The sequence below is a fragment of the Micropterus salmoides genome, unplaced genomic scaffold, assembly GCF_014851395.1.
Source record: "Micropterus salmoides isolate LMB-PRFRI ecotype aquatic unplaced genomic scaffold, ASM1485139v1 Ms_hic_scaffold_12, whole genome shotgun sequence".
NCBI classification, from domain to species: domain Eukaryota; kingdom Metazoa; phylum Chordata; class Actinopteri; order Centrarchiformes; family Centrarchidae; genus Micropterus; species Micropterus salmoides.
The window spans coordinates 3,704,157-3,837,294 of record NW_024040263.1 but is presented as its reverse complement, the minus strand read 5'-3'; the positions used below and the strand labels follow the sequence as shown (position 1 = coordinate 3,837,294).

Sequence of the window (133,138 nt, the reverse complement as noted above, 5' to 3'; positions counted from 1 at the left end):
AGATGAGATTTCAAGAGCTTCTTGAATTTAGAGAGGGAACCCTGCTCTGATGGCATGGTAGCTCGTCCACCATCGTGGGTGTCAAGATGAGAACAGCTGGGACTGAGATTGCTTTGTGGCAGAGCCAGGCGGCGTTCATTGGAGGACCGCAGTGGTCGAGAAGGAACGTAAGCTTGTATTATGGAGTTTAGGTAGATGGGTGCAGACCAAGTAGTCACTGTATGCAAGCATTAGTGACTTGAATTTGATTGGGAGGCCAGGGTAGCTAGTGGAGGTAACTGAGTAATGGAGTGACATGAGTCCTTTTGGGCTGATCAAACCAGACGAGCTGCTGTGTTCTAACCCATTTGCAGGGGTTTCACCGCACAAGCTGGAAGACCTACTAGGAGGGAATTGCAGAGTATAGGTGAGAGATAACCATGGCCTGTACAGAAGCTGGGTGCGTACTGAGTAAGGTAGAGCCTGATTTTCTGATGTTGTATAGAGCAAAGCAGCACGACTGAGAGACAGCAGCAACATGGTCTGAAAAGACAGCTGGTCATCAATCATGACACCCAAGTTTCTCACCACCCTGGTTGGAGTGATGGTTGCGAAGTCAATTTGTAGTTTGATATCATGGTGGATAGATTGAATGGCAGGAATGACCAAGAGTTCAGTCTTAGAAAGGTTGAGTTGAAGGTGGGAAGACCTCATCCATGCAGAGATGTCCAAGAGACAGTCTGTGATCCGCGCAGAGACAGTGGAATCGTCTGGCAGGAAGGATAGGTAGAGTTGTGTATCATCTGCATAGCAGGGGTGAGAGAAGCCATGCAAGCAAATGATTGCCCTGGTGAGGTGGTGTAAATTGAGAAGAGAAGGGCCCTATAGCACTGATAACACATTCATCAAATCAAACAAAAGTAAAACATTCAAAATACAGCAAGAGCAATTAACAGTTTAGCCCTGAACCATTCTTCAGTTATGCTGCTATAGACCAGACTACCAGGAGACTTCCCATGATGCACTGAGTGCCTCTCTCCTCGTCTTCTTCTTCGTTTGTATGCATTGTTATACCTTTAATGCATGTAACTAACTCAACTTCCTGTATGTATGTAGGGTGTCATTGAGTTCTGTCAATTTTGGTCACACTTCTCTTCATCATTCAATTTACAATTTAATCATTGTCAATAAAATATTGAGGGTGACTTGTGTTGGTCGGTCCATTCCTAATAATGATATTTAATACAATATAATTCTTTAAACATTCTTATTTTCTTTTTTGCAATAATTTCTAGTCCTTGGGATCCATCTGTGAAAGATAATTATTTTTTACTTCATTTATTAATTACTTTCTGCAGCCTGTTGCCTTGAAGAGGGTTGGAGCAGAGAGTACAGGTGCCATTTGGTGTGAGGAAAGTCTTCACATCAACCAGGTAGGCTCCTTTACGCCGCATGGTGACCACATCAAAGCCCTCCCCACCAGTTGTGGCCTGGTACAAAGGGAGCAGATTCACACTGGCTGCCCGTCCCAGTCTGACAGGAGAGAACAGGGGAGTGATAAGACAGAAAGAAGAGGAGACTCAGACAGAGAAGGGTTGGGGTTGAAGAGGAGAGCATGACTGGAGCCAAAGAGGCACTGAAGCATTTAAGAGAAAGACAAAGAGAGTAAATGAGAATAGTTTAGTATCATTTCTGCTCATTATTAGTAAAGGTAACAAGAAGTACAAATGTTTGCAAACAGACTGTGCATCCTACCATTTGTTCTGTCTTAAGAAGAAAGTATCTAGATTAGCTAATTTATTTGTTGCTTTTTGTTACTTTACCATGACTAAGAATTATCCATTCTGATTGGCTGGAATGTGTGAATTAACTTTTAGTAACTGGACAGTTTAATTGGACACCTGTGTACATGTTTGATTGCATTTATAAATGAATGAGCTTATTAAATGTAATTGGTATTTGGCAATTGGTGTTAGGTTATTTGTGTAACCATTTACAACAACTGAACCATGCATTTGTAATTACAAATGTGTTTGATACTCACATGAATCTGGCAACAGCAACAAGTAATAACCTAACAATTAAGATAGGCTTTGTCAATGGCAAAAAAAAATCCCAAAACAATTAAACTGCAATCAGTGTCGAACAGCAGGCAGGAACTTGTGAGCTTGTGGTTATGACAGTCAACAACGATGGTCACTCTACAATGCATTGCAGTTATGAATTTGGTGTACAAAATTACTGTACATCCATGGTTAGGTGGCAGTAATGTTCTACTAAAAAATCTCATTGATAGCTTGATATTTCACTTAACATCTCATATAACTAATTGTAGTTAAAATATACTTAGATTGCTGTACTGTTCAGCTAATGTGTGATTTCTTATTTATTTGTTTTTTTTAAATCTGTAAATACATGGAAAATAGCTGTTTTGCGAGATATTCTGGTGATTTGTAAAAGCCTACAACTCCATGATAGTTTTTTCTGAAAGTGTCCTTATCCGCACATAGTTCAACAAGTACTACTCTGTTTAACTGTATGTAAAGACTTCTGATACCATTGCCTCCGCCGATGCATTGGTAAAACGGCCGTCAGTAAAATCCATGCTGCAGACTGGATATAAGACGGTTGCAGGTGAATCTTCTATGCTTTCATAAAGTAGATATTTAATATTCATGAAGTATTAATATTTGACAGCACAAAACCAAGTTGGCTTTTGTGCATATTGGCTTACTGTGTGGCCTAGGGCAGTGGTTCTCAAAGTGAAATCTGGGGACCCCCACAGGTCCTTGAGGGTGTTCCAGGGGTCCACAGCAAAAGGCTGTTTTGGTCATGGGTTTAAAATATCTTAAAGCAAACATCCTCTCAGAGGGCGCGACCCTGGGACAAAATTGTTGTCATTTATGGGTCCTTGACGTCATAATGTTTGAGAACATTATATTTTGAACTTACCTAAGAACAAGTGGGAAGTATGGAAATATTGATGAATGCTACAAATTGTACGCACACACAGTTTGAGATCAGGGCCGGTATTTATCAGGCTTCTCAAAGTGCCATCATGAAATTTACTCCTACTTTTAAACTTAAGAATAAAAGCAAGTTATCAAATTTCTCAAAGCTAAGAATCACTCTTACTCTCCCAGTTATTTAAGACAGTTCGAGAGGTCTCTCAAGTAGTTAGGAGCTGCCAGTGGGCCCGTATTTATCAAGCTTCTCAGAATTACTCATAAGAACACTGCTAAGAATTGACTTAAGTGTAAAAACATATTGGCTCAAAGCTGTGCTAAAAGTTAGTTATCATGCATCATAGTCCTAATTTGAGTGAAGTGTAGGACTAAATCATAAGTGTCAGGCTTAGTGCTGATTCACGACACTTTGCTGTGCCGCAAACAGGATTTTGGATGACGATGTAGGCAAGGACCAATCACTGAGTAGATTTCCTTATTTAAGAATATTCTCATAAATTCACATTGAATGGTGAAATTCCTAAGAGGAGTTTACGTTCAACAGACATTTGACGATTAGGAATTTTTAAGAGAGTATCATCTGTACATCGGCTACGTACATATGAAAGATAAAAAAGTTGATCTTTATTTGCATGAATTGTGTTTGCTTCTGTTGGATTACAGGGGGTTGTTGGGAACTTGATGAAAGGGGCTGTAAGTGCCATAATTGTTTCCACGACATTCGGCTTATTGATGGTTTTGATGGGCCAAAATCATAGCATTGCTGCATCATTCCTGTGGCAAATAAACAAAGCGTCATCACAACCTTCAATTTAGCTGCATAAAGTCAGTGGTGAGATGACGTCCCTCACCAGCTTGCTGACAAAGGTTATGCCTCCTCTGTCCGACCCCAACCAATTAAGTGTGCGTCGTCAAATAATTCAGAAAAATTCTTCCTCTCCTGAAATATTCGCGCATGTGTCTGTCTCAACAGTGCCATCACAAGTAGGGCTCAACTAATGACTATTTTCGTAGTCGACTAATCTGTTAATTATTTATTCGATTAGTCGACTATTCACGATTATTTTTGTCACCCCTTAACCCTAATTAAACCATTTAACTAATTAAATATCTTTCAAGTGAATTACTGATCTCCAACACACAGCCTAACTACCTAACGTTTCCATTAAGTGAACAAAGTTTACTGTTCTGTTGCTCTCCACTTCTTCCATGTAGATGTTTGCCACAATCGGGGATACCGGTGAGCCCATGGCACAGCCGTGCTTCTGTCTGTGGAATCCTCCATTGTATTGGAAGTAGGGGTGTTTAGACAGAGGTCGAGTAATTTACAGATCTGTCAGGGCTGAGGCTAGTTCTGTTGTCCAGGGTGTTGTCCTGTGTTAGCCGTTTCCTTACGGTCTCTACTGCTTCTATGGTGGGGATGCAGGTGAACAAATAAGTCACGTCATAGGATACCATGGTTTCATCTGGATCCAGTTTTAGTCCTCAAACTTTGTTTACAAAGTTAATGGAGTTTTGGTTGTGGTGAGGCGTGTTTCCCACCAAAGGAGCTAAGATGGTAGAAATGTGTTTGGCAATGTTGTAGGTGACCGAGTTAATGCTGCTGATAATCATCCTGAGTGGGGCTCCTTCTTTGTGTATCTTGGGTAGTCCATAAATGCATGGAATGCCTTCTCCAGGATACAAACGGTAATATTGTTCACGGGTGATGGTGTTGTCCTTTTGTAGATGTTGTAGACATTCTATGGCCTTTTTCTTGTATCCGCTGGTTGGGTCTCATCTCAGTGTCTCATATGTGTTTGTGTCCATTAGTAGTGTGTTGACCTTGTTCTGGTAGTCCGCTGTGTTAAGGACTACCGTGCATCTTCCTTTGTCAGCAGGTAGGATAGTGATGTTTTGATCCTTGAGATGTCACAGCCTTCCTTTCTTGGATGGTGAGGTTGGAAGGGGGGGCCTTTTTATTAGAAAGGGCTGCAGATACCTTTAGTCTGAGCTGTTTCGCTTCTGTTTCTTTTTATTTGTTTTTCTAATTGCCGATTCTGTGGCTGTGATGAGGTCCACTATAGGTAGCTGCTGTGGTGTAATGGCAAAGCTTAATCCTTTGGCCAGAACGTCTTTCTCTGGTTGGGTGAGTTCCCTATCTGACAGATTTTTCACCCATGTGTTGTCTGTTTCATGGGTTGTGCAGTTGTTGTCCTTTGTCCTCCAAGACAATTCTCCTGTTTTGTTAGTGCAGCTTGCTCTGGACTGTAGGTTTTGGAATTTCCGGGTCTGTCTTTCATTGCTCTTGTTGTGCTGAGATAGCTGTGCTTTCTTGATGAAATCCATGACCTTTCCAGTGCTGTACTGGGCAGATATGTTTCTAGTTTGTGGTGTATGTTGTCCAATTCTTTGTTCAGGGCTTCAATTGTGAAATGTATCTGTCTCACTCTCTCATTGAGTAGCTGGTGTTGCGCTTTCTCCAGGATTATTCCAGCTCTGTGTCCTTTTACCGTGGAGCCTAAGTTTAGGCTGTTGGGAATAAGTTTGTATTGTCGGCATCAGGTTAAATCGTAGATGGTTCCTGTAGTCTGCAATTTTCCTGGCTGTCCTTTCATTCTCCTGTACCAATCTGAGGGTGTTCATCCCAAAATGATTAGCAAGACAAAATAGTCTTCCAGTATCTTCAACCAAGTCCAGTTGCCCTTGACTTGGATAACAGGGACAGACAGTGTAGGCTACTCCTATAATTCACTGTTTTATACAAACTTTAAAAGTTTTAACTGTTTAACAAAGATTTTTGCTTTGGAACTATATAAAATAAAAGCAAATTTAAGAAATAAAAGTACTAAAACCACAACTGTACACTAACAATGTAATGTCTATTTAGAACAATAAAGCAACAGTCCCCTTTCATACTACTACATAGAATGGGGGTGTGGTTAATAGTTGGACGTAATACATTACCATGACAACCAAAAACTAAATATAAAACAAATATGCTGTGTTAACATCACTACACTGTAAAGTTTAGTACACTTTTATGGTGATTTCAGACCAACTGCAAATTTTTGCCTCGCGACACTTTCCTCGCGTATGTACATTCGCTGCAAGTGTTCACACACAATGTGAGAAGGCGATTTTAACGCGATAACATGAATAAACACAACTCGCAATTACTACAACTGTATGAACCCAAAGTAAACATTTCGCTGTGATTAAATAGCAATAAACGGATTAAACTGATGGCAAAATAACTACAACATGATGCAGATTTGTTAAACATATGAATTCATGCTTTGTCAGGTCTGTCAGCAAGACAGCAGGACAACAACTTCTAAAATGTTTGTTTTCTGAATGGAGTTTGGATCGATCAGGGCTATGCTATGCTAACTTGGTCATAGTAAAGTACAATGATAGCTGGAATAAAGTTACGGACACATGTTTTCTGAACTCACCAGGTAGTTCTATCCCCTCGCTTTTTTTCTCCAAGTAATGTCCAGTTTTGTCCGGTTTGTAAGTATGAAGTTGTAGTCCGACAGAGCTAACGACGCTAACAACAACACTGGAACCGGATGTGCATGGAAGCTAGCTGCTGAGACGTTCCAGTGAAGAGAAATCAACGTTGTCCCAAACACTAAAAAAGATAATTTAATAAAAGCAGTTAAAGAGGTGGTATTATGATTTTTGGCTTTATTGAGTTATATATCTTTTTTGTGCATGTGAAAAAGTACAAAGTCCAGCCCAAAGGGAGTTCCCATCTCCCACAGAAAGCTCTGCTCTGAACCGCTTGAAAACAGCTCGTTTGTAGTCCAGCCCTTCACTTCCTTTACTTGTGACATCACAATGAAAACTCGTCATAAAGCTTGCCAAGCAGCTAGCGGGGTCAGGCACGCCCTCAAACCAAGCTAGTCTGAGCGGAGGCCCTTTGGCTCGACTCGCCTTTGTTTGGGTTTCCATTGTAGAAATGTTGTACCTGTACCTGCTTCCAGGTACTTTTTTTTTAATCACCTCACCTTCGTCGAGGTTCCAAGCGAGCTGAGGGATACTAAAATGTAACGAAGACTGCTGATTGGTCAGAGAGACTACTGCATCATCATTTCGTGTGCCAGACAGAGGCCAGCAACAAAGTTTTACAGTTTCCGTAAGGAATTTCATCACTAAATCCACTTCTGAGAAGTTTTTCGGTGAGAAATCAGCTGTGTAGATTCCAAATATTGACAGTTTTACGAGAAGTGATGGCGGAACAAAAATGCTTTAATATTTTCGTAGTTGAGGAGCTCCGCAAGTGGTGCCTGGGGATGCCTGTGCCAACCCGTGGGAGGAGCGTGTGAGGCCGGCCAGCTGCCTGCTCACAGAGCCCTCTGCTCCCGCCGTCACACAGACCGCTGCAGCAACAACGGCAGAGGAAAACACAGCTGGAAGGTTTTCATACGCTTATCTGTCTTTACATTCTGAGGAATGTTGAAACGTTTTAACTGTAGATATATTTTAAGAGCTGGTGTGTGTGTCGCATTTAAAATTACGTCACGGCAGTTGTGTGTGGTGTCGCTGTGACAACAAGCTACGTACTATCTCTGGGTACTATCTGCAATGGAAAACGTAGCAGGGCTGAGTAGAGTCGAGTCTATCGATTTGCGTCAAGGCAGCATAGATCATCAGAACACCGGCAACAGTTCAACGTTTAGTCCTGATGGTAAGATGTGGAACAATGATGTTGTGTGATTGTGGACTTGGGAGTAACTTATACCATCTGCTAGGTTATGGTCGCAGTCTGAAGCGGCTAGCTACACCTGGCTAACTACAACTTAGTTAACTTAGCTAACTAAACTAGTAAGACAAACCAACAATCAGTCACAGAGACATACCTACTGTAAGTTCTAAGTAAATTACATGATAAACTGATTAGCTAGCTCACAACGATGTTTATCAGTTTGATGCTCTGACAAGGCGTTTTCTTCTTCTTCTTCTTCTCTGGGTTTTATGGCGGGTTGCAACCAACTTGTATTTAATGAGACGTGACGTTTTTTAAAGAGGCATGACAGTGCGCCTGCGCAAGCTTGGAGAATGACGTATGATTTATGCCGCATTTGAGACCGGTCGGAACTGTAATATTTCCCAGTTGAAACTTCCGACTTTGGACGCCAAAGCATTCCAGGTGCATGGTGGTGCATGTCGCTGAAAGTGAATGAAAACCATGGGTGACCGTGACAAAGTGTACACACAGTTGCACCCTCAGCAGTGTTTTAGGTATTAATTAAAATGATTGCTTTTTAGTTTATGGTTTACCATTTACAATGTGTGCTCCATGGGCGCTGACATTGTTTTGTGACATAATTCAGCTGATACTCGTGAACTGGGGGTACATATTTTTTCTCGGACTTCACAAGTAGGAAATCCGACTTCAGGTGGCGTTCCAGGATAGATTTTCTAGTTGGAGGTCGGAAATTTTCCAGTTCCGAGTTGCCTGGAACGCAGCATTACTATAGTCATATGTCACAACCCCTTTTTAACAACTAAGCAAATTTTGCAACTTTGAGCACAAAATTAAGTTATTTGGCAAAAAATATTTGGCAAACTATGTGGGTAATCAACATTGTAAGGAAATGACTTAGAAAAATATGATATATCACAGAAATGTCAAAATACACTGGAGGGGGGCTTTAAATAGACCTAGTTAAAAAAAACAATATCAGTATGTGGCGACCAGCGTTGATATTGTGGCGGGCCGCCACAAATAAATGAACGAATAGGAAACACTGCCTTTCCTCTGTTGTTGCTGCTCTGTTGTTGATGCTGCAGTGGTCTGAGTAACTGGGACCAGAGGGCTCTGTGGGCACCGCTAACCTCGCGGACACTTGTGGAGCTTCTCAACCTCGAAAACGTTTGAGCACATTTTCGATTCGCCATCAAATTTGGTAAAACTGCCAATATTGATATTCTACAGTTTATTTCTCGACTTAAAACTGCTCAAAAGTGTATTTAGTGATTAAATAGCGTTCAAAACTTGTAAAAACAAAAGCCGTTCTGCTGTTCGCCTCTTTCTCCGCTTCTTTCCGCTTCTTGCATGAATTCTTCTTCTTCGTGAGTAGTCTCACAGTCAAGCAGTCGTGGCAGACAGCCGAAGTGATACTGCCCCAGCACTTCCTGTAGTGCATGGCAGTTAGAAATAAACAACCAGATATGTTCCTAATATGAAGATTGCTATCTCTGCCTTAAATGGCATCTATTTAACGATGCGTCGATAATGAAATGTCAACGAATTTTTATTGTTGATTACGTCGTCTAATCGTTGCAGCTCTAATCACAAGCCCCTACTGGCAACTCCTAACCACTTCAGAGACATCTGGAGCTGTCTTAAAGATGGAGAGTAAGAGTGATTCTTAAGTTTGAAAGTAAATTTCATGAATTCTCAGCACTTACGACTAAAATGGCACTTTGAGAAGCTTGATAAATACCGGCCCTGATCAGTGTGTATGGATGAGTCATGCATGAGGCCCAATCTGTCTCTCTCTCTAATTCCAAAGGAGTATTTTTGCTTGCAAACAAGACCGTTCATGTACCGAAGAGGCACATGACATTGAAAAGAAATACATTACAGTTACAGTACATTACAGTTTATACTTTGTATTTCATTTCAATCGAGACAAAAGACGCAGCGTGTGTCAGACACATAACCCTCCTTCTAACAATGGCTCAGCTTAGGGAGGGACACGACAGAAGCAGTTTTACATGATCTTCATTCAGTTGGCCAAACACCAACACAAACAAACACTACAAAAGGGACAAATGTTGTAAATGCAGCACAGTACACTACAGCAATCGGCTGGACATTGTAGATTCAGAAGCAATTACTACAAGTCAAATGACATCAAAATCCTTGTCATACTATGTTCTACAAATTAAAAAATAAATAGTGCAGAGATGCCTACAGGAAAACAGTACTATCTCTGCGATGCAAGCCACTAAAATAAAATTGTTTGACTCACCGACGATCCAGCGACAGATGTTGTGGTTATTTGCTGAAAATACCTCTGTTCATTGACAGTGGGGCTAGACTTTTGGGTAAGCGTGTAAAAACCTGTAAACCTTCATCACAGTACAGTGGGCGTAACTGGGATTCCATTAATAGAGCCAATCTGATCATTTGACTTTCTAGTTGATGCCAGAAGTTCATACTTCTGCATACTTCATATGCTAAATTATCCCTAGGATTGTAATGGCAAACAGAAAAGAGGATGGAGAATTATTTCCAGCCAAATGCTGGTTATGAAAGTACAGTAAATTTCAGACACAAAATAAAGATTTACTATTGAGTGGCTGGTGAATTTGAATATTTAGGCTATTTATAGGTGGCTGGTTGATGTTAAAATTTTAGAAAGTTTATTTACTACTCTAACAGAAAACCTGTGGCATCTCATTAGAATGAGATTAAGAGCAATCAAATACTAAGACACATCTGCCTGTGACTCTTACTCTAAAGGATTATTTGTTGCTGTAAAAAAGAGGCTCTGTGTATGTTCCGGGGATAAGGCACATGAGACTGAAGAGAAATTATTTACATTGCAGATGTGACTTGAATATTTGATTATCAACAAAAAAAAATCATCCTCTTCTAACAATGGCTCAGCTCAGGGAGGGACACAACAGAAGCACTCTCACTTGATCTTTGTTCAGTCTTCACTCTTTTTATCAACAAAAGCGCAGCAATTGTTGTGAAGGTGAAATAACATAAACCTTCAGTTTTATAATTTATTATCTTAGAAAATTAGTTTTTTTGTTTTTCCCCCTTTCCTTGCTTCTGCAGTTGGAATTTCCTGGATGAGGCCTTGGTCCCAAACTGTGGAAACATTTTAAGTGGAAAAATATGTTTGGTAGCTCCAGACACATGCACACAAACATAAAAGGGGCTTCAGCACCTGCCCTTTTTCTTCCTCAAGAGAAAGTGCCTCTTTTTCTGGGGTGCATTTTAAAAAAATAAATGAATAATAAATATAAAGTATAGTTATCCCTGTTTTTGCTCAGCTTCGCTGTAAACAAATATAGTTATTGGGGGAAAAAAAACTAAATATCTGGTCCAAAGATGAGACTTCAGAGTTCAGATGCCCTCCCTCTCTCTGTCCCTCTCGCTTGCTCAGCGTCTCCCGGCAGCAGCACAAGACACAGGCAGAAAGGCAGCAGCCCCTCCCAACGTCTGGCTTGTGTGGAGGTGAGTGGTGATGAACAAAATTACCAGTGCCTCCAGTTAACCGCTAATTAAACAAAAGACAAACGGCAAATATAGGCCTGTACTTCCTAACATGCATTACTCATGAGCTGAGCTAATAAGTTAGCTGAAGATATAAGGCAATATCTCATGGCCATACAGGCTAATGTAGGCCTACTGTAGTACTTAATGGAGACATTAAAGGGCCAAACATTTGTCAAATAAAGTCATCACAATCGCTACATTGAATGCCAACTAGGCGTTAACTAATTAAAATACGCTAATTTGCACACATTTGACAAGTTACTGCAGGTGAATAGGATAAACAAAATAGCCTAACTAAAGCATATCACCACAGAACCCCAGTTAACGACTTACATCAAGAGTACCTTCCCGAAATGTAAGTAAATATGCAGATAAACTTTAAAACAAGAAATTCCCCGAGCCCAGCAACAAAAGTCAGGTGCTGTAGATAGCAGGATGGGTCTATGAAGAGTCAAATTTGTTGTTGTTTGTAGTTTGTTTTTTGACTTTTTATGCTGATTTGCTATGCTTGTTTTGGTGAATTTTGAATAAATCTATAGATACAGACGGAGGGTAGTAGGCTTAAAACAAACACCATTTAAAAGGTGTATTCTTGAAGTTTTATTTCTATTAGAGTAAAAGAAAACAGCAAAATAGACTCAAAAAAGTGTCCTCCCTTAAACAATAACTTTATATTTCTGATGGTAGGCTCCTCATCTGATAACTATCCATTCCATTCGTTTGTTGTATGCTGATAGATCTTCATACAGACAGCCCTCCCTCAAATGTGAAACTAAGTCCATGTCACCATCAGTAATTGTGTGTGTGTGGTAAGTGTAATATAATAGCAACAATATAATGTATTTGATCAATACATTAATGTATACATGCTGTGTGAAGCTGAAGGTTATCTTTACTCATTTGGCATCTTGCTTGTGAAACACAAAGTAAAAGTATTTAAATAACGTATATTTAAATTATGCCTGCAGCCCAGTGCCAATTTAGTGTACAGATTTACGTTGATTTTGAAATGTTATGTATTCCAGTGACATCGAAATACAATTTATTGCCTTGTTAAAAATAAACAAATTATTAATGAAACTATGTCTCTCTCCTTGGTGCAGTAATTTATTCTAACTATATACTAGTAGCATAAAAACATGGCCATTTGCATAGTTTCTTTTCTGTTGCCTGCTCACATGATGAACCTAGTGAATACTGAAGTGGTCTCTGTGTGAATTGATTATTTTGTAGAAAAGTAAAAATGTTGAGTACAAGTATTTAATAATTGCGTGAGTGTGAGGGAATTAAAATAAATTGGAAGGAAGTTAGAGTTGAGTTAATATATTTAATGTTATGTTAAAAACGTGCCCTGCCCACCAAAATGTCTGTGCACGCCCCTGGGTAGCTCCATTGAGTTGCTTTGCTTCCAGTGCTTTTTGGTTTTGAAAAATACTTTTTCTCAGAATTCTTCCACTGACTGAAAGGGCAGAACCCTATTTTGTTTTTACCTGTTTATTATTATTTGTCTGCCGGAGTGGCTCAAATTGCTGTGAGATGAAAAGAGCTAGAAACATGAAACCTGGACTAATTACTTGAAATTGTGGCTTCCCAAGAAACATGAGCCGAATCAGCCAGGTGATGACGTTGGAGTCTGACAAATCTCCCTTTTCACAGCAGCCATTTTGACACATGATAGTATGGTAAATGCAAGTGTCAGCAATCATACTAATAAAGGTTCAGTCAAAGAGTTGATTAGTCTGTGTTTTTATAGAGTTGTGTTTCTCTTATCTGGAACATAATCTGCTCTGGATATAAGAAGTGAACCACCGTCGTGGTACTTTAAGATATAATTAATAGTTTGTCCTATCATCCTAAATCTTGGGAGATATCTCCAGGCAACGACTGGGAATAGGTATACTTTGAGCCCAACTCACAAGGGGTGCCACAAACTCATTGGAGTCTCCTGAACTTACACACAGAGTTTTGTTCAAATCCAGTTGAGGACAAATGTCAAAGGGTTAAGCAAGTGCACAATTATTTAAATGCTGCAAACATTGTAATGAAACAAGTGTGTGATTGGTCTCTAGCTGAGGTGACTTTGACTGTCGATAGAATTAGATGCCTTCAAAGTCGTAATCTTCTCTTTTCTTGTGGCGCTACAAGGCGGGAACTAGCACTGAAGCTAGCATGTTTTGACTCGTGATGGTGCCTGAACTAAGCAACCTTCAGTTATCATTGGCAAATTAAACAGTTGTTTAGGATTGGTATGAGATAGATGATTTTTCTATCTGTCAATGTATTTTCATTGTGAATTAGAAAATGGTCTGAGGGCTATTAAAAACCTTGTCACGGGCCAGATTAAGGAATGTAATGCAAACTTGATAGATACTAGGTAGACTTATTTTACTATGACAGAAGGAAGGACAACAATAATGATGAGTAGTATTTTTATTTTATGTCATACATCTCTTGCAAGAAAATCTCCCTCTGTGGAGGGATGGCCAACATATGTGTGTGTGGTACCACTGACCACACGCGGTGCAAACGTCACTGGAACATGTATAGCAGTTAGGGATGCAACGATTACACATTTTGATAGTACAATTATTGTCAGAGAAATAATCACGATTTCACGATTATTACGATTATTATGCATTAATTAATTTCACAACACTAATAATGACTTAAGTTGATTTTTAATATTTAATTACATTAAAAATTATATTTCTATAATATGTAAGTAATATTAATATAAGAGGAATATTAACTTTTATCCCCCAGGGGAAATTGTTATAAAGGAGGGGAATAAACTGAACTGTTACTGTCATCAACTCTCATCCATACATATGTTTTAGTGAAAATGATTGCAGAGAAATTGAGTGCAGTGTTAACTGAAATGTAGTTAATTGGTAGTATAGTTATAGTCCTGAAAGTCTATAAGCCATTGAACATAATGGGCCTCGCAGCGCAGCGGGGCTGTCGTTGCGGTGGGTCTGAAAGGTTACACTTGCTTTGTTTGTTTACGTTGCACTGAAAGCTCAACTCTCACCGCAACGCCATCGATTGTAAGTGACACGTTTATATTTAATTCCCTACCAACTTGCTACGGGCGTGTAAAGCTGGGTGGTGATCCCGCAGGTGCTGCATCAGGTTTAATGTAGGGATTTGCTCCTTTAGCAGGAACCTTTTAACTGCATGTTTATGAACAGGTAATCCGTCATCAGTAACGCCTTGGTTAGACTTGGTGTACCCAAAATGCTCCCACACTGCCGACTTCAGCCGCTTCTTGGCTGGAAATAAAGCTTCACAGTTTGGTCCCTCTGCCATAGTTTAGCCAGTGCACAGTAGCCTCCGATAAGCACAACACTTATGCTGGTGCACCGCTCCTGTAACTTTATTTTCGTTTTGTGCAAGTTGCCACAATTTCGTTCCGTGCAACAGAAACACTTGGTGTAGCGTAGCCTTTACGATTAAGTTAAAGCGCGGTTGATAGTGAAATCCGATAATCGCTGCAGCCCTAATAGCAATGTGTGTCAGATTCTGGCTTTAATGGTGCGTTCCATTTGACATGGTAAGTTGGAATTTTCGAGTTCGAAGTCGGAAATTTCAAAGGGAATGCCCCCTTAAGTCGGATTTCTGACTTGGGAAGCTGTGAGAACCGCACTACCCCAACTTTGTGATCCATGATGGCTAATCTGAGTATCAACAGTTAGTGAAAGCTGTAGTTTATACTATTTATTAGAACTTCTGTGGACTTGTGTCTCACAGAAATCTTCGTACACAAAATGATGTCCAACTGCTGTGTGTGGAGGTGTTGCTACAGTGTTTAGTATGCGTAAATACAGCACAGTGCTTTTTTTTTTAATCAACCGGCGTAACAATAGCTAACCTGGCTAGTTGTAAACAATGGCTGGCCGAGCGAGGTTTTCCAACCTGTTAACTCTCAGCTCCAACCTCCAACTTCTGAGGTAAATGGAATGCAGCATAAATCTTAGCTCTGGCCTTTTCTGTGTGGAGTCAGTGTATTCATCTTCAGCTTCACCAGTTCAAAAGTGCAAATGACATGCAAGTTAGGTACACTGGTGATCACTACACTACAATGTGATGTTGAGGTAGTAGTCAAATGCCTACCTGATAGAATACTGTAATACTGTATTTACATTTAGCTGACGCTTTTATCCAAAGCGACTTACAATTGCTATACATTTCTGAGGTCATATGCCTCTGGAGCAACTAGGGGTTAAGTGTCTTGCTCAGGGACACAATGGTGGATGTCTCACAGTGGGAATCGAACCCAGGTCTCCTACACCAAAGGCAAGCATCTTATGCTATGCGCCATCATCACCCCCCATATATACTTCCATCTTTCAGCAATGACATGACAATTTCCAGCATTAACTAACCCTCCTGGTCCACAGAGTACTGGACAGGCTGTTGAACAAGATTTGCTCTGCAAGCTAAAAGGTTTCTAATAACTCTGGTGACTTTGTATAAATGATGGATGGCCACAGAAATGTGTTGCGTTCTATTTGCAGTCGTTCCTCGTTTTCTGAGAGATATTACGAGTTCCGAAGCATTTTTTTTTTTCCGATCTATTGTTTTTTCAATGATCAAATAAGAGAAATCCGTCCTCTAATAAAAATTTCTACACAAAATGAAGTACCTGACTCTCAAACCCTTTTTTGTCTTTTTTGTCTATCCCTTTGTGTCTGTGTGCTGTGGCCGTGGAATTGATTCACTCTTCCTCCTGGATCCTGGGGTGAGTTCAGCGCCGAGAAAATGTTGGAAAACATTTTTTTAAATGGAAACGGTGGTGCCTTAACACCCTGTTGTGTATGCAAGCGGACTGCATTTTTTGCCTTTTTGACATGGGGCCTTTCTCATTTCCCAAATTTGTGTCACCTCCATTCTCGAGGATGTGACCCATAAATTGATCTCAGTGTGCCATCTTGAAGGACATCTCAATTCCTAAATTGCATCTCGAGCAAGGGGGTAAGCCGCAGTTGGTATAGTGAAGTTGACCAATGCCTGCACGGAGGGTTCCATGTAGGCCCAAAAACCGCATTGTAACCGTTGTAGTGGGACAACGGTGTGGATTTGTAAATTTTATTAAATAAATTTAGAGCTACTCCAAATCCCTCTTTTCCTCTCCCAGAGAGGAGCAGGGGGGGTTAAAGATCAACTTCAACAGACTGCTGACGAGACCTCAACGGAAGGGGGGGGTGGAAAAGTTGCTTTCTTTAAGTGCAATGCCTGGGCAGTTGATCGTAAAACTGGCGCCTTTTTGATTCCGAAGCTGATAACGACTGTTAAACTGACAAAAGGGACACAAACCAGCGATTAGCATTTCCCTGAACAGCCTATCAAAACTGCCCCCCCACACATGTAACCATGGTAACTGAACTGGGTCTGTGTTTCATTACCCCATCAAAGGGGTTGTCTCACCCAAGTGTGACATAAGCCAGGAAGCCGAACTTTAAATAACCAAAGACTGCAGTCTCCAAAGACTCAAAGCATTTAATTAAGATTAATTAAATCTTTAGTTACTTGATTATGTTTGCCTCTATTTGAGTAGTTATGTTACCATGTTGTTGCTATCTGTTGTTGATATTAGTGCTGAAAAGAATCTAAATAAGTTACTTTTGCAGTGTTTTTATTTTCAGCAAGACACTCCCTCATCTAATGTGTAATCAGTGCTTGTTCATAATACTCTCCCACAAAATTCCGTTAGAAATGATGATAAAGAAATGTCTTACTATACTCTTAATCGCCAGCTTGAATTTAAGGCTGAATAACTAAATTCCCCGGTTCCTAAGGAGAGATGGTCTTGGATTAATCTAAGCCTTCCTCATGTAACCTGAGCTCCCCCAAGTGGATGAAATAAGTATTACATACCATCGTTGGAAATGCCGTTAAATGTATAAATATCCTGACTAATAACGTGACAATTGTTTTCCTCTTACCAAATGCTTAACTTAGAACGGTACAACCGTTTGACCATTGAGGTTTGATTGTGGAAAATATTTGATTATAATACGCGCAAATAGATTTCTTTTCTTTTAGACATTAAGTTTAGAAACGCAGTCCTAGGAAAACCTGAAACGCCCTCTGGGGAACCACGCTCTCTGCTCTTCTCCTCCCCTCGTGCCCTGGTCTTCCGCTCTGCTCTGTGGACGCTTCGGCACGCGTCCGGCGTGCCTCGCCAGGCAACGCCTTAGAGTCGGCCAGCGCAACAGGCGTTTGTTCGCTTGAAGCTACACATGCGAAGTGCCGTGACATCGATCTGCCCCTCAGTTTGTTTTATTTTCTTTCTTTCTTTTGTTTTGTTAAAGTTATCAGTCCGTTAAGTTAAACTGGACTAATTCAGGAACGACCAAGTTCCATTTTAAGCGTACATAGCTTACTTTCATTTGTTCTCCTTTGCCGTATGAGTCAAATGCTTCCCACAATCGAACCTCCATTTTCATTATGCAGCCATTGTTTACTTTCCCTGTATTTAACCACCCGTTTATATCGCTTTAGTTAACTTTAGTTATTAATAAATTGCCAAGAGAATTGACCCTTTAGATATGAGACTGACTGACTGATTTAAGATAATTATTAGCGATTATTAACTAACTGATCACTAGTAATAATTGTATAATTATTAAAAGCTACCTAGAGGTCTGGAGACTCTTGGATTATAGCAACTCCGGTGGTGCCCTTAAACGAGGAATCGTTTTTGATTTTATGAATATTAAAATTCATAATTGGGTATTAATTCTCATAAATTTATTAAAATTCATAACTAAATTAGCCATGCTACACCGTATTGCTTGGATTCAGACAAACACACTGAGCCATGAAATGTTTTGTTGGCTTAACAAAAGCTGTTGCATCATGCGCAGTAGACGCTGGTGCCAACAGGAAGTAGCCCTGTAGTAGTATTTTATAGGTCCAAAACTGGCTTCACTGCTCATCATTCAAATCTGCGGGGTGGCTTCATCCAGTAATATCTATGGCTGCATCCGAAAAGTCAAAAATATCTCCTTTCCTAATCACCTTTCCTTGACCTCGATGGAAAACATCATGAGGTCAAGGAAGATGTGAAGGAGATATCATAAGGACTTAGGAAAAGAGAACGGCGGGTCTAAGAGAATCAGACAGCTCTTTTCTAGGCGACATAATTATGCGACTGCGGATGTTACTGACGTGGCCTGTCGTGATGAAACTACAATGTTCTGAAGATGGACTACAAAAAGCGCATCTTTGACACTGCACCCCGTGTTGTTGTAATGCAGTCCGTCTAAAGGTGGACAACACGGTGGAAAACATTACTTCATAACCAAAAGAGCAAAAGGCAGATATGGTAGCCTACCAGTCACAAATAATGGAAAGGTTGTCACATTGAGAATACTTGCTCACACTCACCTTCCTGCCCACATTCATCAACATGAATCCCAATTATTGTCTGTAAATACAGTGTTTCCCACAGAATGACAGCGTAATTGTGGCGAGAGAGTGAGAGCAAGAGAGCGATGGGGCGAGAAGAGATGCTGAGTGAATATAGGCTGTGCGCTGCATGGAGCTCTGTGATCAAATACGATTTTACCCATTTTAAATGATAGCCTAACAAAAAATAGCGTTGATAATGTGTCAGGTCACCACAAATAATCAGTGTGTGGGAAACGCCTACTGTAGAGGTCACCCAGCTTGATCATTGCCTTTATTAAGGCGAGGGTGATCAGCATCTGACTGAAGTACAAGTAATGAATGATTTTGCTGAAGGCTGCAGTAGGCCCTACATAACGTGAGTCTATACGCTGCAACATTATCCTCACTTTGATCACGGTACAAGACTAGTAACCGCTCGCATGGGTCTCAGTTATTGTTGACAGTTTCAGAATCGGAAAAACTTTATTAATTCTGAGGGGAAATTCTGTGATATGTGTTTAAGATATGCATATTAGCAAGTTATGGCATAAAAGAGAAAAGACTTAGGTAACTTACATGGTGATCAACATCCTTTATCCGTCATGGTCGGTGATTTCTTTTTTAAAATTTATTGTAGAAAACACTATAAATAGCTTATTTCAACAATCCGAAACATAAAACGGTTTTGAAACAGCAAAGCCAAAAGAAAAAAAACAAAAGAAAGAAGGTAATAGTGAGTCTTATTCAGTTATCATAATGTGTGTCTGTATTGGAAGGATCTTGCTAAAAATGTGGTCAATGGATTTTATCGTTTGAGATTGAGAACGTGCGTCGCTTTAAATGTTGCTGCCGCAAGGAATTGTGGGACGGCATTCCCTCCTTTCCTTTCGTAAAGGACAGTCCGATGTATCCTATGCTAAAGGAGATATGAAAGGAAGCATTGAGGCACCTTTCCTTAGCTTTTAGAGAATTCGAACAGCTCTTATCATGGCTGCCACTGAAAAACTACCGAGTCATTTTACTCAGTTAGGAACCTTCCTAAGCAAAAAAGACTTTTCGAACGCAGCCCTCGTCTATGCATGTTTCCTTGCAACGTTGTGCAACCATAGACCATAGACATAACCGAGTGTTTGTCTGATTCATCACTGTTTAATCAGCCTACCTACAAGGTTGATGGCTGATGGCTGAATAGTTTTTCTAGAGTCACAGAGAGTTTATAATCTAAGTGTAGTAGTGTGTGCTTCTATGCAGGCCTATAGGTGTTATAGCCTTGCTCTTGAACACACCTCTAGAGCATCAAATTAGCTCCACCCAGATAAAACCCCCTCATTGGCTGAGCTTATGTAAGGCAGCTGTGTTATCATGGCTGCCTCTTTGCTGCCACATGGAACCCTCTGTGATGTTTAGGTAGGTGATTGATTTAAAAACCTGTTAGTAGGGCCCGAGCATGAACCGTGCGAGGTCCCTATTGAAACTGTTAGGATTCTTTGTTTCTTTCTTTCTGTCTGTCTGTCTGTCAAGTAACCTCAATTTTGGGGGTCTAAACATACTCAAAAACTCACCAAACTCTGCACAAAATTCAGATGGGTGTGGCAAAATGGCTCGCTAGCGCCCCCTACAGTGCAGCCCCTGGGTAAAGTTTAACCTAGATGTACAAAATTTCTGTGGTACGTGTATCATGTCTAGATGTACAAAAAAGCCTCTGTGTCCGTGGCGTCTGATTCGCCATGAAACAGAAAGTTATTATAACTTCAGTGTACATGCTCACATCTGCACCAAAATGTACATGTAGGATGAGAGTCCCGCCCTGAACACATGTACATGCTGACATTCACCCACAGTCATAGCGCCACTTGCTGGCAACAGGAAGTGACCTTTAAGGAAGCAGCCCCCGCCGCATGTTTGACCTACATGTATGAAATTTCTGTGGTACATGTATCATGTCCAGACGTACCAAAAAGCCTTTTTGGAGCGATGCCCTAAACCCAACAGGAAGTCGGCCATTTTGAATTTTACGGCAATTTTTGGATGATTTACACACTCCATACTTACGAACTCCTCCTAGGGATTTAGTCTGATCGACTTCAAATTTCTGCTATGCCTTCTAAAGGCATTGACGATGAAAAGTTGTGCTATCTCTGAGTTTTTTGTCAATGGGGGTGTCCGTGGCGTGGTGTCAAAGATCAACTCTTCGCCATGACACAGGAAGTTGTTGTAACTTCAGTGTATATGCTTACATCTGAACAAAACTCTACGTGCTTGATAACTGTCCCGCCCCGAACACATCTACATGCCAATATTAATTTATATTCATAGCGCCAAGCGCTATTTTGCGCCACAAAGGGGACACAGGAAGTGATGTATAACACCTTCATGCACCGCCCGACGCGCGTAGCAAATTCACAGCCGCACCTTTAGAGAGCACCATGTTAATGTATTCGAAGCTTCATAAGCAACACGTAGGATATGATAACTACCTGAGGTAATTGTTATTTGAACATTGATTAATTTTATACACCTGGTGCTAATGTGTTTTTAATTGTAGGTTGTCAGCTACTATTTTGCCTTGGTTAAATTAGGATTTTAAGAATTATTATTAGTATATTCTGGCTGTAGTGCCTCCAGGTGGCACTCCCAGTTGGGTATGCTTGCAATTTAGATATAACCAACTGGTCTATTATGTTTATTTAACTTGTTTGTCTTTCCTTTCAGTGGTTCTAGTGGTCGGCTTGTGGTGGAGGCAAGCTACGCTAGTGTGGGTCACTTCACCGATTGTAGTATTAACAGCACTGGGGCACGATTTGGTAGTGACATGATTTGCAGTGACTATCGATTGCAGTGGGCACATACAGTGGGTAAATTGGTGCACCCCGGAGCACACCCTTAGACTGCCTCTCCACAGCTGGCCCTGGCCCACTCCACTTTTTTGTTTGTTCAATAATCAGCAATAACTGGGAATGTTTAAAGAATTAACATGTTTGGTGAATCTGTAATAAACTTCTATATTCTGTCTATATAAAATTCTATAATTTGATTAGTTATTTGCATTGACCATCCTCTTTTCAAGCACTTCCAGTTACCAATTATCAATAAATGATATTCTTTTGGAACCACGTCTCTTACTTCAGTAAACTTGTGTAGCCTTTGTATAATGGGGGTTATTCAAAGTAGAAATGGAATATTTCCTGGGGTGGAAGTCCCCAGGTGGCATGTCGGATAGTTGGATTCTGGTGGTGATTCCTCTTGGCGCCACCTGCCCTTGCCACATAAGCAATATGGTTACATTTCTCATGAGCGACGGGATGTCACAGGGTTTTGATGTCATTTTTGGTCCTACAAAGAACCCTCTGTGCAGGCTTTGCTTGGCTTCACCTTTCTAACTGTGGCTAACCCCTTTGGAGAAAACATCCCTCAAAGTCTGTTGCGCAACGTTGCACAACCGTTCAATCCGAAAACATTTTGAGACTATCTCCCCAGGTAACCTGCTTATTACAGACACCTGCTTCTCATCAAGCTTATGTTGCAGTTTTCCAGTCACTCAGTGCTGGATTGTTACCTCTCAGGCCTTCCTTGTGGTTCCTAGTTTTGCTTTGTAATTCTTATACTTCTACTGCCTTGTTCCATTTTCCCTTGTGTTTCAGGACCATGCTCACCTGCCTACAAGCTCTCAATCTGGCTCTCCAGACCAAAGCCAGCAAGTCACACACTTCTCTCATTAAGTAAGCTCTGTTTGACGTCAGCCACTGCAAACTGCTCTCTGCCTACCCCAGCGGCATCGCTGTTTACTCCATCTCAATTTGCTGCTCCTTTTTACAATAAATCTCTTATTCTCTATGCCTGTGTCTGAGTCTGATTTGGGTGGGAAGGACCAGCCAGGAGAGAAGAATCTGACACTTTAGTTTGGCAAGGATCCTCCCCTCTGGCAGGACAATGTTTCAAGTGATCAGTGTTTGTTCCTTTTTGTTGTTTTTTTTTTTCCTTGTCTGATGCCAGATCTGCATTTTTCTCCTCAAACTGAACTATTTTGAAGCGTATAAATGTTTCCACTTCCACCTCGCCCTCTTTTCTTTGCTTCAGTCTAATGTCTTTCAGCAAGACAAGGTCTCCCACTACAAAGTTGTCCATCTGGCCCATTTTTGCTTCTCTTTTGCAGACTGTCTTGGCTTTTTTTCATGCTGTCCCTAAACTATGAATATGGAGTATCCTTTTTCAGGCCTTTACCAGTTTGTTCAGTGACCTGAAAATACAGAATTCAAGTATAGGCAGAATATACGGCAAATACACAAACATTTTTATATTTGTGGGTTACAAAAACCCACAGACTGACCCACAGACACCACTACAAAGCTGCTTTAATGTGGGGCTCAGTATGTGTAGGGTCAGTATAGAGATGCTCAAGTCCAGATTCGGTCCAGTTTGTGGCCTGAGGATTTCACCTGAGTGGGCTTGCCAAATAACAGTATTTGTGGTGACTATAAAGGCCTGACAGACCACAACTGAACAATTTTTCATGTAACACAAAAAAACAAACCAATCAAAGGATCTGTTTCATTTTATTCAAGAATTTGCATTTGCTGGGAAAAGTCATAAGTATGCAATGTCATCAATCATGCTTAACCAAAACATTGTAAGTAGTCCACCATTTACTGAAATAGCTTTTTAATTTCCAACTTTTTTGTTGTTCCCTTGCATTGCTATTAATAATAGTATTAGTTGATAGTACTTTAAACTTCAACATGGGGTCAGGTTTGGTTAGTAGCTGAATATCCAAGATATTCAAATTTATTAATTTATATATAATAAATGAAGGGCAATCCTGGAATCAGGGACCATTAACCAAATATGAACCAAATATGATCAGTCAAAAGGGTGTGTCCACCTATAGATGGCCAATAGACAAGGGTGAATTTCTACACTGGCTGCGGTAACCAACTCTCTCTACAATATTATACTTAAATATAAATATATATATATTATACATAAAATTACAATAGGGTTTTTAATAGGGTAGGATTTATCTTTAGCATAGATCAATGATCAACAACTTTAACAAATACATTTATCATTATATAATAACTATTTTACATAACAAAACAATGGATACAAAACATACAACAAATCAGCAGCTGTGTGTGTGTGTGTGTGTGTGTGTGTGAGAGAGACAAAGGAGAGGAGGTGGATGTGACCATGTGGGTGGTTCCCGGATCCAGTTCAGAATTGGCTTTATCCTGGCAGATTTTGGAATCAAAAAGGCAGTTCTCCCAGGGCTGGACGCACCTTTGGGGCCAGTGTAACGTAAATTATTTATTTATATAACTGTTTTTAAAAAAACAGGTCAACCATCGGCCCACTGAGTAAATTTCTCTCAGTCAGAAACTACTGCATTTTCCAAAAAAGTAACTTAAGCAAAATATAATACGCTACTGATTACTGAAAATAAAGATAAAGACATTTCCACCTTAAATTGGTGTAGAAAATGTTTCCAGAATGCAGGAAATTAAGTGTTTGATGCTAAAAATCTTCAAATATTTTTTCTAAATAGTAGGTCTATTAAATATTTCTTGCCTTTTAGTTATGAACACCAATCTTGTGCAAATCTTACGTCTCAGTGTTTTATCACACCCCTAATCTGACCCCCTTGATGGATCGCTGGTGTATTGGTGAGGGGTGTCTGACTGATTTTGGTGGTCCGACTTGGCCAAAAATGCCAGGGCTGTGGCTCACAGGTCAGGCTAGTTGCAGATGTCACATGGTGTGTGTGTGGGGTTAGTAAATAGGAAGGAGGAGAAGAAAGGCACAAAGCAAGCCTAAGAGGTCACCATCTTGTTATCCATTACTGTATGAGTGATTGGGGGTTTAGGTTTTGTCGAGTCAGCTAACGCAAATAAAAGCCTGGCTATGTTGTACTATACCCCTTTGTAGCTTTGTAGTACATCCCTTGGGTGCCATTTCTCTGGTTTATTTATGCCCCTTGAACATTTATCACAAACAGACTTTGCATTTGGTTACATGTTGGTTGAACATGGTGCTGTGTGCAGTGTTGTTTAAGTTGTGGTTCAAGTTTATGGCTGTGAGATGTTACCTGTACGCTGTACGTCTACAACCTAATCCATCCATTGTGTGTGTGTGGGGGGGCTGCGGATGTTTGCAGCATTTACATGGTCTGAAATGCAGAGTACATCACCTGTGTCATTGTTAGTCATGTTTTGCCTTTATTTGCAAGAGAAGGTTAGACAAAAATTGAAAAAACAAAGATTTGACAGTTTTGACACAAATTAAATTTGAAAATCACCCGCTACACAATCTGCAGTCCAAATGGAAACTGCCCCAATACCAAAATTCCCCAATCACAAATTGAGTACACAGCAGCTTTTTGTTATTAATGTTTACATCAAAATCTTTGTGCTAACAGCCCTTGATTTTTAAATATGATCTGTTGAAAACCAAACACAATGATGATTTTTTTTTTCTTCGAAAAATAACTGCATGAACTCCTCAGCCATTTTCTTATTACATTGCTAGGGTGTCTTAAAGCCCTTTATACATGCTTTGCTATGGTATACACCTGCTCTGTAAATCACTGGGTTCTCCTTTGAGAAAACAATCAGAAACCAAAAGAGAGAAATGTATATTTCTTGATTTTGGTTTCATAATGGCACCCCCTAATTTTGATACAGCCAATCAAAAATGAGCCAGACACCAATCTGCTACACAATACATCAGCCACAGACTGAACAACAAACCACATCTGTTTCCTCTTATCTAACTAGCAAACACAAACACACGTCTTGTCCTGCAACTTAGCTTGTGCAAGTGAACAAACTAACATTCACCGGGAAACAGCTAATGTCAGTTTGCAAGCTATAGCTAATTAGCTGCTCAGTCATATGTACCTGTAAATGTCATTTCGGTCCAGCTCTTCAATACCACTAACAAACATGTCTGCCTATACATGAAAGTACAGCACCATTTTACGACTTTGTCTCTTGTATCCTCTGGTGTAACAGCCAGACTCTAGTGGCCTGCCAGCTGCTGTCAATCAAAAAATTATTAACAATCCATCCAAAAAACACACTGACATTAGTCTTGACTACAAAAAGGGATAACTAATTGTGATTTCATTTGGATTTTATAGTAAAGCAAGCAGCATTTTTGAATAGTGTTGCCCCAAAATGCATTTCTCATTATGGACCCGGTTTGTATTCAGTACACTTCCCTCCAGTCAGATAAGGGTCGCAGGTCAGAGTGTACTTGACTTCAAAGCCACCTGTATCGGCAGCACAGGTGATTGTGTGTGTCCCCTGCCACACCCTTATTCTACATGATCCCAGAAGATCATCATATTGCCAGTCCTGGTCCCAGACCTCAATATCCAAAAACCAGTATGTGGTCACCTGAATAAAAAAAAATAGAGTAAATATATACATAAATATATAATTGAAACAGAAAAAAAACAACTATTAAATGTTGAGAAATACAAATGATGGGGTAAGGTTGGTGAATCATCCCAAATAACAAGAACAACTCATGAAATGTTACAGATACAGACATGATCTTCTACTGTTTTCGGATCCACTAATATATTGTTTTTGAAAATGTTTGTAAGTAGGAACAAAATGTATTGGTGTCATCTAAAGCTGTACAAGTAAATTAATTAATATCCGATTATCATACTATATTTACTCCCCCCAGTCATTAAAACTCACATTCCTCCAAGCTCAGCCGAGGAGGTGGAATCACAGCTATCTTAGACTCAAGCCTATTAATTCATTCATTCATTCTAAACCTATAAATTATTCAAAAGCCTTGTTTTAGTTTTTCACACAAAACCTGGAAAACACCACAGTCAATTCCATTTATTATAGTGTAACCACGCTCCTGGTCCATATTCTGAATTTTTATCTGAATTTTCAGATATTATCAATGTATCAGATGAGACTGGCTTGTGTTCAAAAATCAAGTCACCGTTTTAACTCGCCCTTGTCCTGGCACGTGGCATCCACAGAATCCCTTTTTAATCAGACCATTATCTAATTACTGTCACGGATTTGTGTGGTGAAGCAGGTTGGAGGACCCAAACGCAGGACGCAAGGCAAAGGAGGTACAGTTCAAGGGGTTTTAATAAACAAACAAAGGCGAGCACACTTACAAACTGAGTGGCTGATGACAGAATCCAAAAACAAGCAGGGAAACACGACAAGTGAGGCTGACAACAGGTGCAACACACTGCTACACAAGGTGACCCAACAAAAACAAGACAGAAACACCAGGTATATATACACAGGGACTAACGAGCAGGGCGGGAGCAACACAGGTGAAAGACATGAGGCTAACAAGGCACAGGCCGGGAGAGAGGGAGCAGGGGAAAACAGACAGACATGCAGAGGGATCACTGGGGTAACAGACATGACAAGGGTTACCGAACACTAGACGACAGATAAGACAGACCCCCAAAACCCAACAGACCAAAATAAAGCTAACTAAACACAAGAGTGCAAAACACAGCATGGCAGACAGGCAGAGTGTGACAATTACTTTTTAATTCTATTACTGTACTATGCGCTATTAGACAGAAATTCCTACACTACATATCTATCTACTGATGCTGTGGCAAAATTTAAGGAAGTGATTCCATAGGCATTTAATTCAATAAAATGTCTCAGTACTCTTCAGTCCCTCCCAAACTGCTCATTGTGTTCACTGCGAATGACACTTGACTATTGCCCCTCTAAAAAATAATGCAATAAAACAAACGAGATAGCTCTATGGTATAACACCCACTGCAAATCAAAGCAAATGTCACATAAATTTGAAAGGAAATGGCATTCCAGCAATCTGGAAGAATCTTGTTTAATCTGGCAAGATAGTCATAAAACAAATAGAAAGGCCCTTCGAATTGCCAGTGCAGCCTATTACTCATCATTTTAGAGGAAAATGAAAACAACAATTTCTTTTCAGCACTGTAGACAGTAATTCTTGAACGGGTCATCTATTTTACACAGACGTAAACAGGCTTCTCATTTCAAGCCAACTTTGGATTTTTTGGGCTGGTGATAGCTAATTGTATCAGCTAGAGTGAACTAATGCCACCACAAGCAGGACAAACAGAATATCTTTACTTTGATATTTTGATTGCACCTTGTCTTTCAAGCTGTGGATATTCCTGTCCTGAACAGGTTTATTTCTAATGAAACCTCACATTAAGCACATAATAATATGCAGGAAGTAGCTAATGACCTGCAACTTGAATTTGGAAGCAAAACTTGGTCACAACTAGTAAGCTAGTTTGCTGGGCATGCTAACGTTTGCAGTTTAAGGTGGCAAATAAATAAACAGTTTAATCGATTTCCTACACTGCTTATGACTTTTCGGTTTTGTAAAGGCAATAAAAAGAGATTATCTTCAGCACGTTTTTACTTATTTTATAGGTCTTTCCGAAAGCTAATGACAGATTGTCTGCAGTCCGCATCCACACACAGTATTTTTTTTTATAATTTGAGTGAACTTGTGCTTAAGTATAACCATTATTTATTATTTTTACTTTTGACTACTATAGGTACACAAAGATGGTAAAATAATTCCTCTAGTCAACAGCACAAAAAGTTCATCGGACTGCAGATGTTTTTCTCACGTGTTCTTTTGAGGTGATCTGTAATGAGAAGATTTACTGACCTTGCCCAAATTAAAATGAGCATTCCAACTGGGATTGTCTGATTCGATTACTTCAGTCGTGTGTTGGAAGGAACCATACTTCATCTTAGCATAACTGATTAAGAGAAAATGTTATATGTTAATGTTGTTTGATGTACCATCTTCAGATGTCAATCCCTGAACTCAAGCTACTCACCTGTCAGTAGGGCTAGTGGCAGGATAATCTCCATACAGATTCCAGGCTCGGACGATGGTCACCTCCAGTGTTCCTCTCCAGATGTCTTTAGGACAGCAGTTGGAAGCCAGGTATGAAGTGCTGCCACAAGAAGGTTCACTGGGTGACTTACTCACAGCATTGTCTTCTAAGTAATGCTCGATGGCAGCTTTCATCCCTGCCTTCTGTGTCTTATTTGGAATCAGCTCATATATTGGCCTAAGGTGGTATGAAACAATATTTGGGTGGTCCTTAAGGGAGTTTAGCCAATTCCTGTAGCCATAGTCATTATCTGTGAGTGAAAACTCCCCTGACCAACCATTGCCTCCTACCACCTCTGTGTAATGTTGGTGAAGACCAGAGCTGTATGAGGCATGCTGTCCTTGTTCTGTAGGACGTTGTTGCAATGCCATTGGCTACCAGATGTCGACATCCCCAGGCCTACAGAAACACCCTGTGATAAGCAGGAGTGGACCTGGAGGACAGGAGAGGAAATAAGATGCCTTTAATAGTCAGTGATTAATGGGCAGCATTTAAGTAGTGCCTTCATGCTAAGGGCAGTAAATGGTACATTACGATGCACACCAAATGAGGGAATATCTTTTGAAAGTAATATGATCTGTAACAGAAATATCACCTCTTTCTAGGCAAAAATTACCCAAAGTAGAAATAAATTCTAAATAAGACAAGGCAAGTGACATTTCGTTTAGATTTTAAATACAGCACATTCAGTACTGATAAGTAAGAATGCTTTCAGAAATAGACATGTTAACAGATCATATTTGTCAGTTAATACAATGCAAAGTGAATGAACAGAAGAATCTAAATCAAATCAATATTTGGTGTGACCACCCTTCAAGACAGCATCAATTCTTCCAGGTACACGTTTTTGAAAGAACTCGGTTGGGCCAAATGTAATCCTAGACAAACTCGATGATGTCGATTTAAGGGCTCAATCGGGACCATCCCATCACTTACAGGACTCCTTGTTCTTCTTCACAATGAAGATAGTTCTTAATGAACTTGCTTTACTGTTGCCTTCAGACAATTATTCTTGTACCATTCTCCAGCTCTTCAGTGAACAAACTGCCTTCTGGTACAGCCAAAAATTTGACTCATCAGTCCAGAGCACCTGCTGCCATTTTTCTGATTTCCTGTATTTCCATGCATAGTTCAGTTGCTTGGCCTTGTTTCCATGTCGGAGGTATGGCTTTTTGGCCTATAGTCTTCCATGAATGCCACTTCTGGCCAGACCGCTCACGTCAGTAGATGGGTGTACCAGGGTCACCCATACCAACGTGTAGCCTGCTTCTGCTGAATGACCGATTCAGAACAGGTTTGGGCTTGGGAGACCTACTGGGAAAACTAAGTTGTCTACTGTGTCCTGACTCATTGTGGTCATTAATGATCCCATGGCACTTGTCGCAAAGAGTAAGGGGTTCGCCGGTATCCTGGCAAAATTCCCAACCTGGCGTTCTCCATCTGGCCATCTAATGTTCTCCAGAGTAAATGGCTCAATGTTTCCCTCTTCCTCTCCACTTCAAGATTGGCCATTGGGTTGTTTGGGACCATTCTTGAACGGCTGGTCCACTTCAGGCTGAACATTGTTCGGTTTTTTAAGTTTAACTTTTAGTTAGTTAGTCTGTCAGACTGGGCCAAACTAATACTTTCAATATTGAGGGGGGATACAAGCGGCCCCTCCCAACTTGAACCTTTCCATCTGAGAGAGTTCAATATCAAAACGTTTTGCCGGGGTTGAACTCAGCCCAGGGTGGAGTGACAATCGCAACAGAGATGGTATGTCGAAAAGAAAGAGGAAAAAGGAACATGTGTTGAAAAACTAAGGATTAAGTTAAAAACAATTTTGGCAGCTAAATGTGCCAGATTAGTTTACTGCATTTTGGTTATTGCGTACACTGTACAGGCATGTGTGCTACATGTACCTGAGAATTGGAGAGCCCATTCAGTGAGGACAAACAGGTACGTGTAGCTGTAACTCGCCAGATTTTCCCCCCAAGGTGAACCTAAAATGAAGTACAATTTGTTGGAAAATAGGTGTTTTTATTTGTTAAATAAATAAATTTCACTGATGTCTGTGTTACAACCTCCAGGATGTAGTGTGTGCCATAGGTTTGTATGAGGTCCATGTACTCATCCCTGGTGGAGGAGCTGTAGTAACTTGGCAGTCTGGCCAAATCCTCTCTGAACTCAGAGCTGAGGTGCGGATTGCTTGATAAACGGTGACTAGATACAAAGAGACAGAACGGTAAATTATCTTAACTGAAATTATCTTAACAAACTTCAATGAAAAATCTTCTGCGGTGATACACCCTACCGGTAATGGTGGCAGGTGACCCTGTGAGTGCTGAAGAAGAAGCGGTCCTCTCTGGTTCTTGCTTTCGCAAATTTATACACAGCAGATTGTGTTCCTCCCACATCCTGGTTGGCTGACACAAACTTATCTACATTTAAGCCAGCCTGATAAAATTAATAAAACATAAAAGGTCATTAGCTGCATGATGTTCAGCCAAAATCATTATGATATAGTGTAATACCATTTAGTAATTTATTTTAGTAAAGTCCTTAATTTGAAAATACTTTTGATTGAATATAGGCCAACTGGTTCCGGTTCTGTTAGCATTACACTAATGACAATAGATTCAAAACGAAATTAATGAGCCATAAAATGCATTTTCATTTTAGTCTTTTTAGTCAGAACGTGCAAGGATGTTGATTACTGCAATGTGTTTGTTTTTCAAAACAAATTTGGGAAAAAGGTGGTACTCCAGTGGTTAAAACCCCCAACCCCCCAAAATAATCATACATCTACGCATTTAACACGTGATAATAATATTGTAAAATGTTCATTTCATCTCAACAACAGCTGTGAGATGTTTTTTACCTTCCAGTCTTTACTGTCCTGGGAGGTGTAAGAGTCAATCAATGAGCTGTGGACACAGTTTACAGGAAAGAATCATCCTTAAGGCTGTTTCACTGTTTCATTTTGCAGCTGTTTAAGTTTGTATTTGCAAATGAACACAACATAAAAATGGAATTGCTGTAATTAAGATGATAAATAAGGTCAATTTAAGATTAGGGAATCAATGGTCCAAAACTCTGAGAAAAATCTGGTCCGTAGACAATAACAATAATATGAGAGCTGAATTTGAGAAGCAACAAGATAGTTGATAAAGTTAAGCTGTCACATTTAAATAAAATCATGTTCTTTCATGGCTAACAGGTACACACAGGAATATGAAAATGGCTCATTTAACCCATTCGGTGATACAGTACTGTATAATACAATACCTAACAGAGGTGTGTAAGCTCTTGTCCAGGTCAGGATTGCATTGGCTATAAACATTCCACTCCACTACAGAAACTGGCAGCTGAAAATGAAGGAGAGAAACACTAGTTCACATAGAAAAAAAAAAAAAAAATTAAATAAGAAAATATATTTGATCAATAAACTTTGTAGTAAAAATCAATACAGAATATATAATAATATATAATAATCAGAACAAAACAAACAAAACAACATTAAAAAAAACTATTGCGACAAACAAGACACCTTCCTCATCCCTGACCTCTCAAAAATATATTTCTTTTGTATAGCTTCTATTTGATATTTTTACTCTACTCGAGATCTGAATCAAGACCCTTACACAAAGTCAGTCTGTCACAAAGTCAAGATTGATGCGAACACAACATTTTTGCAAGTTAAAACTGCCATTTCTCCGTCTAAGAACATTTTTGTATGTTGCCAGGAAGTATTTTAAGTATAATTGTTTTTTGCTTTGTGCATTATCTGTGCGGTCTAGATCACTCTGATTCTCTGGCACTGGGCTTTTGGTTATTCCCAGGGTGAGGACAAAGAACTATGGGGAGGCAGGATTTGATGTCTATGGTCTTTGCATCTCCAACAGTTAGCCAGAGGACCTGAGGGCATCAAAATCTGTAAACACTTTTAAAAGAAATCTTTGGCATACCTTATTTACTTAGCATTCTCTAAATCGGTTTTATCTTAATCTATTCTTTTTAAATCATCTACTGTGCCACACTAGTCTCTCTGTTCTACCATGTCTCTTATTTCCTAACTGATAATTTCCTTACATTACTGTTCATTTTCACTGTATTGTAGTATTTTAATCGTATTGTTGTATTGTTTATCACCTTGTTTTGCAGTTTTGCATGGGAGGTGCTTGATAAATAAAATTTTGATTGATTGATTCACTCACTTGATAAATTCTACAAGATCCATGCAATTCACTTCACAGGTAAAGTAATGCAAGTGTACAACGCTTTCTGATTCAAAATGTTTTTCCTGACTGCAACATTCTTTCTCCTTATATCTTAAATGAGATTTCCAGCAGATTTTGTGGTCTAACCTCCTTTATACTCTTTCTATATTAACAGGATCATTCATCACTTGTGAGTGTTTATTTTACAATTTCCAAACAGCATGAGTTTTTTGTTTAAATGGTTTTGTTCAAATGTAATGATAATGTTTCCTATGGCTTTTCAACTAATTCAGCACAACCCTTCCATATACATTTCCATTTTATAGAGTAATATCATTATCAGTGGTATTAAATACTTTTAAAAAATCTAGTATTAAAGACACAGGGCTGTAATTAGTAAAGTTATCTCTATCGCAGGCATGACATAATATTAGCAATTTTCATCTTACATGGAAATGTACTCATATTTGACTTTATTTACATCTTACTTTCTGCAGCTGGTTGCCTTGAAGAGGGTTGGAGCAGAGAGTACAGGTGCCACTTGGGGTGAGGAAAGTCTTCACATCAACCAGATAGGCTCCTTTACGCCGCACGGTGACCACATCAAAGCCCTCCCCCACAAGGTTGTGGCCTGGTGCGAAGGGAGCGGACTCACACTGGCTGCCATTCCCAGTCTGACAGGAGAGAACAGGGGAGTGGTACGACAGAAAGAGGAGGAGACTCAGGTAGAGAAGGGGTGGGGCGGAAAAGGAGAGCATGGCTGGAATCAAAGAGACACTGACATATTTCACAGAAAGACAGAGAGAGTAGATAAGGACAGTGTCAGGATCATTTCAGCTGATTATCAGTGAAGGTAACGAGAACTGCAAATGTTTGTAAACAGGCTCTGTGTTCATTTGTTCTGTCACCTGGTTGAGGGTTAACAAAATAAAAATGAAGAATTTAGATGACTTCAAAATTCAGTAACTGGACACGTATGACCATGTTTGATTCCAATTCTAAATGAATGCGGCCATTGAATTTTCAGGATAGAGATTGGTGTTATGGTTATTTGCATAAATTTAAAGAGCAAATAGACAATGTTTTTGCTTTAACTTATCATCATGAAGTAAATGCTGATTGCACATTGTAATGGCTATAGAAGAATGATGCCGTTCGTGTTTACATTGGTTTCCTGTTAAGCCTCGCTTTCACAGGGTGCCCTGGTAGCTCACCTGTTAGAGTATGTGACCTATGTTCTAAGGCTTAGTCCTGATTGTCCAATAAAGGCTAAATACAATTTTACAAACCTTACATCTATGGAGGATTCAAGTGTGAGAGGTTTAGGATTGACGAGAGCCAAATTTATGGCTTGTATCCCAGCTATCTGCAAATTGCACTGATCAGTATAGAATATGCTCTGCAAACTAGCAGGTCCCAGTAGTAAGGAAAACTATAGCGATGAGTACTTGCAGATGAAGATATACTTTATTTAATCCCCAGAGGGGAAACTCAATGTTTTCACTCTGTTATTATATTAGTATACAGACAGGTCTGAAAGACACACACATGCACAAACATAACCCATAGAAACACACAGAGAGATGTCAGAGTGAGGGGGCTGCCAGTCAGTAGAGCAGTTGGGGGTTCAGGAGCTTGCTTAAGGTCTCCTTCGGCAGCACCCAGGAGGTTAACTGGCACCTCTCCAGCTACCAGTCCACGCTCCACAACTCAAACTGGCGACCCTCCGGTTCCCAGCCTAATCCTTACGGACTGAGCTACTGCCCATGAGGTGGAGTGTGATAATTTTGTCTAAATTGAGGTTCCAGAACGACACACAGGTTTTGAATAATCTGCCTCAGTTTTAATCATCAATTAAAAGTGTAAGTGATTTTTCTTTTTGTAAAGTAAGTTGCTTTTTCATTATTAATGTTTCATGGCACAAAACGGTACTTGGCTTCTGTGCGTACTGGCTTACAGCTGGTGTAGGGCACTCTTACATTTTGATTTTACCTAGGAAAGTGTAATATATTGATAAATCCTATTGATATACAGTCACTAGCCACTTTATTAGGTACACCTTGCTGCTAGGTTGGACCCATTTTGCCTTCAGAGTTGCCTTAATTCTCTGTGGCGTACTTTCAACAAGATGTTGGAAACATTGTTTTAACAAGCAATTGAACAGGTGTACCTAATAAAGTGGCCGGTGAGTGTAAATATACAATATATTGATTTGCAAATACAATTTAAGATCAAATCTGTAAATGATTCATGCATGAGCCTCAATATTTCTCTGTCTATTATTCCAAAGTACTATTCATTGCTTGCAAACAAGATCCCCCATGAATAGTAGAGACACATGAGACTGAAGAGAAATGATTTACAGATTATACTTGAATATTTGAATATCACAGTACTACCTCTGTGACGCAAGCCACTAAAATTCAATTCTTTGACTCACCAAAGGATGATCCAGTGACAAATGTTGTGGTAATTTGCTGAAAAACACCTCTGTTGTGGACAGTGGAACTAGATTTTCGACAGTGGGTAGATGTGTAAAAACCTGTAACCGTTCATCAAAGCACAGTGGGCGTAACTGGGATTCCATTGATAGAGCCAATCTGATCATTTGACTTCCTAGTTGATGCCAAAAGTTCATACTTTGGCTAAATTAGTTCCATCCTTACAAATATCATAGCAAACAGAAAAAGGGAGGGAATTAGAACCAGGCAAATGCTTGAAAAGTACCTGGTAGATTTCAAACACAAATAAAGATTTACTATTGAGTGGCTGGTGAATTTGAATATTTATGTGTCAGTGGCTGGTGGTTGTATATAAGTTTATTTCCCACTAGAAAACCTGTTGTGTCTCATTAGGGTGAGATGAAGAGACAATATTGGTCTTTGTCTCTTATTGCAAAGGATTATTTATTGCTTGCAAACAAGAGCCTCCATGTATGTCGGGAGGGAGAGGCACATGAGATTGAAGAGAAATGATTTACATTGCAGATTATACTTACATATTGTTTGAATTTGAATGTCCCTGTTTGTTACAAACAGGTGGATGTTAATCATGAAATAGCACAAACCCTTATTACCCTTATTTAGAATGTATTATTATTATCTTTAATAAATATTGTGTTTTTTCCTCTCTCTCTGCTTCTGCAGTTGGAATTTCCTGGATGAGACCTTGGCCCTAGACTGTGGAAACATGTTAAGTGGAAACTGATGTTTTGTAGAACTAAGCACTTGCTTTGCCGTCTTTGCCTTTCTTTTTTGGTGTTTTCTGAGAATTCTCTCGCTGACTCTCTCAACATAATACATTCTAAAAAATAGTCACCATAGAGTGTCAGGAAACAGATTTCTGTTTTTAGGGTTCAAACCCCAAAGGTGTAGAACCTTATTGCTGCTTAACAAATTGAATTGAACCTGACCTTTTAGCAAAATTTTATTAATTTTGTTTGTTGATATTGTTTACTTATTAATAGTTAGCCTTAGTCTTTGCTGTTGTTTGCACAGTTAACACTGTTTTGTTGCATTGATTTAACTGACTTTATCCAAAGAAACTGAGATTTAGCACAAGTGTGGTGCTCAGGATAAGGTCAGTTTTACCCATATTTATTATATTATATTTATTATATTTATATTTAGACTGTACACTGTGCGTCATGTTGCACATACTGCCATAATTTATCCATTTATTGTTGTCTTGGGCACTGATGTTGTTTGCAGCAAATAATATGGCATTGTGGAACAATAGGTTTGGAAAACACAATTCTCATTCATGTTTCCTGTAATAAAAAAAACATTTTAATCTTTTAAAAATCTTTTTATTTTTGTGTTTACGCTTTATTTCATAGTGACAGTAGAGACAGACAGGAAAGGCAGGGGAGAGAGGCTGCATTAAGGACTCAGCCTTGATACACAGGTGAACTACCCAGGCGCCCCTGTTTACTGTAATGTTTAGGACATGAAGCGCATGTTTGGCAGTCTTTATTTGCAGGGTTACACAAATTTTGACACAAGTGAAATTTGAACCAGCTACACAATCTGCAGTCCAAATGTAAACTGCCCCACCACCACAATTCACTATTCAAACAATGCGGGGACTACACTGATTGTTGAATTTTTTTGCTACATTTTTAATTCTAATCCATTGGAAACCAAACAAAATATGACTTTTACTTTTAAAGTGATTATCAAGTCAAGAATGTGAATTTACCTGTAATTTATGTGAAGAAAAAAAAAATGATTGAACTGTTAAGAAACTAAAATAAGTGAATATTGTCTTAATGGTAGAAAAATAAATGTATGAACACCTCAATCATTTGGGTTATTACCAGTGTATCAGTGTGACTGGCAGTGTTCATTGAGCTTAAAGCAAGTAATCAATAGATCTAATATCACATTTGATTTATTGATTAATAAATTTAATTCATTAAATTAAAATTAAATTGTTAATTTTACAAAAGAATTTGTGTCTGCTACAGGATACATATCTGCTCTATAAATCACATGTCCTCCTTTGAGAAAGATAATTAACTGCTCAACTACAGCACATTAAAAAGCAAGTAAACAAAAACATGTTGACATTCATTCTGTCTACAAAAAAGGATAACTACATGTGACAACAGGGAGTCATTTTTTATTAGGGTGGCCCCAAAATGCATTTCTCACTGTGGAGATGGTTTGTAACGGTTGCACTTGTCTCCAGTTAGGTAACGGTCGCAGGTCAGAGTGTACTGGACTTCAAAGGCACCTCTCTTGTCCGAACAGGAGAATCTGTGTGTTCCCGGGCTCACAGGCCTTGCACATGATACCAGACGGTCATCATAGCGCAAGTCCTTGTCCCAGACCTCAATCTTCAAACTCAAGTGTGTGTCCACCTTTATGAAAAAATAAATATAATTTTACATTTAAATTACTATTACCCTTCAAATGTTGAGATAATTTTTGTCGATCATCCTGAGTAACAAGAACAACGGGCCTAATTCCTAAAATCTTTATACTCACAGAAATTATCTTGTACTTTTATTCTGAACCATTAATATATTCCTGTTAAAATGTTCATGTTCAAGAACAAAACGTACAGTGTGAGTGGGTGACAACTGGTCTATTCTTGCGAGGCACATCACTCCACTGCTCCCACTTACAATAACCCATCCATCCATTAAATCCAGTCTGACCAGTCACCAAAATGCTTTTTGTGTGTCTCTTGCTTATCCAGGGAGTTGTACTTCTGAACATGGCCACTATGGCCACTACACCAAAACTGTCTCACAGCCCAGCATTGTTATTAGGGGTTTGGTCAAGATGGTTTGCAACTGACCATTCACCAAGCACTGCCATCCTTACTGTTACTTCGCCTGTCAAGGTCTGTTCTCACTTGGCTTTAAACTGTATGTACTCTTGGTACATACAGATGGTAGAATGGTAACTCTAGTCTACAGCTTAGTACATCAGACCTTAGGTTTCTTTTAGGATTACTAATGTTTCTTTACAAATTTTTTTTAGGTGATCTGTAATGAGAAGATTTACTGACCATGCCCACATTATAACGAGCATTCCATGTGGGGTTGTTTGACCTGATCATATGAGTCTGGTGATTGAAGTAACCGTACTGTATCTTAACATAGCTGTGAATAGAAGAAAACAAGAGGTAAGAAAGAAGAAACAGATGAATTAATATTATTGTTTGATATAACACCTTCAGATCTCAGTCCATGACCTCGCTCTACTCACGCCTCAGTCAAGCCAGTTAGATCCCCTTTCAAAGCCCATGCTCTAATGGTGGTCACCACCAGTGTTCCCCTCCATGTCTGTTTAGGACAGCAGTTGGAAGCTTGGTTAGGAGTGTGGCTTCCACATTGTGGTTCACTGGGTGATTTCTTTACTGCGTTGTCTTCCAAGTACTGCTCTATGGCAGCCTTCATCCCTCTCTTCTGCATCTCACTAGGCACCAACATATACATTGGCCTAAGAGAGTATGAGACAATATCCGGCAGGTCCTTAAGGGTGTTCAGCCAATTCCTGTAGCCCAGGGAGTCATTATGAGTGAGAGAAAACTCCCCCAACCAACGACTGCCTCCTACCACCTCTGTGTGGTGTTGGTGGAGACCAGAGCTGTAAGAGAAAGAGACGTCCTGGTTCTGTAGGACTTTGTTGCAAGACTGCCGGTTGCTGGGTATTTTAATCTTTCCTAGTCCTACAGAGACACCCAGTGATAAGCAGGAGTGCACCTAGAGGACAAGAGGGGAAATTTATGTGCTATTTATAGTCACTGGATAATGGACAGCATTCAGATAGTTCCTTTATGCAATGAACAGTGAATGGTGCATTCAAGCGCCTCACATGCACGCACGCACAAACACACACATACAATCATACTCTGATCGTGGTGAAGACCTGCACATCAAGAAAGACGTGGTCTCCGTTTCTTCCTCAAAGACACTTTAACATGCTGTTAGGAGGAACCCTCAGGGTTAAACAGCTAAATACAGAAACATTAACATTTATACAAAGAATAGAAAGTTAAAACTATAGTAGTTTATGGGGTTTAGAAGGTAACAGCAACAAATGACTTACATGATATAATGTTTGTTCATTTGTGCTAAACTCAAAAATGTGTTTTCTTTCAAGGAACTATAACAACATTTGCACCTGTGCCTTTGTACACAGTCCAGACATGTGTGCTACATGTACCTCATTTGAAGAGAGCCCGTTCAGTGAGGACAAACAGGTGAGTGCAGCTGTGACTCGCCTGAGTCGCCCCCCAAGATAAACCTGAAATGAGGTACAATGTTGTGGAAACAAAAAATATCATTCTTCATTGTGTTTTTTATTTCCGCATAAGGAAGTTAAAATGGTGTGTGTGTGTGTGTGTGTTCTGACCTGTTGGATGTAGTGTGTGCCATAGGTCTGTATGAGCTCACTGTACTGAGCCCTGGTGGAGGAGTTGTAGTGACTTGGCAGTCTTGTCAAGTCCTTACTGAACTCAGAGCTGAGGGGTGGTCTGATTGACGCACGATAACTAGACGCAAAGAAACAGAATAGTAAATTATCTTATCTGAAATTATCTTAAACTTGACTGAATCTTCTGCTGTGATGCAAGGATCTTCAGATCCTACCGGTAATGTTTGCAAGTGACCCTGTGAGTGCTGAAGGAATAATGGTCCTCTCTGGTCCTTTCTGTAGCAAACTTATATGCATTGGAGCGTGTTCCTCCCACCTCCAGGTTGGCTGACACAAACTTTTCTAAGTTTAAGCCAACCTGATAAAATAAATTCAAAATAAAAGCATGAGCTGCTTTATAGTAACCCGAAATCACCATAATGAAGTGTATTAAATATAACCATTTATTTATAAAACCATATATACAGGTTATTGTTCTGTTAGAATTAACAATAATAATACACTGAACATTTTCGAGTGGCCTTATATTGTGGCCAGCCTAAGGCACACCTGTGCAATACCCATGCCGTCTGATCAGCATCTTGATATGCTACACCTGTGAGGTGGATGGATTATCTCGGCAAAGGAGAAGTGCTCACTAACACAGATTTTGACAGATTTGTAAATAGGCCTTTTGTGTACATAGAGTAAGTCTTAGATCTTTGAGTTCAGCTCATGACGAATGGGGGCAAAACAAAAGTGGTTCGTTTATAATTTTTTTCAGTGTAATAATAAACTTTATTTTCTACAGCACTTTTCAAATACAAAGTACTTTACCTGGTTGAACCAGGATAAAACATTCAAGGAGTGATGTAAATAAATCAGGAAGTTAACATTAAAATACATAAACTAAAACCCCCAACAAAAAAGATAAATACTACTAATAAACAGAATAAGACATGTTCATTTCATGTCAATAATAGCTGTGAAAAGTTTTCTACCTTCCAGTCCTCAATGTCCTGGGAGGTGTAAGTGTTGATCAGTGAGCTGTGGACACAAGTTACAGAAAAGAGTCACCATTTCAAAGATCATTTGGCAGATTTGTAACAATGTATTACAAATTGTTAGATTTTCAGCTGTAATATAAATTATAAATAAAGACAATTTAATATAAGGAATAAAATAGTTACATGAAAAAGCTCAAATGTTCCAGTTTATAATTTGGATACTTGTTTCACTGAGAATAACAGCTCCAAATGAACAAGACCTGTGACTCATCTGATGGACTTATTGATTAGGACCAGAAAATTCCCAAAGAACTTGAAATTCTAAAACCTACAGTCAAGAACCAGCAACACAAACAGGAGGATTGTCTTGGAGGAGAAAGGACAACAACCCCACAACGCATGAAACAGATAACAGATAGAGAAAAATAGAGAAATCACCCGACCAGAGCAAGACGTTCTGGCCAAAGGACTAAACTTTGCTATCACACCACAGCGCTTTCTAATGTGAAGGCAACCCCTTCTAGCCTCACCATCCAAGAAAAGAAGGCTGTCACATCACTGAACAAGGATCACAACATCACCATCCTACCTGCGTACAAAAGAAGATGTACGGTGGTCCTAAGCACAGCGGACTACCAGGACAAGGTCAACACACTACTACTAGACACACTGAGGTGAGACCCAACCAGTGGATACAAGAAAAAGATAGAATGTCTAAAACAGCTACAGAAAGAAAACACCATCACCCGTGAACAGTATTACCATTTGTATCCTGGAGAAACCATTCCATTGACTTTGTAAACAAAGTTCGAGGACTGAAACTGGACCCAGATGAAACCATGGTGTCTATGATGTGACTTCTTTGTTCACCTGCATCCCCACCATGGAGGCAGTAGAAACTGTAAGGAAACAGCTAGTACAAGACAACACCCTGGACAACAGAACCAGCCTCAGCCCTTACCAGATCTGTAAATTCCTCTGTCTAAACACCACCTATTTCCAGTACAATGCAGGACTCTACAGACAGAAGCATGGATGTGCCATGGGCACACCAGTATCCCCTATTGTGGCTGACATCTACACGGAAGAAGTGGAGAGCAAAACCCTCAACTCCTTCAGAGGAAAAGCACAGAGCCACTGGTACAGGTATGTGGATGACACTTGGGTCAAAATTAAAACCCAGGAAGTGCAAGCCTTCACAGAACACATCAATTCCGTGGACAGTAACATCAAGTTTACACATTGAAGAGGACAGGAGCCTGCAAATTGGGGTTTACAGGAAACACACACACGACAGAGCGGACAACATACCAACAAGTACTCAAGCCAGAGAGAAGAAACAGAACCTCCTGAAAGGGACACTTACAGCCTGCCCTAAATGGATCTTTTTGAAAACAGCCACAAGTGTTCCAGGAAGAACAAAACTACGGGGGATGAGGAAAAGAAGGTCAAACGCAACACAACATTGTGATTCCATATGTGGGCTTTCAACAAAAATCTCATCCCTATGTTTTTTAAACCCAAGAACACGCTAAGACAGAGACTGATACACCCAAACACAAGAAAAGCAATCTAGTGTATGCGGTCCAATGCAGTGAGGAATGCATGGAGCTGTATGTTGGGGAAACTAAACAACCATTACACAGACGCATAGCTCAACATATAAGGGCCAACTCCTCAGGTCAAGACTCATCAGTTTACCTACATTTGAAGGACAGAGGAAACTCGCTTGAGGACCACCAGGTGCACATTTTAGACAGAGAGGATGGATGGTTTGAAAGAGGTGTCAAGGAAGCCATTAATACCCGGTTTGAGAAGCCGTCGCTGAACAGTGGAGGGGGTCTAGGCCACCACTTATCCCCTCAAGTGAAGGTACCAAAGATGATTGTTCAGACGAACTAACGAATCAGCGGTATCAGTGATCTTGGCAAATCACTTCACAGAGGTTAAATAGCTGAGTTTCCCTACCAGTCAGTTAGACCTGAAGAAGTCTCTTGGATGAAGGACGAAACATCTTCTGGTATCTTCAACAAAGTCCAATTGCCCTTGACGTTAACCTTCTTTGGATAACTATGACCTGGATGACTGAGAACCTTCAAAAGCATATTTCTCAAGGTTCAATCCTCAGTCCGCTGCTTTTCAGTCTGTTTATTAATGACCTGCCTACAAGCTGCAGAGGCCAGCTGCCACCTTTATTCCTATTCATACAGTACATGCACCAGCAAAGAGATCCCAACTGCATACTTGGATAATGTATATCAGTGGCAACATAATCGTCTTGTATTGAACGTGAAAAAAATGTGCTTCTCCATAAGAACACAGGGCTCACTTTAAAAAAAATTTAATCAAGATACGGAGAAGAGTTCAAAGTTCGAAGGAATAATCTTAGATTCACATTTCATGTGATAAACATTTAAAGAAGATTTTAAAAACAATAAAGACCGACCTTAATTGTTTCAAATTAGTCAGGCACTACACACCTCACATCCTTTATACTGTACACTGAAAATAATGAACAAAAAGCCTGTCTGGTGGCTTCACATACTAAAAAGATACAATTTTAGCTTTGAGAGCTTTGAGGTACTGGAATGACTGGAATATGCTTAAAATATGAAAATGGCTGACATAACCCATTCAGTGATACAATGCTGTGTAATACAATACCTAATGGAGGTGTGTGCACTGCTGTAGAGGTCAGCATTGCATCGGCTGAACGCACGCCAATCCACTGCTGAGACAGGCAGCTGAAAATTGTAGTGAGAACCCCATGGTTAACATGCACAAGTATGTAATGTTCAACTGTAAAAGTTGCTGCAGAATAATTGTTTATTTATTTATTACTTTCTGCAGCCTGTTTCCTTGAAGAGGGTTGGAGCAGAGAGTACAGGTGCCATTTGGGGTGAGGAAAGTCTTCACGTCAACCACGTAGGCTCCTTTACGCCGCAGAGTGACCACGTCAAAGCCCTCCCCCACCAGGTTGTGCCCTGGTGCAAAGGGAGCGGACTCACACTGGCTGCCATTCCCAGTCTGACAGGAGAGAACAGGGGAGTGGTACGACAGAAAGAGGAGGAGACTCAGGTAGAGAAGGGGTGGGGCTGAAAATGAAGGCATGGCTGGAGTCAAAGAGACAGAAATATTCAAGAGAGAGAGAGAAAGAGAGCAGATAGAGACATACAGTAAGTGAGTATCTTTTCAGAGAAGGTAACAAAAACTGCTAATATCTGCACATAACAGAATCTGTGTTTCTTGCCATTTGTTGTTCCGCACCAGTTGAAGAATAAAAATTTTAAGGCCAATACTGGTATTACAATTTGGTTAAAAAGCAACATATCAGCTGAAAGTATATTATTGTTATATAAGATATAAATAAACACATTTACATAATGTTTTGTATATGTATATTTTATTTACAAACTTATTACCTGTTACCTTATTACCAGCAGGGTTTCTAAGGTACAGTACTTCTGGGGTGTTTGTCTTTTAGAGATGAGGAGAGTGCACCAGCCCAAGATGCAGTGTGACTGTCAAGCAAAAAGGAGGGATGGAACAATTAAGACAAGCTTTGTAAAAAAGAGTCAGTAGGCTTGAGGCTGAGTGCCACAAGCAGAGAAAGGAAGATAGAAAGTATCAAAAGACTAACACATTGTTTGTTTTTGTCTTTTGTTGGAACTTGCTGACAATGACTAAAACATGAAGACTAAAACCAACCTTATAGCCTACTCTTATGGCTATTGTTGTTTTGTGCACAGATCATTTTGAGTAGTGTGTTTATCATCTTCATTAGTTGTTGAGGAAGTAATGTTCCACTAAGCAACTGCTCGTTAATGTTTTACACTGTTTCATCCTTCCATGTGATAATATGGTTATTGTGTCATTGTGATAGTATAGAACTCTGTGAAAACGTTATCTCGTATACTATCCATTTTGCCAAGATAAAGAATTTTATTTGTGGGCAAGCAATAATGATTTATTACCAAGAACAGTTGTTTTTCTGTTATGTTGCAGTTTTATTGCTATTTTGGCACATGCCTATTCCAGTGCACTAAACATTTCACTGTTGTTGTTATCTCATGGAGTTTGTGGAGATAACTGTCACACCTTGTTAGCTGTAACAAATTGCACCTGGAAGTTGTGGTAGAATCATGATCAGGTACAAGCACCCATGGGGCAAATCATGTCATAATAATGATTTTCATTGCTAGACGGATGACACGCAACGTCCCTTTGCTTGGAACGACCGATGTATCCTCTATTATGTTTTGCCTTACCTGAATTAAGAATTGTTATAATAATAATATATAATTATTATTGCCCCTTCTGGCCACAGCACTAGCAGCATTAACAATCTCCTGTGAGATTTTAAGATCTTAAGAACTGGCTGTTTTCAAAGCCTCGAATGGTCAGGCTCCTGCTTATATCCCAAATCTTGAATTGTCACCAAAGGAGATTGGTCCTTTGCTTGGCCTGTGGAAATCAATGCCTTGAGATCTCAGGCAGACAAACTCATTGACCGCTTATAAATCTCTACTTAATTCTCACTTTAATCATATGGCTTTTTCTTAACTGATTATATTTGTTCTAATAATTGAAATTATTTTATCTTCTCATCAAAATCATAAAACAATCATGTTCAACAATATCACAATGAAATTTTAATTCTCCTTCCTTGCTATGTGGTGCTAGAACTATACTCTTAAAATATACTATACTGTCTTTTCATTGATAAAGTTCTCAGCATAAATGCACAATTCATGCTTTGATTTTTCAGAATTTGAAAATTGATTAGCAATCTAATTTATTAAAGATCATTGATGTTGTAACATTTTAAAAGTTTTCTACCTGTTCCAAATGCCCAAAAAGTTGATGTTGCTGCTCCACTTCCAGTCATCAACATCTGAACCAGCAAGAGACAGAGCTTTTGTTCTTTGATCAGACAGAGCAGAGACTTGGATCAACTGTGTGGTGTGAAAAGGGCTATGTAAATAAATTGAATTGAGTTAAAAGGAAATGGCCTTCCCTTATGATCAGCTTTAAGGAAATGGCCTTGGTTTAAATACCTGTGATGTGAAAACAAAACAGAAGAGAAACATTCTTGGAGAGACATGTCAAAACAAAAATGCTAACAGAAATCTTTGCTTAAACATTGAGGACTCGGGATTTTATTTCAAGACCAGTCAAGACTGTAACGTTGGGAATATCAATAAATTGCTTCTGCATTGTCTGATTTATTTGTTAACATCCTAACTTTGATTGGATGTAAAACCTATTGCTTAAAATTAAAAATGTGCTGTTACCGTTAACAACTGTCACCCCTTCCCGCGTTGGCAAGCATGGAAAAGTTTTGAATAAAGATGCTTGAGTTGATTTCAGCTCTATGTGTTTGTATGTGATCCCCTTACTTTTCCAGGACAAAGTTTAAACTTCGCTATCTAATAGATTAAATCGAATGATTTTTGTAAACGTCTTACTTTTATTCTAGGACCACCATGATGATGGTGATGATTTGGTTATTTTATCTTGTTTCATATCTATGTTATGGATTTTGCTTTCTTTTTTAATTTGTTTTAATTATTCATTATTATTATTATTTATTTATTATTATTCACTCTTTGAAAGGTTCTATGTAAATAATATAATAACTTTTATAAACTTTTATAAAATATTATTAAACATCACAATCATAAAGCAATCATGTTCAACAATATCACAATGAAATTTATAATTCTCCTTCCTTTAGAACCATGTAATGCAAGATAATTGTAGATTGGTGTAATTCCATTAATATACTTTTTTTAAATGGAGTAAATCAGCAAAATATTACAATAAATAAGACAGTTCTCTATTTCATTGTAAGAAAGAAAGAAAACACACAAAATAAATCAATCAACAAGTAAAAGAAAACAGAAAAAGCAAAAAAAGGAAGGTACAGTGAAGGTAATGCTGTTAACAAACTAAAGAAAATAATAATAACCTTAGGAGACCTACTACTTACTAATTTCTGTTAATATCCTGAACCCCTACTGTCTCTGACTGAGTACTGACTACTCAGATCAAAGTACATCAGTTTACACCTTTCAATAGAACAAATAAGGCAAAAATTAGGTTGGAAAAATTATAATTGCCCGTGTTTATGGGAGGGCCGGGCCTCACTGATTACTGTAAAAAATAAAAAAATAAAAAACTTTTATAACCCTATTCACTGATTTTGGTGAAATTGGAGTATATTTTACGGAGAAAATATATTCTGGTTTTCCCTCTGATGTATCCGGCTGCTCTGCCTCAACTCTCTGTGATTTATGGAGTTTCCCAATGGACAGATGGCTTTTCTTGTTTGAACCAGACAGCCTCAGAATAATTTACCGACATCTTGCTTCAGGTATGAGTTTGATGTTAGTAAATCCAAGTGAATACAAAATCATACTCTATAAACACTAAAAGGAGAGAGTAGTGGTGTTTGATTCATACATCATGTTTTAAAGGCAGAACATGTCATTCGGTGCCTGCAAAGACTGTCACAAAAACAAGAGTTTATAATATTTGACCCACTGATATCAATCCCCTCCTAAAATTACTTTGACATAATGTTATTGCCAAAAACGGAAGTATTTTGCAACTCTAAATAGTGTGTTTTTAGCACTGCCTTGAGTAAAGCCTGGGAGCATCAGAAGATTGAGCTGCATCAGCTGCTGTTGAAGCAGGTCCGACTGAACTTTAAAGGGTTCAACAACACTGTTCTAAACACAATCCCAGCATGCTATGTAGAATTACACACTCAGAAGAATCAGCAGTCTAGTGAAGTGTCTTGAAAATCTTTCAGATTTCTTTGGTGCTATTTCATTAATAAAGCTCTCAGCATCAAAGCCCAATTCATGCTCTCTGTCCACTGTGTCATGCAGTGGTGTGCCTTAGGGTTCGAAGTCTTTTAAAATCAATTAGCAGTCTGATCTATTAAAGATTGTTGATGGTATCTTCCTGTAACATTTTAAAAGTTTTCTACCTGTTCCAAATGCCCAAAACGTTTATGTTGCTGCTCCACTTCCAGTCATCAAAGTTTGAACCAGCAACAGACAGAGCCTTTGTTCCTTGATCAGAGAGAGCAGAGGCTGGAGCTTTTATATTCTATCTTAATGGGGCTTATAAGGAAATAAAGGGAAAAAATGGAGAAGCAAATCGGAGGAGATAAGGATAGTATTAACTTATTATAAGGATGACACTCAGATCTACCGCCCCTTGTCCTCTAGCAACTATAGCATACTCAATGACCTCAATAACAGTCTTCGGGATATCTAATCCTAGATGGCTGATAACTTTCTTCAGCTGTGGGTATACATTACTCTGATTCATGCCTCCATACTCTGGCTGCATGTTAGCTACAGGATTGATTTTAAAATCTGCATGTTTTTTTTTTTTTTTTTTTACAAAGTAGTAAATGGTCTGGCCTCACTAACATTACAGAACTCTTGTCCCAATATGACACTGTGAGAGAACAGATATCATGGGCTCTGTGTGACCATATGTCTTTATTATTTTTATCATTACTACTATCGTCATTGATTTTTCTACTTGTTTATTTCATTCTTTTGTTTAACTTCTGTGTTTGCTGTAAAGCACCTTGGATCAACTGTATTGTGTGTAATGTGCTAAATAAAAAAAAGTTAAGAGGAAATGACCTTCCCTTACAAACAGCTTCAAGGAAATGACCTTGGTGTAAATGACTGGGATGTGAAAACAAGTCAGAAGAGAAACATCCTTGGAAAACAGAAATGCACATTGTACCTTGCTAAACTATGATGACTGACTTCAGGGGGTTTCCATGACATTTGGTACAGACTTTATTGGTCCCCAGAGGATGAATCCTGATGACTTTAGTGAATGCCTAACTTTTCCTCCAGCAGTTTACAGTTTTAACTTAGATATATATAGGTAATATATTAATTGGCTAAAATATGATGACTGACTTATGTGGTATTTTCCATGACATTTGGTACAGACCAAATGACAGATGTTTCCAAATGACTTTGGTGATCCCCTTTCTTTTCCTCCAGCAGGTCAAAGTTTAATGCAAAAGCTATTTATTGATATCACCATAACGTTGGGAATATCAAAAAATTTCTTTTGCATTGTCTGATTTATTTCATTACATCCTAACTTTGATTGGATGTAAAATGCTTCAAATTAAAAATGTTACCGTTCACAACTGTCATCCCTCCCCGCGATGGCAAGCATGGAAAAGTAGTGTTGAATAAAGATGCTTAAGTTGATTTCAGCTCTAAGTGTTTGTATGTGATCCTCTTACTTTTGCTCCAGCATGTCCAAGTTTAAACTTTGATATTAGATATCATGCTCTCTAATAGATTAATTGGCACAACATTGTACAAACATTCATGGTTTCCACACAATAAAGTCTAATGATTTTTGTAAACCTCTTACTTTTATTCTAGGCCCACCATGCAGAATTTTTAGTATTTAGTGAAACATCTCCACAACGTTTGGATTGATTGCTGTAAAATTTGGTAGACGTGCATGTCTCCCGCAGTATGAATTGTTGACCCTGATGAAGGCTACATGTGCACATTGGTCTCACAATAGAGTTGTTCTTTAAACTACAAGTGTTACTCAAGTTTTGACCTCTTTGACTTTTACCCTTCCCAGTACACCTTGGAAGTAGCTGAGGTTGTGCTATAAATCCCTACTCTGTACCCACCTGATGAACTGTAATCACTTTGGTGATCCTTCATTTTTCATCTAGTACTACCATCAAAATCAAACTGTCAATTTTTTTTTATTTACTTTGGTTTATGTCCAAATACCTGAAAAACGTCTCAGTTGTACTTTGTCATTAGTACAAATTAGCAAGTGTTATAATAATACTAGTTATAACAAGATGGTAAACAATATACCATGTTAGGATCATCATCGTGAGCATGTTGATGTCTGATTTTGTCTGGTGATGCAAGGATAAGATTAATCAAAATTCAATTATTGTATTATTTATTTTTAGGTTGTTGCATTGTGTATTCCACAAAGTACTTTTAGCTGCAGATTTGCTGACACAAGTATACAGCACTATTTGCATAATAAGCATGGTCATCGTTCAACATGGTCATCAACTAAACCACTGCCCCCTCCCTCCCTAAGATGTGTGGTAATGTCCAATATGACAAAGACTCAAAAAACAGGGTATTGCAAAACAAGAGACTTACAAAAAAAGAGATTTTTAATTGATGAAAGAAAAACTCCAATGACACAACAGTGTAACAGTTCATCTGAATTTTGCTGCTTTTAAAAGCGGTGGAGCTGACTGTTAAAACCTGGAAGTTTTCAACACCACCTTTGCATATCCTACAGGGGGGAAACATGCATGCAAAGTGAATTATGAAAACAAATGATTCTATGTTACTGAATATCTACAAGGGACACAGACTTTAAATCAATGCTAAATGTAGAGAACTAAGAATAACTGTGCTTTCTTGAACTGCAGGGGTCTGCAACAGCTAGAAAGTATTTTAAACATCTTGTGAATCCACTTTCCAAAACAATTATACAGATATAGGAAATGCTTTGGCACGCATATAGTAGAAATAAATGGTCCTTATGAAGACATGCACATACAAAAGCACAAGCTTTTACAGACACATTCTCAAACTTTGCGCATCATGTGAAACTGTTTCCACTGGGCATTCACTTCACAACAGTCACAGGCACTCATATTTTTATATAATGGCATTGCCATGGTTAATAAAAGCTTGAGGTCTTACAGGAATAATCTGCAATATTCCTTGATGTTCAGTGTGATGAAATTATTCATACATATTCAATAGTGCTTGGAACAAAATGATCCCACTTAACATACTGCGATACAGCCCAAAAGCTTTGTTTATTGGTTGTGTGTGTCATTAAAATAAATCACAGGTGTGGTTAGGTTGGACTGTGTGTGTGTGTGTGTGTGTATAAAGACGTAAGAAGAAAGTACACTATGTGGTTTCTTCCTTTCAACCAGTACGTAGGATGATGTGGACTCCAGAGTCAGTAAAAACAGGACCGCTCATGTCTCCCACCTTGAGAGCAAAGGAGGCATCTTCAAAAGGCTTCTGCATTTGACCTAAAACACAAACAGATACATTATCTTACTTCACACATATACTTATTAACATCTGTGACCTGTGTGCACTTAAATTCCTGTGTTTACTTTAAATAACCTTTTCAGTAGTATACACGTAAACATTTTTTCTTTAAGTTTATTAGGTTTCAGCTGTGGGCGTGTCATATAGACATGGCCAGTAATGGCGAACATTACGATATCTTTTTGAATGAGCGCTGATCAGGCTCGTATGTTGTCAGTCTAATCCCTAAACTTTTAGCTGCTTTGCTGTCTACAGAGCAATGTGACTCAAAACGACCACATAACTAACTGTGATGGAAGTAAAGAAGGGTGATGGAAACAGAGCAGGGGGACGCTGGACAGCGCGAGGCACTCTCAGTTCCAGCGATGAATGCTAGTTTTGAATTGGTACAACCTCCTCTACTGTGTGTTTGGCTGACAGCGCTGCCAGCAGCCCGGCAGGAGAGACACTTGTTGGTGCACTGGGTTCTTTAAACTTAACTATGACCAGGACGCACCGATTCATCTGTTTGGAAATCTCAGATCACAGATGATGAACAAAGGCATTAAAAAAGGAATTTAGTGTAGCCTGCTGCTCTGCAGGTGCATTGGACTGACACTAACTGGACAGGGGAGTGACAAATATATTTATCTTATATGTAGCTAAGGTGTACTGAAGAAAAGACTGTAAATAAATTGAATGAGTATAAAGGTGAAAAATCTATATGGATAAGAACAAGCATAAATGATGAACCACAGGCACATGGCGCTGCTGTTCTTTCTCAACCCCATCCAAACATTCTTCAAAACACATAACCTATGATGTGTGTAAAACTCTCCTTTCTTTGTCTATGCGTTAATGGAGGTGGGTGTCTGCATGTGTAGTGGTACACACTGTATATAAACAGTATAGCTGTGTGTGTGGGATGATTGAGTATGCGAGTGTGTACCTCTGCCAAATAATCCCAGATCTCCACCGTTCTTAGCTGAGCTGCAGTCGCTGAACTGAGATGCCAGGGCCTCAAACTTCTCCTCTCCAGACTTGATCTCTTCTATGTACTCTGCACAGGATACAGAAATAAAGAACAAATTAAACATGTTCATCAGCCCTAACTAAATCCCACCCCCGACGATGCTAAACTTACTCTGAATGAGTTCCAGGGCCTCATCTTTAGTTCGTGTAATATTTTGTTCCCGCCAAGAAGATGGACGACGTGACTGATTGTGCTTCACCAGCAGGTGAGAACAACGTACCTGAGTGAGTAAAAAATACAAAGTCATCAGTGTCAAACTGGTCTAATTAGTTATGCCAGTTTTCTCTTAGACAAGTCAGTACCACTTTTTAATAAGACATATAACGTTTTATATGTTGTAACTTCATCTTCATGATCCTAGTTAATAAAACATTTTGATGCTTTCTGGTTCGGTAATAAAGACCAACCTTTTGGCTTCTATGCTGTGAAAAAAAACATCTAATTCTGTCATTCATTAGCTCTTTTATTTAAGCTGAAGGCTTATTAAAAAGTGACAAACTCATCACTCTTTATTAAAGATTTACAAACAAATTTGTAGACTTTCATGGCTTACTGGAAAATGAGTAAATTATTAATACATTATTTTGACTTTCTTTCTAGAGTTGTAAAAGTTAGAAAGTCATAAAGACTTGATTGGGTCAAAGTCATTTGAAGACATCACTGAACTAAATAACCCTGGGGTGACAACCTCGACAGCAAGCAACAGCATTTTATTTATTGTCTCATTCCATTTGTGTACAAATAATATACGCTCGTATTTATGTTTGGTACACTTTGTACATTGTTTAATACTGTATCAACCACAAAAACTGGCCTGGAGTTGAGTTTGAAAATCACACATCGCAATTACACAACAAAGTTTCCTGGATGCCTCCATGTCGGTTTGATTTCTTAGATATATACACATGTTATGGTAACATCTGACCTAGCATGGGTGAATAATACATAGGCACTGAAGCTTGTTTGTTGGAGTGTATATCAAATCAAGACTACCACATGGTTGAAGATGTCTAAAACATAAAATGCCGTTGGTGCTTCAGAAAGTCTTAATTGGTCTGACAGATTTGCTGCTAAACTATAAGCTCAAGTAATACATACTGCAACACTGGTGGGATACAAAGGAAAGTAAATAAATGAAAAATATGGTGATGTATACTACAAAAGAGATGATCATATGTTTGGGACCGGATGACAACTAATCAAAAGCTAGACAAGTGATCAGTGGGATTCTCCCATCAATACCACTCACATGAAATGTCACCTAAAATAAGATACAGAAATATTTTATGTCAACAAAAAGATTTGATATGTAGACTATTTAGACAACACATTAATTATTTTATAATTATCTTTTATTATTTAATTCTAGGATGTAATACACAAACATAGGAATGTATACTCCAGAACTTCTGAACAAGAATAATGAATAATAAGAGACAATGCAGCCTTATGATGACTTTTTTTTGTTTGTTTGTTTGTTTTTTTTAAATATACACACACACACAGAATATGGAATCAGCAGGATATTTTGGGATAGTTCATTATAGCCTTAAAGGGCTGCAATTTCTGCAAACCACCAGATGTCACTGTTTTTACCTTTTATGGTAGAAGTCCCAAATCTTCATAAGGCCTCAGCCTTGCTCTTTAACAACGTTTATTGTTGAAGTACTATGTTAAATACATGGTTTAAAAAATAAATAAATAAATGAATCACACATAATAACCTTATCTGGCTCTCCACGGCCGTCTCCCACTGGACGTTCCCACTGGCTCGCATTCGTGATGTGGTTGAAGTAGTACACTTTGCCTGGAGAATAAATAGAGAGTCATTAGAGCCGCATTCATTGATTTTTTAACAAACGGAGGCAGCGGAACAAGCTGAAAACACAGGACTGACATACTATTATCAACTTATAAAGCTTTTATATGTGCCACTGGCAATACTAACCTTATTAGCAGATCGTGTATTGATTAGAACATGACTGCTCCACATCAGATACAGTTTGTCAATACTTTCATTAGAGCAGCAATGATTAATCAAATAATCATTTATATGTCGACTATTAAATTAATCGCCAACTATTTGGATAATAAAATTGGTTTGAGTCATTTTTTTAGATAAATGATTTGATCCCAGCTACTGTGAATATGTTCTGGATTCTTTACTCCTCTATGACAATAAACTCAATATCTTTGGGTTGTGAACAAAACAAGACTTCTGAGGACGTCCTCTTGTGCTATGGGAAAAACTGATTGGTCTATAAAATGTGAGAAAAATATCAAACAAATAATTCATTAAATTGAGAAAATAATCGATAATGACAATAATCATGAATTGCAGACGTAACGGTCATATCATTATATAGAGTTCAGGGTTTCTGCTATCAGTTACATTCGTTGAGTCACGGTGGGCTGCCATCTCAATTTTAGTCCCACAGCAGTACCTCATAATCCTTTGCATAAAAATTATTCAGATGAGTTCTACGCAGTGAGGTGTACAGAATTTAAGTGTGGGAATAGGAGAGGGCTGCAATTCAGTCGAATCTGAGTTGAGGTATCAAAATCTGTATCACGAGAGAAAAATTTTGGTTGGTGCCCCCTTAACAGTGTTAGCAAATAATTGCTTATTTACACATCCTGCAGACAGGGAGCAACATTAGCATTCATTTGAAGTCATGTTTCTGTCCCACCTGTCGAAAGGTCCAAAACTCATTCTCTTTTCAGCTCTGTCTTCGTGTACACCAACTCCTCTGGGAAATATCTTGCTATTTCTGCCTGCTTAAAGTTCTACTTTTTTCACCAGCTCGTAAAACTCTGTCTGCCATTGGGTGCTGGGCATGCAGTACAGCAGTGGTTCCCAAACTTTTCCACATCAAGGACCCCTAACCTGACACAAACCAGACCACAGCCCCCATTTGATAAGATTTTGTCCGAGAGTCCCCAATCTGATTGGATTTTTCCTTTTAGATGTTTTCTTACAGAAAGTGATGAAACCCATGACCCAAAATGTCATACATTCTTTCAGAACAGAAGGCCGATTGAAGGGCACGCAGGGGTTCACCATGCCATCTGAGCAGGGGCGTCACTCTCTAACTTTTAGTTTTTTTAAACTTATCGCCTCCAAGAACACTTCCTCTTATAACACCTCTAACATGCACTTCCTGTGCTCTTCCTCCTCAATCTCCTTACAATTTTCTTGTATTGACTGCACTATTCATTAACTCTTACTTCTTTCTCTAGGTATTTACCCCATTGACACGCTATAGCTCTTACTAGTGTTTATTGTCACCTGTAGATCTTTTACTGTAATGACGCTTTATTGATGCTTGCATGTTCCTCAAATGTTTTACCCAAAATCACTTTGGACAGAAGTGTCTGCCAAATGAGCAAATGTAAATGTGAATCAACATCACAGGGAACCTGACACAGTCATCTTATTAAAACTGCACAGAAGATCATTGGTACCCATCTTCCGATCATTCTGCATTAGTGATATCGGTAAGGTGAGCCCTCAGAGCCCAAAGGACACTAAAAGACAGTACTCATCCAAGCCACAGCCTGTTCACCCTGCTGCCTTTTGGGAAGACATATAAGAGTCCAGACTGCAGAGCAGCTCCCCCCCAATCTGTCAGACTTTTAAACTTTTAACCTCAAATACAGCCCTGCTCTACTGCATATGGTTTATTTCTGTCTACCATTTATAGGATTGCTTTTGTATTAATGTATATTGTCTGCCACGTAGCAGAAGGGAGTTACAAACTACTCACTCTACAACCTGTTGTATTATGACAAATAAATCATCTTTAAGAGATAAGTCATATTGTGCTGGGACCTGTAAGCTGCAGGTTCCACCATGTTGTAATGGAATTAGACTCTACTAAGCCTTTTGGCCTCCCAACATACATGTGGAAGATAAAACCCCTGCTGACGCTCGCCCAGTCTACAGGTGAGGCGCTGGAGCATAATGACGTCATGCAGGGCCCTGCAGTAGCCAGATTGAATGGATCAGCTCTGGCGCGATCACGAAGCAACACACCGAATAAAGGCAAAACACCACATTTAACAAAACACACATATAACACCGATTTACCCACCACTTGTTTTAGTTTATCCCCATTGAACTTAAAGTTCCTTCTGCCTCGTTTCCACAGTAAACCACGATGCTGGCGGCTGCTAGCTAACATTAGTAAGCTACGTTGACTAACTTACATCCTGCCATTTAGCAAGCTAGCTAGCACATTTAGCCCCTAGTGGGTTCTGTTTCATTACCTGAACTGCGGCTCATTCTTTTCTCCCATCCAGACGGCAACTTCTCATCGTCTGCCATTATTTTTTCTGCAGCAGCGTTTTCAAATTTAATTTCAATGTTGCTCCCGTGTGACAGGTTGGGCTGCAGCTAGGCAAATTGCGACAGTTAGCAACGTGTTTACGGTATGAGTTGTTTTCCGAATCAGGTCCGCCTTTGACAAGGTTTTCTGTCTTGCCATAGGCTGATTTGGCTTGTCAATCATCGATGTAGTCATTTGATTGGTCGAGAGGCAAATACACAAACCCAAATCAGCTTTACGGTGAGTAGGACGGAGATAGAAAGAGCGTTCCAGAAAATCAGCGAAAAGGGGTTTATTTGTTATTCTGCTGTGAATTTCCAGGTATGAATGTCACACTTAACACACCGTTATAATAGATGTAGCACAATGACTGAGATTTTCAAGACAGCATGTTGATTTACGTGTGTGTACATTCCGCACATTGGTCTGTAGCGACGGTGATGTTAGCTAATAGTTTTAGCGTTAAACAAAACAACCAGGCGGTTTAAACATATTTGAAATGGCTCTGTTTCTCACATGTGGCCCACTGTGAATGAACCGCATTAGCTAACGTTATAGCTTCTAAGTCTTTATATGTAAGTTACGAGTATTACTCATATAACGTCGCACATATACGCACATGTTAAAGCTAACTCTGTCACGTTTTCATTCTGTTGGTAGGAACTGAAGATGATTGAGGTGGTTTGCAACGATCGTCTGGGCAAGAAAGTCCGTGTCAAGTGCAAGTATCCTTCACTGAAACTGTGGAGATGACGCCTAATAATGCGTCCTGCCACACGTGTAATACTAGTTTCCTTTTGTCAATGCATCGATTAACGTTAGGCCTTTTAAAAATTGATCATACCACTTCACCCTTTCCTTGAGCCCGATGTGACATCTTCATTTAACTTGTTTGATCTGACCAATATTCAAAACTCCAAAGATATTAAGTGCACTATCATGTAAGACAAATAAAACCCGCAAGTCCTCATATTTCAGAGGGTGGAACCAGATAATGTTTCAGCTTCTCAAATGTGCTGTTTGTAGCCACAGTGCCATGCCAGCTAATCAAGAGTGCACTCTCTACTTAAGGTATGTCCTCTTAGATTTTCAAAAAAGAGCACACTGTCATTCAAGACAACTTCCTCCAACATCAGCAAATGCATCCTCCCAGCTGTGTTCAAAGTAGCAAAGTTGGCCTAGATGAGAAGTAACAGGATCAGCAAGTTAACCTTGGTTAGTTAAACCACGTTCGACACCAGTGTGTGTGTGTGTCTGAATTTTTTCTTCGCCATCACAATGCTCCTTCCTTAACCCCCATGTTTCAGCTCTGAGGATACGATCGGAGATCTGAAGAAGCTCATCGCAGCACAGACAGGAACACGGCACGACAAGATTGTATTAAAGAAATGGTAAGGTGCTCGTCTGGAATTCTGCCTTGCTTGACCATAACAAGTGTTTCTGTGGCTGTATATTAGCAGCTAAATGTTCCGCCTCTGTTCCCACAGGTATACCATATTCAAAGACCATGTGTCTCTGGGTGACTGTATCCTTTTAAACAATCTTTCCATGTGCTTTTTCACTGTCAGCAGTACTGATAATGTTGCACCAGTTTTACATTTTCTTTTACAGAAGTCTACTTGTCATACTTAAAAAGTAAGCATCTGATCATTTTAAGCACCAAAAGTCAGTAAATTTGTGTAAAGTGATGATGGGGGTGGGTGGAGTTTTGGTTGTACATACTGGATGTAGAGATATGCACCAATATAGAGTGTGTGGGCCAGTAACTAATGCTTGTCTGTCTATAATGATCAATACAATAACCAATAACATTACTATTGCAAATGCAAAAGAGGATAATAAAGTGTAACCATTTAGATTGACCAGTTGTCATTTTAATGCAGTTTTTATAAACAAATTGTAGTTTGCATAAGAAAGGACATTTTTACTGATATTGTGTTCATCTTTTTCTCAATATCATGTTGGGCAACAGTGCAATCAATATAAATGTATCTATCTGTGACCTTATTACACTTGCAGTGTCTATTTATAGTCACAGAGGAATAGCAGTAATAAAAGCCTCCACATTATCAGATTAAATCATCCTTCTGTAACGATGAAAACAGGAGGAGCATTTATCCGACGCTTTTTAGAATATTTATTGTGCTAAACTTGTACCAAGCAGAATACACAGTGGGGCAGAACGTATTTTTATTATTTTCCATTTTCTATTCTCTATTGTACTTAACCACAACCTCTGCAGATGAAATCCATGATGGTATGAACCTGGAGCTGTACTACCAGTAGACCACAGGAGGAACACAAGTCAGCCCTCTTTGTTACACGCAGAGATGGAGTCGCTGGAATCTGTTGCAGTAAACCACCATGATCCCACAACACAAGTGAAGGAGAGAAGGAACAGAAAACACACAGACATTGATCTCAGTTTTAGCTTATAATTTTTGCAGACAAATTATTATGTGAAAGACATGTTATACAATTTTTGTTTTGATATTTTGGAATTAAAGCAGATATTTACCTAACTACACGACTGAGTGCTGGTCATTGTTAGTTGTGTTTTCCCATACGGGATGAGACTGCCATTATAACTGTAACGCATTGTATGTGTAACACCTCTCCAAATTAATGTTAATTATACTGCTCCTCCAGTTCATTTGAAAGCATATCATTTAATGTTAATGCATTTACTGTATGCGACAATAATTGCAATACTGCCACTTGTACAGTATGTGTTACATTTCAAGTATTTGTATTGTATTTGTATTTCTATCCTTGGAAAAGATTGTGCAAAAAATATTGTTACAGCTGTCCTAGACCACAGACAAAACGTGAATATATATATACATTTCAACCCTGTTGACATACTATTGTGTACTATTGGTCTGAGTAGTGGAAAGTAAGTAAATATTGTAGTTTTTACCCCACAACATGTATCTGACAGCTGCAGTTACATGTCACTTTATAGGTTAAGATTTGTCAATCAAAACATCTTATCAGTTTACAAAACAATACATTATTGTAAACTACAGAGCAGTATATAAATGTTTAAAAAGCTCCACTGAAATCCTGCATCATGTTAATGCATCCATAATATATATATATATATATATATATATATAGGAGTATAACACTATTAAATGTTACATACTTTTATTTAAGTCAGATTTTGAATGCAGAACTTTTATTTGATCTGGGTCTCTTTCATGGTTTGTGTTAGACCTCTTGGTTACAGTTAAGATAAATAGTTATGCAACAGTATACAAAATTTAGACAATAATGTACTTCCAACTTTATGGCAACAGTTTGGGGAAGACTCTTTATTTACACATTACAATGCCCCAGTTTTTATGCTAAACTAACTTAAACATTACAATAACACCATGTAAAAGAAAGGTCCATAAAGAAATAGTTTTTCCAGTTTGATATGAAAGGACTTTATCGTCCTGACCTCAACCCCATACAACACCCTTGGGATGACTTGGAAAGCCAACTGCGAGCCGGGACTTATCACCCAACGTCAGTCACAGCCTCACTTATGCTCTTGTCTCTGAATGGGAGCAAATTCCTGCAGCCAGGCTCCAAAATGTGGGAATCCCTCGCAGGAGAGTGGAGGTTGTTATAACTGTAAATTAATGCTCATTTTTTTTTAAATGAGCATATTCAATAATCACAAGTTAGTAAAGTTAGTTAGTTGTACATACATAAACAGGACATTCATCAGGTCAGCTCAACAACAGTTTTATTCACATCACTAGACAGTCATTAGATCACACACACACACACACACACTCGTGCATATGGGTTAATGCAGTCGATGGAGACCAGGTATCACACAGACTCCTACATATACAGTATGGGTCTACACATCTTCTCAGCAGTAGTCAGAGTAGTCCTCCTCCACATAGTTGGCTGGAAACAACCCCACCTGAAAACATGAGCAGTGCAGGTAAGACAAGATGCCTTAAAACCTTTAAATGTTCTTTTCATGACAGGTTACAGGTTAATTTGTTGGGGGTTTTTTTACGTGTGGATGTTTGCAAATTCCTCACCCGGCCGTACACCTCTCCTTTCCACCAACCATTGTGACCTTTCTTGGAGAGGATCTTGATGGTGTCTCCTTCCCGTAGCGACAACTCTGAGCGGTCCCTGGCTGAGAAGTCATACCTGGCCCTCACTACGCCAAAACTCCTCATGCTACCTCCTGTCAGACAGAGCCAACATTGCAACATGGATAAGCTTGAAAGAATAGTACCTGTCGGTTAAATATAAAGCTCCAGCCAGTTTGCTTAGCATAAAGACTGGAAATGGGGAAAGAGTACTTTGTTACCTGTATTGAAGAATAAAGCTTTACAATTATTTATTATTCATTAATTATTTTAGCTGTTTCCCACTGTTTCCAGTCTTTATGCTAAGCTAAGCTAATCTATCCTGGCTGTAGCTTTATATTTATAACCCATTTTTTACATCCTATGTTTTGTCTGTCACTAAGTAATTAGATTGAATTGAATTTGATTAATTTGACATTTTGATGCATTCATTCATATTTAGCATACGTGCTGCTGTCTATGACTGTGGAAATTAAGCATATTTTCAGAAATGTGAAACTATCTCTTTAACGTGATCATAAGAAGGTGTGTGGAGGGACAGAGATGTACTATACCTGGTGTGGAGTTTGGTGTGTTGTTAGCCGAGTTGCTTTCCTCTGGTTGTTTGTAAGGGGTACGCAACGTGGTGTCCACATCCTTGAAATACTCCTTCAAAGAGTTCTGCTGGTAAAACTGAATCATCTCCTAACACAGGAAGAAGGAGGAGGAGGAGGAGGAGGAGGAGGAGAAGAAGAGTGTGAAAAACATGTAAGACAGATGTTGCACGTGGTTTGAGAGGAGGAAATTAGGTCACAAATCCACAACGTAAAAGATAGTTTCAGAGCATTTCTTTTGGTCAGCATCATCCTATTTTGGATGAGGTTGTAAGACTTACAACTAAACCCTTGAAGGCCTTCTTCTCATTGATGCGGTACAGGCCTTCAGTGGATGTGATCTTAATGTGTCTGATGTCCATGTTGAACCTGGAATAGTAAGAGGGTTATGGATGAAAGAGAGATAACAGTAAATGGCATGTCTTCAATTTGCTTTTGCAAATTGCTTCAAATTGCAAATTTGCGAAGGCTTACTTGATGCTGATAGCAAACTCTCCTCCATCTTTCTGCCGCACAAGGAAGGTTCCATCAGACCGGGACATTAACAGGTTTTTGGCCTCGGTTCTGTCCATGTTCCCTGCAAACCTTCAAGCACAGTGAAAACAAGAATGTTATTCTTTGCTTAATGCCAGACTTTATAAAGAAGGAATAACACAATCTTCAATGGTTATCCCCCTGCCCTTTATTACTATATGCATTATCTATATCTATTTACTATTATAACTGTGTTTTACTATGTTGTAATTTATTAGCTGTTTATACACCAGGATACATGTATGGGTTATAGTTGTTGTCAAACACATTAACCAACACTTATATCTGCTTTCAATGATGTCATAGTGTGCTATATACCATTTATTAAATGCTAATACTAACTAACTAATTACATTTATACCGGTATACTGACTATAAATGATAATTAGGGGTACTTAAGCCAAAGTGAAGAATTTCATGTGACTGCTGCATCTTTTTCAATCAGTTACACAATGTGTGGGTGAACAGTGGTGCAGTTTATGTTGTTATCATAAATGTGCTCAAGGACAGAGAACAGTGACTATACAGTAGGTGACTAATAACTAATGGTTATTTTATACATGGAAAACAATGACGTGAGGTGCTACATTCAATCTGTGTCACAATTTGTCCCAAAAAGCTTCTTTAAAAACACCAGTACTTTTGAGTATCTGGTTCTGTTTTTGTGGCTATTCATGTTATTGTCTGTATCAGCTCTGGCGTGTTTCTCTGTCCTTGTTGCGATGCACTGCAATAGAGCGAGAAATAAAGCTATGGGATTAACAGTGAGAGGAGCTTGGCGAGCAAGTGTTTTAACCTAGTTTCTGTTGATACTCACCAGTGGAAACCAGACAGGTCGGGGGTCAGCTTCTGGGAAAGGGTGACATCACAAAGAGGTTAGTGTAAAACTTTGCAAACGTAGTTGTGGTCACGGCGGTTGCTTTTCTTTTAGAGCAAAAGGCAGCCAACTTGTGCGAGCTGACACATACCATTGGACTTAACTAAACATGTCTGTCATATGTTTTCTTGTGCTCACATATCTCTTTGTATTGGTATTGGTCAAAATGTGATTTAAAAAAAACATTTTTATGGCATGTTTCAGTTTGAAGTCAGAGTGTCTGTTGTTCAGGGGCTCATGTTGGCTGGTGGATTGTACTCACAGAGATGTAGGGTTGAACTTTTTGGCAAGGGAACCATCCCATTTGATTAAAAGTCAGATTCCTTCCCTGAGTAACACACACAACAACAAATCACATGGCCGGACTGGGTTGAGCAAGCAGTCATTGCAAAATATAAATTAATCATAATAATCAGAAACTACACACACACACACACACACACACATATGTATATATATATGCAGGGATTGCAAATCTTAAATGAAATTAATAAGAGGTGTGTGATCAGAATACAATACCCCAACTATGTTTGTGTCTAGACTTGTTAATATCATGAAATTAGTTTGTTTGAGAGTAAACGCTTAATTAAATAATGTGGATCCACTATGCTCTAGTTTAATAGTATGACAGATTAAAGCACAAAGCCAGCATTTAGCCCTTTACCACTATTACAATTTCCAGAACAAAGATTATAGATAAATAATTATAAATAAAAGTGTCTCTATTTGTGATAATACATTCTTATTTAAAATAAACTTGCTGAAAAATGGGACTGAGATGTCTAATCATCACAGTGAAGAATAAAGAAATAACTTCATCACAGTTACTTTTATTTTGTAAAACAGGCGGTGAGTGCAGGAACTGTAAACGTGGGGATAGATTCAACACCAAGACTTGAAAAGCTGCTGAACAGGAACTATGAAACTCATTATCCTTCTTTCAGTCTGTACTTTTGCTTATTTTTGTGAAGTGAATCCAATAATGTTAGACAAATCTCAAATACTGACTAAGCACTTGAATGCACAAACTCATAAACAAAAATAGACCCTGACAGAACTGCAATGTCATTTAACTGACTGAGAGGAATAGCAAAACATTCACCAACCATCAGCCAACAAACTATGCATGCTCTGGAAAAACGGTCAGCAACAAAGTAAACAACATATGATAGGCCTTTTTCACCGCAGACATTTTCAGTGGTCATAGTCAAATAGGAAACGCACAGGTGTTACTGATAACAGTCAAGATGGCCATGATGGTGTGACAGCGAGCCAGCACGCACAATACCAGGAACCTAAAACTGAAGCAGCTAAATGGAGTTCAGCCAAAAGGTTTGACTTATTTTCCAAACCAAAACCTTTTAGGCTTTATGAATCACACAGTATTGACATAAACGGGCATGAGGGAGGAACGAGATACAGAGAGGAAAAAGACAAAAGCATCTCCACCACCTACAAGTTAACCACACCAAACAATTAAAACACAGCCAAATAATGTGGGACACTCTCAGCTTTCTGCAGCGTGTTTATGCTTGGATCTGATTTTTAACGTCACCTCCCACCATGACAGGTCAGCTTCGGCCCGGGTCAGCTCAATGATGTCACCTTTGGAGAGGTGAAGCGGTTGGCCAAAGCCCACAGGGGGCGGTGGCAAGCCATAATACTCCTGACACACCTCCATTTTTGGAAATCCTGAGACAGAGAGGGGGGAGATAGAGGAGAAAGAGGAGACTTTAAGATATGAGAAAGGAGATCTGACAGGCCACGCAAGAACTTTCATTCAATCAAATATTTCATTTTCTCTTCAACAATTAGGAAGTTGTTTTGGAGATTTAACATAACTGAAGCAGAAACCATAACGGAAAGTTTCTAAAGTAATAAAAGTAGCTCAAAATAAGCCTTTTAAAGATATTAGATCTTGAATTTCTTACCAATGCTGGAATGTCCGGAAGATCTCTGTGTTTTATTCTGGAGGGACAAAAGGCAAAAGTACTGTATTAATAGTACCTCAAGTTTTATCTATTTGCACAAGTTAAATCTAAAAGACATTGAAACTGAACTTGTAAAATAACATGGAAAACAGTCCAACAAGGGCTTATTCATCACCAGAATAATATAAAACATATCCACAATGTCAAAGATTAATGTAGTCTTACCTTCTTCATAGTACCAAGATTATCTATAATTTGAAGAGGACAATCAATGTAAGAAGTTATCATTACACAGATTTATTGTAATTAAACTAATTAGAAGTTCTATTTAATACATACCTGAGTTTCGTCCACAGACAGGGACTCTGCCTAAACATTCTTTATGTGCAGACATTTTACAGCGAGTGCAGCGATAGCCCTGGAAAAATATCCCTCTGCAGACAACATATGGAGAGATTTAGCCTCAAGTTTCTTTTAAAAATGTAGCTAAGAGAGAAACTGAGAGAACCAGCTAGAGACACAAAGTACCTTAACAGCATTGAGCAGGCCTTGCAACAGGTGGTTTCCTCGAAGCAATGCATCTGAAAGTCATGGTTGTTGGCTGTGGCGTTCTCTGGACACATATTTGACCTGCAACCGTGAAGTACAATTGTTTTGACCATGCTGGGGTGTGAGCTTTGGTGAGAGTAAAAATGTGTTATTGCCCTCTGCCAAGAGAGCATCTATTTTGTATTCCTGTGACTGAAGAAACCAACAGTAGCAGCAAATAGGGCTGGGCAATATGGCAAAACATTTTTATACAATAAAACAATTTTCACAATAAATGTGAAAGCGTTATTTCTTTTAAGCTGATTTCTGCACCTGATTAAAAGTTGAAAAAACCAGATGGGTAATTGTGTGGTTAAACTATTGTTTATGGTCAGAACATGACAAACACTTGCCAAACAGTGGATCACTTAACATATCTGAGGTAGAACATCCAAAACAATTACGATAAAATCTTTTTTCAACAAACATGCATGAGTAAAAGTAAAATCTTTTCCATCAAGTCCATTTTCCACAACAACAGATGTATCTTAATAGATTCAAATGAATTAAATCAAACATTTATTGAGCATTCTTTGAACATTTGTTATATTGTTACTGAGTAAAATTATATTGCAATAATTATCATTATTGTTATATTGCCCAGCCCTAGCAGCAACACAGTGCAGGTCAGATTAAAAATAACAATCAACAAATCATCAGATGTCTGTTCATTTCTTACAGGGTGGAGCAATCAGCTAAACTGCAACACAAAACTGTAACAACATGCGACAGCTAAACTTTTCAAAGCCAGTGTCCGTCATCAGTGACAGTGTCAACTTACTCCATTCTGTTTCTCTTCTGATGTGTTTTTACATAACATAATGCACTTATGGATCATTTGAAATAATAAAATACTGGATCACAAAGTTGATTAACTTGAACCTACAATAATTGATTCTTTGGATACTTTGAGGCAGCAGAAACTATGAACAGACACTAACATAATATAACCTTTTAATTTGATTTTGTGCACGTGTTAGCAAACAGTTGTCTATTTCAAATTCAGCAGAAATAGAACAGCTTTCATTGGGGGTTGTGCTTCTAGTCAGCAAGGAAAATGTAAGTCCGATATTTAATGTCTATTTAGCTCTGTTTTCTCTACAAATTCCAGAGGGAAATCTCTGGCTCTATATTTGCTAAATGCTCCACTGTGTTCACCAGCTAGTCATTAACTTTGTCTGTGTGCTGTTTGGTGCTGGGAAGGTAGTGTTCAGTGCATTTCTAGAGCTATTTTTAGCCTGCTTCTCCCAAAAATGACACTGAGTGTGGTGAGTGTGAACTCCCCCCCAAAAAAGTAAAGTTGCTCAGAAGACCAAAACAATTAGTTAAGAGATGCTATAAAGCTCTGTGCTCAGGGGGAACTGTTGAGTTCAGTGATAATTATCTGTGAGTTTTTCACAACAAGCAACTTCTTTCACATTACATGTAGTATTTGATCCATTATTATTGTAAAAATAGAAGATTCCCGAGACTGTCCAACTTTAATTTGGAGACTAACGGAATAAGCATCTCAAAAATAATGCTTGGAGAATCAGATCATCCGATGGTGTATGAACATTATGATTTATCAGCATGTTACTGCTTGCTGCTGCATAAGATTCCTACATCGAACAGACCCGCTTTACTCTTACTTTTGGGAAGAATTCAGTGTTTGTATTTCCACGTGTATATGTGCATGTGTGTGTGATAACTCACATAGCCATTTCAAACTGTTCCATCCATTTCTTCTTCAGTTCTCTGGTTTTGAAGAATAAGTCGTACCCCCACTTCCCATAGCAGTCCAGCAGAAGGAACAAATAGGACCACTGTTCACACACACAAACACACACTGTTAGCTTTATGGATACTGTCTGGTTATACTTTGTGCCACAGAGTAGAAGAAAGACCTTCTTATTGTCCTTTTCTCCTGTGGTTTCATCTCGTATCTGGTAGTTCTGTAGTTCAATGATCTCCTTTAGCTCAAAAGTCTCTCCACTTTTCTTCTTACACACGAACATGGCCTTATCGAAGAGGAATGCATACCTGATGAGCAACCCAACACACACAGATACAACACAAGGTCAGATGCATGACATTAAATCATGAAGATAGATGGAGACATAAACAACACACACCTGTCCTGTTTAGACTTTTTCTCCGAGCTGCAGATCTTCAGCTCTCCATCCATCTTGGGGCGACCATAGAGAGCTAGAGACTGAGACTACAGAGCAGAAGAGAGTAAGGATCACCGGCGATAAAAAAACAACAGCCAAAGTATTAGAAGTGAAAAATATGGGCTTACCATGTTTTCTATGGACAGCTGGAAGGTAGTTATTTGCCTGATGATCTCATTGTCTCGCTTCACCTCATTTACACACTGCGCCAAATCCTGGAAACACACACAGACAAATTCATGAAAGTTCAAATATCACAAATTTAAGTTAGTGACATAAACACACATTACATACACACTTACTCTCATGGCATCAAGAGCTGTGCGGAGGTTGTCTTTTTCTGTAGGGTCAGTGGTGTGCTTCACCAGCTCCTGCAGGCACAAACAGACAAATTATAGACTTACCGGAATAATTTACATGCATGGACATAATGCAGCTGCACACACATAAAGCACACATCTGTATAAACATACCTGTAACAGCAAGTGATATTTGAGGACCCTCTGCATAGGGACCATGAGTAAATCTCTGAGAGAAAAACGGCCACTATTTGCTCTCTTTGAACACTCCTGAGAGAGAGAGAGAGAGAGAGAGAGAGAGAGAGAGAGAGAGATTTATAATTGCTAATAAACTTATTGGTCATACCTAAACAGTCATGCTAATAAAGCATTTTGAATTGAACTGAACCGAATTAAGAGAGGAAGTAAACATCTGCAGTAAAGCATAGATGTGTTCGGATAGGATGCTGTGAGGCTCCCCAGCAGTTACTGCTCTTTGTATTATACATTTTATAAAAAAAAGTCAGACCTACTTGAGGCAGAGAAGTATCATGTGCTCAGTATGCACGGTGGGAAAAAATAACTCCGAGGCAGGTGCAAATCATACTTAAAACAATGATGAAGCCATTTCAACGCCATGATGTCTGTCAGCCATCGCTGATGACATCGTCTATCGGCCCAACCCTAATAGGTGTCAACCTACTTAGGTATGACATCATTGCCTCCACCTCTAGTTCAGACTCAATTTGCACTTATTTGTGCCTTAAACTACTTCCAAAACTACTTCGTGCCTTTATTTAAAAAATAGAAATAGACCTCCTCTGCTCATTATGTACATCTGTGAAAATGAATATTCAGTGCAAAATCAAACATCCCTCCTGTGCTTCTGTTTGAGAGTGTGTGTCTTCCTCACCTCTAGTTTCATTCTGATATCCTCCCTCATATTCGAAAGCTTGTCAAGGTGTTTTGCCGATGCTTCCACCTGACTACAGTAATGGCCGTATAGTAAGAGCCTGAGGGTGGCAAGTATATTAAAACATATTATAACATAACACATAATGTATTTGTATTCTTATTGGATAACAGTGTGGTGTGTGTATGTTGTGTACCTCTCCTTATAGTTCAGAAACACCTGGTACAGGTTCTTGGCTCCATAATGTAGGATGGATTTTTGGACCTCCTCCAGCAGACTACGATGAGTGGTGGCCAAATCCTACGAATACATATACGCAGAAATCATGATGGCTAATACAGTACATGAATATAAACCTGTACACATGACCAGGTGTGTAGATAATCTCCTTCCGTACCTCTATGTTGATGAAGATACTCTCAATGTCTGGAGCCTTGAGAAACTTTTCAAGAGGCTTCATAAAGTGCTGCATAAAAAAAAGAAGGAATGTTGTTACTCTCTCTTTAAACGTGCAAATAAATGTCTGCTTGTGTATGTCTTTGTATGAGTGACTTTTTCTGTGTGAGATTTGTCTTTGTGTAAATGTGTTGATCTTCTTTCATCAGATTGTGAACATGTGCACACCTGTAATATAGATTCCAGTGTATCAGAGTATTTCTCTTCTGTTTGTCTGATCTCCTGCAGGCAGCATTCTCGTTTGTCTACCCCAGTCTTCTGCTGCTGTAGAAACATACACCAAAAAAAGACAAATGATGCATGAAGAGACCAGACCAGAGGATGCATTTTTTTTTATCTTACTATAATGGACACAATTTGCAGCATTAAGATTTGAGACCTTCCAGAACACTCTCCCCTCCTAGGTTTAGTACCTTATTAGGAGTTAAATTTATTTTGTTAATGCCTTTTTGCATAGCATTTATTGTTGTTTTTTGGAAAAAAATGTGTCCATTTGTCTCACACAGAATACAGTGGAAACAGTATGCATCAATTGGAAACAGTAGTAGATGCATACATATTACATACAGAAAATGATAAAATGAGCAGGATAAAATTTTACAGCAATATTGTTAAATATTGAGGCTTTTCCATTTTCAGTGGAATCTCCTGAATTTTTAACAGCATTTTTCCCTTGAGGCCCTGTTCATTTCTGACCCTGACTCTCCTGAGGCCTCATTTACACCAGCTAGTGTCTCATAGCCAGACTGTGATTATGATTTATGTAGCTGGGTGACATTTACTCATAATGCCTTTCCTGATTGTGGCTGCTCTCTGAAGGTATCTGTTAATTTAACTTCTCTGTTTGGATTAGTGGTTCCCAACCTGGGGGTCAGTCACAAAATAAATCTGAGGGATCTTGAGATGTTTAACAAGATAGGAGAGCAGAAATATACATTACTGACATACCAACCTAATCAATGTCACTCTTCGGTTGAACTAGTAGACATATGCAACGAGTGACAAGAGGTCTCAAGTAAAAAACGCTTAATTTAAAGAAATCTCAAACCAAAATTTTTGAGAACCACTGATTTAGATGAACAGATAGAGACTGAAAAGCTTCCTGGTTGCCAAAAAAAAGCTCAACCCGTGTTTTTTCTTAGATACAAAATGTTGTGCGAAGTCCACTCACAGTTTCTGGTTGTTCATCTGTCCTCATCAAGTCTTCATAGATCTCATCTCCTTCGTTCTCCTCGTCCTCCACAAAGTCATACAAGTCATCATCCTCATCCACTGTGTCACTGATACAAGGATACATTCACACCACATTTTGTTACTATCATAATATTTGTCTTGTCTTCATAGTTATCATTTACACTGGGGACGCTGGGGAAATGTCTGATGGCTGATTTTGTCCCCATCACAGTTTGAAAGCATTTGTTAAACTTGTTCTGAAAAATAGCTTCCACCAAGGAATGGTAACTAACAAATGAAAAATTTTAGAAAGGTTTATTTGCACAATAAGAAGACATGCAATGATATTTAAATATAGAAGAAACAAATGTGCAATGTCCAAAAAAAGTAAGCTAAAAAAAAACAAGCTGCTGATAACTGCATAGTATTCTGTTATATTTTTTGTGTATTAATATATTGCCAGGGTAAACTAGAAGTTTTAGTTACATTTTAAAACTGCTTTCTTGCCCACTTAAAGTAATTTTTCTTTATATTTTTTGTATTGTTTATTTGTATTTCCTATAATTGGCATGGACTGTATCTGTATGCCATGTGTCTACATGTGCTGATAAATTTTGGAACTGGACTTTTTGTACTGGGAAGGATAAATCATTGGTGTAACTATGTACAGCAGCAGACCAAAATAAGATAAGCTATTGACCAGTGTTCCAATTTGTTTTGAGATATAAAACAATTAATTACAAAAAATAGGGAGCCTTTTGAAAACTACCTATTTTCATCCTCAAGATTATTATTAACATATTGAGAAAGAAGCTTACTCTATCTGGTCAGACAGGCCGCTGTAGATTTCGTCATCAGGAGTGCATCCTTCCAAGGGAAATGGCCTGGATGTAGGGAAAGTGTGTGTGAGTGTTTGTAGGTGATGTTGGTAAAGGGAGGAAGGTTTAGGGTGAATGACAATAACAAGAAAATTGTTATGAAGTTTAATAATCTCATAGACAAATCTGGGTTGAAGGCAAAAGTAGACATCCTGCCATTACACATATAACACACAGGATTTCAGTTTGCTAAGAATTCTGTCCAGGATATAGTCATCAAATGCCATTAAAAATAGGGTTATAATCTATAAAACATTTCAACAAAACATACTCCAGTTTTAACAGACAGTGAGACGTCTTTTTCTGGCAGCAGGGCTGTGCTGAATGCAACTCATTCATCAAAACGAAAGTAAAAGTCACAGCATTTGCTCCGTGAAATCAATGTTACTTTTTGAAATCTCTATTAAATCCTTATGTTTCAATCACATGTCAATAAATAAACAACCAGGGGCCACTAAAGACCAAGCGATCAGCCATGTGGCTGATGGTGAGCCACCACCCCGCTGTTGTTAGCTTGGTACAGGGTTTCCTGGCTGAAACCACACTTTTACAGAATCATGTGTTTTCTGATTTTTAACAAATTAAGCATTTCTTCAAACTACAATGCAGGAAAAAGTTTTGATTATTTAGATGATAAGATACTGGGTAATTCCTGCTCAGTTTATTAGCGTTACACTTCTCTTTCACCACTACCTTTCACAGAAATGGTGCTTTGATGTTATTTTTTCCCCAAACCCTGTATAATAACCAATTTCAGACTAGTGTTTTGTGACTGACTAACTTGTGTCAACCATGATCAACCAAACATCTCTGCTTCTATTGTTGGTGTTAATGTGTTCAGTTGGTTCAGTGTAGTAATGGCGTCGCCCATAAGTCAGCCAATGGATTCATCTATATGATTTTTCTTGCGACTAAACTTGAATGGTAAATATAAAATGGTAATACTTTACTTTAACACCCCTATTAAGCATGTATAAGCAGTACATAAACATTTAATGAATGTTTTATTACACACTATAATGTAATTGTAAACAGACGTAAGTGTTCATTTATGCGTAATTTGTCAACAACTATAACTCCTCCTGTGGGCACCCTTAAGTGGAGGCTGGTATATACATAGATAATAAATGACAACATAGCAGTGATGGGATGTAAGTACATTTACTCTATATTTACTTAAGCACAATATTGAGGTACTCAGATTGTATTTCATGGGCCCTTCTGCATTATTTTATTAGTATATATTAATGCTACTTCTTTTACTTAATAAAATTTGGAATGCTGGACTTTTATTACAGGGTATTCCTACCCTGCAATATTGCTGCTTTCACTTCACTAATTCACTAATAAAAGATCTGGGTACTTCTTTGACCCATGCAATACATTAAAATACAACACAATTGTAATAATATATCTTCATAGGTGAAATTATAACTCTTGACAAATACTGTAAACACTTAAACATGTCCTTATATCAGTGTAGAACTACATTATAATGTGTTATAAACCATTTATTAAATGTTTCTATACTGCTTATAAATGCTCAATTGGGGGGTGTAAAGAGTTACCAAACTTCATTAACATTTCAGTTATGTAAAAGAAGAAGGAAATTGCTTACTGGAATCCTCTTTGTGTAGCAATGGATGAATGAGAGAGGATGGACAAAGTGTCTATGACCTGTCAGACACAGACACACATACACAAGGAGATATAGTATATGGTTAAATTATAGTATACAGAAAGAGACACGGACTGGTGGAGAAACAGTAAAAGCTGTTTCACATTTTAAACATTGACACTGAATAATTCTCCTCTGGTTTCACTCCTATTCTAGCAGTGGTAAAGTGAGAACTGCACTATCATGATGAGTGATCTCAGATAACCAATTTCATGAGAGAAGCAAACTCCAGCCGTCCAAATGAAACTGACTCTGCTTTCTGATAAAGCAACATGTGTGAGTGAGCTCTAATATCTCGGTATATCTAGGCTGGAGTCTCATGTGTTTTAATAATTTATAACTACAAGATAAGCAATATAATAATGGTTTCTTAGTTCCTGTTTTTGCCGACAACATGTTTTTCCCTTTTCAAAATCACCCTTGACTTCTGATCTGAAACTTTCTCCAGAGTTGCGGTGAGAAACACATAAAAATTCAAAAGTTGCCTGCCCGAGTTCAGAACCTTTCAGAGAGAAGAATAAAAAGAAGGCAGGCCTGTCATGATAGTTCTGGTGATATAAAATAAATATACTGTTAAAATAATAATATTTCTCAGTCAGTACTGCTGTGCTTTATTGTCTGATTGCTACTTTTATTCAAGACAGAGACAGGAGGAAAGATGAACAAGAAGTGAAAGTCTATAGGATAAGTTCTGAGACAAAACATTTGAAAGGACTGATTTGCAGCCCAACTGCTGTGTAATAACCAGAGCATTCTGCAAAAGACTGAAAAACAGAATTGATCAGCATTTTGAGAAATACACTTTCTTGCTGTGAGCTACATGAGAAGATTGACGCCACGCTAATAGTCATACAGTAAATATGCTGAAGCCAGCAGCTTATTAGCTTAGTTTAATACAAAGACTAAATTAGCCTGCTGCTGGCTCTAGTTCCTGTTTACCATACAGACATGAGAGTGGTATTAAATAAATATGCTCATTCACTTTTTTTGCTGAGAGTTAGACGAGAACATTGATTCCACTCTCACATTTCGCTATAAAAAAAACACACAGTGAACCCTGACACCCAAGGAGCAAAATCTATGTTAGTCTATCTATAAGCACATACTCAGCCTCATACTTTTGCAAACCAATATACACACTTCTCTACATTAGATACAGAAATCTAACACAATGTCACTTCTTTGCCATTTTAAGCGACTGCCTTTCAAAATACCACACCTATGAATCAATTGATTAAACGTGACCGTCAGGTGTACAGACACTCAATTCTAAACTCTCCAATCAGCAGTAAGCAATATAAAAATGCAACAGTTAAGTATACCTGTATGCAACAAAAATGGAAGGCAACATTGCCGTAAGAGGAAGAGGGCAGGGGAGGATGAGAGGGGGCGCCCGCAGCGGAAGAGGATGTAGGAAGAGGAAGAGATAGACCTGGAGGTGGAGGTGGACAAGGAAGACGCAGACTAAATGCATCAGATGAGATTGGACCAACATTGGTTGACCATGTTGTAAACCACACTGAGAGGCTTCCCAACTAGATATACTGTATACAACAGTAACTTGAACAAGAGTACAGGTGGAAAACAATTTTTAGTTATTGTCTACAATAAATCAGTACAATGTAGCCTACAAAAAGCGCTACATCCACACTTTTTGGAACCCATTCACTGCATTCGATGTGCGAAACAATGGCTTGTACTTTGTCCTATGAAATTTTACATGTATACTTATACCAATCCTGCATGAATTTATCTGCAATGTTGAGACTGCGTTTAACTTGACAAAGAAGAGGGAGAAAAATCATTGGCCACAGAGCTATTTTGAGTGTTTGGTCGCTAAAGTCACGACCCAGACTATATCATTAGAAAAGCAGAAATTTTAAAAGAGTTTTAAGCGCAGCAGTGTGTAACTGTTTCAAACTGAATCAGATCATATGAACCATGTGTGCCATACCTTGACAATTTTTATTTTATTTTAATGAATTATAGTTTTGAACGAAGTGTTTCATTTTGCAAAATACCTGAGGTGCTCTGTTACCTCAGGCTCTGTTGTGTGTGTGGTTGTGTGAACTGTGTGTAGTGTTTTGACAAGATGAGCCCTGTATTCAAAATAGTGCTTAAGCAATTGTAAAAAACTATAAATATGAAGCTACAACAGCAGCCAGTTAGCTTTGCATGAATACCTAGCCTAGCTCCCTTCATTGCTAACAAAATCCACCTACCAGCACCTTAAAACTCACAAATTAACATGTAATATTTAGTTTGTTTAATCTGTACAAAAATGGAAGTTTAATGACAGCTCGTCATATTACGTGGATTATGTATCGGACTACTTCCTGGCACACTCTGCCAGAAAGCAAATTGTTAAACTATTGCTTTAATGGTGTTAAACGCTAAACTATACAGATCTTGAGATTAAGCTTTAACTTTGTCTCATGGGAGCAGAAAGTAGGACACCACGTTTCCAGCTCCATGTATTCTGAGGCAAGTACAGTAAGATAAAACTTCAATATGAGTAACAAAAACTTGAATTACCAAAATAAACACAGTTAGTGGTTATTTTTCTGATTTTTGTTTAAAAAAGCATTTTATAAGCGTTGTTAAAGACTAAACCAGACATTCCTAACTCTTTTGGTTTGTAACCCTTTAAAATAAAGTAGTGTCTAGTTTGGGCTCATTGTGGTGTTTATGTCTGGTTGGCAGTTTCACCAAAGAGAGATTTCCCCTCTAAACTTCCCATTTAGTTTAATTTAAATAATTGTTTGAGGTCAAATGATCCAATATTTCACAATAAAGGGCTTGGAGAGAAGTCCAAATGAATGCAAATTTGTGGAGCAGAACTATTCTTTCCTACTCCATTTATCATCTCATGACCCCCCAAATTTATCTTTGCAGGGGACCAGACCACTAGGTTGGAAATCAATGGAAGCAGAATTTAAATGCAGTATTTTCAGTGTGGTTTTATGTTTTCATAAGTAAAGGATCTTAATACTTCCTCCACCACTGTAAATCAAATATATTACTTGTGTGTTTTCTGTATTTTATCGTATTGGATGACTGACTGGAAGCAGTGATGTGAAACAAGTAAGTTTTAGGTAAAAACAGCAAATAATGTAAAAAGAACATACAGCCAGATTGAGGTCCACCTCCCTTTGATACATTTCTTTCTTATAGTTTTTCTAAGTCATTTTGGTACGTTTCTCAAATCATGAAGTTAGTTCATTTTTCAAAACAATTCGTTCAAACAGCACCACACAATGAATGAATGAATGAACATGTCAGTGCCAAATGGTCATTGTTCACACACAAGATAGTCATAATGCCATATTGTCAATATAACAGTGTGTTTTTCTGGTGTAAACTATGACTGAGGTTTTGATGACAATGATTGAAAATGCACTAGGCTGCATATTTTCTGTACATCATATATCAATTTCAGCAGTAGAGTTCCACATTACTGTGTGTGGGAGATGATTGCAAGAGTTTGGACAGGATTTACATTTACTGTTTGTACTGTCATTTGTTGACAGACCATGTCATTGCGATACAGAAAAGAAAAGGACACAAGTTTTGTACCACTGCATAGCATAAAGAAAAATATACAAAAGTGGTTCAACTATTTTGTACATTTTGTATGCCTAGATCATTTGGGGGGTAAGACTATTCAACAGAGAACCAGTATAACACATTTTGATCAACATGACAAAAGCATGATAATGTAAGAAACAGCAGACAATTGTACTTAATCATTTGCAGGAATGTGTCAAAGCATATGCAGTTTGTTCAAAAGAGAGAGCGAGTGCTTTAATGATGTGCACAAGTGACTAGATGATGTGGAGGTGGCACAAGAAGTTTTGGAAATTTTAATTCTGATAACAGAAATGTACCAAAGCTACTGAGAAAAACTGTAAAGTGCTTCCTCTTACTTTGTGCATACATCAAACAAGTGCACATTTCGAAACTCCTATTGTTCACACTAAAGTGCTGTGGCTGCACTGCATCGAAAGTGAAAGAGAACTATGAAATGCTAAATTCATTTGTTCACTCAGCCACTTCAATTAAAAAGTCACCAAAAGTACTTCCTGTTAGTTATGTGGGTGTCTGCAAGCTGCAGTCAAGAGTCAGGACTCTGTCAGGAGTATGTTCCCCTCATGCAGAAGATGTAATTAGTGAATGAGACAGACAGATAGATAGATAGATAGATAGATGATAGATAGATAGACAGACAGATAGATAGATAGATGATAGATAGATAGACAGATAGAGAGATAGATAGATAGATAGATAGATAGATAGATAGATAGATAGATAGATAGATAGATAGATAGATAGATAGATAGATAGATAGATAGATAGATAGATAGATAGATGTGGTTATACCTTTGCGAAGTCTCGAACATCAAACAGGTCAAAGGCCTCAAACAGTTCATTCTTTTTGAGATGAAATCTCTCCTGACAAACTCCCAGAAACGTCCGGATATTCTTCAGGCACAGAAACTACAAACAAACAGAAACACAAACATTACTTTACTTTTACTGAAATAGTTAATATATTAGTTGGCCAACAGAACCTTTACCAGTTACAGTTTAAGTCATTTATAAGAGAACAAGACACAGGTCTTTGAAACTGTAATTTCTACTTCAGCTTATGGGGACATGAATGTCTGGTCCAAATTTTATTTAAATCCATCCAACAGTTGTTGAGACATTTCACTAAAAGCCACAAATATCACCTCATGGTGGTTTAGAGGAAAAGTCACTGGATCACCGAAGTGGATATTTCATTCTGGACCAAAGCGGCGGTCCGACCGACCAACTAACCGACAGACAAACATGCCACTAGAATGGCTAAAAACAAAAAGACAATAAACTAAAGGAAGGTGATAAGCATACAAGCATACAGAAGCATTTCTAGGCTATTTTTCACCATCGATGTTCCCAAATCAGGTCACCACAATTCCATCTGGTCCTCACCAGACACAGATTCACTGATATGATAAATTCCACTAAACATTAAATAAATACCTGTGGAAAGATACTCTATTAGCAAAAACAACCTTCAAAAACATTGACATTTACAAATTAGACTAAACATTTAAAAGGCAAAAAATGTGGCGTTACAAACAAATAGAAGATGAACATAACACACAATAAACGTGGAAAGCAAGCACATATAAAGCACACACAGAAAGTGTTACACATCACAAACACAAATTTCAAACACACTTGATAGATAATGTTGAACATTGTAAGATCAAAATATTGTTAAATATCATGTTGTCACTGTTGTTTGTCTAACAAGCAGATGGTTTAATTTTCTAGCATTAAGTTGCACAGGCACCTCATGAACACAAACATTTGCACTTCTTAAAGACTATGTAAATGCTGCTCAGCCACACAGACTATATGAACATGAACAGCAATGAATCCAACGCAATGAAATGTTTAATACTAAAAGAAGCAGAACACATTTTATAACTAAAATATAGCTACAAAAGCAACCACAGAGAGCGCAGCGCACAGTGTGATTGACATGGGGGTCAGACTTCTGCCATTTACATAACTTCCTGAACCAGCTGCTTTTGCTTGCTCTTTCTGCAGCTCAGCAGTGGGAAATGCGGAACTCTAATTTCAGAAAAGGGGAAACGTTGAGTTCTACCTGATACTGCTGCACACACTTCACATCGCTGTTGGGAGCTCATATTAACATGCAGACATACATGCATACATCACTGCAACAGCAAACATTATTGCAAGAACACAGGGAAGATCCTGTACTTGTGTAATGCCATCAGGTGTGTGTGTGTGTGTGTGTGTGTGTGTGTGTGTGTGTACACGTCAGAGTGGAGTCCTGTCTTCTGTTGATCATCGGAAGTATGTTCACCACTCTTGACCTCATCGGATTTCCCAGAGTTTCACATTCACGTGTCAAAGCACATTAACGCCGGCCGAGTTGCATTCACCTTTAATACATCATGGTGAGTCCTATCAGATTTGATTCAAGGACTTCCCTTCTGACATTTAGGCCAACCCACGTGACAGACTGTCTCTTTCTTTGTCACTCTCTCATTCTCATATCTTTTTCATGTCTTTATCACCTCCCCTCTATCTCTCTGTCCCCTCAGACACAACCCATCTTGTTGTTTATCTTACTGCTGGTCATGTTTTCAAGCCAGTTTGCTGGTGTGTTTGTTTATTAGTGCTGATATCTGAAAGGCAGATGAAAACTGTGAATGAATGAAAAAGTCCATGATCCACAGAATTTGTTTTTAGTGTGGATCCACATCCAGGTGAACCCAGGAACGATTTCTAAAGGCAGTACTAAATGATGGTAACTATGCTTATTCACTTCTTGCTGATAGTTAGATGAGAAGATGGATGCTACTCGCACGTCTGTACTTCAAACATGCTGGAGCCAGCAGCCGGTTAGCTTAGCTTAGCACAAAGACTGGGAACAGGGGAAAACATCTAGCCTGGGTGTGTCCAAAGGTGACAAAATCAACCTACCGGCACCTCCAAAGCTTAATAATAACAAGTTAAATCTTGTTTGTTTAATCTGAACTGAAATGTAAATACAACAATTAGTTTTAAAAGGGGTTTATGTGTCTGGCCATATCTTGGGTGAGAAACAACAGAAATGTACTGCTCACAGTCAAGAAATAGTCCAGATATTAACTGTGTATATACAACCTCTATATAACAGAGTGGTGCAAATCTTCTCATATAGGTACAGATGAGGTACACGGATAAAAGTTCTATATTGTCAAGTACGTTTTGTATATTTTTGAGTCCTAAAGTTTAAAATGTGTTGAAGAAGAAAATATCTGCACAGTTTTGCAGTTTCTAATGTAAATCCAATTGTTCTTTTAAGATAGTGTCACTGATCCCTACAGAAATCCCCAAACAAGTAGATTCTTATTCTTTTGGAGTGTATGCACTGAGTTGTCTTTGTTGTTTCTCTTTGTCTGTTGTTCTTCTTCATCAGCACCTCCGGCGCTCTCTTCCCATGCTCCCAGATGTACACAGATATCACAGTATTTTCCTATCGGACAGCCTTGGGACGCTGCATCCTGGTGGTTATGGAAATGGCCTATGGTAATGGAGCAGCAAAAGGTTTGTGTGTATGTCTGTGTGATATGCGTGTATTACCTGGGACATCTGCGGCCGCAGGTTGATCTCTCTCAGGTTGACAGCCTGAGGCAGCATGTTGTTGAGCAGCTGGCAGAGCAGCACACCATCTCTCAGAGCCTGAGCCAGGTCACACACCTGGCACAACATACACACACACACGCACACGCACACGCACACACACACACACACACACAGTTAGACTGGGGAAACAAGACAGGGTGTGTGTTTATGTGCAGGTGTTTGTGTGACACAGCTGATTTACCTGTGCGCCCTCCCATGTGACCCGATGGTTATCAGGAAGGACTCGACAGTCAATCAACCACATCGCACACTGCCGCCACAACTCCATCTTTGTTTTCTGAATAAAAGATCGATAGACAGACTGATAGACAGGATGGGATGCAAGGCAAGATTTTGTTACATCATATAAATTCTCACAGGCACAATATTCAGCATTGATCACTATTGCACCAAGTAGCAGTACCTAGTATCAGTTAGTCTGATTGCAAGTTAATGTTCTCCTGACAACTAGAGATGAGTAAGCTTCACAAGAAGCCAGGAACAAAGGTTTTTAGGTTATTTGTGGAGTTCACACTGAATAGAAATGAAATGGTTTCGCTGTCTGAATTCACAAATACAAAAACCTCTCATGCATGACACGTTTTGCTTCTGCTTTACATAAATAAAGTAGTTCTGGTCACAGTTTAACTTCTTTTTTTCTTAGTAACCTAGAACCTGGGTATGGCAATCATTGAAGAATTGAGTCTAAGACCAAATCAGTAGCAAATCAGTCGGCCTACAGCGAACACTGAACAGTCACTCTCACTCCGTGCTTTCAATAAAATACTGAAGCGGCCTTGAGACCCAGTGAAATAACAAAAAAATCCACCTCTCCAGGAGAAAACATAATAATTTTCAAACTGCATATCAGTGTAGGATGAGTATTATAATCAGCTCTCACCTTGAGGTATATGTCTTCTTCTCAATGTTCACCTCCCTGTCTTTCTTTCATTATTTCAACTTAACTCAACTCACTTCAGCGCTCTTGTTCTGCCGTTCTTCCGTGGTGGGTGTTCTGCAGAGCTGCACTGTGCGAAGGCTTTTAACTTCATGCCACAACTTCCTCTTTCCTCTGACGCACCCTCACACAGCCGCATTCACACTCACAGATGCACACACACTTGCACATGCATATACACAAAGATGCTGCAGTCGCTGCTGCTATGAGCGGTTCAAGTTGATAAAAAAAAGAGTGTGATATTTACTGTATGTGAAATGGTCTTTATATGTGTACTGAAGAGCAGACAGGAGTGAGAGTGTTGTAAAAAGCACATGTTTATCAAAAAATTTAATTTGCTGCAAGGTCAGCCACCACATCGTTTAGACCCCAAACCAACTTTTAATGTGGCATGTATGAAAACAAAGGAGTTGATCGTTGATTTTAACAAAAAGGAGATAAAGACCCATACCTGTGTCCACATCAGTAAGCTGAGGTGGAGCAGGTCAATAGTTTAATGGACCTGAGAATCGTCTTGGTCAGCTCACATCTCCACGTTGGTGAAGAAAGCTCAAAAATATCTGTATTCCTCAAGAAAACTTAAGATGGTCATATTGCCAAATTCTTGCAGTGGTAATTTTACTGGGATGAGGGCACATATTTGGATTCACAGCTGGGAATATGTACACTCATTCACACGTTATATCTCCAACAAAAACTCTGAGTTACTTATTTAGTTGGATTAACAAATCAATCAAATATATCAGTACCTCTCAGCTTATCAAATTCTGATGTACAGCAAAGGGAGACAGCAGCTGTGAAATATAACAATACTTTATTATGTAATATTTAAATATCATTATATCCCCCTTTGTACTCTTGCGCTTTACACTGAGAGGGAATATTGTACTTTTTAGTCTTTGTAATTATTTTGAATGCTGTAATAACTAGTTACTTTGCAGATTTTATAGGTAAAATATTAAGTACCCCACAGTACGTAGCATACTTAAAATTGGCTACCTGGCGACAAACGACAACATACAAACTTTGACTGGGGCAATTTTCTTGCACTGGGAGTACTTTCACTCTTGACACTATAAGTACTTTTGGATAAGAACTCTTCTGTACTGGAGTTTAAATGCAGGACTTGTGTGTGTTATTTATTCTTTCAAAAGCTACATAGTCTTACTTTAACCATCAAAATATGAGGGTGGGACAGTGTACTAAGAATGGTGATGAGGTGAGACAGAGGAGAGGGTGGATATGAGGGAGGGACTGGGGAGAGTAAGGTGCACATCTATAGCAGTTTGTCCAGGTCTTAAGATCCAACCAAACCAATATGTTGTATAGATATTTCTTTACAGATTGAAAATATGTGTTGCTATGTTAGAAGGACAAGATATTGGTGGAGTACAAAATAACTATTTTAAAGTTGCGGCCTTTTCTGCAGTAAATAACAGAGCAAAGGGTGATCTGATATTACTCTACTGACTTCCAACATTTCAAACTCTACGTAAGGAATGTGATCAAAAAGGAAGGGTAGTCTATATAGACATGATTGAGGGGTGGGAAAATAGCATTTATTGATTTGTGGTTTCTAGGTTCACCTTCTGAAGCTTTATCATAACCATCGACACAGGGCAGATGTTGGTGTGAATGCTTTAAACCAGGTTTCCAGATCAAGGACGGTTTGTTTAGATGCCACTCCCTGCACATTCATAAATTTGAGGGATAGATTTTAAAAAAAAAATGGATGCTGACATATCCATAGAATGCACCAAACATTAAAAATGCTTGATCCTACATTACCCATAATGCTCCACAGTATGTCTTGTTAGAAAACACCCTTCCACCCACTTCAATGTTCAATGGCCCCAGTTTGTGACAAGCTGATGATGACATCACCATGACATCATCAAGGGTTATTTTCTCAGATTTAACAAAACTCCACCTTATAATGAGCGAAGTGACCTTTATGTGTTAAATTGGTGGAGTGCCCCTTTAAATCACCAAAAAAAAGCCTGTGTCACTTTTTTCACTTCAACACTAGGTGTCAGCCTCATACACATAACCATTCTGCCTGCTTATTCTGTATCTCCTGACATTAAAGCTGGCAGCCCAGATTGCCAGACACACCACTGTGCATGCATGCCTGTCTCTGACTTGACATGTTGACAGCTGCCTAACAGTTTCACATTTTCATGTCACCTTTCTTGTTTTTCTGAATCTCTATCTCTTTCTCATGACATGCCTCAACCTGCGCTTTGCACTTCCTGAGAGCTTATGCTAATTCCTCCCCCATGATTTGCTGGTTTCTGTGGGATACTGTGTGCTCACTGCACAATCTGATTGGCTTTTTGAGTGACCCTGCAGGTTTGAGGGGGAGCGGGCTTCCACTATTGCCAGAGGTTCCAACTTAGATGAGAGCGGCTGCAAAGAAGGAAGGGAAACATAAAAGAAGTAAGAAATAGTCATTATGAGATAGAAATATTACAAGGAGAAAGAGAAGAGAAAAAAAAGAGAGTGCCTCGGTGGACCTGAAACAGGTAGGTGTTACATTCTGTAGCTGCTACATGGCAGACACAAGGTCTCTCTGCTAGTGAATCTGGTTGGCTGAGTTCTAAAAGTAAGCAGCTGTCAGACTACTCTTTCATTTGTACGTTTCTCAGAAACTTGTACAAAAAACATGTACAAGCGTGTGGTGTGTGTGTATTTGTGTGCATATGTTCTGGTATGTAATCAGTATCTCTTCTGCCTTTGTTGTTCAGACATGAATAATCGCTCCATCGCCTGGTGGCTGAGACAGATCAGCCTGCCCCAATACACCAAGACACTAGAGAGCGAATATTATGGTCTGGAGGTATGTGAATGTGAAAAATTCATCTGTGCTTGTTGATACAACTCCTTTTTTGGTTCTGGGTGCCAATTATGCTTCACAATCCTCAATTTCCCTTTATTTCTTTCTCACTCTCTCTGTTGTTGTGTCTCTCCAGGGTTTGCTGAATGTAACAGATGAAGAGTTGAAGGATGCAGGGATAGAGGATGCAACGCACAGAGAAACCATCCTCAGTCAGCTTTCAAGACACAGACAGAGACTGGACCCACACTCTGGTGACCCTCACATACAAGCACACAAGGACTGGGCAATAATTCAATATTCAAATTCAAATCTAATTAAATGTTTATCAAGTGGAAACATATCCTATTGCGTTGCATCAAAGCCTTACCAACCAGGCTCAGCAGACAACCTGAAAGCGCTAGGCCTAATGTGTGTCAACTGGTTTGTGCTAATTCAGTTGAAACATTGTTGCACTAAACATGCAGCACTAAAACACAAAATCAGCCTTAAGATGAGTCCTGTTTTTTTTAACCTAATCATGAACAGGGTCCATATGTCAAAGCAAGTCTTAAGACCTTCAGTATTTCAGTTTTGTGCTTATTATGTTGTGTATTGCTAATTAATGTGTGGAATCAAATTAGTCCAATAAGTGGGAGAAACAGAGGTTTAATGGAAGCCCAGAAGCTCATTTTTACACTTACCATTTACAGATATCAAATAGTTTTGTCTAATGTAATGCTGTAAAACAGTTAAATACAGTTCATTATGTTGAACATTAGTTTCATTATTTTGTATCATGTTCTGCATGTAGGCTATTCTAAATTTCTGAATTGTGGTAAAGACACCAAAACAATACTTACATAGATACCTTACTTTGATAAATATAAGCACGTTTTTCAGCAGTTAGCACACCGCTAGCTGCTGAAAAACTTTATGGATGGCAACTAGTTGGTCCACCACTTTGTCCAGTCTATACAATGCACTGTCAATGTGTATTTAAAATAGAAACTCAGAATAAGTAAACAAGCTTATAAACCCATCCTTTATTCAATCAATCTACATTCAATACCCGCTTTCGGTACAAGAACATTTTCATTTAAAAAAAAAATGTATTATCATTTACAGCAGATTCTGTTAAGATGCTAATCTTGGATATTAGTTTATTTAGGTTGTTGTTGTTGTTCTGTGCCTAAAGATAAACTCTTATCTTTTAATCATCCTTTTGAACTTGCAGAGAGCAGTATCAATTGAAATCATTCATGCTTAGCATGACACTTTGCACAAGCCGGTTTATCAAGTCAAACACTAAAAAGTAATTAAGGTGTTTACTGGCTTGTTTCTGCTTAGTGCAATTTCAAGAAGATGAAGACGTTGATGATGAATGCCAAAGTCACAAGTTGCAATAATGTTGTTGCAAATAAGGGTATAAATATATGTATTTATTACCCTTCAAAAGTTTGGAATGCCTGCCACAAAATCATGATTTGGTTTTCAGATGGCTGAGAGGAATACTCTGTTTTTTATGGTATTTCATGCTTTTAGGTTGTAGAAAATCCTCTTTACAAATAGATGTTATTTTGTATGAAGATTCCAAAAAAGTAATGTTTTGTGGATGGCGAGCAAAACGCTGTTCAATGGTTCAACCAGAGAGGCAAATGACAGTAGATGGAGTAGACTGCCCAAAGGAGAACAGGTTCCCAAAATATTTAGAGCCCAATTGTAAGCACTGTTGTGGTTCAATAATGATCCAGGGTAACTTACGCCCTTTTGGACAGGAAAAAAAATTCAAAATGACAGGATATTTGGAGAGAAACTCCGCTGTTATGCAACACTTTGAGGACGTCGAAACATTTCAATAGTTTAATTCTTCTTGTGGGGCCCAAATTATTTCAAATGTAAATAACTAACTTGGTGTCTGAATTATTCAGTTTTTATTTGTGTTAAAAATACCCTTCATTGAATGAAAAAAGAAAAACATCAACAGGTGATTCCAAACTTCTGAACTTTTGTATATATCCATGCACACCAATTAAAGGAATAGTTCCAACATTTTGGCAATACCCTTTTTAGCCTTGTGACTGGAAACAGGTTGAAACATTTAGCTCTATCCAAAGATGACAAAATCTACTAGAACATGTAAAGCTCACTGATCAGCACTTTATTTCTTGTTTATTTCAGCTTCATATTTAAATGATGCGCAAGAATTGCCATATTTTCCAAATTGTCATTAAAATATTCCTTTAAAATGTCCTTTTGTCCTCTCAGGTGTGCAAATTGAGCGCAGGGTGAGCCGGAAGTACTCCCTGGGATCGTCTATGGATCTGGTAAGACCACAAAGTTGGCACAGCATCACAACCTTCTGATGGCACAAAACAGTAAACATCTCCTCAGAACAAATGACAATTCAGTCAACAGCTCCACGACGCACAGTATTTTGGTCTCTGCTATTTCCTGCAGGTAAAGCCGAGAAAGGATCTGTTTCGTGAGAGTGTTCTGCCCCGCCTCCAGCGTGTTGACAAAAAAAACAGGGTTTCCGTCTCCTGCTCTCAGCTCCGCCCCCTGAACGAGGACAACACTATCAGTGAGACAGAGCGTTGCCAGGACAAACGCAGGTAAGCAGACCCCCAGTGGGTATTGTGTGTGTGTGTGTGTGTGTGTGTTTGTGAAACAGCATGACAGTGAATGTGTGTGTGTGAGCCACTTTCTCCATGTAGGACACTCATGTTTGGCAAATAATTAACTAGTGCCTCATAAAATCTATGTCAGAGTTTGTAAGGTGAAGTAGGTGCACTCAACAATCAGTCGTCTATAAAAAGGTTAAAAAGACAACATATATGAAAAGCCTTCATGAGAATAATTTAACATCATAATCTTACTTTACTGACTTTCATTGACCAGGAGAACAGAAAACGTTTTCATGATTAACAACACACCTTGGGACACACTTTTGGCTACACTTCCCCTCCAGGACTGAGTGACAACAGCCAGTGTGTGTGTTGTTAATCTTTTCAGCATTAAAGGGCCAGTTCAGCTAAAAAGACTTGTTCATGTTCACTGTATCCCTACACTATTGTTTTACTACTTATTTTTGATCCCAGAGGAGAAATGTGTTCTCTGCAATTAACCCATCCTAATTAGTAGCAGTGGGCAGCCATTATGCAGCGCTTGGGGAGCAGTTCCAAATTTTGGAATCTGCTAAAATGTGGTTGCAATTTAGGCCCTTAAAAATGATTTTCCCTACCATTATATGTGCCTTTTTTACAGCACTTAAGCCAAACAGAAAAACTGCTACGTTTTTTTTTCATTTCATTTACGAGTAGCCTGCTTCTCTTCTCTGCTGTCTGTCCGAGGGCGGACACACACACATGCGTGCGCACCAACATACCAAAGTTGGCACGCTAGCCACAGCTCATCACTTCAAAAAACTCTCAAAAGTGCTACCACATCGCAGATGAAACATGCAAGCTGGTTGAAAACTTTGTGGCTGTGTAGGCGGAGCAGATATTCCGAAAAAATAAAAAGCTACTTTGAGCAGCATATGGAGGCTTTACTCCAGAGGATCAGTAATCAAGTAATAACCTATTTAATATTGGACAATTCACAGTACAAGTACTGCAACAGTTGTGAATTGTCTCCATAAATAATTTCACGTACATTTGAACATTTCTATTTGCACATAGTTGATACATCAAATTAATTGATATTGATTACATTTTTTATTTACTTTTATGGAGTTGAAATTGTATTTTTTTTAGCCTACATGCTCTATCTGCTTAAATTGTGCTTAAATTGTAAAACACAGAATTCAGGAAAATTAAAGTGGAAGACACAGACTCTGGGAAAAAATAAAAGGTATCTGGTAAAAATTATAACGGATTTCAGAGGGCTCTACAGCTCCCAAGAAGTGAAGCCAAAACATCTTGATCTTCCCCCGCTGGCTGGTTGCAGTATAGGTCATAAACCCCGCCCCCTCCATGTTAGAGAATGAAAAATCAATGCAGATTTTTCCCAAAGATGGTTTCTTTCATTTAGGGTAGTTCTTATCATTCTGATGTAAGTTCAAGTGTTCATTTTTCTGATAAGTTTGGTTTTAACTTCTTATTTGACGCTATAAAAAAGGGGGTTTCACGTCACAGATGAGCCCGGCTTGTGAATGAGTCAGCAGGATGGATGGACAGGACCTCAATACTGCGGCTCCAACCCTGATCACTGCTGCACAGCCTCTTGCTCCAAATGGTGTTATTAAACCATGTCACCAGTGCACGATGACAATGCCCATATCCAGGATATTTGGGCTTAATTGTTGTACAGTGGGAGGAAGTGGGAGGAGTACAACTGCAGTCCTCCCTGCTGAGGCCCCCAGTGTCTGTGAGGCATTGGGTTTGAGCATGACCTCCCTCCTGAGGCCCCAAGTTTATTCAGAATTTCTTAGACAAGGGCACCACTGCACTGAACGTTGAGAACCGTAGAGGTTAGCGAGTTACCTAATATTAGCTTGCAGTTTACGGCATACAGCCTGTGGTGCTCATTAGTCACCAGCGTCTACCTTTCTAACAAATTAGCAAGTTAGTATGTCTGGTTATTTAGTAATGCTATAGCTGATCACTGATGATTGTGCATTTATTGCTATATCACATTCAGTTATTAATGAATAAATGATTTGTTTACGTTACATCATCTAACCAGTGGGGTGATAATACCTGCATGAAAGGGGCTTGAGGAGAGAGGTCAGAGTAGCCAGTGTAGAGAGGTCTGAGGTTCTGAAGTTGGACCCCCTTAAGGAGGAAGTGGAGACATGGCATCCATCTTTAGTCTACCTGTGGTGCAAGTTACTGGAGCAACCCAGCTGCCAAACTAGGGATGCACCGAAATGAAAATTCTTGTCTGAAGCCGAAAATAATGAAAAAATTTGTCTAATGCAGAACAAGTCCATTTATTTTGCCTTATTTTTTTTTTTTTACCATTGCATAAATTAAATAGTCAGAATATGCTTTAGGATTTGGAGAGACTATGGTGGGTGGGTCCGAGGAATGAGAGGGTTTGGTAAAGTGCCCGTTTAATGTACACATGTAATATGTTTTATACTTTCTGTGAATATAATCCAATTAATCTTATTTTCATATTGTATATAATAATAATAATAATAATCCTTATTTGTAGAGCACTTTAGAGTGCTTTAACAAGAGTAAAGAATAATACAAAAAAGATAAGAGCATGAAAATTTTATATAAAATTTGTAAAATACAATAAAATAAAAGGGATAAAATAAAGTCAAATAAGATCGGGAAAAGCTCTCCTATAAAAGTATGTTTTAAGAAGGGACTTAAAAGAGTTCACTGACTAGATAGACACCTTATTTTGAAGAACAGACGTTGTCACAAATGTAACCTTGCACTAAATTCATCAAGTCCGACCCAACTTGATAAATAATGTTGTATGTGGTTCTACTATCGCATAATATGAAGACTTCATAGCCTCTCTTCAGGTAGAACTCTCATCAGGGGTGTAGGTATAGACAGTGCAGACAGTGCATCCGCACTGGGGCCCAAACTGTATTGGGGGCCCTTGACTGGAGCGGCCCCCACCGTGTAACGAGCGGGTTTTTATCAGTGACATGGTAAAATACATCACGAATCCATCATGAATAGTAAATAACCATATCATCTTCAACTACATTGCCCAGGGTGATCAACTGCTATATATACCCTCATATATGCACATCCCCCTTTGCCGTGGTATCAGACACCACAGACTTTTGTGTGTAAAACTACTGACAGTCAGTAGTCAGTAGACCAGTGCAAGCCTGTCAGCTCGCACTGGTCCGTTTCAGTGGATTTGACTACTGACAGTCAGTAGTTTTACGCACAAAAGTCTGTAGCAAGCAGTAGGCTATAAAGGTATACAAAATATATAAAAATAGTTATTTTCTTTGGTATTCGTGTCACATACCTACATATGCAGTGATGATTGCTGGGTAATATGTAAATGACTTCCCAATCTTAAGTTTGTATTTGATCATTTGACAACTGACGACAAGACTACAGAACGCAAAATCTGACCAGTAGACTAACAGAGCACATGTGCAAGCTGGAAGTCGACGCTATGCACACATAAAAGTAGTTTCAAGGAGAGACAGGAGAGAAAAGAACATGAGGAGAGGGTTGCAAAGCTCCAAAATAAGATTGTTTTGGATCACTGAGGACATTGTCAAAGATCTCGCTCAATCCAGGCTCGTCGGATGCCTTTTAAATAGGTGAGTAACTTTACAAGTATTTTTTCAGTGGATGTGTTGTGGCTGCCGTGCCGCTGTTTTACAGGCTGTTATCATTTCGTGGTCAGGTCGCCGCTGAGTAACTGTTCAGTTGTGTGGATGTGCGTGGATGTGCGTGACTGTGTGCGCTGTAGCTGGCCTGTTTCCAGAACATGGTGTTGTGTTATGAGTTGGCCACTTTTCTTTCTTATTCAGCATCATAATGTCTTGCCTCTCTGTCGAAGAGGAATGTGGTTGTCGTGATTCGGGAGGTTATTGTGCTGAAGTTGCCCGAAAAAGTCTGCATCTTTTGTGGACACCTGCTGCACTCAGCTGTTTGTAGTGACGTTTCAGGATTATGACAATGACAGCACTGGCCATGCTCCTTATAACTTTCTCTTTGTCTTCTGTACTTTGCAAATACAAAAGTCTAGTGACACAGTCCGACTCTAAAATTCATCACATGATGGTACTTTACTTTAGACTGCTGCGTCCAGGCGCACGCAACACAGCTGCTGCAGCAACAGCATGTTGGAGTGAGGTACACACAAAGACAACTGTTGAATTTAATATGTTAATATGGAAAGAAATTAATTTTAGGAGCTTTAAATTAGGTATTTATTGCTTATCAGTTGTTAAACTGTGGCAAAACAAGCAAATAAGGCACATACATTTGCCAATATATGGTTCTCTTCTAGACACAAACGCAGGGTGTGCTTTGTAATGGTGTAGCCCAAGGGCCCATCATAACAGCCTGCACTGGGGCCTGTTGTTACTACCTTATGCCGCTGACTCTCATACTGCCACACTTGTCTTGGTAAAGAGAGAAAATGACAGGATAAAGTTGCTAACCTGCACTGGTCCGTTTCAGTGGATTTACCATAAAGGCTTGAATACCTGTGCACTTCTAATTGAGGTCCGGCTAGCTTAATCGCCTTCTCACAAACGAGTGAGTTCTCATAAACACGATCAGGACATCCCCACTTTAGGCTGAGGGCTTTGACTTTCCAACAAGAAATGTAGCCACTTCATGCAGATGCTCCTAGAGAGCCCCAGACCAATGTCTGATGTTGCTTATGAATTATATGTTATTTTTCACTACACATAAAATCCAAATTATTGTCATGGCTAGATAATACAGCCTAAGAGATAAGTGAAACAATACTGTAGGTTTTTTGTGTAATTTGGGCGCACATCCCTTTAATCTAGTTGTAGGCCATATATGTTGTTTCCTTTCAAAGATAACTGGGTTATACAACTGACAAGTAGGCCTGATACTATTAGGGTATAAATGGAGGCTGTCAAGTTCAGGCACATCTCTGCTCATCAGTCCTAAACTGCTGAATGCTGAAAGTCCCAGAGGTTGTAAGCCTAACATGTAGGTTTCAGTGAAGAAAAGACAACGTTTGAAAAGACTAAATCAATCCCATATGTGGGATTTACCATCACATTCCTCTCTGTGCAGCTACCTACCAAATAATACTGACTGCAGCCAGGTGATGTTTTAGCTCCGCTTGTGTCGGTATCCGAGGAATGCCGGGCAGATAGCGGTGTGTTTCAGCACCAGGGCCGGGGGCGGGGGAAAGGAGGACTTGGGATAACGTGTGGGAACTCGTCTGAAACTGCGCAAGGAAGGCGAGGAGACGAGGAGAGAGGGACGAGAAGGGGGCTGGGAGGGACCGGAGCGCAGAATTCACAGCTGTTGTTTGGCGATGTTAGTTTGGACCACAAACCGTAAAACATGTCTGGAACGGGTGAACTGTGAAGAGGAACGACAGGTAAGGCTGTTCGTGGGGTTTTGAACAGCTGATAAGTTCGTTCGTTAACGCGAGACTTCCGTTATTTTAGACCTACTGTTGTTTTAATTTTAACAGGACTTTATGAAAATTCACTACTACTTTGGAAATCTCGAGCTGTTAAAATGTCGATTGTAGTCTTTTCAAACCAAAAAAGTCGACAGATAACATTATTTTAGTTACTTCTTGCTATCTGTTGCCTTGCCAGATAACGTCAACTAACTTACCTGTTGCACAATTTTGAAGCACTAGCGCTTAGAAAACCAAGTTACATCAAAAGAGGCAAATTAAAAGTAATTAGACCACAGTAACGCTAGCTATTAGCTTTAAAGTATTAGATTACACAGAAATACCAGTTGGATGGTGAATATTTACAGAATCGTTTGAAATATAGATCTGCAAGTGTGGTGTCAGGGAGCATTACTCAATTGGTGCTCTCCAGCACATTGCACAGGTGTTTCTTTGGGCCAACGCCCCTCAAACAGGATGTTGCACCCTCTTAGCTCAAACAAATCTTAAAACTGATTTATCTGGATTGCTGTGTATTTATGTTTTAGTCTGTCAGAGTGTATGTTGCTGTTGTCCTGATTTATTTTAACTGTAAATATACAGTTGAAACGGTTTTCAAAGAAGTGTTGATAACATTTTGAATGATGAGTAAACTAACTATAGGAGACACCTCTGTATAATGCTATACACTTTATACTAAAAATGATATTGTATTTTATTTATAGAGTGCTAGCTGTGGGAATTTGCCGTTTGTCTTTGTCTTACTATAGTAAAGTGAATATCTTTGGGTTTCCAACTGTTAGACATTTTGTCACAAAACAAGCAACATGAAGACACAACCTTCTGTTTTAGCACAGCTGTAGCTACAGTGCCATTGAGGACACTAAGGTCATGTTCTTGTTGTTTTTCTGGGAGTTGGGAGGTTTTAACAGCCTTGGGGGGCTAGAAGGCCTACAGTTTAAAACTTACATGTGGCAGGCAGTTTTTAGACTGATTCCCATCATTTTGGAGCGTAAGTATTCCTCCACTAGAAATGTATTCCTGTCAGCAGGAATTTATGTTGTGGAATAACATGGTAAATCTGTGATTTTCTTAGGAAGCTTTCCTAGGAATAATCATAAAATTTGGTACTAATTATGAAAATAATGGAAAATGGACAGGCATTATTTTTGTTCAAGCTTTAATTTAAACCAACACAACTAATCTATATGGTGTTGTTGATATCCTTTTTAAAATAAAAAACTGCTTTAAATATTGCAGAAAATATAATTAAGCAGCAAACTCAATAAATAAGATGTAAACTTTTGTTTTGGTGTCTGGGGGCTGGTGTTCGAAGACTTGACTAATGACCTCAGCATTTCTAGTATCCTGGTATGGCCTTGTTGGTGTGATAACAAGGGGCCTGGTTATGTTTAGGGAATTTATTTTAACAGCACCACATCTTGCGGTCTCCAAAATTATCATACAGTTGAATCAACGCTAAAACAATTTCAAAAACACCTTAACACTATAGCCATCATGGAAGTAGGATTTATTGCAGGACTGTTATATTTGACTGAATTAGTTGTGGTAAGTATACCTAATAAATTGAAAACTAAACAGAAGTATCAAAGCTTGTGTGTTTTTATACTTCAGTGGATGTTAATAGAATATTCCGGGCCAAAGCAGGGTAAACAAGTAAAACTCACACCACTGTTTATGCACATCCCTCCAGCAATCCCAGAACACATGATTTGTTCCACATTGTTTCCGTGTGTTCACTCACGGTGAGGAGATGGCTGGGAGTTATCTAGTTGAGCCCTGTTGTGAGTTTCTCTGTGAGCCTTGTGTTTAGAGGCCGGAAGGTGGAAGCTTGGGGAGGAAGGAAGATGGAAAAAGAAGCGGGCTATTAAAAGTCCCTCAGTTTGTGTGTGGTGTTAATGACAGACCCAGACCTTGGCATTGGCCTTCCATCCTTGCACTGTTCATATTCAAAAGGGGAAACATGGCACCATCATCTGTGGCTCCCTAAAGTTTAGTTTATTAGCTCCAAATCACCTCTATTCTTATGTCTTTCAGCAAGAGGAGAAGTGTCAGCACATACCTCAGCCAGCTGAAGGTAAGAGGTTGACAAATGGCGTCTCTCTCTCTCATTTACTGCCTCTTTTTTCTACATATTTTCCTTCATACCCTCGCACATAAAACATGTGAGCACAGAAAACATGCAGAATAGCTATGGTCTCTGCTTGGCTGCTGCTGTGTGTGTTGTAGCTGTTTGGTGGTCGGAGAGAGATGGACTCATTTAAGAAGGAGCTGGAGGAGGAGCTGAAGCTCAGCACTGAGGACCTGAGGAGCCATGCATGGTATCACGGACTGCTGAGCCGAGAGGTGCTCATTGGACCATACTATTCTGGTTGTATTTACACAAACAGCTAGCCTTCCAGCACCTCTAATGCTTACCAAAAAACCATGTCGTTTTATTGTTTTTACTCTTTGTTTTTTGTATGGATTAAACTAATGAACAAGGTATAATGTGTTAATTGTTGCTCTTTAGAGGGGCTGGTAGGCAGATTTTGTTACCTTTGGACATAGCCTGGCTAGCTGTTTCCCCTTGTTTGCAGTAGTTATGCTAATTTAAGCTAACCTGCTGGTGGCTCAGGTTTCATATGGTCAGTGTTTATTAGGAACACCTAGCTAAATTTAATGCAGTCTAATAGAACAGTCTTGCAAGAAATCCTACCTTCATGAAGGTTGTATTGTATTAGGCTGCATTCGTTAAACTGACACCATACAGATATGAGAGCGTATCAATCTTCTCATCCAACTCTCAACAAGAAAGCAAATACATGTAATTCCCAAATTGTTGAACTATTGCTTTAACCTTTTGTGCATTATAGGCAACATACAGTGGGCCTAAGTTAAATAGAGTATGGTGACAACACACGTGAACCTCTATGCACAGCTGACCAACTTAATCTGCTGACTTGTCTCCAGGCTGCCGAGTCTCTGTTAGAGAAGGATGGAGACTTCCTGGTCCGAGACTCAAGCTCTGCCCCTGGTGACTACGTTTTGAGCTGCTTTTGGAAGAAAGGGCCCATGCACTTTAAGATCATACGAGTGATCCTTCGTCCCAAAAAGGTGCGTCTATAGTACGTTATGTGTGTCCATGTTCTGCGAGTGGGGGATAGTCGATTAATTCTTTAATCAACAATGCCAAACATTCACTCATCCCATCTTCTTAAATGTGAGGATTTTAGGCTTTGTCTTTATTTTATATCATTGTTAAATTAATCTTTTTATTTTTTTTGCTTGTTGGTTGAGCAAAAAAAGCAAACAAAAGGTTTGATAAAAAAATTTTTTGGACATTATGATGCTTTTTTAAAACTTTGTTATGATTCTGGGTCACAATTGTAATTATAAGGAATCCAACCTGACCTCCGCTAAGCTGCAAGCTACAAGCCACCTTTGTAGCCTCTTGGGGATCAGTAAATGTGAGTGAGTGACTGATTGATTTTTGTTGGTCTATGACTTTAAAGGCTCTGCTTGATAAGTGTGTGTGTGTGTGTATCTCCGTCTGTGTGACAGGGCTACTCTCGGGAGCTGTTCCAGTTTGAGGAGGATCGCTTTGACAATGTTCCTGCTCTGATCCGATTTTATGTGGGCGGGCGTCGGCCCATCTCTCAGGCCTCAGGCGCTGTGGTCTTTCACCCAATCACACGGACCCTTCCTCTGCGTGTCATCACAGAGCGACATGCAGAGTCCAAAAGCAGCAATAGCAGCAGCAGTAGAGGTGCAGGTGGCGAAAAACACACTGAAGCCAACAAAAGACGCAGCTTCTGCTCTTCGCACATTGACACACTGCAGGTCATCAATCCACTGCTAAGGTGGGAAGAAGTCTGTTGAAATGTAGTGTAGTATTATGCGCTGAAACACACTGCACATACACAAAAACATATAAATATACTCATGAACTTTATTTTCTGTGTGGCAGGAGTGGAAGTCAACCTGCTAACTTGGAGAATGTGGGACGGAGGCCTTCACTTCAGTCTGCACAATCTGACAGCAACCTACGGACTGGAACTGGTACATTATCATAAACGTGCAGCCTATACATGTGTCTGTCACTCCTAACCCCTAACGTCCACTGGATGCGGCTCCATCACAGGTGCCAGAGACAAATACACTCTATTGTATCTCATTCTAGCCACCGTGCTGTCCGCCAGACACGAGCAGAGGGCCGTGTTTGTGACTAGAGGGGCTCTTCTTTCCAATTTTCTTTCTATTTCTGCCAGAGCAGCTCGCTGAAGCGTCAAATTCGCTTGTAAATGTATATAAATACCAATATTTTACTGACGGTTGGCATGAAATTAATATTTAAGGATGCATTTTCTTTGTTTCTTTGTCTTTTGCACATATAGCATAACTTGTTTTCCAACTGCTAATTCACACTAATCAGGAAATACAGATACAACATGAAGATAAGGACAATGTGCTATGTAGGAGTTGAGTACAGCCCATTAAGGACCTGTTGCAAAGTTGTTTTTAATATGCTTGTAAAACACAAAAAAAAATCAGCAAAACAACTCTAAACAGTATTGGATTTTAACTGCGACAGAGTCATGGCTAAGCTGTTGCACAACCCGAAACGCATCCAGTGGACATTTGGGGTCAGCCTCCTGTCCTGCATGGACAGCCTATATTGTATTTCTAAAACTGATTTGAGAAGGTAAAGTATAGTTAAACTATCATCAGAATACACAGGAAAACACAAAATCACTGTGTTGTACTTTCAACTTTCTGCTGTGACTTTTCCTCCTCCAGGTGTTCCACAGAACACTCAGTCAGAGGACACTGGCCCCGCCCCCATCTCCCCTGTGTTTCGCACAGGCAGCGAACCCCTTCTGAGCCCACAACCACGACACACACGACCCTGTCATCCAGGTAACTGGCAAACATGCCTGCATATTTTAGGATACATTCCTAAAAATATCCCTCACACCAACACCTTGTTAATAAAATCATTGAGGACCATGTTACTGCAGAAAACAAAACTAAAAAGAAATTTTGGTTCATTTTGGTTAATAAAACGGTAATGCTTCATTTTAAGGATCATTAATTTCAGTTATTTCATAAAAGGTTCCCTGGAAAGAACTATTTAGTTTAACAGGTAAAATAGACACAAAATTGGTATTTTAATTCAGCAAGTTTAGTTTATAAGTGATTGTTAATTTTCAGAGGAATTTAACTATAAGAAATGCAAAAAAAAATGTTTTGGAAATTAGAGATGTTTGTTTCAGAGCTTTCACTTATGATCTATTTCTAAGATCCTGGTTATGGCTTCAGGGGCTGAACTTGTGTCTGTGAATGAGTGAGCAGTTGAAGGGTACAAGTATTGTAGCAGCACCTCCTCCAAAAATGGAGACTGCCAATGACACACACAGAACTTGGTCCTTCATCCTTGCAGGTGGTGGTGTAACTTTACGAGGTTCAGATGGACAGCTGCACCCCAGAGCTCCTCCTAAACCTCTCAGGGTCTCTACTGTCTTTGCCAACGCCATCCCTCCCCCACCCACAGACCGGGACTATGACCCCTCCTCTTTCTACGATGAACTGGTCATCCAGGTAAAGAACTCATCACAAATCACATACAACTCAGTTGATGTTTTTTTCTTGTCATTTCTCTTTATAGTTGGGGAAATGAGGAAGGCCTTACAGGCTATCTGTAAATCCTCCATGGAGAGTTTATGTCCACTTGCTGTTCCAGGTGCCACAGTCTGGGCGGAAAGGTCATGTGGACCGACTTCGTGCAGAGGAGAAGTGGCAGAGCCGCGCCCGCCTCACAGAGACTTCCTTTGGGTTTCTGGAGGCTCAGCAGAATGAAGCATCATCACTGCTGCCGTTTGACATGGTGTTTCAGAAGAACACGACAGAGGAAGTGAAGGACTGGCATTTTGAAAAGCCACATGTTTGTATACATTTTTATTTATTTTTTTTACACAGTTTTTTTAGTTTTCATATTTGCTTCTGTTTTAAGTAAAGAAGAAAGTGATACGACGTTTTAAAGGACTACAGTCAATCAATTATCAAGAAAATAATTTTAGATTAATAAGTTTAATTTCAAATAAAAATAATCAACTCGATGTTAAGTCTGATCGATTACACAATTCTGCAGACATTTTCATATCAAATAGAAACTAAAGTATAAGTGATTTGCAGTAAAGATGGTGATGCTGAGGATTATAATTTGGAAATGTGTGTAGCTAGTAATCTGAATTACACTGCATATCTAAAACCACAGCAACATAAAAGGAAACTGACCTTGACCACCTGGACCTTGACTTTTGTTAAAACTGACACATTCTTGAGAAAATTAATGCATCAATCCTCATGTTGTTTCTAACCTGTGATGACTTATTTACTGATTGTCTTTTTGCCACTAGGTGTCAGAGTGAAACTGCCTGGACAGTTTGTAACAGCTGTCTATTTCAAAAGTGCTCCATAAAGTTTTTATTATTATTTAGAAATAACAGCCTCAGAATACAGTCAGTGGCCTCGGTAATTAACTATGCTGTGGAAATAAGTTGAGCATTGCACACCTACAATATGTAACAGCAGTTGTGTGGTCAGTTGTTTACTAATGTTGTAATATCCTTCCTACATCATCACAGATGGAGTTAGAATCGTGTTTCCAGTTGGACCAGTTTCAGTCACTGCTCTTGCCGGAGAACAACCGGCCTCTAGAGCCCAGTGTCCTGCTGGCACTCAAAGAGCTCTTCAACCGCTCTAACGCCAACACAACTGCTCTCCACATGCTCAGTGTTGACTGCCAGGTAGCTCTCAACTTTAACTTAGTCAAGTTGATCTTCAGAATCAATATATGCTTTATTTGTGTTGTTTATACACCTGATAAATGCAATGCAAAACAAATATGCAACATCCTAACAACTTTTCAGATCAAATGCAAATAATAGGCTAAAACTACCATATTCCTTATGATTTAAATTGCTTCAGATTGCATTTCAGTCCTTATGCCCAATCATATTTTTTTGTATGTTAAATCTTGAACTGAGGGTGTGTGGAAATCCCTGTTTTGTGCTCCAGCCATCTTGGAGTATCTTAAAATTATAAATTGAAACTGAAACATGTTTCAGGCACCAGGCTATTGCTTTGAGATAGACATAAAAATATGTGAACCTATCCTTCACTGTGACGGTCCATTAAGAGATTTTATATTTTCTGCATTCCCTATAAAATAGTGGTTTTCATCCAGGCATACATCACATTACTATGACAAAAAAACCCTCACAGTATCCTGTCAGGAAAGAGATTTTAGAGGGCTGTTACCAAAAGACAAAATTCAGCAGTCTATATCGACATAAAGAAGGGTAGCAATTATATAAAAAATAGGAAATTTGATAAATGGCTTTTATTCTTAGATTTCACAAAAAGTGAAGAATTCACTGAAGTCCAATGATGGTTTGTGAAGTGACGTTTTCATCAAACTCAACAACCCAATTCCCACAAATTGAGAGGAGGTTGAATAATCACTCAGTGAACTGGATGGAAAACCTGACTGGCCATTGATTTGTCATTGTTGTGGTGCTGCAGGTAGCGCGCATCGTTGGGGTGACTGATGAGCAGAAAAGGATTATGGGAGTTGGATCAGGGCTGGAGCTTGTCACTTTGCCACATGGACACCAGTTGCGACAGGATTTGTTAGAAAGGTACATGCAGCTGACAAACTTTATACACAACAGTAGATTAAAGAGTTGGTTGAGATGATAATTGGATCACATTTCAGATGATGTTTGTTCATATTTTCTCATTTATCCCTCGTGGTATCTAGCCATGCAGATATCTTTGGTTTAATTTGTGTAGGTTTTAAGGTATCCATCTCCTTGCTGACGGGATTGCTTAGTTTGGTTTGTGGTGCTGAAAGAATTAGAAAATGTATTTGACAGTGATCAGTGTCCTCATTAACAGTTTTCAGGGGGACTGTTTCTTTGGTAAACAGTAGTTCTGTGTATTATCCAGAGTACCCTGCCCCCACTAAATGTTGCTTCTTTTTTTTACATGCAATTCTGTGGGTACTACAAAATTACTTTCACCTTCATTTTATTGGGGTGGATCGGGGTGGATGGATGCCACTAGTGGGAAGTGAGAAAACTGTCCCTCACCAACTGCCTTATTCTATTGCCTGCTCTCTCAAACACCTCTGATCCATTAATCTTTCAATTTTTAGGCATCATCTATTAGCACTGGGAGTCGCAGTGGACATCCTAGGCTGCACAGGGACTGTGAGCCAGAGGGCAGCCGTTTTACATAAATTAATCTTATTGGCTCAGGCTCTGAAAGAACACGCCCACGACCTCTATTCCTTCTCAGCCGTGATGAAAGCTCTGGAGATGCCTCAGGTGGTGTAATTATTACATATGCTTGCTCAATGCAAACTTAAGCCATGTGGAAGCTGGTTTAAGTTTTTCAGCACTCATGGTACGTTTGTGCATCGACATATGCAGATAATGCGACTGGAGATGACGTGGCGTGCGCTGCGGAGGAACCACACAGAGACTGCGGTTTTATTTGAGAAGAAACTCAAACCCTTTATGAACTTGCTTAATGAGGGAGACGGTGAGTGGTGGACACATAACAGTTATTTGGCTGATGCTTCTGTCCAATGCAACTTTTGTGAAGGAAGTGCCGGCATCGGCTGTTGAGGTGTAGGAAGAGTTGAAATGCAGAACAGGTCGGAGCTGCAGTCAGTTTGTTTGGCTACACTGTAAAATCAAACAGACTGGGGGGGGGGGGGGGGCACAGCTGAAATTGACCCTTGAGACAATCAATCAGACTTTACACAGCTTCCTCTGTAGCCGCAAAGGCTTTATACGACCCTTTTCACATATTTAGTAGGATTCCCTGAAACCTAAAAACTGACTTGGATGTGTAAAATAGGCAAACTTCCCCTTTTTTATAGTGATGGTCTAGGGGTTAAAACACCTGATAGGTTAAAACAAGTGCTTTATAAATAACACAGTGACCCAGTTATTAAATAGTGAATGTATTGGACTGCATTGAGTCATATGTGTACTGTCTTAATATGTTTTTCTGTAGACTCTGTAGTCCAGGGTCCTATAGCCGTACCACACCTTGTTCCTCTGCTGATGACAATGGAGGGTGAGGACCCAGTGGAGAACAGTGAGCGAGGCTGTCAGCTTCTGTATGATGTCCTCCAATCAGCTCGCAGAGCTGCGCTGCATGCACAAGATTATCAGCAGCATGCACACTCTCTGCTCACAGGTACACACATGCATGTACAGTAATGTCTTTTCTTAGAGACAGTGACAGACAATGGGCATCATGCTTTAACAGTACTGTATTCTTATCCTAAATCTTTTCTGTGAGGCTTGTTCGTAAGAGTGTTGCCAGTCAGATTCACCGAACACTCGTCTTAAACTGTGCAAACTTGTCATAAATTATTTGTCTTAACCTGATGAATGTCACCTGTTCATGAAGAGGTGTGTTAATGAGATTTGATTGTTAGCATAAGCAACCCCCCGAAATTGAGTATAAAAAGATTAATTTCACACCATATAGCTTCAAGTCAAAAACATAACCAACTGCACCTTATGAGTAGTGGGTACAGTATTAGAAAATATCAATTAGATGCCAATGACATATCATTAGAGAAGCAATGTACTTGACAGAAATAAAGACAGAATGGTTTGATATGAAGTTGGATGCTTAAAAAGTGGTGACTTAGACAGGAGTTGGTCAAGAGATAGATGAGAGAATATTTTACAGTGGGGGATGTTTCGCTGTCTTTATTATAAAGATGATGTTCTCCTGGACATCAGCTTACATAGATGAGTTTAAGGCAGCTGTTGGAATGGGAGAATTTTCCTAATATTTACTGTTTTGTATGTTGCCATGTTAAAATATGCCAATAAATAAAACATATTGGCATATTTTATATAAAATTCTAAAAATAAAAAACCTCAAATTGGCAGCCTAAAGACAATGATATGGTGAACAGAATATAGTTTCATTACGTTACTATTTATCTAGTATTTATAGTAACTTTTATTTTTGTTGATTTCCGTAATAAATTCATTTAGATTAAGGGATTATACTATGATCCCTTAAGTCTCTCCTGTGGAGAGTGGCAGACTTTCGGTACATGTGAGTTCTGTTTTGTTATCTTACATTAGAAGTATAAGAAAGTTGGTGAATGCAAAGAATTCTCTTAAATCTCATATGTGCCACTTAAGAACAAATCTGTTTGTGCGTGTGTTTCTTGCATGAGGCCCGTTGTAAGGTAGGCACATAACACACTTACTCTGGCAGGAAGCATATGGTATTATACTCAGTGTACATTGAAACAGAAATGACATCATTTGTGTTATCGGATCGGATCAGATGTCAATCACACTGTTTCAGCAGGAGACTGGAAGCCAATCCCTGAGCTGCTGGAGGCTTTCCAGACAGAGTTTGCCCTGAGGCTGTTCTGGGGTCAGTCAGGGGCAGCAGCTGACAGAAAGGAGCGCTACATGAAGTTCGACAAGATTCTTTGTGTCCTCTCTGATAAACTGGAACCCGTGGAGATCACCCCACAACAACCTGACGCTCTAACCTGAGCCTCAGGGCCTGTTTCACTAAGTGAAAGGTGAAATCAGCACTTTCTTCACTAGAAGAACATAAAAAGCAGTGAATAAAGTGAAACATATTAGTTGAGCCTCGTGTTGCAGGAGCTAAGGCAGCGATCACACAGGCAAGGGGAGAAGTTATTTTTGAGATGTGAGAAGGTTAAGCTTATCATGCGACAGTGGATTATTTTTCCTTTTTAAGCAAATATGAAATTGTTTACCCAGAAACTAGCATCTGTTTACTTCTTCCATTGTGCATTTCTGATCAGACAGTTTGGAATCAAGTATACAACAAGTGTTGTTGCTTGACAAAAGGACCAACATGAACACTATTAAAACTAAGTTAGTTCCCTTTGTACATGACCTGCTGCTGTTAGGCAACCACACTGGAAACTGTGTTTTTGATCGTTTCTGATGCAATAAATGTATTTCTTTATTTTTTGCATGTATTATTTCTCATGAATGATTCTAAAAAAGAAACAAAAAAGACAACAAATGTTTTTTCCACTCAAACGATACATGTAAATACATATGTCTTTTTAAAAATGGGTCATACAATAATACCCCTTAAATGTTGAGGAAACATCAACTAGTGCAGGACAGATTGATAGAGAGCGAGATTTTTTAAAGCCCCACTCCACTTGTCTTGGATGTTTGAGCTTTAATGTGCAGAATGGTGTGTTTGTGCAGAGTTTAACACGAGAAGGCTGTTGATCCAGTGGGAAGCTGAATCACAAAACTCCATTTTCCTCCCTTTTAAATCTAACCTGGTGTCATTAATTCTTTGAACATTTTGTAGAACAGGTTATCTGTATTTAAAGTCAGAATAACAGCAAAGATTTTTTAAAATGTCCATTGTTTCAGAGGATTTGAGTGAGATTTAGAGGTCTGGATATGATTATCCACAGCCCTTTCTGGGTTAAAATATCTTCCAAAGTTTATTTGAAGCTAATAGGAGGAAGTTTAAGTATTTTTAATGTGAAATTTCTCTTTGTGTTTTCCCAGACAGAATTTCCTGCTTATATGTAGAGGAGGGATAGTAATACAAAGAAGTATTTAAAAACACTTAAACTTTGACAGATACCCACTTGATTAGTCCAACTCAGACTGCTAATGACTCATATTAGCTTCAAAAGAACGTGGAAATATTTTAATTCAAAACGTGGACTGTGGATTTTGCTCACCATCACTTACATTAGAAGCTCATTAGGGAGGGATCTCCTCAGGGTCAGTATGAACAGGAAGAATTATTGCAGTAAGCACAACATGTTTCAGTGTTCATACAGGCACCAGGCTATTGCTTTGAGATAGACATAAATATATGTGAACCTATCCTTCACTGTGATGGTCCATTAAGAGATTTTATATTTTCTGCATTCCCTATAAAATAGTGGTTTTCATCCAGGCATACATCACATTACTATGACAAAAAAAAACCTCCTCACAGTATCCTGTCAGGAAAGAGATTTTAGAGGGCTGTTACCAAAAGACAAAATTCAGCAGTCTATATCGACATAAAGAAGGGTAGCAATGTAGGCTACTATGATGCTGTTATATGAGTTGACACTGACAAAATGTTCAGGTATACATTCAAAGGTTTGGTTTTTAAAAGAGCTGAAATCTATGAAGATCAGACAGGACTGACAACCTCTCCTGCTTCAGCGAAGAGAGACAGACTCGATATCGCAATCAGCCTCGATAACAAGCTTTCTAATCTCACATATTCATCTCACTATGCACGTCACTGGGTGAGATAAAAGATGTAGAGAAAAGCTCCAATTATCATGGATGACTTTGTATTCACCTTTGGCTCTTAACTTTCCATCACAAGCTCTGAGTGTGTTATGGGCCAAGTTTGACATAGGATGAAGGTATATAGCCCTCTTCTCCACTGGCTCTAAGTACTCTCATCCATCCATCTCCTTTATCCTCCTCCATTATACTCAACAGCTCTCCCTCCGTAATGGAAATGGTGCCCTCACTGTTGCCTGCACACAAACACACACAAGTAAGACTTAAAAGGCTTAAATGACATCTATTTATGAACAAGTAGAGTGTAAATATGACAATGTACCTTCAAAGGTGTACAGAGCCACGCAGTGGCCAACAGGGCTTTCTATGTCGTCAAACTCGTCTTCAAATTCTGTGTAGATGTTGTGAGACTGGTCAGCTGCTACAACACTGAAAATAAACAAATCAAGACATGTAATTTCATCAGTGTTTTCTGCTACACCTGTTCACATTTTTAAAAATAGTTGGGCATTTTGGGAAATACATGTATTTGCTTTCTTCCCGAGAGTTAGATGAGATACCACTCTCATATCTGTAGAAGTAAGTTAAACATCCAGCAGTCGGTTGCCCAGTTGGATATCTTAGCATAAGGACTTGAAACAGGGGGAAACAGCTAGCTAGTAAAAACAACAAGATGTTATATGGGGAATTTGGTGTCAGATAATTTCTGTCGCAGTGACTTCCTGGAGTTTCCCCTGGCTGCATGGCACCCCATGCTTCCAGTGGGAGGCCTGGATCATGTGACTGACAAAGACAGCCAAAGATGTCAGTAGAATACTTTTCGGTAGCCTTGCTAGTTTATCTATTTGCATTGTTAATAGAAGAATAAGAGACAGAATAACACGACTGTGCTTAAAAGTTTTTGTAAAACAAAGAAATTAGTGAGAATGCTTTAAATATTGTGAATCAACCTGCTGCATTTCTTTACTCTTTCACCTCTGGTTTCGACAAATTGTGATTCAAGTAAATCCAAATTGCATTACTGAACAAAAATGAGATTGGTATTAATTTCCTTATTTAACTTGCTGCAAGAAAGCCATAAGGGTATTTCCTGAAAAGTCAAACTGCTCCTTTAAACATAGGTCTTACCTATGTCGAGTATTATTGTTGATGGTGTTGGACGATTCCTCTCCCCCCACTGCTTCTGACAGCCACGTCTATAATGAACCAGCAATAGATGTTAATGTTGCATAAAAGCACATATAATGTAATCTGATAATGCACACAACGTAAGCATGCATTGTGTGTGTATGTGTGACAACCTCATATTTGGTCAGCTCCCCCCTTAGGCGGCCTATGTTGTGAGCAGTTTCTGTGATCTGAGGCTCCAGACTGGAGGGGTCTCCCATCTGTGGATTCTTCTCATACACACCCTTCATCTTCTCCAGTGCGTCACTGAGGTCAGAAAGGTGAAGGAAAGCGTTATTGTTTTGGAAATGTGAGCACTCATTAAGGATGTTTTTCTCCTGTGCAGCACTGCTGATAAGGACAGGAGAAGTTTGTACAAATTGGGAGACTTGCTGAAGAGACATTAATGAGGTTGGGCACTGATGGTGGGTGGAAAAAGTCTGGCTTAAACTTACAACAACAAAGATATAGGTTTAAGATCAGGGCTCTGTGTGTGAACCAGTCAAGTTCTTCCGCAACAAACTGGGAACATTTTTTTACAAGGGGTTTTGTCATATTGATCAAGGATATTACAATAAAGCTACGAAACAAATGTGTTATTTAAAGCATTGAAATCCACATTTCTCAGCTTCTTCATATAAGCCATGGAGTCCTATATTAACACTTTTCTGCAAAAGTTGCAATTGTTCTCATTAATTCACGAGAGACGTTTGTGTCTATGGTTTAATCTGGGCTCTACTCACTGGTTTGAAGTGGACGGGGCTCAATTGGAAAAAGGTGATGTCCTGTAATTCTGTACACCAATCAGAGTTGTTTGCTTATGTTGCCAGACTGCAATCAAGTCAAATTTGATACCCCATCCACACAGTTATACTGAAGAAGATTAGCTCAGTAGAAAACTGTTAGATCCAAAACTTTAGGTCATTTAGTCATGGATATTCAGCGTTATAGAGAAACACTTTTAAGAGGCTTTTAAGATCTTCTACTCTGAACTAATTAGGTGTCCACCAAAAAAAATTAAATTAGGGCACCACCACATACGGTCCAACCTATGCTGTCCCAAACAGATGCTCACAGTGAATACCATGAGTTCAAACTAATACTCAGTAGATTAATTATAAATTACAAAGGCCTTGGGGATGCCTGTGATTCTGTTGGTGATATTGTCACCTTTGGTCCTGTGCCTTTTGCAGCTCCTTGGTGATGTCATCAATCTTCGCATGCAGCCTCTTCTTCCTCTGCTCCGGAGGAAGATGAGAGAAATCTTCTGCTGCGGGCAGCTATACACGTACACGCGCGCACACACACACACACACACACACACAGTAATTGTCCTAAACGTCATGTATACAGACTCTTATTACTGCTCACCACCAGATGTCACTCCTCCCTATCTCTAACTCTCATTCCCACTGCTAATAAGACATCTACACACAGACTGACAGGTTAATGCTGCATGTTAGTCTAAGAAACCTAACAATACAGAGCAATACAGATCATTATTTTGTGTGAAGCAAACAAACCCTGGTTAGAGAGGAGAGAGAGGGTGAGGAGCATGGCTGTTCAGAACCCATAACACCCTGTGAGAATACCACTGAATTTCAGCTGCGCAGTGTTTTGGACTGGTGTGTACCGTATAAACAACTCACGACAGAAACAAACAAGTATAACTCTCTCGCCACACCAACATACACTTAGGTAAGTGCAACAATTAAATTAAATGCATAAAAAATTATTAAAATCTTAAATTGTTACTAAAGGAAAATGATAGTAAATGCAAATGAGATTTAAGATTTTTTTTAAAGAAGTGATTTAAATTTTCTAACATTTTGGGAGAAAGCTCTTAAGTTGAGGAGTGACAATAGCAAAAGCACTATAAACAGTAGTTTCTCCATCCCTGACCTTTAATCTGCTTCCGGACTAGTTGAAGCTGAGCTCATGCAGACTGACTGAGGCCGGTGTGATGTGATAAAAGATGGATAATTTTCTCAAAATCTTGAGTTCAAAGAAAGGGCCTAATTTTTTGTCTCTACAGACACATATTTAGATAACAATATGCAACTAGAGATCTTAGACTATATCCACTGAATAACTACTTCTCTCCCCATGAAGACTGAAAAGTGTTCACAGTGTTCTTGTGTGGATTATCCAAAGTAGCAGCGATACTTTTTCTGAAAGGAAATGTTGTGTTGAATGTTTTTAAATGAAAATTTTCACTTACATTCTTCTCCATTGTAATTGGGAGGAAAGAATAATTTCAGTGAGCGATATCTAAAAACCAAAACAATTTGCTTAGTTATGAGATAGGAGTCCGTGGTACAAACATACTGTCCTTTTAGCGACTGAAAACCCAAACCGAGTTTGTCCCCCTTATGTATTAATATCTTTCTGGAAAGGTATTACCCAGTGAAACCCATACAGTCATTTAACATAACTTACTGTTGCTCTGACAGTACTTCCAGAATCCCCTTAAGACTTTTTTAACAATCTTGGTGAAAAATTATCTGTGAAAAATTATCTGTTATACTATGTTTTAATATCTCTATCCAAAACGTAATATTTTCACACACAATAACGTGTTAATGTTTTGCTTGTGTGTTTTACAAAAAGAGATGTCAGTTCTGTATACCTGGATTATTCTTTCATCCAGAGTCTTTGAGGATTCTGGACATTTCAGAAGGGCGGTAAGTTTTGTTGAACAATCTTCCGAGATGGCTGGAAAAATTTATTTGGAAAATTGGATGCTTAAAGCTGTTATTTACATGTAATGGTAATACAAGCACCAACTGGGGCTGGACGGAGCTAACTAACTTGCTAACTAACAGTATACACTAGTTAACAGCCTCTAGTACTTTCTAAAAGACACAACGATGAATTTCAGCATTCCACTTTCTGGTATGACCCAGACTTTGTACCTTTTAACCCACAGGAGCGAGTGCAGCACCAGAATTATGCTATTTCAGCACCTGTTCAGTCCACCCTATATATATTCCTTAATAAGTGTCACTGTGTGTTTTTCAGCATGCAATATCTAAACAGAGAGAATAGGTGTACAACAAACACACTGAATGGGAAACACACTTTTACAATAATAGGCATAGTGACAGTTTTTACAAAAGAACAGGGGGTATAAAGTAGCAATATTCAGATATAACAGCAGGAGTAATAGCATCAATGGGACAAATACATGAGAGAGGAGATGTTTACAACATATGACATGGGGATTGGACCTGAGCAGATGTCGTCACTCACCCAGTGCTGTTTGTGTAATATCTTTAAGGTGGAAATCCTGGGTTTGACAGAGCGTTTGAACTCTCTCAGGCAGAGAGAGAGGGGGGAGTGCTCCAGCTTAGAGAGGGGGAGGAAGAGGGGGTGGCTGCCCGGTAGGAAAGGCGACGGGGGAGAAAAAGACGGAAGGGTAAACTGAAGGGGGGGGGGATACAAGGTGGAGGAACAGGGAGCAGAGGAAGAGGAGCACAGGAGGGAGATTACACTGGTAGAAGAGAAGAAGAGTCAAACAGATGCGGATATTTTTGTAATAAAGTGGACAAAGAGTTAAAAGGAGAGCACGTGGTGTTTTCAGGGCAAGTCTGTGCAGCAGACCGGAATTAGTACTGGCCCCTGAGGGCAACAGGGTGGTGGGGTAAGACATGAGTGGAATGTGTGCTGAGTTTTGAGTGTGTGTGTTTGTTTCAAAGCATTGTTATAAGACCTTGTGAGTGTAATTTGCACTTCTTCAGTGGTCAACAGGAGCAAGATAAGGACAGGGCTGGGTTCTTCTCTTTGTATGGATTAAGATTAAGATTAAAGTCTTTACAGCTGTCTTAAAATGTATCTGCAACGAGCCCTCAAACCTGCGAAAGGTTTACAGGTTTATCCACAGTTAGCTGTAACGTGACACCTTTTCTTAGAAGTGTACAGAGAAACTTTGATGTAATTAGTATTTGAAATGAAAACATATCGGTTATTTACAGGACAAGTCTGGTGATATTTATTTTTCTTTTGTCAACAAATCCCATGAAATGGACCAAAACCAACAATGAACTGACCCTATAACCTCTGTGTCATAGACATCCGTTGTTGTCCAAAAAAACCCACATCAGTGAGACGTGACGTGTTATTCATGCGATGAACATTGGCAATGTCGCTTATTTTTAATGAATACACTTGGACTGGTGCCATAAAAAGTGTCATCAAATGTGTATTAATCCATGGCTGAAAATAGTTCCCCACAGAGACACTATTTACTCACGTTCGAGTAACATTTACTAAAAACTTAAGTGCCCAGGTGTCTTTGAAAATTAACCTTTATTTTATATTTGTGACCCGTTTTCAAAGATTAACTTCACTCTAAAGATAAACTTGTGTCATTATCAATATTTAATTTAAACACCTACAGTAAGAGTTATCTTCACCTATACATGATATACTATACAGCAAAATAACATTTAAAAAAGAACCAATCCACATTTGTTTCTTTAGATTTACTAAACTAAAACCTGTGTTATCAGAAAGCAAAGCCATAACGCTGTATTGGTGGTGGTGGCACATCCCAATATTAACAATATCAGGAAAAAAAACACCTGCACATTGAATAAATGCTCCTGAAAATTATTTATTTAGTTATTGAGTACAACTACGTTGTTTCGACGTTACTGCTTCATCAGGTCAAGGACAGGCTAATGCTCTTAATGTGACCAAGAAGGTCTGTATGTAGACTTCACTTGATTTAACACGTTGCAGGCCCTGTCATCAGTTACTTCAACATGTACGCATCAACGCTAAACTCAGTTATATATCAAGGATTCTATGCTAGGATGCTATGTACAACTAATGAGGGCGTAATGTTGAACGTTGCTGTTCTATATAAAATTTTATATGGAGTTTAATATAAAATAAATCTTTTGGGAGCATCTATTAAAGGTGCTTTAAACACTAAAATGTATCAAATGCATTAGCAACATGAAATCAATTGGAGTAAGTTAATTAATTATTTGTAAATTATATAAATCAAATTTATTTCTAAACTCTTTAGAGTGAATTCACTTCACATTATGAGACGTCTGTGAAGGTTCTCAGTCATCCAGGTCATAGTTATCCAAGCAAGGTTACATTCAAGGGCAACTGGACTTGGTTGAGGATACTAGAAGGTGTTATGTCCCTCATCCAAGAGTCGTTAGCCAAGATGATCGATACTGCTGGTTTGTTAGTATAACAGCTAGGGGCACTAACGAATCAGCAGTATCGTTCATCTTGGCTAACGACACTACAGAGGATTCTTCTATATCTTCAATGAAGTCCAGTTGCCTTATATTTTAACCTTCCTTGGACACTAAGAGATGTTTTTGCAGGGTTTCATTTCATCACTGTTAATTAATGTACTAATTAACATAATTATGTTTAAACTGTGAAGCACTCAGTTTTGTGGGTGATCCTTATTGTTTCCAGTGTCTAATCATGTCGCCTTTATTTCAAAATAAGACCACACGTGTTTCGAGAAAGACTAACAACTCAACCTTGTAAATAAAGATAGCCTATATGAATGAGAAATGACAAGATAATTTTAGCCTGATAGAATAGGAAAGATGGGAAATTCAGTTAGTCAAATGCAGAAGCAGGCGAGGAAGAGAGGGGAGAGGCAGTAAATGTCTCCTCCTTGAGATGCTGCAGTTTTTATACAAACTGAAAGACAAGCAAATCTAATGTGAACACTGCATATTCACCTTCTGCTGTTTTTTGCTGAAAGGCCAGAGTTTAGCGCGCACTTTAGGTGGGTGAAGGCTGGAGTCAGAGGTTGCCGGTTTGATTCCTTGGCTGTAGTCTTCAAACTCTGCATCTCCAGGTCGCTCAAAACCAGACTTGTGCTGCTCTATGAACAGCATCGAATCCTGCAGGGAGATAAACAGACAAACAGTATATTTTAAACTTCACAGAAAATTTACCTCATTTACATACATGAAATAGCAACAACAACAACCCCTGTGTTAAAAATTAAACACTAGATGGTGATACAGGAGTGGATTTTTATTCATGTCCCATCCCACTCCCACAAAAATATTCCTGTTTCATCCCAATCCCGGAAGAATTCCTCTTGTCAATCCTGTTTATAATTTTAAAAAAATAATCTGAAAATGTGATGTTTTCACATTAGAACTATATATCCAAAAAACGGACCTATGATTCCTGTCCCGTCCCAGTCCCATGATGAATAGTGAAATTGTCTCATCTCGCGGGAATTATACAGGAATCCCTTGACACACAGGATTCCTGAAAAAATGTCAGCCTCTAATCAACACCCACTCTCAACTCTCCGACACAGTGTCAACAATAGGTTTTGACAAAAGTAGTTTTTATTATAGGATGGGTTGTATTAGATTGCTTAAGTAAACCTAGTAAACCTGTGGACATAGAAATAATGACACTGAAGTAATCTGTACTGTAGGCTTTTCAAATTTCGAAAAATGTCAGGTAAACAGCATAATTAAAGGAATACTTTAATACGCAATTTGCTTTCTTGTTGAGAGTCAGATGAGAAGATTGATACCACTCTACTGTGTGTGAGGTTTAATGAAGCTACAGCCAGATGATTAGCTTAGCTTAGCATAAAGACCACAAGCTGAAGGTAACAGCTAATCTGGGGTTGTGGTTCACAATGGCTTCAATAACATTAAATAAAACCTTTCATACCAAGCTCCTCCTGATGGGATGTGATATTTTTGGTTGGTCAATAATTCAGTCACTCAAACAAGGAACTTTCTCATTGGTGTGAAGTTGAGACATGGTCATGTTGCTAAGCAGAACACATGTCTACTGAAACATGACCCTACTTTCAGACAACATGGACAACTTCCAGTATCAATGCTCTCATCCTCTTTCGCATGTTCAGTGACCTTTATCTTTTCAAAGTTCCTGTGCTTGACTGTCCTTACTTTCTGACCATTAGCATTTTCTTGGGATTAAACCCACATGCAAGTAAAATGTTTGCTTTGATTAAAATTAACACATCTTGGTTATGCATTGATTATTACAAATCATATTATATGCTTTGATTATTGTTTGGTTTATAAAATGTCAGAAAATGGTGAAAATTGTCAACCCTGCCGCTGTCTGAAACCTTGCTGCACCTAAAGTAGTGTTATTATAGTAAGGATGGGCTGTGAGCAAGGCAAATGTCCTGAAAGATACATGCACAGGCTTTCTTTAATGTTCTTTGATTTTTTATGAACATAATAATAATAATAATAATAATAATAATGTGTTCTCTCTGTTATTATATGAACATAAGAAATACAAAAATAAAATTAATATAATTATACTACTTCTATATAAGGCTACAATTCTGTAAAAAACACAACGACATTTCTCTTTGACCTTTCACCAAATTAATTTGTCAATATTTTAGTTCACTATTGCCATGGCACCTGCTTACTAATGTCTTTCTCTACCACTGGCACAAACTGAACCAACTTGGAGAAATCACACTTTAAAATCCAAAACCCCACAAATTACACAAACATATTTAAATTTCCTTGAACCTTAACCCTTTCACCAAACCAGTTGCTTAGGTTTAACTTGGCATGGCATCTGCTTCCTAATGTCATCTACTATCACTGCCACAAATTTGGTAACATTTTACTGAGTATCATTTCTCTGAATTTTGACCTTTCACTAAACAAGTTCCCTAATAGGTTAGTTCACTGTTGTCATGGCATATGCTTCCTAATGTATTCCTCTCTCACTGGCACGCACTCTACTTAAAACATCAGCAGGACCAGCATCCCCCCAACTTTCCCAACAATAAGATCAGAAGTATCTTAGATACGATACTGGACAGACAGATAGAAAGACAGGCACAGCCAATACATCTCATTTACCTGTTTCTCATTGATTTTCATCCCTGCTGCAGAGATTCCCTCTAGACACTTTGAGATGATGGGCAGCACATTCTTCTCGATGTCAGAAAACTGGCAGTATCCCTCCGCCAGCCGTTGAATCCTCCGCTCATCCATGTCCTGCATTTTCTGTTTGGTACACAAACATACAACTGCCTCATTAAATTTCATATTATATTCACATGGTCTGTGTTTATACTTTGTTCATGCAAATACATACGGAAACACTGGAGAAGGATTACATTTTGAAAGACAATAAAAGGGTGTGTATGGTTTGCATTATGTCACTTGAGCAGGTTTGTGAACTCTGCCCAGTAGTACTGCATTCTATATGTGTGCCTTCATCTCACATTGAAGATCTTTGGTATCTCTGAGTAGTAGAAGAACTTTTGCTCTTTGTTGTATTTCTGGAGCTGTGCTGCATAGTCGTTCCTGCACTCCTCTGCTGTGTGTGTGCGGGCTTGGGCATGCAGCTTGGCCTTCAGAGCGAATGATAGGAGGAATGACAGAAGGGAGAGGGAGGGGAAGACAACAGGAGGCAGGAAGAATGAGAAATTAAGAGATGCAAAACAAAATGCAAAGTGGGAGAAATGCAGGACCAGATGCAGTGAGGGATGGGAGACACAAGGAGGTGAAAGCCGCCATGGAGGAAGACAAACAAGGACAGATCAATTATTGTTTTTACTGAAAATATCTTAAAAACCAAAAGGTGAAAAAAAATCTGTGCTCAGCTGTTGATGCCAACGTGTGTGTTTTTACTTTTTCAGCATCGAGTCTAGTGGCATTATTGTCGTTCTCGATTTTCTCAGCTTGTTGTGTGGCTTTATCCGCCTCCGCCCACTCCTTGGCAAATCGCTTCTTAGTCTGCAGGGTATGTACACACAGTCAGATCTACACTTTAATACACTTAATTGAATAGAGCTTTAATAGTATTAACGATGCAAAAGTTGAGGAATTCAGTCCCACTGGCAGTAATAACACTGCAAGGGGACTGTCCATCATAAAACGCACATTATGTTACTGTATGTTAAAGGCTCAATTAGGACAAATTCCAATCAGTAGATATATTTACTCACTTACATCTGGTGGTATCTAGTAATGCGAATAGATTTTGTTTTATAAGCATTAAAACATTACCATACCATTATAGAAGTCATAAACTTATTAAACCCTTTACAAAGGATTTATAAGTTGCACTTTATTACTGGCTAATACATTATTTACTAAAGATTTTTAGATCATTCTTTCATTTTATATATTAAGCCATTAACACTTTTTGGGCTGCCAGGTGGTGAAAAATCTCTCTGACTGGTGTTTTTCCTCCTCAAACAGGTTATTTTATCTCTTTTGGGTCAACCACTTCACTGGGCTGTTTGATTGGAAAGGTTCTGAAAAGTATCTGGACCAAAAGCCATTTGGTAACAACTTATTCTGACTTGGATTGTTGTAAAACCCTTTGTTGTTAACTTAGTATGATTTATAATTACAGATGACTTAATATTGCTGTTCGCTTAATAGAAAGTTAAGGTCATCAGCATTTGTAGCAGCACACTCTGTGGCTTATTAGACAGTTTGTACACTTTATTATTGACTTTATTAATGACAATTAATGACTCACAGGCCAGATAGATTTTTCACAACCTGGCAACCCAAAGGGTGTTATACATTTAACTTATAAACATTTAAGAAAGGATGTCCTATTAGAAAGCGGTACCAAAATTACATTTTAAATATTCAGCAGCAACGTGTGTAACACACGTTGTAACACACGTTACCAATGTCCCTGCATTACTGTGGATAATCTACAGAACTCACAGTTTTCACTAGAGCTACTTTCCACTAAAGAAATAAAGAAAAGATGCCGCCGTTCTATTTTTAGTAGAACAGTAGTTTTTTTTCAGTACCACAAACAAAATTCCATTCACCTCTTTGGAATGGAGGAGGAACACTTTATTTTACAGATCTACAAATTTCTATAATTTTCTGAAAGTTTCTTGGAAAGAAACATATAAATTAGTACAAACTATGGGTAAAAATAGAAATTATTAAATTCTCACACTCCAATATATAAAGTATTTAATTCTCACACTCCAACTAACTAATTAAACTGTTAAACTAGTTTAATTTAAGAATCTTGTGGTCTGTGTAGGTCCGCTGAAAATGTAAACATACAATTCAACCTATATGAAGAATAAAGTTGACGGACCTGTAAAATGAAGCTTTACCACAAAAATATCTCAATGACAAGATACCACAAAAGGCAAGTGAGATTTTTTTGGGTAATTTTAGGCAAACAAACAATCCTGTGATCCAACAACAATATGTGACTCACACTTTCTAGTTGTTTAAAGGTGGTCTCTAAATTCTGCTGGGCTTTCTTGACATCAGAAAGGTGCTGGGGAAGAAAGAGGTTTAATATGATGACACAGCGTACATCAATCTAATCTGCCAACTGCCAAACTTCCCTGTTCCTTCCTTCTTCCCTTCAATCCCTCCCTTCCTCTCTCCCTCCCTCATGTGCTCTTCCTCTCTCTCTCTCACTGTTTTGCGTTCCTGTTTGAGATCCTGAAGATACTTGGTGAGTTCAACACAGATGCCGGTCATCATGTTTTCAGCGATGAGCTCCCGTTGGCCGGCGTAATCATTCAGCTCATTCAGAATCTCCTGAAAGGATGCGTGATTGCTGAATCTGCAGCAAGGAGTAGAGACAATTTGGAAAATTATCACAGCTGGAGAGACCAACATTTAACTGACTGTTCGCTAAACCCATCCCAATGAACAGAAATTGTCTAATCTTAGCAAATGTAACACAACAAACATTAGCATGTCCAGCTATCTAGCTTAACTAACTAACTAAATAAGTAAACATTATTTTCAAGTTAATTACATTAATTAGTGAGACTTCTTTAGAAAAATGCTTTTTCAGGACTGGGACATCCACTCTGTGGGAGCCATCAGAGTTTTGAGGAACTCTGTCCTGCCCTCTTTTTGGTTTGGGAAAGTTTAAACCCCAGAAGCTCTAGCCAAACTTGCGTAAGATAGCATTACATTTTCCAAATTTATCGGCTATTCTTCCTACTCTTTGGAAATAAGAGTACTACATTTTACTTACAATACTGTACTATAATAATAGAACTAGCTAGCTCTACACTGCAATACACAAATAATGCAGCTCCTTTATTTCCATGATATCTCTATAGATCATCAGACCTGACATGTAGCTTTAGCCTCAGTCTTTTAGTACTACATCATTTAGCCACTGTGCATATTTAAGACCCTTTTACTCGATTCCTATTTTAACACGTTAGTGTGAAACATTGAAAAGTCAACTGGAGTTGCCGTGCAAGAATGGAAAGCTAAAACAGGCACTATCTTTAAAAGGGGAGTTTAGTGAACAGTCACTTGTAATTCATGCAAAATAAAAGAGGAGAGGGAAACATAATGGAAATAGAAATTTTTCATTCTCTCACTTGCAGTCTGGCTCATCCTTGCTTCCTCGTTTGGCATATCTCCTTGTTAGATTCCTGTTAAGACAGCGTAAAAGAAGCACTGTGACTCTCTATTACACACACAAACATAAAGACACAAATAAATTTAAGATCCTAATTAATGTAAACATAACTAAACATTCAGAAACAAGCTCACAAAAACCAAAGGCACACCTGAGTTGCTTGGCGTAGCTCTGTTCTATCTCTGTCCGTTCCTTTACAAACTTTATGTAACGCTCCACCAGGTCGAGGCCTGCCAACGTGTGCTTGTCGATGTGATCATACTGGTCCTAAGAGAGGAACAGCACAGAAGTATCCATTTCCATACATGTATATGCACACAAACACTTTAGACTTTTTTTTCTCTTTCAATCAAGTCGTTGTTTTGTCTCAAGAATGATAACAAAGAGCTTGTATCCTGTTGTTGATTAATTTTCTTAGCTCAACTAAGTGCTTCAGCTCTAATACATCAGACCAGCTTCCGGGCAAAAGAATCGTGCTTTGACATAACAACTTAAACATTTTTATTATTTAAGGCATATAAGAATAAGAAACATCTGGCCACTGTGTTGGGTCATGTTCCACTTGGATCAAGCGGGAAGCTTCCCGTCTGAGATGTGAATCCAATGCGGAAGTCCCTTAAACCTGCATTCTATTGAACGACCACCAAAGTAAACACTTTCATAATGAGTTTATGGTCTCAATCGCTAGTTTCATGTCTTCTTCAATACAACATGTTCATTTAATAAATTATGGTCCCATTTAGAGGAAAATAGACCATAAAGCAGAGTATGCGTCAGCGCAGGATTATCTATGATTGACAAGTCATTACCATGGTTATCTGTCAATCAGGCAGATATAGATATAGATAGAGTGGCTCGTACCCAAGGCACTGTGTAAATTTAACCAGCGCAAGCCTGTTAAAATGACAGTTAAAGTGAATTACAGATGCACCTAGCAAGCTAACCAGCTCCGCACATGGCCGTTAGCTCCACCGTCTCGTCCAAATATGGTCATGTCCGGTGCCGCTGGTTGCAAAAACTTAACATGGCGGTGCTCTATCAGCCAAACTCAAGGTTCGGTTAACACAAAATGAATTCATACACACTTGTAAATAAAACAATTTTTTATGCAAACACATCAAATTGCATTGACATCAATTGGATCTTCTATTCGGTCCCCCAAAAAGGGGTGAGGTCTGGGGTTTTACAAGGTACCCACATATACCTGTCTGATGTATTGTTTTGCTTTGCTTTCATTTGCATTAGGCCATGGATTTGGAAAATGGCAACAGGATGAAAAACCTTTACACACGCACACTTAAGACACACCTACAGTCTCACACATACACGAAGTGCAAAGATAGGTTAAAGAATAAAAGAAAACTCTCCTGTCAACATTCCTCTCTCTCTCTTTACACACACATCCATGCATTCAAAACACAATCTCTCTCTCTCTCTCTCACACACACACACACAAACCTGCTGGGCAGGTAATATTTGTCCTCTCTGTCTCCACTGGCTTATATCTACACAGTGTCATAACATATAGTAAAGGGCTCACTGAATATGAATGTGACCACAAAACTGAATGGTGTGCTTACATGAGGAGTCTGGACACACGAAGCAACAGGGTGGTTCTGTTGTTGTGAAATACAAAGAAAGACTCCACCTTTTGGTTGCTGGCGTGTGTGTGCGCGTGTGTGCGTAGAGGCTGCAAGGTCTTTTGGAACCAGAGACATAGATATTAGGTCCTCAGAGGGGGGGGGGGGGAGCTAAATGGAGCTCGTACAGTAACACAGATAGCAATGTCCTGGAAACGAGAAGGCTGGGAGGAGGCAGGAACAGGATGAGAATACACAGGACAATGGAGTGAAATAGAAGAAACAGAAAAACCTGCACCAGGAAGGAGAGTGATCGAGGCAATCAGATGTATGAGATACAAATTGTGATTAAGAAAGAGCATGTGAAGAATCTATGAAATATATTCCTCCATGCATTTGCCACTGCTGCGCCATTAATTAACTTAGTATATCATGTTTGTGTGAGACGAATGAATACTGATAGTGAGTGAGACAGGCTTCAGGAATGAGATAATCATTAGCTCAGTATGAACCTCCGCCCTGTGACTGATGGTCCCAGGGGCCTCTCCAAACCCTGAAACCAGTTGGACCAGTCCCACCCCTCACAGTGACGACACACAGCAGCAGCGTTTCCTGATCCAGGTAGATCTGAGGTCAGACTCAGTCATAATGAAAGCTACAAAACAAAAGGATTTAGTTGCACCAGCCATCCGTAAATCCATCACTAAGTTTGTGTAAAGTGCTTAGTAACTACTAGAATGTTTCAATCTGCACCATTAAAACTCGAAATGTCCAAGCTAGAGAGACTACCTAAAGCTAACCTATTAACACATTCAACAAATTTTGTATCAAAGACACCAAACATTTCAGGAATACCATCGTGGAAATGGGTCTCAACTGATGTGCAGCCATGAAAACCATAAAGTCTTGTAGTTTAATCTTGTACTCAGTGTAAATATCATATAGCTTCAATGAAGAGAAGTTGGAAAAGGCTGATATAGCACACAGTAAGACAGAGTGGAATGAGAGGATTTTTTCTAACCTTAAAGCTACAAAAGGGGAAATGGCATATGTGGTTAAATGAGAGCAAGTTTCACTTTTCTTTTCACTTGTGTACATGACATTGCAGGTGATAGCTGATATCTCTAAAAATGTAAAATTTGAGGATAACACCTTACAATACAGTACACAAAAGTAGTTACAAAAGAACGAGATCAGCAATGACCTGATAATGAATTAATTGTTGATAAGTAGCACCTGAATATCTCAGAATTAAGTACTGTATAGAAAAGAATGGAGAGTTCCTGCAGAAATTACTGAGATACTATATCAATGAATCAGTGCATAATGATAATGATTCATAAATATCTGTGAATCAACGTGCTGACCATTTGCTTCATGAGTAGTTCCGGATTAACTCTGAATCAGCCAGCTCATACCACTTTACTTGCATTGAGCTACAGTATGATTGTTGTTTTGCATCTCTCATTATTGCTGCTGTGTTTCATCACTGTGAGGGGTGGGACTAGTCCAACTGGTTACAGGGTTTGGAGAGGCCCCTGGGACTGCTAGTCCCAGGGCGGAGGTTCATAAATATATGTAATTCGACATACTGACCACTCTCTTCATGCGTAGTTCCTGATTAACTCTGAATCAGCCAGCTCATACCACTTTACTTGCATCGATCTACTGCCCCCCGCCCCTCTCTCACTCAACCTAACTGGTGGGAATTGCTGGGTCTGTGTAAATACAATTACAAAGAGTATGGTCCTGCTCTATATGAAAAGTGGAATGGGATAGCTTGTTATGAATTGAATACAACTGAATTGATTTGGGGGGGCAGAGAAAGTTAAGTAGCGGTCAGTGTGTCAATGCTTTTTAGTAATTGAATTAATCAAATTAATCGATGAAACGTTTCAACCCTACTGATTAAGTAATAAGCAATTGAGACGTTACTAGTTTTGTGGCACTCAGTGGCTGATTATGAGGTAATCAGAAACTGAGGAGAGTGGTCAGTATGCCGATTTACAGATATTTATGAACTAATCATTATGTAATGATTAATTAATATAGGATCTCTTATTCTGTTCTTTAGTAACTCACCTATTAAGTTCTTGAAACTGAGATACTCAGGAACTACTTACTAAGAATTAGTTAATTATCATGTCGCTGATTCGTTCCTCACTCAATCGTTAATCCAATTTTTTGCACTGTATTGTAGAATGGTACCAATTTGAGTTCTCCTCGTGAGCATCTATTGAGGAGAGAGACCCTGTTTTGGATGGTCGGATCCCAAAGGGTCAGGTTGGTGTAACTAACAATTATTCTCGAGCAGTTTATTTTTTTTCATAAATTGAACAATCGTTCGGTCTATAAAATGTCAGGAAATTGTTAAAAATACCAACTACAATTTCCAAAAGCCAGAGGTAAAGTCTTCAAATTGCTTGTGTTGTCTAAAAAGCGGTCCTAAACCAAAAGATATTTAGTTTATTATTAGTTAGGACAAAGAAAAGCAGCACATTTGAGCTGGGGCTAGGTAATATTTGACAGTTATGCTTAAAAACTATATGACTTACCGCTCAATTCATTATCAAAACAGTTGCTCATATGAATGAAACAATAAAATGATGATCATTTATCAAACAAAAATGCCCAATAACACTGGTTCCCGTTTCTCTACTTGCAGTATTTGCTCGTTTTTTTGTCCATTGTGATAATAAACTATTCAGGTTTTGGACTATTGGTCAGACAAAACAAGAAATATTAAGACATCACCTTGGGCTTGTGTGATGGGCCTTTCTTCTCTGTCTGGCATTTTTATAGACCAAACAATTAGTCAATAAATCGAGAAAATAATCAGGAGATTAATTGATAATGAAAATAATGAGTAGTTACAGCACTAGTTGCTGATTTATTTTCTGACTAATCGTTTTATCAACCAATAATTTCAGCTCTAGCTATAATATGTGCTGGTTTTCTCACAATAAAGTCTGATTACACTACTGTTGCCCGATCCCATCAAACACGACACAATCAGATGCAGCTGAATCACTTTTTAACTTCAACTATTCATAAACAAAGCATTTAACATAGCAGCCTCACCCAGTCAGTGTTTAACTGAGGAATAATCTCAGATGCACGTACTTAGGCTCTGACCTCAATCACAGCAGGATTTGGGAAAATTTGTTGTCTTTGCTCTTCATCACCAGCCAATAAACCAACAAGCATAAACAAGTCTAATCTATTTTGTTTGCGCTAAAATAGACTGTACATAGCATTAGTGCATCAGTGTAGAGCTAAAATAATTAGTCCATTAGTGATTAGCCTGTCAGAAAATTAATCAGGAACTATTTTAACAAATAATCATCTATCAAGCAAAAACGCCAAACATTTTCCTGTTTCAGCATCTCAAATGTGAGGAATCCCCGCTTTTCTGTGGTCATATCAGGTCGTAAACAGGATGTCTTTCAGTTTTGGACTGCTGGTCAGACAAAAACAAGGAAATTGAAGACATAATTGTGTCTAATTCTGTAATTTCCCCCACATTTTATAGACCAAAAACTTGATTGATTTATCCAGAAACTATTTAAAATGAAAATCTTTACTCGCAACCCTGGATCAGTGGCCACTGTGTGTGTGTGTGTGTGTGTGTGTGTGTGTGTGTGTGATGAAGGTTGTCTGACCTGATGACTGTCAGTGTGATTCACAGCTGAGAGAGACACTGACCAGATGCAGTGACAAGTCACACAAATGAGCCTTCAACAGAGGACAACCTGTCAGAACCCTCAACACTTCCAGAGAAATGTTTTCACAAAGCAAAGCTCCGGTTCAAGCATGCATTAAGGTGGAGTGAGACAGAAAAGGGTAGCAGAGTACACCTTCAGCCTACATAGATAAGGTGGCCAGAAAGAGTAATAAACCTCTCTTCTTTTCCCTCTGCTTAAGATAAGGAATGCAGCAGGAGTTGCGAAATCCTCTGGTTGCAGGCTTTACATAAAGACTCCTGCTGTTGTCTCAGGATTACTTAACCCTGGCCCTACCGTGGTAAAACAAGAGTAGCGTGTACATATCGTCGAAAATAATAGTAAGACAGCACACTCTTAAGGGATGTTGAAGGGGCTTTTTTTGTAACGACTTCTCCCAGAGGGTTAAGCTTCTGTGTCAGCTGTCAAACTTACCCAAAGATGTGTTCCCCAATCCATTTCTGCAAAAGTTCAGACCGTCCCTGTTGTTTTTCTAGCAGAGAAAGAAACAACCAGGTGGTGGAAGAAAAAGTCCTCTCGTTACAAAGATTCCACAAAACCGAGTCTCGAAAGCGGGGATGGCAGAGGAAATGTTTGGAGGAAGTCTACGCCTTCTCCTTGGCACGGACGCGTCTGTCCTGTTTCTCCAGCGAGAGAAAAAAAAAAATGTTCAAGCACTTTTTCCTGAAACAAGTTTGGGTCCCAGAGAGAGAGAGAGAGAGAGAGAGAGAGAGGGGGGGGGGGGGGGGGGGGGGGGTTTCTGTTTGTTTCTGGTTCTATTTGTTTTATCTTAAAGAAGCAGCTTGAGGTTATTTTCATCATATAAACGCTACTGAAAGCCGGAACCTTTAAATAAACATAGCCTACTTTATTGTCCGGCAGTAAAACACAATTAGCCTACACGTCAGTACCTCATTTACTAGCCTATAGTATTTCACCGCCCTTTAAAATGATTTACAGAGGCCTATAACAATAATAATAATAATATTGAGGAATCTTTACGCCAGATGAAAAACAACACTTTTAACTCCAATAGAAAACATAGCCTATTTTTAAACATAACCTCCACTGAGTGTTTTTCTCTTCAAATGGATAAGGCATAGTAGTAATAGCCTATAATATATAATATCTCTGATAACAACATCTTGGTTCATGTTAGCAAGGGCAAGCAGGCATTTAGGCCTACATTAACAGAGATGCCTAACCAAAAAAAAAATTTGAAATGAGAATGCAGCCTATATTAATGTCTAATATGACAACATTTTCATTACTGCTGTCACGTGTTACTGGATTTGAATACTATATGAAAAAGTTAATAAAAACAAAAAGTATTAGGAATGCTATAGAAAAATGTCCTCTTCTTCATCCTGCACCATATCACTCCATGTTTTGATTTGTCTTTGCATGCAGGTGATGTTAGCATGCCTGATGAGACACCCTCCCCTAAAGGCAACATAAGGGCGACATGTGTTTAGTTAACATGAATCCTGTCTGTTACTAACTTATGACACCTGAGAAATGCTTGGGTCAAACAGACTTTTTAAAGTTCTAATGTCAGTGTGCATTCAACATTTAAACCTCCTGCTTTAATGATTTCTCAAGCAGAAAGAAGAAGAATTTCAGAAGAAAGGAAAACAAATCGTAAGTTTAAGGGTGGTGATGGAGCAGTGGATAAGACTATTCGGTGTGATAGATACGCGTTCAATCCCCCACGGTGACCCATCCACCATTGTGTGCCTGAGCAAGACACTGAACCCCTAAAGTTACACTCAAAAAAATGATTCAAGCCCTTCTTAGAGGTGACACATTTAAATATAATTTGCTTTATTTAAATATATCTATTTTATAGCATATGTATATGTATTTAAGTTGTTTAACAAAAAAACATATTAATAGCTTCACGTTAGATCGCCAAATAAAAGTTTAATTCGGGACTGCTCTTTGTGCATGTGCGAGACATCGCGCTCTTTCAGCCCAGCTCTCCATCCACTGGCTGCAACCAACACGAAGGCAACATTTGGGGGACGCTGCAAAATAAATGGTGCAACTCCACTACTTGGTAAGTGTTCGTTTTCTGTAGTAACAACATTAGAAAGAGCCTAACTGTCAAATAACGTTCATTCCGTAATACTGACCGAGATGTGTGCAACATTTAAGCGAGCAGAATTTCACTCTTCACAGTTGGCGGGAGTTGGCTGGCTAACGTTAACTTTAGGTGGCTAGCTTATGCTTTGTGTACTTTTAACATTACTATTTAACGTTAGTGACCGTTAGACGCCGCATTGACTGCTTGGGTAAATTGTTGCAGTAACGTTACGTCGACGCTATATTGGACGAATAAAAGTAACAAGGAACTTAGCTGCGGATTTGCTGTTTTGTGTGGGTGTACGCGTGTGCACGTGTGTCCAATCTGGTGGCGACAGGCGTTTAGCATGGACGAAGTGGTCAATGCCACGTAACAGTCGTTTAGGTGTCGAGGCTGTAGGTGCAACATTATTGTCCTAGTTGCTTATGGCTGCCGAGACCTGGCTTGACACTGGGCAGCTGCGTGTGTGTTTGTCATACAACCAGGGGCGAACTGGGACAAAAATTCAGCCCTGGCACTGTGGCCACGCCAGCCCAGCTTGCCACGCATCCCCACGAACACACTATTCACTACTTGGGCTACATTTGTGTACAGAAATAATATAAGCAGTAGTCCTACTGTATGTAAGAGCAAGGGCGCCACTTTGTGTTGAAAATATGTGGTGACATATAAGGTCTGAGAATAGTGGTGTGATGAAAGGCTTTGATCACGAGAACAAGACGAGAAGGTATTTTAACACAATTTTGAATAAATATTCAATGATAAAATGTATGAGTTGGGGGTGTGCGGCTCCTCCCCCAAAAGATTTTGAGCATTAAACTGTTAATTTCCTGCATTCTGGAGACATTTTCTGCTCCAATATATGGAGTAAAATGGAATATAATGCAGTAATCAGTAGCTTTTTTTCTTGGACTATGCACATTTGTTTATTTAAATTGCAGTGCCTGTTTTATTATTGTGCAAATAAACCTTTCTCAAAGCATTTTCATTTGTAATTTAACATTTCTTGTTCCAAGCTATTTTTCAGAACATATTTAACCAATGGTAACAGATTTGTAACATTTCATGTATGTGACTGGCACACAATGCTTACTAAGAGCACACGTTTAACAGATTTACACATGCAGTTCAAACAATGGCTGTCCATCTGAGTATGTTGAAGAGTCTGTGTGCTCTCAGTTTGTCTGCTGTCACTGTCTTTCTCTACTACAGAGTCATTTACAACCCGAACATTTTTGTGTGACAGTTTTCTTCCTTCCTCTACCACCCTCCCTGTCTCTGCTGGGCCTACAGTAGCATCCTTCCTCCCAGCACTAGTAGCTTACAAGAAGACCAGGGCTCTCCGTCTGTACCGATTCCAGCAACATCCATGAACACAGCAGCCTATAGAATATTGGAATACACATGAATAAAAACATTACTCACTAGCCTACTTAATTCTGCTCTCCTTGCCTTCACTTCTAATATTTCCACACAAGCACGCACATAAACCTCTGCTGCAAACACAGAGGCATGCCCTACCTCTTTCTTTTTCTCTCTCCCCCTGTATTTATCAGCCCTGTTGACTTTCTTCATCAGCAGTGGGCTGTTTTATAAAGTGGACGAAATGACACAGCAATTGCGATTTCCACCCGCAATACCGTTTTTACCTGCGGGTGCGCGGAGGGGGCTTGTTAATGAGGAAGCCAACGGAAACCAACACCAACATTGTACCCAGTTGCACCTGCATCAAAGTGTTCACTGTAGCTTTACCTGGTCCGTGCTTGTGAAATATCCACCGTCTGAGTCTTGTAACGAAATGGATGATTATTTCTCTGTTTCTCTGCAAAATGCTTAAATGGGTCGCCAAATATAGTTGGGCAGCCGTTAATGTACCCAAGTAAAGCTGATGTGTGGGAAACACTGATATTAATATCAATCTGACCAGTCCACCCCAAAACAAATAGTCCGGCCCCTCTGGCATATGCCAGAATTGCCAGGTGGCCAATCCGCCCATGCATACAACGCCAGGGTGGCAAAGAAAGGATGAGGAATAGAGGTCTTTGGCTCAGCAGGTTTGGTTAAGCCGCCTATGATTTCTGTGCCTTTATTTTCATATAGGGAGAGCGGTGGAGACAACTCAGGAAGCACTACCCTTTGCGCCGCTCAGAAATACTGCAGAGCGCCTCTCTCAAAGTTCAAATAATTTAAACTCACCTCGTTTGGCGCTGACCTTTTAACGGTTCTGGGCGCAGCCAAAGCCAGAAGCATTGATGAGCTATACCTGCTCTGCACTTTGCCTCTGTGCTGATGGGCAGGTGGGTGGAGCAGAACTGAAGTTTACCTGTGAAATTGTTAATCTGTCAGTAGGCTTACATTTAAAATTATTGTATAATTTAACAACTTATGCTACATTTAGCCATATTACAGTGTTCAGTGTTTACATTTATCATCAAATTCTTCTATTCCATCTGAGTTTTCTGCATCACAGAAATTATATGGCCATATTGTTGGTTGAAGTAGAGCTCCTGTGCATTAATTTGTATTTGACTACAATTAATAATTACTTTTATGTGGATAACGTTACATCTGCTGAGCATTTTCTCCATTACTCACACCTCTAATATATGTATCTCATCTTTTGCTGTTCGATAAGTTGTAGAGCTGCCTGTGGCAACCTCCTACTGATGGTAAGTAAAAGACTACTTGCTCAATGCTGGTACAAGCTGATTTGTATCTTATTCTCCTTTTAGTATTTTGACATTACAAATGATCCCTTATTCCTACATGGTGGTAAGTAAAGCTAATAGAACTAGATGTTTCAATCCCTTTAGTAGGAAACTCTTGAAAGTAGCAGTCGGTGTGAAGCGGTGAAAAGGAGGAGGGTAAGGTATGTCATTGGGGTCATCAGATGGGCACCCTGCTTCATCAACGTTTCTCTGATTTAAGCACACGACGTCTCCAGAGGGCTCAACAGTGTACCCAGCGTCCCAGGTACACCCCCCTCCATGCCATACTCTCTATGTCCCTGACGGGCTCTGCATGGCAGGGGCGTCCTTCTCCCTGAGTCAGGCCTAAGCCTGACTGCATACCATCTGTGTCTATCTTGCTGCCCAGTTGGGGTCCTTACGCTTGATCCAGAGCCAGTTACTGCTTATTTTCAGCAGCACTTGACATGGAGTTGATGGCCTGTTGGAGGGAGCGACCTTTCACCCCTATTTTTTTTTTAGCAACCTTATGGTAGATGTGCCAACAAATCCCCTGCATCCCACTTCTACTGGGAAGATGCTATTTGTTTTTTTCCCCCCTCTCATAAGCCTCTTCATACCCATCTACCCATGGTACTGTTAATTCCACAACATATGCCAGTTTTGTTGTTGGAGACCACAGGACCAAGTCTTGCCTGAGTGTTGTAGCCTCCATTTCTGGGGGAAACACAAGTTTCTTATGAAGGTCCAATTCCAGTTTCCAATCCTTTTTCTTCTCCAGGCCCTCCCAGTTGGTACATCTCCCCTGCTTGACCATTGAGACGGCTTTGACATGTTGCTCTCCTTCCTCCTGTCTCCTGACTTCTTCTACCACTAGGTGTCTCCTCTGCGCCGATGTTACTTTGTGCCACAGAGGAGTTTTTGAGATGAGTCCGAACCCCGCCCTCCCATGCTGTACCTTTCCAACCACATCTCTGAAGTGAAGCACAGACTTTGCACTGAACAGCTTCTGATGGAGTCCACTTCCTTCCTGCTACCACCCGGGGAGCCGCTGTTTGAATGACAGCATCCTCAGATTCTGTAAGGGTCATGACAAGCCTTGCTTTGGTGCATTTGAACTCTTCCATGAGCCCTGCGATTGGTAATTCCAACTTACCATGTCGATAAAGTCCGACGGAGGCTAAACAGCGTGGAACTCCAAGCCACCGCTTCAGCTGTGTGCTTATCAGCCGTTAACAACTTTTCAACCTTGGTGATGGGGATCTCATACACAGTTAATGGCCACAAGAGTCTTGGGAGTATGCCAAACTGAAAGCACCACAACTTGAGTTTTCCTGGCAACAAGGTCTTGTTGATGCGCTCCATGTACAGACTGGTATCATTTTTTATTTGTTCAAACTGGTCTGTGTCTTTGAGCTTTGCATCATACCATCTCCCCAAGCTCTTTATTGGCATTTCTGAAACTGTTGGGACAGGTGTTCCGCCAATCCAAAATCTCTGGTCTGTGACTTGGCCTTTTACGATGGAAATGCTTCTGCACTTACTGGGTTTTAACTTCATCCTTGCCCATGTTGTTGTATCAGCTTGGGAGGGCTGATATCAAACTGATGTTGTGGGGGTGATATTGGAGGGATGTCAGTTTTTTCTTATCAGTATAGATGACTTTCAGATGTTCTTCAACCTGGTCTTTTGTGTTTTCAGGATCCATTCTTCTCCTTTGTGAATATGCCTTTCAAATATTTAAAAGGGTCTTTGAAGAAATCGGCCTTTTATTTCTTCTTCTGGCGCATCCGTAGGCTTTATGCTCGGTGGAGTTTTGAGAGCCTGTACTAGGTCCTTTTGAAGGATGTTAATGCCATCGCCTTTCTCCACAACTTTCTTAACTGTCGCCTCTCTTTCACAAGTTGTTGAATTTTCTTTCAGCCGACGGGACTTGGGGCGGGAAGTATATTTTCCTTTTTTTTTTTATTCAGCCAATTTTTATAACAATAAAAAATGGCTGAATTTGGTTATTTTTCCAGGTAAATGCAGAGTTTATGCGGCTCACCACCAAGCCACTGCAATCAAAGTTCATGTCACAGTTGGGCTACTTCTCAGACAAGCTGAGTCTGTGTCAATCTTCAAGAGCAAAGGAGGAGTGAAGGGGCAGAGGATGAAGGACGTCCTGTTGATCAGATTCGGTTAGTAGAAATGCATATAACGTCCCTTTGTTTGTGTTGAGGTGATTATTGTATGTTTTCTTGTCTATAGCTGCTCATTTAAACACACTTTAAAAATGGCCTAATTGTAAAGTGCTGCTATCCAAAAAACTAAGTATTTTCATTTGATTCACCCACTCACACACCAATGTCTTTGTAAACATGCGAGACAACTATAAACTTACTTGTTGGTTAGACGAATATGACCCTCTGATCATAAGACAACCGGCCTCCTCCCTGTGCCACCATCAAATGCACATTTAGCTAAATTGTGTCTTGTTTTTTCCTCTCCGGTGTGACAACATCAATACCAGGAGATAATCTTTCCTGAGAGGCCTCGTCATCTACCTCAATGAAGATCCAGACACCACCTTCAAGGATTATCATTGTAATGTATTTAAAACCGAGAGTTGTGAAATATTGTTTCTCTCGTCCCACGGTGCTAATTATGACAGACATGGCACTGATAATAACTACAGACAACTAATATATTTTGATCGATCGATGACAGTGGTGAGGGTATTGAGAGGGTTGGTGGCCTGGGGGGTGAAGCTGTTGCAGAGTCTGGTGGTGCTGGCCTTGATGCGCCTAAACTTTTTTCATAAACGGCAGTTGATGATCTAAGAATGCTTTTCTACTGTATATGTGTTTTTGCCTGTCTATTTCTCTGTCCGTCTTTATTTATTAAACACTGCGTTTTCTGTGTTTGTTGTGTGCAGGCCTTTGCGATTAAGGATGCAGAAAGGGACCTAGCAACCACAGTCATGGGGATTTACATGATCCAAAGAGATGGGGATCAGGAGCCAGAGGATCTGGAAGTTGTGACTGAAGGCATCAAAGTTCTTTGCAACTTAGGCAGCGTCATCATGGTGTTCATGCTTTTTGGGCTCTTGCCCTTGATGAGTTTTCCAGACAACCTCAAGTATACCTTCGAATTTTTCCAGAAGATCATTTGGAAATTAGATGAGCACAAGTTGAATGCAAAAATACAACAGCTGAAAATCAAGCTGTTACATAAGGGGACTAAACCAAGTGACAATGTACCTTGATAGAGGGTTTAAGACTGAGATTACTTGGGCTTGGACAAGTGTTAACACCCAGAAAGTTTGCCCATTTCACCTCGCCATCACAATTTCATGACTGTTACTCTACCTTCTCAGTGCCATTCATCTCTCGTTATTTGATTTATTTAATAACAGCTCAACATACTGTACTTTTTTCCCCTTCATGTTGCAAGTGACATCTATTTAAGTTGTATTTAAATGACTTCCTTGTTATGATTGCACTGGATGTTTATTTTTCTATTTATTTTTTGCTTTGTCTAACAGTGGTCCACAATACTTTTTTTTTTTTTTTACATGACACGCCAACCACCAAAGCTCCTCACTTTAAATGAACAGAAGTGGGGAATTTTGTATTTGCCAAAGCCATGTCAATTGCAGCGCCTAGAATACATTCAAATATAGGTTCATCTATAGCATGAGATTTGGGATAGCTGGGAATTCAGTTTTCACCTTTGTACTGTTTATTCAGGCTAATATCCTTGTGGGTTATTTAGTAAAGTTTGTATCTTGATATTTATATTTAAAAATCCCCTCCAGATATGTATCAAGACACTGACAAATCTGCTTGGAACAAAGTGTCTGATATGTTTTTATTTTTAATACAAAAGTATACTTGAAATAAAAATTCTTGAATCTATGAACTTGCAAATTTCCATTTCATGCAAAGTTTTCCTGCTAGACACAAGATGTCTCCTACTGCAGGCCCATGTTCAGTGTATGTGCACTTCACAGCTAAATGAATAAGTGTATACAAGCCTTAAGTCAGTGGTGGAAAGTAACAAAGTACAAATACTTTGTTCCTGTACTTAAGTAGTTTTTTCTTCGGTAGGCCTATCTGTACTTTATGTGAGTATTTTTAGTTTAACTTTTTACTTTAATTTCGCTACATTTCAAAGCCAAATATCGACTTTTTACTCCACTACATTCTGCAGGAGACCACGTTACATTGGTATTAGTAGCCTATGCAGTACATCTGAGACGACTTGGCGAGAATCAACTTCAGCTAGCTGATGCGACACAGGTGTTCCAGCGCAGAGCTGGACCGCCCCGCCTCACTTTCCTGTCAAAGGTGAACGCGAATGTTTAAAACTTTGAGGGGATGAAGACAGAGACTAACCTAGGCACGAGAAGAGAAAAAAACTCAATGACAGTAAACTGCGGGAACAGCAGTGAGGAAAACATGTTCTCTCCTCTTGTCAAGTCTGATGTAGATCAGACTTATGCCTAATGTGCAGCTACAGTGAGTGAGTCTCTCCGTCCTGCTAACCAGCTGAGCAGCGCAGCTCTTGTCTGTCGTGTCTTGGTTGCTTGCCAGACTGACTGAACAATGTTGTGTGAAATACAACTATTTATTACGTTTGATAAACGCAGATGGGCCACTGTGTTTATAAACTGTAGCTCGGAAAGATCACGCATTCAAACAAGAAACATCTGTCGTACCATCCATACAGGATGTGACGGCACTCCTCATACATGATTTTAAAACAAGACTGAAGTTTAGTTTCAACTCTGGAGTAATACAACATGGGAAGCAGTGGATTCACATTGACTGTCAAAATGTTAATTAGCTGCACAGACTGGGTAATATGGATGCACATCTCAGTAAATTAGCATCACATATTTAGCCAAGTCATTTTATAAATAGGCCTGTTTTATATTTGAAAATGTATTGAAGGAAACCTGGAGGAGACAGTTTGAATGGGCCTGATGGAGCTGATAACATTAATGTATAGGAAATATCTTACAGGGGCTATGCTGAAGTTTGTCAGTAGAGTAGATGCTGGATCATCACAAGAACAGACTTCAGCCAGTCAGCCAGTATAAGCACAGCTGATCCACTTCCAGCCTCAGCCAGTACCAGCACAGACCAGATGTCTTTAGCAAGTCACAGACCCAAGTGAATGTGTTGAACACAGGCAGCCTCTGCCAGTACGAGCACAGCCAGAGATGTACAGCCAGCATCAGATACAAGCAGCTCAGACCCTGATGGAACAGCTGCTGCTCCACCAAATGACCCAGCAGATTGGCCCCCAGTCTTATCAGACTTCATGAGGACTGAGTTAGTGCGTAGAGGTCCATTCAAACCAGCACTGGGCTTTCTAGAAGAGGTTTGTATTCAGGCGTCTTAGAGGGAAGATTGTAGTAAGAGCATTGCAGTGTCAGGTGTGACTGTGCAGCAGTTCTGTTTTTGCACTGAGTCGCAGCCAGGTTGTGTCCAAGTGGCAACGTAGCTGGTAGAGTGTTCCAATATAAACATCTGAAAACTGAAGCCAACTTTGCTCTGTGTGGGACTGTGAGCTGCACTTTATGAGAAAGTTAACGTGGATTTTTGGTGAGATTGTGAATTGAGAAGAGTTTCAGTTAGTGTTGGTTTCTACCTCTCTGCCTCATCTTAACATACCCAAAGTCCCAAATGGGGTTCTTGTCTGTCAGACGGTCTGAAGGGGATACTACCACACCAGCAGAGCAATAACGCAGACTTATCCTCCCCACATATATACACTTGTCCTCTTGCGACTCCGTTTTCCTTATTGTGATTCACTATAACTTAGAATGCTGTATTCAAACCTGTCTTGAGTGAATTTAAAAAGATAGATTGTGTTTTGTAAGATCAACAATAAGATCAATTTTGATATGGTATCTGTACTTTTACTTAAGTATAAAAATTCAGTACTTCTTCCACCACTGCCTGAAGTTTGTCCTGACAACACATTTTCACTCCCAAGTTGTCACGTCTACACTGTCATTCCCCTTAGGCGTCACTTTGCGTTATGCACGCAAGTTAGCAATATGCAACATCCAGTTGGACAATTAAACACGTGGTTAACTTTGGGGAAATCTGTTTGGTTAGTTTTAGGCACCCAAAGTACTTGGTGTGTTTCCTGAGTTAAATTTTTCTATGATTAAATTACGTAGCATACGTACGTAACAATAATAGCTTACCTGATTAAAGAACAGCTGGTAGCTGCTGATTGAAAGCCAAGATTAATTTCACCATCGACATTCTGTGTATGGACTCGCAGTCGCGTGCTATAAAACAAATAGTCACCAGTGTGAAGGAAACAGGCTAATGTCGCAATGCTCTTTTCAACAACAGGATACTGTTAATATATCAGAATCAATCCAGTGATCATCAGACTTAGATGTTACAGTGTGGAGTCATATATTTGTTCTGTAGAGGCTAAATGGCTTTTCATATGCCGTTAATGAAAAGTGAAAGTATTTCACTTGCCGGCTTGTTAAAGGGCGACGCAGGCTGCTTTCCAACACGGCCCCAGTGCCATGGTGTGCGCTCACTGGATTTCAGTTGTAACAGTAGGAAAATAAAGCCTTAAACTGAAACTACATTTGCCTGATTTTCTAAATGTTAGCATCTATCCAGCTCATTCATATTTGTGATACGAGCCCGTCTCTTTGTACCACAAAGGAGACCTGCCGCTCTTCTGCGTAACTGCGCGTGCACAGCCTGGATGACAGCTAATTTCTATTAATAAAGCAACATGCAGATAACAGACTGGTTAAGTTATGAAGGTATAAATGGAAAATGTAGCGAAATTAAAAGTAGATTACTGGCCCAAAGAAAATACTGGAGTAGGCTAAACAGTAAAAGTAGGCTACAATTTTAAAAAAGGAACGTGAAAAGGTGCCAATGACTTATTTT

General features: G+C 39.1%; 6 protein-coding genes, 2 long non-coding RNA genes and 1 pseudogene across 16 annotated transcripts; 4 read left to right on the top strand and 5 right to left on the bottom strand.

Moving 5' to 3' along the window:
- Positions 1–13,952: 13,952 nt before the first annotated feature.
- On the top strand, positions 13,953–22,404 carry LOC119898712. Its single transcript, XR_005443621.1, has 2 exons — positions 13,953–15,916; positions 22,212–22,404. It is a non-coding gene; the product is annotated as an uncharacterized LOC119898712 (long non-coding RNA).
- Positions 22,405–25,667: 3,263 nt separating this feature from the next.
- On the bottom strand, positions 25,668–35,813 carry LOC119898711 (annotated as a pseudogene).
- LOC119898713 lies at positions 33,263–36,903 on the top strand. Its single transcript, XR_005443622.1, has 2 exons — positions 33,263–33,401; positions 35,823–36,903. It is a non-coding gene; the product is annotated as an uncharacterized LOC119898713 (long non-coding RNA).
- Positions 36,633–47,702, bottom strand: LOC119898709 (perforin-1-like). Of its 4 annotated transcripts, none has more exons than XM_038712911.1 (12): positions 47,550–47,702; positions 45,392–45,507; positions 43,975–44,073; positions 43,394–43,665; positions 43,217–43,296; positions 40,547–40,592; positions 39,782–39,924; positions 39,546–39,684; positions 39,357–39,437; positions 38,397–38,893; positions 38,197–38,290; positions 36,633–37,540 (listed from the first exon to the last, which is right to left on the bottom strand). In XM_038712911.1, the coding sequence occupies exons 4-12, from the start codon at positions 43,661–43,663 to the stop codon at positions 37,328–37,330; spliced, it is 1,563 nt and encodes a 520-aa protein (XP_038568839.1). In that variant the 5' UTR covers positions 43,664–43,665; positions 43,975–44,073; positions 45,392–45,507; positions 47,550–47,702; the 3' UTR covers positions 36,633–37,327. The 4 variants fall into 4 exon arrangements, with proteins under 4 accessions (XP_038568839.1, XP_038568838.1, XP_038568841.1 ...); XM_038712910.1 differs by having other exon boundaries at positions 45,392–45,609; positions 47,550–47,697; XM_038712913.1 differs by having other exon boundaries at positions 43,982–44,073; positions 45,392–45,609; positions 47,550–47,697.
- Positions 47,703–49,748: 2,046 nt separating this feature from the next.
- On the bottom strand, positions 49,749–56,113 carry pin1 (peptidylprolyl cis/trans isomerase, NIMA-interacting 1). The gene is made up of 5 exons (XM_038712908.1): positions 55,958–56,113; positions 53,413–53,495; positions 51,800–51,908; positions 51,605–51,715; positions 49,749–50,654 (listed from the first exon to the last, which is right to left on the bottom strand). The coding sequence occupies exons 1-5, from the start codon at positions 56,013–56,015 to the stop codon at positions 50,545–50,547; spliced, it is 471 nt and encodes a 156-aa protein (XP_038568836.1). The 5' UTR covers positions 56,016–56,113; the 3' UTR covers positions 49,749–50,544.
- Positions 56,114–56,208: 95 nt separating this feature from the next.
- Positions 56,209–58,543, top strand: ubl5 (ubiquitin like 5). The gene is made up of 5 exons (XM_038712909.1): positions 56,209–56,337; positions 56,677–56,741; positions 57,324–57,407; positions 57,504–57,541; positions 58,259–58,543. The coding sequence occupies exons 2-5, from the start codon at positions 56,686–56,688 to the stop codon at positions 58,300–58,302; spliced, it is 222 nt and encodes a 73-aa protein (XP_038568837.1). The 5' UTR covers positions 56,209–56,337; positions 56,677–56,685; the 3' UTR covers positions 58,303–58,543.
- A 606-nt stretch (positions 58,544–59,149) lies between these two features.
- On the bottom strand, positions 59,150–80,394 carry LOC119898706 (proto-oncogene vav-like). 3 transcript variants are annotated; one of them, XM_038712905.1, is made up of 29 exons: positions 80,267–80,394; positions 79,568–79,663; positions 79,324–79,440; positions 76,555–76,671; positions 72,115–72,173; positions 70,437–70,502; positions 69,617–69,725; positions 68,614–68,709; positions 68,387–68,455; positions 68,186–68,289; positions 67,990–68,089; positions 67,272–67,367; positions 67,101–67,169; positions 66,927–67,013; positions 66,760–66,845; positions 66,532–66,667; positions 66,341–66,450; positions 64,586–64,687; positions 64,397–64,491; positions 64,283–64,305; positions 64,058–64,094; positions 63,682–63,818; positions 62,389–62,454; positions 62,067–62,098; positions 61,190–61,300; positions 60,997–61,084; positions 60,677–60,806; positions 60,066–60,217; positions 59,150–59,941 (listed from the first exon to the last, which is right to left on the bottom strand). In XM_038712905.1, exons 2-29 carry the CDS (start codon positions 79,652–79,654, stop codon positions 59,888–59,890), a joined length of 2,535 nt encoding a protein of 844 aa, XP_038568833.1. In that variant the 5' UTR covers positions 79,655–79,663; positions 80,267–80,394; the 3' UTR covers positions 59,150–59,887. The 3 variants fall into 3 exon arrangements, with proteins under 3 accessions (XP_038568833.1, XP_038568835.1, XP_038568834.1); XM_038712907.1 differs by having other exon boundaries at positions 63,802–63,818; XM_038712906.1 differs by having other exon boundaries at positions 68,614–68,706.
- A 2,314-nt stretch (positions 80,395–82,708) lies between these two features.
- On the top strand, positions 82,709–102,254 carry sh2d3a (SH2 domain containing 3A). 4 transcript variants are annotated; one of them, XM_038712900.1, is made up of 19 exons: positions 82,709–82,848; positions 83,071–83,162; positions 83,296–83,413; positions 85,407–85,465; positions 85,599–85,753; positions 93,255–93,294; positions 93,447–93,563; positions 94,170–94,313; positions 94,761–95,059; positions 95,167–95,258; positions 95,997–96,116; positions 96,640–96,797; positions 96,940–97,140; positions 97,844–98,005; positions 98,784–98,899; positions 99,418–99,589; positions 99,695–99,806; positions 100,287–100,472; positions 101,613–102,254. In XM_038712900.1, exons 2-19 carry the CDS (start codon positions 83,073–83,075, stop codon positions 101,807–101,809), a joined length of 2,538 nt encoding a protein of 845 aa, XP_038568828.1. In that variant the 5' UTR covers positions 82,709–82,848; positions 83,071–83,072; the 3' UTR covers positions 101,810–102,254. The 4 variants fall into 4 exon arrangements, with proteins under 4 accessions (XP_038568828.1, XP_038568827.1, XP_038568829.1 ...); XM_038712899.1 differs by having other exon boundaries at positions 101,592–102,254; XM_038712901.1 differs by having other exon boundaries at positions 82,710–82,848; positions 101,616–102,254.
- Positions 102,222–122,119, bottom strand: LOC119898705 (cdc42-interacting protein 4 homolog). The gene is made up of 14 exons (XM_038712904.1): positions 121,878–122,119; positions 116,292–116,407; positions 116,100–116,153; positions 115,171–115,318; positions 114,962–115,024; positions 113,389–113,493; positions 112,980–113,108; positions 112,612–112,758; positions 110,461–110,625; positions 105,908–106,017; positions 104,872–105,004; positions 104,699–104,766; positions 103,893–103,999; positions 102,222–103,806 (listed from the first exon to the last, which is right to left on the bottom strand). Exons 1-14 carry the CDS (start codon positions 121,899–121,901, stop codon positions 103,661–103,663), a joined length of 1,515 nt encoding a protein of 504 aa, XP_038568832.1. The 5' UTR covers positions 121,902–122,119; the 3' UTR covers positions 102,222–103,660.
- Positions 122,120–133,138: the final 11,019 nt, after the last annotated feature.

What these genes read in the sequence shown, in the direction of transcription:
- ubl5 (XM_038712909.1), top strand. Translation starts at nt 56,686, where the DNA reads ATGATTGAGGTGGTTTGCAACGATCGTCTGGGCAAGAAAGTCCGTGTC. An exon ending in AAGATTGTATTAAAGAAATG is followed by an intron (nt 57,408 to 57,503) that starts GTAAGGTGCTCG and finishes CTGTTCCCACAG; the next exon opens with GTATACCATATTCAAAGACC. An exon ending in CCATGTGTCTCTGGGTGACT is followed by an intron (nt 57,542 to 58,258) that starts GTATCCTTTTAA and finishes CAACCTCTGCAG; the next exon opens with ATGAAATCCATGATGGTATG.
- LOC119898705 (XM_038712904.1), bottom strand. Translation starts at nt 121,901, where the DNA reads ATGGATTGGGGAACACATCTTTGG. An exon ending in TCAAACAGGAACGCAAAACA is followed by an intron (nt 115,025 to 115,170) that starts GTGAGAGAGAGA and finishes TTTCTTCCCCAG; the next exon opens with CACCTTTCTGATGTCAAGAA. An exon ending in GGGAGCTGACCAAATATGAG is followed by an intron (nt 104,767 to 104,871) that starts GTTGTCACACAT and finishes GGTTCATTATAG; the next exon opens with ACGTGGCTGTCAGAAGCAGT.
- LOC119898706 (XM_038712905.1), bottom strand. Translation starts at nt 79,654, where the DNA reads ATGGAGTTGTGGCGGCAGTGTGCGATGTGGTTGATTGACTGTCGAGTC. An exon ending in CAGATGAACAACCAGAAACT is followed by an intron (nt 68,710 to 69,616) that starts GTGAGTGGACTT and finishes ATGTTTCTACAG; the next exon opens with CAGCAGAAGACTGGGGTAGA. An exon ending in AAGTTCAACCCTACATCTCT is followed by an intron (nt 62,099 to 62,388) that starts GTGAGTACAATC and finishes ACCCTTTCCCAG; the next exon opens with AAGCTGACCCCCGACCTGTC.
- sh2d3a (XM_038712899.1), top strand. Translation starts at nt 83,073, where the DNA reads ATGAATAATCGCTCCATCGCCTGGTGGCTGAGACAGATCAGCCTGCCC. An exon ending in TGATCCTTCGTCCCAAAAAG is followed by an intron (nt 94,314 to 94,760) that starts GTGCGTCTATAG and finishes TCTGTGTGACAG; the next exon opens with GGCTACTCTCGGGAGCTGTT. An exon ending in TGCACACTCTCTGCTCACAG is followed by an intron (nt 100,473 to 101,591) that starts GTACACACATGC and finishes GGATCGGATCAG; the next exon opens with ATGTCAATCACACTGTTTCA.
- LOC119898709 (XM_038712911.1), bottom strand. Translation starts at nt 43,663, where the DNA reads ATGCCTTCATTTTCAGCCCCACCCCTTCTCTACCTGAGTCTCCTCCTC. An exon ending in AAGGAAACAGGCTGCAGAAA is followed by an intron (nt 43,297 to 43,393) that starts GTAATAAATAAA and finishes TACAATTTTCAG; the next exon opens with CTGCCTGTCTCAGCAGTGGA. An exon ending in GTCACTTGCAAACATTACCG is followed by an intron (nt 39,685 to 39,781) that starts GTAGGATCTGAA and finishes CTTTGCGTCTAG; the next exon opens with TTATCGTGCGTCAATCAGAC.
- pin1 (XM_038712908.1), bottom strand. Translation starts at nt 56,015, where the DNA reads ATGGCAGACGATGAGAAGTTGCCGTCTGGATGGGAGAAAAGAATGAGC. An exon ending in GGCCCTGGAACTCATTCAGA is followed by an intron (nt 51,716 to 51,799) that starts GTAAGTTTAGCA and finishes TATCCTGTGCAG; the next exon opens with AGTACATAGAAGAGATCAAG. An exon ending in TCTGGGATTATTTGGCAGAG is followed by an intron (nt 50,655 to 51,604) that starts GTACACACTCGC and finishes TTTGTGTTTTAG; the next exon opens with GTCAAATGCAGAAGCCTTTT.